We start from the raw sequence: 144,179 nt of genomic DNA, 5'->3' as shown, positions 1-144,179 counted from the left end.
AGCTAATTGCATCCTCTCCAAAACTTACTGCACTAATCATAATCCCTGAGGTACCAGGCGCCATAAAATCTGCAAAATTTTCCTCTGCTCCAGACCCAACCTGAGTCTGTCTCTTTAGAGAGGGGGTGAGTCTATAAGCAAATGATGATTTTTTCCCCCCAAAGTCCTGATCCCAAAGGGCTTTAGGGAAACCGTTACTTTTGGGTAGGCAAATCTTCCATTTGCCAAAAGGGTAGGGAAGAAAGGCTTCCCTAACATTGCTGGCCTCTAAAAAGATGAGCATGTGGGCCCAAGGCCGATACTATTGTTTTGACTCTTTTACTGTACAAATTGGTTACACTGCCCTGGATAGAAGAGCCTACCTCCCAAGCCTTGTTTGTGTTTAATTTTAGAATGCCAGAAATGTCACTGCGTATTTCCCTAGAGCCCGCTGGTATGATTACTACACGGTAAGTTTTTCTGATGATTTATACAACTTGGGAAAATGGTAGTGTGCACGGGCTTCCAAATCTGACACACCACTGGTCAGGTTCTGGCACTGTAACTCATTTGATGTGTGATCTTAGACAAGTCATTTTAATCTTATAGCTTTAGTTTATTCACCTCTAAGTAGGATAAGAGCACTTCCCTCACAGAATTGTTATAAAATAACGTATTCTGTGAGTGTTATGTATGTGTTCGTTTTTATCTTTCACAATGGCGTATAATGGCAACACCAGTAAACACTTGAAATTGTATAATAAACTAGAGTTTTTGTTCATAAAATCCCTCACGAGACTGTAAGTTCATATGTAGAGGGGCCTTTCCTCTCTGTCTTTTTATTAAATATCTCCTTTTATAGCACAGATGCTCCAGGAGGAGATGTTAAATGTAATCTCCTGAGGTAAGCCTGGTCTTAGGCGGTGTGTAAAATGCACTCGGAGGTATGAGACCCAACCCTTGTGTGCCGGAGCAACACAAGTGCATTTTGAAATGCAAGACGAATCATCATTCTCTGTCCTAGAACATTCTAGTCTAGTCTGAGCCCCAGAGACTCAGCTGGAAAAACAGGGCCTTTCAAAGCAACCTCAGGGCCATGTACTCTTATAGGGACACAAGTCAGGCTTTGATTCTTGAGGAAGAATCAAAGGAGGTGTTTCCTCTCCCTATAACCAAACCTACTCTTCTGACGTTTCTGAGGAGAGCAAAGCAGAGGACTCGAAATACAGGAAAAGGAGAAATACAGGAAAAGGAGGACAAGAAGCAGAGCATACTCTGGCCCTTTCAGTCAGTGGGTTTGCGATGGGATTAGGTGAAAACCAGACAGGGACAATGGAAATCTTGTTCCTCCTCTGTCTCAGGGAGCCCTGAGTCCTTCCCTGGCACCTTCTTCTTTCCATCCCCCCACCCCTTTTATTTTTGCTGGGCTGGATCTATCCTCTGGAGGCTCTCGTTAAAACTCTGCTATGTGCTTCCCAACCAGAGCTTTCCAGGAGGGGGCAGCCAACTGTTTTTAAGTTACCTAGCCTTGTTCCTGAATTTGCATGTTGACTGCTCCATTCACTCCCAGTCAATGATTCTGAGTACACTGAGATTCCCTGGAGCAGGGCTAGCACTAGGGTGCAGTAAGTGAGGTGCCTGGGCATGCAGTTTAAAGAGGTACTCCTTCCTGGGCCTGAGCTGGCATTTGCATGACCCTGAGAGTGAGCACTGCCTTAAACTATGCCCCCTGGGCACCTCACTTGTCTCACTCTTGTCCCATCCTGGCCCAGGTGCAGGCTACCTTTCTGAACTCCGGGTGTTGGAATACTGCAACAGTTTCCCCATAGAGTTCGCCATCGAACCTGGAGCTGATATCTGCATGTCGTGAACACTAATGCTTATGTACATAATTGTGTGCACTGCATGAAAGAAAGGGAAGTGAGAGGGCTTGTAAAGAAAAGTGTCCTGGAGATTGCTGATTTTATACATGGTTTTTAAACAGAAGAGCTTTGGTTGAGGGAGGAAAGAAAAAAAAATCACGTAGGAAGCCTCAAGTTGATGGAGCAAGCCATTTAGAAAACAATTAAGTCTTGCTGTTAAATTGAAATGAAGATTCCGTGGTTGGGATTAGTGGAGTAGTGTCTCCTTGATTAATTTTCACATGTTTGGGTACCTATTTTTGTACAAGAACAGAGGCTGTCAAACTATCACCCACAGCCACATCTGATTCATATGTTTTTTATAAATAAAGTTTTATTGGAACACAGTCATGAGCATTTGTTTACTTATTAACAACAACTGTGCTCACAATACAACAGCAGAGTGGAGTAGTTTCACCAGAGGCCATCTGGCCTGCAAAGCCTAAAATATTTACTATCTGGTCCTTTTTAGATAAAGTTTGCCAATTCTAGTTCTAGAGGATATAAATACAGTATGAGACCTAGTCTACCATCTGATCATGTGAAAAGGAACAAATTCATTATTCAGTATAAGGAATACTGTGGAATATTAAAACATGGTGTCAAAATTTAGAAGAAGAAGAGATACAGATGTACTGGTTAAAGGATGGAAGACACCAGGGGGAATATAAGATTGGAAAGGTACCATGAAAGATATATAATGTGTCAAAAATACATTAGAAAAGTAGAGCTATCTCCTCTGGTAAAAATCCAGAAGGACAAGCATTGGAAAATGGAAAGGAAAATAAAATTCACCATGTTCCCTATCTCTCAGTCCCTGTTAGCAGTCTGTTATATACTTTTGCTGATAAAAATTTGTGCATAGATTAGCATATGTGTATTCTTTTTTATTTACACAAATAGTATCTTGCTGTACATACTATTAGCCTCCTTGGTTAATTCACTTAATAATATATCTTGAAGGTCTTTGTATATCCAAGAACTTTGAACTTGAACTCTTTGAACTTGAAGCTCTTCCCATTTTTTTTTTTTTTTTTTAGCAACTGTATTATATTCCATTGTATAGAATCATTTAGCAAACCACTTCTGTGATGGACATTTAAGATTTAGGTTTGCCTGTTTTCTTTTTATATGTCATGGTACAAGGCTGCAGGAAACACCATTTTATGTTTATCTCTGTATAAGCTTTTTTGGTAGAATTTCTTGGATTTAAACATTTGACAGATATTAGCCAGATTGCTTTCCAAAAAGGTTTGATCAGCACCCAGTCCCACTGACAGTCCATCAACAGTAAAGTAGATAAATAGATTGTATTCTATTTTTTAAAACTAATATTATAGATTAATGTAAGTACTGAACTATTGCTACACAAGTAAAAATGATGAACATCACAAACATAATATTGAGCGCAAGTAGCCTGAAACAACAGAGTTAAAACGTGTATGACGTATAAGTTCAAAAACAGCAAAAGTGATAGCAGAATAGTAGCTGCCTTCAGTGTGGTGATTATTATGAGAGAGAATGAGAGAGTCTTCTGGGGGGCTGGTAATATTCACTTCTTGATCTCGTTGGCGTTCGTTCACCGGTAAAATTGTACTGAGCTGTATACTTACGTTACTTAAAAGTTTAACGAGAAAATTAATATCCTCAGAGAGATAAGAAGCTATACTTAAAACAAGAAAGTATGCTATAAAAGAGGCATATTCACAAAATTAAAAGCATGGAAATTAAAAGCATGATGCAGAAATTTAAAATTTTGTTTAAAAACAAATTATAATAGCAACCACCCAGAAAATAGAACAAAAAAACAGAGATGAAAAGCCGGGGAGAAAACATAAGGAAGTCCAACTTAGTTTATACTACCACTTTTTGCACAATTTTTTTGCTGTTTGTACAATGGAACTTGGGAATTAGCAAATGCCTCGAGTGAAGGGATAGGTGAAGAATGTATGACTCCTATCTTGGTGGTTCCCATTTCTCAAGGATCATGACTCCTATCATAGCTGCCTTGGTAGCTATGAATTCCCATCCCCACACTGTCCCGCCTGTGCTCATCTGACCAGCAGAAGCAAGAGGCACCCCTTATTGCTTGGCCCTTAGGTCTCACTTGTTTTATGAAGTAGCAGGTGCCTTGAGGCAGGACAGGTTGATGTGCTTTATAGAGTGGGTCTACTTCAGTAAGCCTGGGTCTTCATCTGCGCTGACTCTTAATTTCTCCACATAAGGTGCAAAACCAGCAGTTTACAGCTCCTTCTAGAGCTCTCTGCCTGTCTCAGGCATGCCTATGTGCTTGAGTATGCTATGAAGTGTCTTCTCCCCATTCCCCCTCGTTTCTGTCATTCTGGGCACTGCAGTTTGTAGACTTTATTTGGGAGAGGGGGAGGCCTGGGACTAGTCTGACTTACCTTATTGATTACCTATTTTTATGAAGCTTAAGAGCAGGCAATGTGTATGAATCGAAGTTTTTATCTACTTGTGGCCATTTTCTTTGTTTACAGTGTAGAACATATGTGGGTTTTTAAAACAGTGCTTCTCAGTCATAATCAATGATGATACAGTTGATGCAAATTCCCCCCTACAAAGGCATTTGGGTTATCTATTCTTATTTTAATAGTGCTGCTTTGAGATTTTTACCTTACGGTCATATCTTAATGGATATTTAAACAGGAATTTGTTAGACTGGCCTGGTCAGAAACTATTTAAAGGAAAGTAAACAAGCTTGTGATTAATCAAGTATTAGAAATGAAATCATGAGATTAAAATCACATCATATTTACATAACGTGTAGTAGAATGGAAATACCATTGAGAGAAATAAAGAATTTGGCAAGGAGATAACTTGACAGTTTTACATGTGTCGAGTTTCACCTGAAGGTGGGATAATCAATGGAGGAAATGTCCAGTGTTCATCAGATATCAGAGTGAAATGTCATTAGAGATCATATAATTGGATTTTCTCATGCTGTCAGTGAGAAAACCGAAGGCCAGAGATGTAGGGCTGGAATTTTTATTAAATCCTGTAGACTTTGGAGTCCTGAGGCAGGCCCATGAAGCAGAGTCCACCCCAGGGAGTGTGGCAACAGTCACTGGGCTTCCTTCTGACCACCCACCCCTACGGTTCATACAGGCAGACTATGGTCAAGATGAACATAAGGGACCAAAGTAGAGGAATGTTATGGTAGCTTTCCTCCTTCCCTTTAAAGTAGCGATTATCAAATGGGTGAATTTAGCCTACCAGGAGACATTTGGCAATGTCTGGAGACTTTCTGGTTGTCACATGTGGTGGGCAAGGCCGGGGGAGGTGCTACCGGCATCGAGGGGATAGGCGTGGGTGAGCACCCCAAAAACACAGGACAGCCCCCATGACAAAGAATTATCTGGTCCCAAATGTCCACAGTGCTGGAGCTGGGAAGCCCTGCCTTGGGTTGAAGAAATGTGGAAGGCTGGTTTCTTAGAAACTGTCACACAGGAGGCAAGATAAAGATGTTAAACATAAAGGAAGTTGTAGTGAGTTAAAGATAAGGATTTGTAGAGTAAGTCAGCTCATTTTAATTCTTTCTGTCAAGTAGGAGTCAAGGCTTTAGTGAAGTTGGTGGGAGTGGGGAATGGGGGCAGTGAAAGGAGATGGAGCAGAGACAAAGTGAGAGAAGGTCTAGAAATGCCATTGCAGGGTGTGTATCACGAGGCAACAAGGAATAAATAAAAGGCTTGCTCAACCTCCTGCAGCACTGCTCTCTGACACAGAAACAGGATGTAGAATGAGGGTGGGCTGAGAGCCACACTACGATCTCACGTAGTATGTACAGTAGAAACCCCAGAAGACAAGGGGTGCTGACATGATGTTGTAGCAGCATCGTGAGAGTCCACACAGTAGCTGAGTGAGCGTGGAGACATGTAATAACAGCTGTGTGCTGAGGGGTCATGGACGGGCACCAAGTCCAGAAGAGCGGACAAGGTGTCTAGTAAATGCGTTGTTCAGTGAGGTGTGTTCTCATCCTGTCTTACCTTCTTCTGGCCCACAGGGTGTGGACATTGGAGCAAGGGGAGAGTGGAGGTCCTTGGCAGCCCCTCTTGACCACATTAATCTTCATGTCCGTGGGGGCTACATCCTGCCCTGGCAAGAGCCTGCACAGAACACCCACTTAAGGTGAATGACAAGGGACAAGGCTTCTCCTTTACCTGCCAGTTAGCTCAGATCCTGATGAAGCCTGCCAATTTGTAAGCAGAGCCCTCAGACCCCAAAGGAATTTTACTACAGATTTTTGTTTGTTGGCTTGTTTGTGTTTTAAACTTTTTCAGACTTTGCGCTCTTTGAACAGTTATTAACAGATTTTAGATTTAAGTGGGTGAGATGATAGGTCTAATTGATCACACTTGAAATGGAAGTCAAACAAGGAGCAACTCAATTCATATTAGTTTTAGAAGACTCTCTGGATCTTAATTGACTCTGCTAAGAAAACCATTGCTGAAAAATTGTGTAAGCTGCACTGCAATTGATGCTTGAGGCTGAGATTCCTCACATACAGGACTTTAGAATTCTAGACCTAAGTCTATATAATAATTAATAATAGCTAACATCAAGTGAATGCTTGCTGTGTGCCTAGAACTATACTAATATGGAGGTTTCTATTTGGAAATTATTTATTTTTCTTAACAAAAGGGAAAAATAAACTCTGTGACGTAAATATGATTATCCCCATTTCACAGACAAGCAGAGTCTTCAAGTGGTCGTAAGTAGTTGAGCAGGGACTAAAATCCATGTCTGTCTGACGTCCAACTAAAATTCTTAGAGCCATACTCATTTGATTCAAAAAATTCAGTTAAAAACTAAAGAACTTTGGACATTTGTAAACAAAGCTCACTCTACACGTGCTTAGGAAATTAGGTCGTGAAAAAAGAAAGATCACATCAAGATTTTTCTCACAGAACCAGTGAGTTTGCTTGTAGTTTCCTATAATACTTTTAGAGCACTTATAGACCTGTAGAGCCTTAAAGGAAAATTCTCCTAATTCATTCATTCATCCATTCATTCATTCATTCCTGACCTGAAATCAGAACTAGAACTAGATCACAAGTCTCTTGAATCCTAGTACCCAGTCTTTATACCATGAAACACTTCCGTTATGTTTCTATGAAAACCCTTGGTTTGTGGTAGTGGTTTTGTTTTTAGCTAATTGATCTTTCCAACCTCATTGCAGCCGTCAGAAATTCATAGGCTTCAAGGTTGCCTTGGATGATGAGGGGACTGCTAATGGCTGGCTCTTCTGGGATGATGGGCAAAGCATTGGTGAGTAGGGTTGCCCTGGATTCGTGTCAATACCACTGACTAAGGGACAGGCCTGCTTTTTATCTTTTCCACATTAAAACAGTTTTGCATTCTTAAACATAGCCATTTGTTATTTCAAGTGCACAATACCTATTGTATATGATCCTTATGCCTCATGCAAATGAAACGTAGCTCTGAATCTCTCACCATTACCCAGCTATACTAATTCACTGTGTGAGACAGCAGCACAGAAGCCAATGGGAAAGTTTCTTAGTAGCCACCTGAGATATACTTCCATATGCTTTATGTTCAAGGGCACATTCTCTAATCACATGGTTTACTGTCCCAATAAGAAAGGCAATGCCTCCGTCATCTGTGCTATTTATTTGAGGGGATTTTCCACTAGGAGTTTACAGGAACTGGTAAACTCTTGGGAGGAAGGCTTACATTCCATTAGCTGTGTCTAAGCCGATGCTGTCCAGTGCAGTGTTGGAAATAGACTCTATCTGCGTTGCCCAATACGGTAGCCATTGGCCTATGTGACTATCGCATATTTGAAATGTGACAAGTACATCTGAGAAACTGAATTTTTAATTGTAATTAATTGTAATTTAAATAGATACATATTGCTAGTGGCTGCTATCTTGGACAGCACAGCTCTAGAGGATAGCCAATGCCCTCTGCTTGAGTGGTAAGCAAATTAGAAAGAGATAGAATATGGGGAAGAGTGAGCAAGCCCCAAAGGTAGGAGGTAGGGTGGGGATGCCTATGCTAGACATGCCAAGCTTCATATTCTCCCTGAACCTGTGGCATACATTAAGGATAAAGGACAAAGAAGTCTTTTCTATGGCTTTCCTTGGTCTCTGGAGATTGCCTTTAAAAAAGGTGCCTCATACCTCTCAAAATAAGCTGACCAAGACACCAGTGTTGATGTTTGTGATTTGGGTGTACATGCACGTTTGCGCACATATGTGTGCCTCTAGCAGTAGGAATCTAGAAGTTCTGAGGTGACTAGGAAGATGTTGGGAATGGTAGACCATGAGAAAGAGAAGCGGATTAAGCGTGGTGTCAGGAAAATGCATTCTATGAGGTGACTCTGTTAGATGCATCTGTACACACCCATTTCAAACATTTTGTGTAAATGGAGTTTGGGGGCAAAGTCTGACAATCTCACAAAACTCTGTAAAGAAGAAAAGTGAAATGAAAAATAAAAATCACCCCTACTTTCTCAACAAGTAAGCAATTGGAATTTCAGAACACAGCTCCAGATCACGCTTACCTTGTTGCTTGTTTGCAGATACTTATGGAAAAGGACTCTATTACCTGGCCAACTTTTCTGCCAACCAGGTGAGTGTGACTGATACTATGAAGGGAGAACAGAGTTCTGTTGGCTCAGTTAGATGCTGGATGTCGTAAGGGCCTAAAGTACCGCCGAGAATCCCTTCCCTGCCCTTCTTGTTAATTTGCATCCTTCCCTTCCTGTAGACTTCAGAAGGAAATTTAGTATGCTCTCTGGAAGTTTTCTGTGATTAAACCAATTTATATTTCATCAGTAATTTCTTCCAGTTCACCAAGGTGCAGACAGACAGATTGTTTTTATGTTATCTAGCCCTTGTTCCTGTGTTGCCTTGGAATGGTCTGCACAGTGACATGTCTACATGTAGAACAGAAGGTTCCTGATACCTGAGACTCTTTGTCTCCTTAGAGTTCAGGGTGAGTCTAGAGACACTGGCGGTGCTTAGCCAATGCAAAATTGGATGATAGTTGGAAGCAGGAGATAGAGGGATGAAATCATGGTCTGCATTATTCAAGTGCACAAGATGGTGACTCTCATATTGTCTTACTTCATGATCTGCATTTGTGTCTAAAAAGTTTGGGAAAATTTAAATGGATTTTGTTTATGTTTCCCCCCCCCACCTCTGGTTTCTTTTTATCTCCAATTGATAGAACATGATGCAGAGTCATATAATTTTCAACAAATACATCACTGATTCAAACCCACTGAAACTGGGCTACGTTGAGATCTGGGGAGTGGGCAGTGTTCCCATTTCCAGTGTCAGCATCTCTGTGAGCAGCATGATGATAACGCCAAACTTCACTAACGACCCTGTGACACAGGTTTGTGACCAGTGAAAAGTCCCAGTGGTATTTACCGGTCCAGTGCTAGGGCAGTTTCTGGCCACCTCCCTTCCAAATGATAGCTTTTCCTGCAGAGCACTTCAGGAAGCTCTCTGTGTTCAGTGTGCCAACAGTGGACAGCATGGAGATGAAGGGAAATTCCTGACTTATCATCATTTGGAATTGAGGGTCTGGATCCTTGCTTTTTCTTGTCTGCAAATTTATATAAAACTTTGTCTTTCCTCCTTCACCTCGCCTCAGAGATCTACTTCCCAAACAGCTCAAACTACCATATTCCTCAAATATGACACCATCAGTTAAAGTTGCCCCATTATTCCATGTGCCACAAAGAAGGAAAAAAGGATTACAAAGTATGATACAATGCTTCATAGCATTTAAAATTTCTACTTTCAACACACAGAGAGCTTTGCAAGCTTTCTTTAAATGAAGATTTATATCATTTCAATGTTAGTGATAATACAGAGGAAAATATTGGGTAGAGACATATGAACATTGATAAATCTGCATCAAAGTAATTTAGATGAGGTAGACTGAATGTGAAAAAATATTAGAAGTGCCTCCATAATTTCAAACACCACTTGGGTGGTTCAGTGGGTTAAGCATCTGCTCAGGTTATGATCCCAGGGTCCTAGGCCACACGTCAGGCTCCCTGCACAGCAAGGAGTCTGCTTCTCCCTTTGTCTCTCCCCCTCCCCCTGCTCGTGCTCTCTCTCTCATTCTCTCTCTCTCTCTAATAAATAAATAAAATCTTTTTTTTAAGAAAGAAAGAAATGCCTTAACCAATTTGTATCACAGATTTTTCTTTTATTATTCAAAATTTTATGTAAATATTATAAATTATTTTATTTATTATTATTTAAAAGAGAAATATGTGGCATGAATGGGCGAAGGTATTTCCTCTGTGCTATCAGAGGCATTGGTGATATATCATTTCATAAAAATTCTTTCACTAGCATCATGGGATTTTCTCAAATGTAGCAAATGCTTTATACAAGTTTTCATCCTAGCACTTTTTTGATCTTACTATCAGCCAGGATTCCTATTCTTTCCTAAAATAATCCTTAAGTGGTTTGTAGTCTATCCATTCATAATACCAATAATAGCAATGAAGTTCATGCATGCACAGACAATAGCAATTGTCATGAATGCTGCTTGGCTCACAGTAATTCTAAGGCTGTTGACTGCAAGACACATTCTGATTTCATGGATGTTAAATGTGGAAAATCCTGCCCCTTGGGATCAATGCAGTGTGGCATTTCCAACACCTATCCTCGTGGTAAACAGATCTTTCTGGGTGTGCTTGCTTCTTCCTTTTTCCTGGACTGTTTTTCTTTCATAATTCTTTCTGATTATAAGGCCTGAAACAAAAGTTCTCCTTCAGTTATGTATTTTTTTTTTAACTCGTTTCCTCATATTTGTGGCTTTCTTGTCAACCAACTTCCCCAACTTTACCAAGAGCTCCTAAAGGACTTTGCCCAATTTTGTTGCTGACCGACTTCTGCACTGTCACACTAGCTGTTGTAATGGCACCCGCAGTGACACTTTATGGAACGCATTTGCCTAGAAAAAAAGCTGAACTGTTGAACTTTCACTGGGCAATCACCAAGTCACTATGGGGGAACAGGAAAAGGAGGAAATCAAAGGAAAGTTCTGAGGATTGGAAATGAAGACATCTTCTCCAATTTTCTGTGCAGTTGTTTCTCTGCAGTGGTTGCGATTGCATTATTTAGGGCCTGTTGTCTTTTCCCTATCACTGAACAAGCTTTGTACTCTAAGGAATCAAAAAACAGCCTCCTCACCTGAAAACTTGAGGGCTGCCTTACAGCTAGGCAATGAATTGTGAAAGTAGCAGAGTGCATGTGGACCTTTGGCTTGTATCTGATTTGCATGAGTGCAGGAAATTTCAATCACCAGATGCCCACTCCTTTTCCTTTGGTTCCCAACAGGTGTTAAGCATTGACATGACCAGCAGAGACATCAGCCTCCATAATTTCATTTCACTAACGTGGAGAAGCACTCTGTGAATTTTTAGAGAAAGATCATAATTACAAACAGCTTTGGAACTACTTATATCTTATGCTTATAAAATTATTGTGTGTTGTTAATTCATTCATGCTCAGTATGGGTAAAGTATTTTGTTAATTTTGTCATATATTTTGTCTGTGTCTTGGCCCTGTGGTATAGGCCATAGGGAAATGTGAGAAATCGATGGGTTGGTTTCCTATCTCTGTGTGATGAACATGGTACTGATGGCTCATCATATAATATCTACTGAAGATGAACTGGGTCCACGATGAAGGGGTGTGAGTATGTGTGTGTGTGTGGGGGGTGGGTGTGTAATCAGGGAATGGGCCCCACTCTTGCTAAATACACAAGAAAAAGCTTGCCAGGACAGTTCCAGGTCCTGGGGTTGACTAATGCCTCAAGAAAGTATTCAGAAAGAACATCTGCTAGTTGGTTTTAGGGAGAGGGGAGCAATAGGCTGAGAGCATGATATAAGGGGAAAGCAGGGAAACACAGGAAAGGTTAGCAGGAAAGATGAGAGGAAACAGAAGATGGTGATAAAAATGATCATGACAAGTAAGAAGAAAACACAAAAATCTAAGGAATAGTAGCCTCATGGGAAGGAGACAAGAAGGGCCAACTCACGTGAATGCAAGAAGACAGGTGGGGAAATACAGAATATGGGAATAGAGGTGAGGATGAGATTGAAGCAGGCAAAACTGAAGGAAGGAGTTTGAATGTAAAAAATGTAACTTATTTTTGCAGTGGTGTGCTTCAAAATGTGTAAATCTTATTTCTTTGCTCTGTGCCTAACATGTATAACCATAGTTCACACAAACGCATGCAACTTAAATGCCAGAGAAAAATAAAACAAGCAAATTTACAAGAGATTTTGAATTTTATGGTATTTTTACCCTGGGTAACCTACCTTTGGGGTTAAGGCATCTTGTTGGGAAAACCCTTGTAAGTTTGTCTTGTTGTCTTTGGCATCAGAGTTCTTGCAGTCTAACCCACGGATGGAACAATCAGATTTATGATTATCCACCCTTTCTCTCACACCTCTGGCATGGGTTTTTCTTAAGATTCAGGTTTGTGGAAGCCTGTACTTGGGTGGTGGTGGTTGTTTTACTCATTGTAGCAACTGGCAAAATGTCTGATAAAATGTCACCTGGCAAAAACAGAATTTGCATCACGATTGGTTAAAACCTGAAATGGTTAAGATTTGGGATAAAGAAATGACTTATTAGTGTTCAACATGCATATTTACTTTTAGTATTCCTTGAATAATGAGTGTATTGGAAACAAGTGTATATACTTCCCTAAGTCTTTTTCTTTCTTTTTTAAACACCAGGAATGCATACTATTTTAAATAAATCTGATTATATTAAAATACATTTATATGAATATTTTAAAAATTTAATATAGTAACACATGAGGCATTTTTTTTCTGTACCATTCCTATGTTCTTTTCTTTTTTCTAATTTTTTTATTGTTATTACTATATCTTTTTTTTAAGTCTCATGCTTTTTTTTTTTTATTATGTTATGTAGTCACCATCTAGTACATCATTAGTTTTTGATGTAGTGTTCCATGATTCATTGTTTGCGTATAACACCCAGCACATGAGGCATTTTTAATGATCACATTAAATAATTAAGATCTAGCAGTGGGCTTCATAGTGTCATAATTTCCATTGATGATCAGCATAAACAATATTTTGAGATATCTACTATAGTTTTCATAATGTGATATGAAAATATCTGTGATTCTATTTTTGAGAGACTCATGTGTACTGCTAACATGACTATGCTCTGCTATCTACATTTATAATCTAAGAAATGCTAAATTTCAGTTTGAAATTAGTGAACAAAGAAGTATTTTTCCCATCAGTATTTGCAGATTCCTTAAGTTATACTCCTTGGAGTTCTGGGGATCCTAATTCAAGAATTCCTAGATTAAGGCATGTCTGCTTCCCAGACTTCAGTTTAGTGACTGGGTCCCTATGTAGCTGTAATAGTTTTAAGAGTTCCCAAGCCTCAGTAAGTCACCTGTTTTGAATTCATTCATCCTTTTGACTTTTAAACCGCCAGTTTCTTATGGACGTGAAGACTTTCTGTGTAAGACTGAAAAGATTCTTAGCAGCTCTGGGAAGAGTGTCAGTGAAGGAATTGGGTATGTGGCTCCCTTAGTTTCTTTTTCTGAGCAGAGCTGTCCTCTAAGTATATGGTTGCATCCTGCCTCACCCCATCACATATGTTTGGTCTACTGGTTGAGCATTTTCTGCTGCTTTCATTTGAATGAAAAGAACTCAGAAGCAATCTTTAGGGCCAGGGACTTGGTTAAGTCACTTTGTCACTCTGGGATCATGCCTCCTCATCTGCAAACTTCTAGTGTCAGAGTAAAGCTGTGATATCCAAACTCTGGAAAGGGGCTCTGCAGTGCTCTCTGGGAGAGGGAAGAAGGCGGATTGGCAGGGATCTGAGCTCCCCACCCTGGCTTCAGTCATTTACTCAGTTACATACTGGAATTCTATTTGAATAAAGAATTTTAGATACAGAGACTGTCATTTTTCCATTGGATATTCTTTCCTGCTTTGTCAAAGGTTAGTTGACCATAGAGTTGAGGGTCCATTTCTGGGTTCTCTGTTCTGTTCCATTGGTCTATGTGTCTGTTTTTGTGCCAGTACCATGCTGTCTTGATGATCACAGCTTTATAATATAGCTTGAAGTCAGGCATTGTGATGCCACCAACTTTGGTTTCTTTTTCAACATTTCCCTGGCTATCCGGGGTCTTTTCTGATTCCATACAAATTTTAGGATTGTTTATTCCAGCTCTGCAAAAAATGTCAGTGGTATTTTGATAAGGATTGCTTTGAATGTGTAGATTGCTCTGAGCAACATAGGCATTTTAACAATGTTTATTCTTCCAATCCATGAGCATAGAAAGTTTTTCCATCTTTCTAGGTATTCCTCAATTTCTTTCATAAGTGTTTTGTAGTTTCTAGAATACAGGTCCTTTATCTCTTTGGTTAGGTTTATTCCTAGGTATGTTATGGTTTTTGTTGCAATTGTGAGTGGGATCAATTCCTTAATTTCTCTTTCTTCAGTCACATTGTTTGTGTATAGGAATGCCACTGATTTCTGTGCATTGACTTTGTATCCTGCCACGTTGTGAATTGCTGTATGAGTTCTGGCGATTTGGGGGTGGAGTCTTTTGGGTTTTCCACATAAAATATCATGTTATCTGCGAAGAGTGAGAGTTTGATTTCTTTGCCAATGAGACTGGACCATTCTCTTACACCATACACAAAGATAAACTCAGAATGGATGAAAGACCCAAATGTGAGACAGGAATCCATCAAAATCCTAGAGAAGAACACAGGCAGTAACCTCTTTGACCTCGGCTGCAGCAACTTCTTGTAAGACATGTCTCTAAAGGCAAGGGAAACAAAAGCAAAAATGAACTATTGTGACTTCATCAAGATAAAAATCTTCTGCACCACAAGGGAAACAGTCAACAAAACTAAAGACAACCTACAGAATGGGAGAAGATATTTGCAAATGACATAACAGGTAAAGGGCTGGTATCCAAGATCTATAAAGAACTTCAAACTCAACACCCAAAAAACATATAATCCAGTCAAGAAATGGGGCAGAAGACATGAACAGACACTTCTCCAAAGAAAACATACAAATGGCCAACAGACACATGAAAAAATGCTCCACATCGCTTGTCATCAGGGAAATACAAATCAAAACCACAATGAGATACCACCTTATACCAGTTAGAATGGCTAAAATTAACAAGGCAGGGAACAACAAATATTGGTGAGGATATGAAGAAAGGGGAACCCTCTTCCACTGTTGATGGGAATGCAAGCTGGTATAGCCACTCTGGAAAACAGTATGGAGGTTCCTCAGGAAGTTAAAAATAGAGCTACCCTATAACCCAGCAATTGCACTACTAGATATTTACCCCAAAGATACAGATGCAGTGAAAAGAAGGGGCACCTGTACCCCAATGTTCATAGCAGCTATGTCCACAATAGCCAAACTGTGGAAGGAGCCGAGATGTCCTTCAACAGATGAATGGATAAAGATGTGGTTCATGGAGTGCCTGGGTGGCTCAGTCGGTTAAGCGTCTGCCTTCGGCTTAGGTCATGATCCCAGCATCCTGGGGTTGAGCCCTGCATCAGGCTCCTTGCTCTGTAGGGAGCCCTCTTCTTCCTCTCCTCCCCACTTATACTCTCTCACTGTCTCTCCTTCTCTCTCTCTCTCAAATAAATAAATAAAATCTTTAAAAAAAAAAAAAGATGTGGTTCATATATACAATGGAATATTACTCAGCCATCAGAAAGGATGAATACCTACCATTTACATCTACATGGATGGAATTGGAGGGTATCATGCTAAGTGAAATAAGTCAATCAGAGAAACACAATTACATCATGATTTCACTCACATGTGGAATATAAGGAATAGCGCAGAGGATCATAGGGGAAGGGAGGGAAAACTGAATGCGAAGAAATCAGAGAGGGAGACAAACCATGAGAAACTCTTGACTCTGGGAAACAAACTGAGGGTTGTGGAAAGGGAGGTGGGTGGGGTGATGGGGTAACTGGGTGGTGGGCATTAAGGAGGGCACGTGATGTGATGAGCACTGGGTATTATATGCAACTAACAAATTGTTGAACACTATATCAAAATATAATGATGTACTATATGTTGGCTAATGGAATTTAAATTTAAAAAAGAATTTTAAGTATATATGTAATATACATATACATATATGCTTAATATATAAAAGTCTATATAATATATACACTTAAATTTTTTATTCATGTGGAATGTATATATATCATATACATTTCATATATCATATTTAATTAAGACATCTGAAAATCAGTACACCAAATCAGCAGTTCCACAAATATTTTGGTTCCAGAACGCCTTTATACTCTTAAAAATTTTTGAGGATTCCAAAGCTTTTGTTCATGGGGTTATATCGATATTTATCATATTAAAAATTAAAATAGTTAATTGTACACCCAAAACTAATATTATACATATATTAACAACTGGAATTTAAATAAAAACTTGGGAAAAAGAATAAGAACAATTACACATGGAGCCATATACACTGTGGCTACCTTGAAGCAGACCTTGTAACATGGACCTACACTTGTAACTCCTGGCCAGCTATTACGGGAAAGGTTGGAGTCTTTTTGAGATATTCTCTCTCCCCAAGACCACATAATTTCACTTTATCTCTTTGTAGGTATGCCAAAATAAAAAAAAAAAAAATCTGAAACCCTTTAAGAGGACGAAAATTTATTCCTTTTCTTATTAAAAGCATCCTTGTTATAATATTAATTATCATAGATACCTACAAAGACAAGGTTGTGTTGGCCTTGGCAGATATGGTCCAAGTGTCAGTACCTTTCCCTTCTTGTCATTACTGCAATATCATTGAGATCTTTGCATCTTGCCTTGGAGGATGGTGCTTTGAAAGTTAAGGGTCATGCATATTTTTGGTTTCTGACTTGATGATTCAACCATCTGCTTGCTTTGATTACTTTATAAATTCTGCCAAGAACTAACTTCACCATGCCTTCTTACTAATAAACAACTGGAAGATACTGGGTTGCATGCTTGTTTCTTTTCTTCAGAATGTCTCTTTTTCATTGGTCAACACAAGCATGTGACGCAAAATCTTCCAGTTGCTAGTTAGCAAGAAGGGATGGCAAAGTTAGCTAATTTCTGCACTTTAGGAAACAGATTATAGCTGGGATTGTCAGTTAGCACTGAAATGTGAATGATGTCATAAGTGAGCATGGGATGTGGGGAGCTAAGGGTAAATTATCTCACAAAGAATAGAATGATCTTATGTAGTAATAAATCTCCTTTCTTTATCTTTTGCCAAGATATTGTCCCAATTTGAAATGAGATCTGAGTACATTTTCCCTCTAACAAAGGCTTTCTTTTACTGGAGCAAAAGATAAGGTGCTTATGTCATTCCTGAAGTTCCTGAAGTAGAAACCAAGTTTCTCTCTCTCTCTGTGTGTGTGTGTGTGTGTGTGTGTGTGTGTATGCTTGCCATTCACTGAGCATTTAAAGTAAACATGGACTATTATGGCTACTATATTACTTATGGATCTTGGATGCCATTGAAAGATTGCATGCCCTCATATATTGTTATATATAGGATATATAACTGTATGCCCTCATATATTATTATATATAGGATATATAACTGTGTACCCTCATATATTGTTATATATAGGATACATAACTGTATACCCTCATATATTGCTGGTGGGAACGTAATATGTTGCCTGCCACCATTTTGGAAAATGCAATTCTTCATAAAGTTAAAGATAGAGTTACCGTACGATCCAGAAATTTCACTCTGAGGTGTATCCCCAAAGAATTGAAAATATATGTTCACACAAAAACTTGTACATGCATGTTCATAGCAGCATTGCTCCTAATAGCAAAAAAAGTAGAAACAACCCAAATGTACATCAATTGACGAGTATATAAACAAAATGTAATGTATTGATGTAATGAATATCATCCGGCCATAAAAAAGAATAAAACACGGATACCTGAGGGTGCTTAATACCTACAACAATATGGTTGAATTTTGAAAACATTATGCCAAGTGGAAGAAGTCAGACACAAAAGGCTGCATATTGTATGATTCTATGTATATGAAACGTTCCGAATAGGCAAGTCCATAAAGATAGGAAGTGGATTAGTGGTTGCAGGGATTGGGGAGAGGAGAATGGGGAGTGACCTTGAATGAGTGATGGCTTTCTTTTGGAATGATGAAAATGTTCTGGAATTAGTGGTGATGATTGCAAAACTCTGTGAATATACTAAAAACCATTGAACTGTATACTTTGCAAGGGTGAATGTCATGGCATGTGAGTTATATTTCATTACAAAAGTAACACACTTTAGCTAGCTTAAGAACAAAAATGAATCTTGAAAGATATTGGTGACTCACTGAAACTCCAGGAGGGCTAGAGTGTCAGGTTTGTAGGCTATGTGGCTAGGTACACCAGCCTGATTACCTTGTGGGAGGTTCCACTGCCATGGCCCTTAGCACATGTCTGGCAGCTTGTACTCCCAGTACTGAGCGTAGGATGCTGCTAGGTCCCCAGTCCCTGCTGCCTCCGAAACAGTGCCTCTTTACCATCCTGGATTCCACAGGCACATCTCATTGGCCGAGCACAGACCACCGGCCTCTACCTTGGCTGAAAGGGAGATTGTGAAAGAGAATTTCTAACCTCTTACTTAGGGGAGGGGGGTGGGGAGGCAGAATTCCCAGGGTGGAAAGTTCCTTAAATATTAGAAGTTTTTTAAAGGTGCCAAAAAGTCAAAGAGCTTGACAAATTTCCAGTAGAGGTGTCTTCCCACTTCAAGATTATATAATGTCTAGTTTGATGGTACTTATTTTATTGAGAATAATTGGTGGGAATGCTTATTTAAATTAATGGAAAGCTGAGTTACTCAAGAGAACTTTGGGAGACAAAATGGAAAAAGGAACAGTGTGGGTGAACCAAGCAAGAGCTATTCCTTTTTTCATTTACTTATTCAACAAATAGCTGTATGTTTATGTTGGGCAGAGTGCTAAGCACAGGAGCTGTAGGTATGACTGGAGATGGCCAGCTCCCTGAACACTTTAGGCTACGTGGACAGACAAGCAAGTATAATGTAGTGTGACAAGCAAAGTAATTGGATATGAACAGGAACACAGAAGAAGCATAACTATTAGAATAAAACCCCACCTTCCTCTTTTATTAACAAATGGAGCTTTCTCTAAGTCACAGGGAAAACAAGGGCCCTTTATGGTTAGCTGGAAAATGCACTCCTATCCTCCAATCGCCATCAAATTTACAGGGCAATAAATCGATCCTGGCAGAAGCTGGTTACATCAGCCTTGTCACCTTTGCTCAGTGTTCCTCAAGAACTAGAGGGATAGACACAGCAAATAAAGGGATACGGCTATGAGGTGAGTACTTCTCTCCATGCACATGGTGGCTTTAAATAAGTAGTGCTCTTTTTTTCTTTTAAATGTCCCTGTCTGCTTTGCTAAATGATCTGGACAACTCACACTTTTCTTCTGGACCTGATATTTTCTTCCTTTTCCAGAGACTATGAGGAGTGGGGATGAGATAGTGCCTGGAGTCACAGGCTGACTGGACAGGAGAGGTGTGTGTGTATGTGTGTGTAACAGATGGGGAGGGTCGAATGCAAGACGTTCCTTTCTCACGGGGAGAAAACAAGGAAAGAATTAACAGATAGGGTACTTCTGGAAGCTAGCTGAAAGTGATGGATTGGGAAGACAGTAGAGGCATCTCTTTGTGGAGAGGGAAATGGTATATGATCATTAAGGTCTTTAATAATAGCCTGGATTTTAATTATCCTAAAATTGTGTTTGATAAAAAAAAGTGGCTGAGTAGGGAGGGTTTCTAAGTAGGAGAGACTGTCTACCTTTATGAATCCCCATCTACCTGCTCTCTGCCAGAATGCCAATAGTTCCTGTGGCAGGAAAATGCCTGGGGCTGTCCCCAGAGTCTTCCGAACTTCCTGAGCCACGGGTGTTGAGCCTGCTTCCCCCTCCTTGCTCCCCCCAGGAGGATTCAGGAGCTTTGGAAGAAGTAGCTGCTTTGGGTTTGTAGAGGCTGGGAAGGAAATTCTCATGGAGAGACACAATGCTTGGAGAAGGGAAGCTAAGTGACAGCACATTTGCTGTGGTAGTGAGTCCTGGGCTGCATGTATAAGTAACGAAGTCAGGTATGGCAAGCATATGGGGTTGGTCCCTCAGACTTCTTTCACTGCCTGAAATTCTACCATTAGAGATCCAGCCTCTAGATATGTAAGCTCTGAGGTCTAGGAGACATTGTGGAGAGAGCGTGAATTCTCAAAGACTAGTTTAAGAAGCAGAGCCTCAGTGCTTGCCTCAGTCATACCACTAACCATGGTTAGGCAAAACCCCTTAACATTGACATAAAATGTGAATCATAATGCCTGCCTAGTCAGCTGTGATGTAGGGGTGTCATAGGAATATAATATTATATATTATATATGTGTCTTACGGGGATTAGAGTAAACCTTTGAATAATTTAGAGGAGAGACACCTGATAGATTTAGGCTAATAGGAAAGAATAGTGAATATATTCCAACTTCAATTCCAAACCCCAATCCTAACTCTGCCCTCCCTTGGCAAATTATCTGTAGATCCTTGCTCCTTACCCCTATTTCAAAATTAAGGTGCTTTTTTACTCGGCTTATTACACATTAATCAAAAGCCTGCCTCAATTAAAAAGTGAAACTATACGCATATGGCAATGCTTATAGAAATGGTCATGGCATTGGGCCAGGGCTGAGAAGAGCAGGAGTGCAGGGAAATGGCGAAGTTAAAGGAGAGGCAAAGTAAGAAAAAAAGAAAATTCTTTATTTACATGGATTTACAGATTATTACTGCACAGTTGTTTGTTTGGTACGGCTGGAACATAAGGGAGAGAAGAGGCAGGCCACACAGGCATAGGAGATGTCATGAAGACCTTTGATTACAAACCTGAAGAGTTTGCATTTTATTTGGAGAACCACTGAGGACCTGAGTATAGGAAAACCAAATAACCTTGTTTGTGCAGTAGAAAGATTAATCCATTTGCCAATTGGAAGCAGGAAGCCAGTGGGGAAGTTGTGGTCACAGTTCAGGCCAAAAATAATGGCTTGACTAAAGCATTTCCAGTAGGGATGGAGAAGAAGATACAGATCTGAAAGATATTGGGGAAGGAGTCTGACTGAACTGGTGACTGGCTGTGAGAAATGCAAAAAAGAGAGAAGTCAAAAAAGTTATGTAGATTTTTTAATGAAATTGTGGTTCTGTTCCTCAAGATATTAATTATTGAGGAGAGGCCAATTGGGCAGAATTGGTGGAAGTTAGGACTGGGGTCTGGGGAGCGGTGAACACATGTTCAAATGTGTTGAATTTGGTTAAGTGTGTGGGACATCCAGGTGAGATATCTAATAGGCAGTTGCCCATATAAATCTGAATCTCTGGGCTAGAAATACAGATTGCATTGCCCTCGGGTGTTATATGAAGTCATATGAGTGGTGGAGCTTGCTAAAAGAGAGAGGATGGTGGACCTATGTTGAAAATATAGGGAATATCAATATCTTAATGAAACAGGGGATTAAAAGAAAATTGGAGGAGCCAGAAAAGTAGGTGAAAACCAAGATTAAATGATAATCAAGGAATCCAAACATGGAGAAATTTAAAGAGGAAGGAGTGGTTGATAGTGCTGGGTGATTAAGAGAGTGCCCATTGTATTCAGCAGCTAAATCACTGGTGACCTTGGCAGGGGGAGTTTCAGTGGAATGCAAGAAAACAGAAGCCATGCCAGTAATATACAAGGAAGGTAATGCAGACAGTGTGCCATTATCTTTTTGGAAAGTTAGCTATAAGAGGAAAACGAAAGTTAATAATGGTACCTAGAGAAAGACACAGAATAATCACCAGAGTTTAGGGTGACTTGGGATATTACTTTTGAGGGGAAAGAGCACATTCAGAGGGAGAGGTTGATAATGCAAGGAAGAGGAAGGATAATTGGTGGAACAAGATTTTTGAGAAATTCAAAGTGTGTGAGATCTACGGAATAGATACAAGGGTTATCCTTAGACAAGAGGAGGGAAATCTCTTCAGTTGAGAAGAGGGGGAAAAAATAAGAGTTTACCTAGATACAGATAAATTTCATAGAAATGCTTGGGTTGAGAAGCAGGTATATGGAATAGTTTCTGCAAAACTGTTGTTTCGTTTGTGACGTTGGAGATGATATTGGCTGAGAGTAACAGCATAGGTGACAAAGGTTGGGGCTTGAAAACAAGGATCAATGTTTGAAATTTCTCCTGTGAAAAATGAGAGAAGGTGCCAAGATTGTCAGTCAGCTTTAAGGCCCAGTATATTTGTCAGATTATGAACCCAGTGGCATCTACGTTGGGCTGAGTGCATAAACTTGGAAGGCAGAAGTTTGGATCAATGGTTTCATTGTATAGATTCAGTTAGCAGGCGAGGGAGCAAGGAAGATGAGAGAAATAATAGCTGCTGAGGACTATATCAGGGAATGATAACAGCCAGGAGGCCAGGAGGGACTAAGAGATTAAGAGAGAGTGGAACAGAACAGAGGCCTCAGTGGATCCAAGAATAAACAATTCAATAAGAGGGTAAAAGGGGATGGGCTTCTGCCCAGTAAGCAGGAAGTAGAGGCTTAGAGTTCAGAAATGGAACAATTCTGGAGGGTGATAAGTTCCAGGGAGTAGCCAATGTGCAGCCATGGTGGGAAGAGTGCTGAAGATTGTGGAAAGTTGGTCAAGGAATGACATGGTGAGGGCCATCATGGGGTTGTGAGGCATATGTATAATGTGAGATTTGCTATAATTAGAGCATAAGCTTGGGAGTACCTCCAGAATCTGACTTCTGGAGATGAAGAAATACACATCCAAATAGCTAAAATACCCACCTATTGGTAGGCAAGCCAGGACAAGAATGAATGTTCTTTGGTTCCCAGTTCACTACACACTCCAATACACCAAATATTTTAAAACTTGGGTCTATGTATGCATGATTGGCAAGGTTACAGTGAGCCACCAAATCTATATGGGTTTGTGTGCTGTGACCACGCAAGCAAGCATTGTGCTGGAGATCAGGATTAGGTTCATTTTTGTTACCAGAACTTAACAGGATTAGTCACTTCTAAATAATTAAACATCTTGCCATCATGGCATGAGAATTGGAATAAGAAGATAGGATTCAGGTTTTGTTACTTTTTCTCTCCCTGAGTGTACCCTCCACTCTACTGCCCAGGGTGGGTGTGAGGATCAAAGTGGCATCTAAAAGGGCTTTGTGAGGCAGCTCAATGCCTCATCTCTCTCCTGTACTCTGTTCCACTCCTCCCTCTCTACTTTCAGTTCTTTATGTTTGAAATATTCTTTCCTTGGACAATACTCAACCCTCTGCAGACAAAAAAGGCAAAGGCTCTAGAGGTGTTGGATGCACAGACTAGAGTAATTGTAAACACTGTGAGGAGTGGAAACCAGTATTCTTTGGATTATGTAAGGAGGAAAGCTTGTAATCAAGTCATCTTGCAAATGAATTCACAGTATAATCATGATGCCTGTCCTTTTGGATTGATGGAGCTTTGTGGTTTGTTTAAATCCCATTATCTGTGTCCATCTAGATGGCAAGGAAACTCAATATATTGGAAGTCCTTCTGATCATCTTCTCCTTAACTGTACTGGCCTTAGACATCTTCTTGATGCTTTTGGTGTTAAAGAAAACTGAAGGTAAGGAGGATGCTTGTGGTTTGGGGTTTGGAAGGATTACATTCGTTTGCTCTTCAGCATGGCACCACATTGCATCACTCAAAATCCACATCCACCAATTTCAGTCAAGCTTCAAAAGACATGTTTCCTTTTTCTACAACAAAACCTTGAATACCAGTGACATTCAGGGTCTCCCAAGTCCCATTTGATGAAGTATTAACAAGAAGCAAAATTAGGCTTATCAGATGTCTGTCCTTCAATCCAGTCATGAAGTAGTAGAGCCTTCAAGGAGAAAAAACAGTTGAGGTAACAGTGCCCAATCCCACTACATTATGAAAAAGGAAATTAGGTTGCAGCAAGTTGATTAACTGGCTTAAATATATCAATTACAATTAGCCTCCAGCCCATATTCTGATAGAAATAGCTATGATTTCTTCATCAATACCTTCAAAACTGTTCTCTTTCACACAGAAGCATCCAATAGAATGCTTTGTCCTCCATGCACATGATACTCAAATAATAAAATAATAGTGTGTAATATAAAAATCTATCCCCAATTAAAACAGAATTTGAGGTTTATTTTGCTTGCTAAAGCTCATGTTATACATGCAGATTAAGTGTGCATTGAAAAGAAATTGTGCTGATAGCAGAACCCTACCTACTCAATCTCTCTTCACCACTCTCCACAGTAAACATTAGGGTGCTTTCTAGGAGCAACTATGTCTTTGAAAGAGGATCTGAAAACCATTGATATAAGCTATTTTTAGCCTATTACTATTTTTTCCCTATTAAACTTTGGGTAACAAGTCCCATGAGATTATTGTCCAACATACGCGAATAAGTAGTTTCTTTTAGTCAACATAAAACTAGATCTTCACGGGGTGCCTGGGTGGCTCAGTTGGTTAAGCATCTGCCTTGGGCTCAGGTCATGATCTCAGAGTCCTTGGATTGAGCCCCGCATCAGGCTCTCTGCTCAGCCGGGAGCCTACTTCTCCCTCTCCCTCTGCCCCGCCCCCTGCTTGTGATCTCTCCCTCTCTCTCTGTGTCAAATAAATAAATAAAATCTTTAAGAAAAAAAAACCTGTATCTTCACACCTACATTTAGCTGAAACCACACTCTAATTCATGCAGAGTAGTCAATTCCACTTACACTTGTTCTATATATTAGGCTTCTTTCAAGATGCTTTTTGAAGATATGCTTCCATGAGTTGAAAAGGAGGGTTTATTTATTTATTTATTTATTTATTTATTTATTTATTTATTTATATTGTGGTAAGAACAGTTAACATGAGGTCTACCCTCTTAATAGATTCTTAAGAGTACATCAGGCACGATTATTCATAGGCACGATGTTGTACATCAGATCTGTAGAACTTAATCGTCTTGCATAACTGAAACTTTACATGTTGATTAGCAACACCCCATTTCCCCCTCCCCCCCGGCCTTGGCAACTATAATTCTAGTCTTTTCATCTGTGAATTTGACTATATTAAATACTTCATATAAATGGAATCATGCAGCATCCGCCCTTTTTTTTTTTTTTTTAAAGATTTATTTATTTATTTATTTGAGAGAGAATGAGAGACAGAGAGCATGAGAGGGGTTAGGGTCAGAGGGAGAAGCAGACTCCCTGCCGAGCAGGGAGCCCGATGCGGGACTCGATCCCGGGACTCCAGGATCATGACCTGAGCCGAAGGCAGTCGCTTAACCGACTGAGCCACCCAGGCGCCCGGCATCCGCCCTTCTGTAACGAACTTATTTCACTTAGCAGGTTCATCCATGTTGTTGTAAATGACCAGATTTCCTTCCTTATCTTACAGCTGAATAATATTCTGTTATATGTATACATACCACATTTTCTTTATCCATTCATTGGTTGATGGACGCCTGGGTCGTTTTCACATCTTGGTTATTTGTGGATAGCACTGAAATCAACATGAGAATGCTGGTATCTCTTTGAGGTTTTCATTTCAATTCTTTGAATTCTTTGAATACATACCCAGCAGTGGGATTGTTGGATCATATGGTGGTTCTATTTTTAATTTTTTGAGGAAATTAATATTTCCTCTGTACTGTTTTCCATAGTGGCTGCACCAATTTGCATCATTCCCACCATTAGTATACAAAGGTTCCAATTGTTCCACATTCTCACTAACACTTATCTTTTTTTTTTTTCTTAATAATAGCCATCCTAAGATGTGAGGTGATATCTAGTTGGGCTTTTGATTTAAATTTCCCTGATGATTAGTGATATTGAGCTTCTTTTCTGTCGGCCATTTGTGTGTCTCTAGAGAAAAGCTTATGGAAGTCTTTTGCCCATTTTTTAATCAGATTCTTTTTGTTTGTTTTTACTATTGTGTTGTAGGCATTCCTTATATATTTTAGAATTTTGCCCATTTTCAGATAGATGGTTTGCAAATATTTTCTCCCATCCTTTATGTTACCTTTTCATTCTGTTGATGGTTTCCTTTGCTGTGCAGAAGCTTTTTAGTCTGATGTAGTCCCATTTGTCCATTTTTGCTTTTGTTGTATGTGCTTTTGGTATCATATCCATGAAATTCTTGCCAAGACCAATTTCATGAAGTGTTTCTCACATGTCTTTTTCTAGGAGTTTCATGGTTTCTTTTTTTTTTTTAAGATTTTATTTATTTATTTGACAGATAGAAAGAGCACAAGCAAGGGGAGCAGCAGGCAGAGGGGGAAGCAGGCTCCCCACAGAGCTAGGAGCCCAATGTGGGACTCGATCCCAGGAGCCCAGGATCATGACCTGAGCTGAAGGCAGACGCTTAACCAACTGAGCCACCCAGACGTCCCAAGGAGTTTCACAATTTCAAGGGTCTTACATTTAAGTCGTTAATCCAATTTTAAAATAAATTTTTAGGGTGGCTCAGTCGGTTAAGTGGCTGCCTTCGGCTCAGGTCATGATCCCAGGGCCCTGGGATCGAGCCCCACATCGGGCTCCCTGCTCAGCAGGGAGCCTGCTCCTCCCTCTCCCTCTGCTGCTCCCCCTACTTGTGCTCTCTCTCTCTCTGTCAAATAAATAAATAAAATCTTAAAAAAATAAAATAAAATAAATTTTTATTTAAGTATATATACATAAACAAGTATAGAGCCATAAAGGTAGGAGAGTTGTTTTGAGGTCTTTTTTGAACAGAAACAAAAGTACTAAAGGGCACCTATTAGGCCCACAGTAACTGTTGACTCAAGCTTCAAATGGAATTCTGGGTGTTGACTGGCTCATGGAACCTGCTAAACTGGATCCTACTTCTGAAGTTACATTGGAGGGTGGCAGGGGTGGGGTTGGGGTTCACAAAGGTGACAAAAGCTAAAGTAAAAATAGCCAATGTTGAGTGAAGGTCTTTATTCAAATGGGGATAATAATACTGTCCCAGTTTACCTCACAGATGGCTGAAAATGAGTGGGGAAAGAAGCAAAAAATAAACAAAAAACAAATGTGTGGGGTACAGGATAACCACATGTAAAAAAATAATTCTGGATCCCTACCTGACATTACATATGACAATTAGCTCAAAATGGATCAAAACTTGAAATGTAAGAGTCAAACCTGTAAAATTCTAAGAAGAAAACATAGTTATAAATATTTTGACCTTGGGTTAGGCAACAGTGTCTTAGATATAACACTGAAACCATAACAACCAAGGAAAAGATAGGCAAATTTTACTTAAAAAAATTATGCTTTAAAGGACACCGTCAAGGAAGTGAAAAGACAGTCCACTGGATGGGAAAACATATTTGCGAGTGATATATCTGATTCTTGTATCCAGCATATATAAAGAAATCTTACAATTCAAAACAAAAAAGAAAAATAATCCAGTTTTTAAAGTGAGCAAAGGTCGGGTGCCTGGGTGGCTCAGTCGTTAAGCGTCTGCCTTCGGCTCAGGTCATGATCCCGGGGTCCTGGGATCGAGCCCCGCATCGGGCTCCCTGCTCCACGGGAAGCCTGCTTCTCCCTCCCCCACTCCCCCTGCTTGTGTTCCCTCTCTCACTGTGTCTCTGTCAAATAAATAAATAAAATCTTTAAAAAAAAAAAAAATAAAGTGAGCAAAGGATTTGAACAGACATTTCTTCATAGAGGATCTACAAATGGCCAATATGTCATGAAAAGATGTTCAGTATCAGTTTTGGGGAAATGCAAATCAAAATCAGATGTCTTCACACCCACTAAAATGTCTATCTTGAAAAAGACAGACAAAAACAGTTGTTGAGGATGTGGAGAAATTGGAACCCTCACACACTGCTGGTGGGGTTGTAAAATTGTGCAGTCCCTTTGGGAAAGAGTTTGGCAGTTCCTCAAAAACTTAAAGATGGAGTTAATCGTATTACTTAGCAATTCTATTGCCAGATATATAACCAAGAGAATTCAAAACATATGTTCACACAAAAACCTGTATGTGAATGTTCATTGTAGAATTCTATGCAATAGTCAAAAAGTGGAAACAACCCAAATGTACATCAACTTTGGAACGGATTTTTTAAAGGGTTATATACACATACTGTGGTTATGAATCACCCATAAAAAGGAATGAAATACTTGTTACATGCTGCAACATGGATGAGCCTTGAGAACATTATGCCAAGTGAAAGAAGCCAGACACCAAAGACCACATAGTTTATGATTCCATTTATATGAAATATTCAGAATAGGCAAATCCACAGAGACAGAAAGCAGATTGCATTTGCCAGAGACTGGGAGAAGAGGGGGCTGGGGACTGACCATTAATGGGTACATGCTTTCTTTTCGGGGGGGATGAAAATGTTCTGGAATTAGATAGTGGTGATTGGTTGCACAACTTTGTAAAATCCTGAAAGCCATTGAATTGTACACTTTAAAAAGGTGAATTTTATGGCATGGCATGTGAATTATATCTCAATAAAAACCAACCAAACAAAAGGCAAATGTATTTAGCACTTGTATGCACATGTAGATATTGGCTGCTAGTAATCATTGACTGGAGAATTGGCTGAAAGTTCAACTTTCCCTGCATCCTTCCTGGAATTGTGATTGCACTACAAATGTCCAACTTTTCCCTTTAATTCCTATGCAGAGACTGCATTTGTTCCAGAGTGCCCAGAGATCCCCGAATCAGAGAGGATAGACTGTGCTCCAGGCCAGGTGGTGACAGAGGTCAGAGAAGTGGGCTCCCTGCTATTGGTCTGCTGGGTTTTATTTAAAAGAAAGGAGTATATGAAGTGGGACGAGGGTGGTGGTGGAGGGGATTGTGGGCCTCTGATTCATTTGGAGTCATTTCTTTCTTGCCTTATTAAAATAACCAGCAACACTGTGGAAGTGGGGGAAGCAGGATAGGGTAAAGGGAAGAGGAAGAGGGACTCAGTGAGTGTTGGCTCATGGGGTCTCAAGTCCAAAGTCGAGGGGGAAATCCCAGCATTGCTAAATGTGTCATAAGTGTGATTCCAAGGCTAGCCATGGGAAGGTGAAATGTTTGTGGGCTAGACCATTTATTCCTTAAGAATAGAGGCCATCGAGCACATATGGATGACTGAGTCAGTCACTTGTAGAACTCCAGTGACTTGTTATAACAAGAGCCTTCTAAAATCAGTGTCAAACAGATCACTAAATTCCATTCCTGAAATGGAATTACCTTACCCTACGTGTTAACTAACTAGAATTTAAATAAAAACTTGAAACAAACAAACAAAAAACCAAGAAACCAAAAATAAAATCATGTATTGGCCACAGATTCTCCGAAATGAATGTGTGCTAAAGAACGTAGATTTTCTCCCTGAGTAGCTATCACAAGAATATCAACTATTTGAACACTGCTTAATTGTAACTTATGACTTTATCAGAAAGGAGGTATGTATTTAGATTTTATTCCTTTCTCCCATATTCTACATTCTATATCCCATAATATCTTATTGGGATATTAATTAGGACTGCATTGAATTTTAGATTAAATTTAAGAAATATTGATATCTCAGTAATTTTGAATCTTCCCATTCTAAAAACATAGGAAGTCTCTCCATTTCAACTCTTTTTCGTGTATGTATATTTCTCAACTGGGTTTTATGTTTCTCTTTCTCTTTACACATATATAATATGCATTTTATTACATATGAATTATGAGGGTTTTTTTCTCTAGATCTTTCATATACTTGGTTTCTATTGTATATACAATCCATTATGTTTTCTAACTGGTGCTTCTTTTATTACTGATTATTCTATATTTATTTATTTTATATTATATTTATATATTTATGTTATATTACATCATAACACATTAATTATATAACTGGCCAACTGAAATTTCCTATTGTTTCTAAATGGTTTCTGTAGTTCTTGAGTTATTAAGTACACAGTTCTATTCTAGGCAAATAATGATACGTAAGAATGGAATTTCCACTTCATAGGATATATACATGTTTATCTTTCAGTGATATTGCAAAATAGTTTTTCAAAGTGTTTGTACCGATTTACACTCCCTGTAGCAATATATAAGAGCAATTACTCAGCATCCTAACCTACTCGTGGTGTTTTCTCCTTTTTCTTTTTTTTTCATGTAATTTTAACTTAAAAATTTTTAATATTGAAGCATAGTTGACACTATGTTATATTAGTTTCAGTTGTACAACTTAGTGATTCAACATATCTGTACATTACACAATGCTCACCATGATAAGTATAGCTACCATCTGTTACCATACATTATTACAATATTATTGACTGTATTCCCTATGCTGTGTACATCTCACATGACTAATGAAGTTAAACACCTTTTCATATTACTTCTTGGCTACATGGTTAATCACATTTGTGAAGTGCCTTTTCAATTTTTTAACTGTTTTTTTCTGTTGGGCTGTTCATATTTTTCTTATTGCTTTGTAGTAATCATTTATATATTCTGGATACGAATCTTTTATCAGATATATAAATTTTAAGTATCTTCTCTTACTCTGTGATTTCACTTTTAACCCAATAGTGACTTTTGATGAAAAGTAGTTCTTAATTTTAATAAAATCCACTTTAAGAGTTTTAATATGCGTTTTTGTATTCTATTTAAAAATCCTTGCTTACTCCAAAGTTAGAAAAATATATTCCTATATATTCCTCTAAAACCATTGTTTTATTTTTCAGATTTAGATTTTTAATCAAGTTAGTTTGATTTTTATGTATGGTATCAGGTAGAAGTCCAGAACATTTTTTTTTTCTTGAATCTTTAGTAGATCCATCACCACTTATTGAAATTACCATCTTTTTCCCTCTTCATTGTAGTGGCACCTTTACTGTAAATTATATGTCTTTGTATGTGAGGACCTAGTTTCAGAATATCTATTTTGTTCCACTGTTAGTCTGTTCGTTTGCCAAGACCACACTGCCTTAATTAGTATAGCTTTATAAAAGGTCACGATATGTGGTTGTGTAAGTCCTCCATATCATTCTTCTTTTTCTTCAAGATTGCCTAGCTTATTCTTGACACTTTAGGTTTCTAAATACATATTAGAATCAGTCTCTCAGTTTCCCCAAAAAAATCTACCAGAAATTTTACTCTGTTCACCTAAAATGTACAGATTAACTTTAGAAGAATTTCCATATTTACAAGAGTGAATATTCTAATCTATGATCATGATATATTGCTTTATTTATTGAGACTTAATTTTGAAGTTTTTGGTGTGGAGGTCTGAAATTTTTTCCCAAATTTTTTTCTATTTGGTATTTGATTTTATTTAAATATTTTTAAATTTTAATTTTCTGTTTAAGCTGTTGTTGGCATATTGATTTAAAATTGATTTTTTGAATATTGATCTTGGAACCAGAAATGTTCTTAAATTTATTTATTAATTATTCTAGTTTGTTTATAGGCACTTTTGGATTTTCCTTAGACAATAATGATACCTGCAACTAATGACCATTTAAATTTTTTTTCCAATGTGCCTTTCTTCTTCTTTGTCTTGTAACACTAAGGATCATTTTTGCTTCTAATTTTTCAATATTGTTTGAGATATCTCATCTAAAAGGCAATATGCAACTATAGTAAGTTTCAGAGAATGGAACCTTCTGGAGACTGATTTTTAACTAAACGTAAGAAATAACCTTGCAGTAAAATATTAACTATGAAGGTGGAATTTCAGATTTTGGAAGAAATTGGCTACACGTCATTCACAGAACTCTCAGAGGCACTACTGAAAAAATCTTTATATCAAATGGAAGTTTGGTTAGATAATTTCCAAGCAATTCTCAAATTCTACAAGTTAGTAATGTGAGTGGAAAATAGCATAAAATTCTATTTAAAAGATAACTGGAGAATACTCTTTGGGAAAGTTTGGGGTTAGGGGAAAAATAGAGATAGGGAGACTTGTCATGAGTCAACCACTGTAGTCCAGGCAACAGTTTATGAGGGTCTGTGTTCTTGTCTGTGGTGGCAGTGGAAACGGAAAAGAAGAAGGAGATGTATCTACATCAAAGATTTGACCTTCGGTGTCTGTAACACTGAGAATGGCTTAAAATTGAAGTAGGCATGTTATGGCAGACTGCCTTCAAAAATACTGTATTTACCTGAATGTATTAGATCTCTTGTCTTATTGCTTTTTATAGAGGTCTACAGACCTTGGAACAATTTATGGCAGTGAAACTAACCTTTTGGACTTTACCAACCTCAGTTTCAAAGGTAGCAGAGCCACTGAATATCGGCTTCGGACTTAGGAATATCAGTTATTGAGAGGTTATCCAGAACCTGCAAACTCTTTCTCCACTGATCCCCTCCAGCTTTTTTTGTTGTTATCTGGAGAGGATGAGGCAGGAATATCAGCTGTATATATGGAGAATTAATAAGTACATTTAAGAATATTTTATGGTATGATGTGATTGCTTTGTTTATAATAGACATGAAACATTGATTTAAGTTATATTCATATTGTCATTTTTCAAAGCAATTACATCAGATGCTAGCATCTGAAATACTTGTCAGTACCATGCCTTTTCCAAATGAGTAGTGTTGTGACATATTCTTTTGTTTTTTTAATCACAAAATTTATGCTGGATACATTCCTTTAACAAAAAAGATTGAGACATTATAGTTATGTACAGAGTAAAATGGGGAAGTCTTTCCTTATTCATAATGCTTTCTCTCTACCTCTAGATCCCCTCCCCAGAATTAATTCAATAGCTTGGTGTGTTTCCTTCTCTTGATTTTTCTATGCTTTTGCATATATGTATATATTATGCACACATGTTAATATATTTTTTGTTTTGTTTTAACACAAATTATACTATATATATTATTTTATAATTTGCTTTTTAAATTTAGGGCATTTAAATTTACCACATTATTATATTTTAAAAATAGTTTGCTTCTGGGGGCACCTGGGTGGCTCAGTCAGTTAAGTGTTCAACTCTTGACTTTGGCTCAGGTATGATCTCAAGGTCATAAGAGGGAGCCCCATGTCAGGCTCCATGCTGAGTGCAGAGTCTACTTGAGATTCTTTCTCCCTTTGCCCCTCCCACCCTGCTCATGCATGCTCTCTCTCTTTCTCAAAATAAATAAATTTAAAAATTAAAAAAAAAAAATGTCTGCAATAGCCAAACTGTGGAAAGAGCCGAGATGCCCTTCAACAGATGAATGGATAAAGAAGATGTGGTCCATATATATAATGGAATATTACTCAGCCATCAGAAAGGATGAATACCCAACTTTTACATCAACATGGATGGGAATGGAGGAGATTATGCTAAGTGAAATAAGTCAAGCAGAGAAAATCAATTATCATATGGTTTCACTTATTTGTGGAACATAAGGAATAGCATGGAGGACATTAGGAGAAGGAAGGGAAAAATGAAGGGGGGGAAATCGGAGGGAGAGTTGAGCGATGAGAGACTATGGACTCTGAGAAACAAACTGAGGGTTTTAGAGGGGAGGGGGATGGGGAGATGGGTTAGCCCAGTGATGGGTATTAAGGAGGGCACATACTGCACGGAGCACTGGGTGTCACACGAAAACAATGAATCGTGGATCATCACATCAAAAACTAATGATGTATTGTATGGTGATTAACATAACATAATAAAATAAAATTTAAAAGAAGTTTGCTTCTGTTGAGATGATCATATGATTTTCTTTTTTCAATGTTGTTCTTTTTTCAATGAATTATGTTAAAACATTTCTTAATTTTGAACCATTTTAGTTTTACGCTTGATAACCCTTAACTTGGCTATTATGCATTAATTCTTTTAATTCTCTAATGAATTCAAATTGTTAACCTTTTATTTAACATTATAAAAACATCTATTTTTTTTAGTGAAATGGGCTTATATATTTTTGTGGGTTTATTTTGACTTTTCCTTGTCTAGTTTGTTGCCAGAATTATTATAGTTTAATAAAATGAATCAGGAAACTTTCTATCTTTTTCTATGTTCTGAAAAGTATATATTATATGAGAATATTCTATTCCCCAAATGATCTGGGCAAAGTATCATTTTTTTTTTTTTTTATAGGGAAGGGTCTTTGACTACTTACAATTTCTCATGGCAACTGGTCATTTCCACCTCTTATTTTTGATTATTTAATATTTTACTATTTAAAGATTCAAATTATAGTTTCATATTCATTGGCAAATATTTGTACAAATAGTTTTCTCACAATCCTTAGTTATGTTAAAAATCCTATATATCTGGGGCACCTGGCTAGCTAGGTTGGTTGAGCCTCAGACTCTTGATTTTGGCTCAGGTCATGATCTCAGAGTCATGAGATTGAGCTCCGCGTCTGGCTCCATGCTGTGTGTGGAGCCTGCTTGAAATCCCTCCCTCTCTCTCTGCCCTGCTCATGTGCTTGTGTTCTCTCTCTTCTCAAAAAAAAAAAAAAAAAAAATCCTGTATCTCTGTTGTCATTCACCATTTTGTTTTATTATGTTCATTCACCATTTTTGTTTCTAATCTTGTTTGTCCCTCTTTTTGTCAGAAGAGGATTTCATAAGGTATTCATATTTCTTGACTGTCATCTTTGTGTTTAATTATCTATGACATACATTTATGATGTATAAATACATCATTATTTATTTATCTGCAAATCTAATATCAAAACATATCCTTGCACTGTAGTAATTATCCATGTGGAATTATAGCAGGAATTGACACATATGCCAAACCTATAAAACAGGAAGTTCTAAAATGCATATTTTCATGTCATATATGTGCCCTGAAATTTAGCATGTTGGGAACATGGCATTTCAAGTCAATAGTGGAAACAATGTCTAATTAATGGTGGTGTCTGTCTCACCTACTAAGCTGGGCGGCAGCACTGTATCATGTGAACTTAGATGAATACTTGAAACAGAGGAGATGCTTATTTCATGTTTTAAACTGAACTGTAGATACTTGATTCTTTTCTCTTTCATTAATTACTGCTAAATACTGCTTTTACTCATAAATCCTTCATGTAGTTTTTCTGGGTTTATTTCAGTCTTTTCGAATTACGTGGGTTGTATATTGAGTTGTTCATCATGTATAACATTACTTTCTCTATTTGATTCCCCCTTCCCTCACTTGTATCCTCTTTTCACCCCTTTTGGAATGTTCTAGTTGAGTATTACTGTCTGGCCCCACTGGTCACCTTGCCTACCCTTTCTCTTATACTTTCCGTGTCTTTGTCCTTGTGTTCTGAGATAAACCTAAATTTGATTTTTAAAAAAATTCTTCTTGTCTTGACATTGTTCTCTTTCCTTTTTGTTACTCTGTCCAAATATTAAGGAGTTTTAAATCTTGTTGTTCAATATCTTAACTTTCAATATTCTTTGTTGCTTTTTTTCTAACGGAAGCAACAGTTATATGCCTCTCTAAAGATAATAATTATATTTATTTAAAAGGTTTGTAATTTTTTTTTCTATTAATTGTTTCCTGCAATTTGTTTCTTCTGTTTATTGAGTCTGGTGCCCATCATAGTGTTGGTTTCTCTCATGTTTGGTGGTTCTTGACTGTCATCTTTGTGTTTAATTATCTATGACTGCCTGTCCTATTTACCTTGGTTTGCACTGAGTATTTAGGAGGGAAGAAAACGACTGCTGAAGGGAACGTGGGTACTTGTCTGGGGGTGAGGGGCCTGGCTTATTAGCTGGTGCATTGCCATGTCTTCTGGTTCCCAGCATCTTTCCTAACTTCCTTAGCCTATGAACAAATACTTCAGGATGCCCACCAATTAGTCAGAGCTTACCAATAGCTATAAGGAATGTCAGATTGGGCAGCTAAATGTTCATACTGGAGCTTCCCAATTAATCATCCAAAACTAGGCCCCAGGTTCTCTTCCACTTCTCCACATTGACTTGGCTTGGAGCAGTTCTTTTTTTCCTCTTGTGTTTTAGGTCATGAATATTTTTTTCCCTGGAGTTCGTAAAGTCTATTTCCTGTGTTTCAGTCATTTCATACCATTTCTGCCATATTGCATTATAGCTGGCTGCTTTGTAATGGTTTTGTGTTTTTTTCTTAATGATACTTTTGTCACTTCATGTAAATTTAGTTGGGTGGAGAGAGGGATGCCTATGTTTGTTTCAACAGTTTGATTCAATTTGCCATCTATTTTAGTTCTTTATTATAACAAAACAATTTTTATGTAAGTGGATATTAAAGTTGTAGGAAAATACATCTCACCAAAAAATAATCATTTTTTAAAGCTTTTATTTATTTATTTGTCAGAGAGAGAGAGCACAAGCAGGGGGAGTGGCAAAGGGAGAGGGAGAAGCCAGCTCCCCACTGAGCAGGGAGTCTGGATGGGGCTTGATCCCAGGACCTCGGGATCACAACCTGAGCTGAAGGCAGACACTTAACTGACTGAGCCACCTAGGCGCCCCAAATAATAATCATTGTAAAAATCCATAATCAAACCACTCTGAGAAGCCACATGTGGTTTATTTTTACCTTATGGACATTGTGAATTTGTTTATGTCACCCTCTGTCCCATTTCTATCTTAATTTTTTCCTATTTCCTTTGTTTTACTTCTCTTACATTTTAGAAATGCATTTCTTTATGCCATATTGTTGGTCATTTCCATGACTGTTCCTCATGAGAAAGTCTAAATTGGTTGGCCCGACATCTAGCTTACTCGTATGAATATTGTTTCCCTCTGGCATGTTTCTCTCAGTGTTCTTGGCACAATGAACTTGTGGTTTTTATGAATCTATCATGTATTGCTGCTTTCTCTGCTCTCCTGTTCCCCTACCTAGCCCCTCCCAGTGCACTAGGAGTGGGCTTACCTTTCACCTACCTGGTAGTCCTCCCACCCTGCTTGCAGCCTTCTAGACTGTGTGCCATGGCTGGCGTGTGCGTTCCTTTAGCCCCTGGGCACTCTCTGTCCGAGCACTCCTCTCATACTGAAATTGCATGTACTACTAGACTGTAATGGAAGTTTGCTAAAGGCAAGAACTGTGTCTTATTTATCTGTATCATTAGTTTCTTGTCGGGGAGGTAATAAATGCATTTTGGATGGCTGTATAAATGTGAATAAAAGAAGAATAAGTGACTGCATGTAAATAGGACCTATCTTAAAATCTTCTTGGAATAAAATTGGTTATAAATACGTAGAACTTTCTTTCCTTCATTTCATATCATGTCACTCTGTGCCATTGTTACAGGATGTCTGCAGCCGGCAATATAACTGCTGCTGGAAACCGGCACCCGATACTAATGTCCCTAGGTGCTTCTTCCCCAGGAACTGGGGCTATGAAGTCAGCAGTAGGCAGAATGGTACAAGGACAGGTGAGCATTACCCTGATGAGCTCCCAGGGAATCACTCTTTACGACTCAGATAAGCTAACTGCAAAATAAAATCTAAAAGCTTCCTTCCCCACCCCCCATTTTCCTCCCCCCAGCCCTAGGGTTTACAGCCCGGTTGAAAAAGTTGCCGTTCCCATCTCTGTTTGGATATGATGTCGAGGACGCCCTCTTCACAGCTGAATATCAGACATCCAATCGTTTTCATTTTAAGGTTGGTTTGGTAGTTACCACTGAATACATCTCTGGGGAAAGCAGCGCCCCCACACTGGATTCAGATCATTCGCCTTTAGGTACTGCATAGAGGTGTGGAGGCAGGAGGTGCCTCTCTGTTCCTCTCTGCAGGAATCTCCCAAGGGGACGTGTGGGCTGTGTCGTGTTTTGTGGCGGACACGTGATTGGGTGATTTTTTTTCTCACAACTCAGGAAACCCAGGATTAAGAATTAGAAGCTGTTTTCTTTGGGGGCTGAGAGTGAAGCTCCTTTGTAGCTCTACAAGGAAGTGGTTTCATCTGGAGTTGGTCTTTCTCTTTTTCTTCTGACAGATCAGTGATATCAACCATAAACGCTATGAAGTCCCCCCTGAAATTATTAACCTGTCTGATAGGACTACTAGAACCTCCAATTTGAACTATTACATAGAGGTCATTGATAAGCCCTTCAGCATCAAGATAATGAGGACAAGCAACAGAAGAGTCTTGTGAGCTTTTCAACACCCTTTGTGTATCTTTGAATATACAGTCTCAATATCATTCAGTCTGACTTACTGGGGGTGGATGATGAGATAAGTAGGACCTGGGAAAATGTTTGGACCTTAGAAAATGTCAAAGTTTTCACTGTAAATCATTAACACTTGCTAACCTGTCATGATTGCAGAGCACAGCATGCTAAAATATAATGTGCTGGTGTGCTAAGTTAGATAAATGCACTGTAGTTAATGTCTTTCATGAGAGAGGAAATTTTATTATTTTGGCTGACCGTTCACTTTGGAACTCAGCTTCACTGTTTATCATTCCAAGTTTTAATTTCCTCAGAAACTTGCCATGAAGAATCTAACAACGGCCTGAGCTTAAACCATAAATTGTATGGGAGAAAGTACAGGGATTAATGTCGGTAAAACCTGTTTTCAAGTCCTGGCACCAGCAAGTCACTGGTCGGCTTTGGGATGTTAGGCAAAGCATCTCACATCAGCCTCAGTTCCCATATCTGTAGAAAGGGAATCAGAATATCCACTGTTGCTCTGTGAACAGAGCTATATTCGTGAAGCATCCAGAGCAGGTCCCGGCATGAAGCAGATGCCCAGCAAGTGTAAGGTCCCATCCGCTCTCTCCCCCCAATCATCCAACTTGAGTTTCTGGTGTCATGTCTCCTCTAGAATGAAAGCATCAGAGACACCCTAGAAAGTCCTTCCAAGGTAGTACGAACGTGGATGAGAACACCTGAAACAACTGTTCTCAAAGCGAACAGGGAGAGTAGCAGACAGGGTCCTGGCAGAGAGAGCTGTTTGGTGACTCTCACTCTTACCCCACGGCCCAGACTGGACACGAGCATCGGGCCCCTGCAGTTTGCCCAGCAGTACCTGCAGCTGTCCTTCCGACTTCCCAGCACTGCTGTGTACGGCCTGGGGGAGCACGTGCATCGGCAGTACCGCCACAGCATGAGCTGGAAGACCTGGCCCATCTTCACTCGCGATGCCGCCCCCACCGAGGTGAGCTTCCCTTCCCCCTACCTAGGGCTCACAGGAAGGAAACCCTTCTCTCCTTTCCAGAAAGTGACCTAGAGTCAAGCAACCTACAGAGTTATATCCATATCTTATTTTGCCCAAGTTAGATCCATTTGTGCTGGAGGATACTTGTTCTTGAGGTTTATGAACTCACAGTTAGTAATATATCAATTTTTTTGGTTTTGTTTTCTTTATTATTTTTTTTATTGAGGTATTGCTGACATGCAACATTATATTAGTTTCAGGTGTACATCATCATGGTTCTGTATTTGTCTATATTGTGAAACAATCACCACAGTAAGTCTAATTAACATTTGTCACCACACTAGATACAGGATTATTTTTTTTCTTTGTGATGAGAACTTTTTTTTTTGAATTCAGTTAATTAACATATTATTAGTTTCAGAGGTAACGGTCAGTGATTCATCAGTAACATATCAATTTTTAAAAACATCCCACTTTTAAAGGAAAATATAATTTAATGACTATATGATGGCCTAATATATATATTAGAAAATCCTTCTGCAAAATAACTATGTTTGTCTTTAATAATTAATTGGGTAGTATCTAGGGGAGAGCTTCAGCAGGAGCTACCCCCGGTAGAACTTTGAAGACTAAAAAGAATTCTTCTTTTGGCAGTTTTAGTATTATTCTAGGTCTCTGCTACTTGAAGTATGTTCTGGAGACAGCAGTGTTGGCATCACTTGGGAGGTTGTTAGAAATGCAGAATCTCAGGTCAGAGCCCAGACCTATGGAACCATAATCTGCATGTTAATAAGATCTACAAGTGAACCATACACATACTCAAGTGGGCAAAGAGCTGGTCTAGAGCAGTGCCTCTCGACTTACCTGTAGTGAAGGATCAGTTCCTTTCTTTCTCTCTGTTATTATTATTATTTTTTAATCTTGGGGAAATGAAATAAAATTACTCAAAGACATAAAATATAAGCTCAAATTTTAAATTGAACAGCTTTTAAATTACTCTTTTAAATTGCTATAAAGTTTCTAAACTCTTTCTCTTGTTTTTTGTACTTTCCTTGCTGATTTACAGCAAAGGATGTGGGGAGGTACAAGCCCACGGACAATACTTGGAGTAGCACTGCTTTGTAGAGCAGGTCTTGAAGCCTCCATTGTGCTGATGACGTTTCCCAAATCTGTGATGTATGTTGCAAGGGAGGGATGGGACTGAAGTTTTGCAATTCGTATTCCACAGGAGATGAACAAATCAAGTAGCACATTAACTGGCCCATCCACCAATGTCTGATGCAGTGAAGGGGACACACCTATTGAACCAGAGTAAAGCAATAGCCAGCACATTCACTAAAGTGCTTGCTCTAGGCCCTTGACAAACATGCAACATAAGCATCATACTAAGCTGGGCTCTCTAGAGCTGAAAAATCCTTGAGTTATGTAGTCACAGATTAGATAAATGTCTTATCTGTCTTCCTTCCTTCCTCCCTCCCACATCCCCCCCCTTCTTTCTGTCTTCTGTCCCTCTCTTTCTCTCTCTCACTTTTTCACTTACAGTAATACACATTATCTCTTTTTATATCAGTGCTCATCACAGCCCTGTGACAGGTTCAGTATCTTTTTTTAAATTTTAAACTTATTTACTACCTAAGTATTATATGCTAATTATAGAAAAATTAGAAAATACAGCTAGGCATAAAGAAGAAATACAAAATTTCTCATAATAACATTATCTTCTGCTAACATTTTGTCATATGTCTTTGCAGATATTTTCCAAATTTTAAAAAATAACTTGACTGGAATATAATTTATATACTATACAATTCATCTGTTTTAAGTGTACAATTCAGTGATTGCTTAGCACATTACTGAGTTGTGCAGCTATCATCATAATCCAGTTTTAGAAGATTTTCATCACCCCACTAGGATCCCTCATACTTTTATAGACATAATCCCCATTCCCACCCCAGTGCCCACTTTAGCCCTGGGCAATCACCATTCTACTTTCTGTCTGTATAGATTTGACTTTTCTGGATACTTCATATAAATAGAATCATGCAATATTTGGTTTCTTTTGTATCCATTTCTTTCACTTAGTATCACATTTATGAGGTTTGTTCCTGTTGTAGCATGGATCAGTTTTTCATTTCTTATTATTACTAATAGTATTCCATTGTATGTATTTTGTTTATCCATTTATCAGTTGATATTACCATTTCAATACCTTTTTGATATAATACTAAACCACGTCAGGTGTTGACCAAGTACATGTTGTATGTGGCGTTTGACTTTATTCTAGGGTAAATAACATTTTCAACATGTACTACTATTATTTGTTATCATTTTTCTTGACAGGACATGATTAATCTGTATGGAGCTCATACATTCTTCCTGTGCCTTGAAGACACCAGCGGCTCCTCTTTTGGTGTTTTTCTGTTGAACAGTAATGCCATGGGTAGGAAGCATCTTTTTAGCTCAACAGGAATATGTTTTGGGATGTGGCTTTTATAAAACCAACTTTCATGGCGAGATCATTATTTAACAGAATGTGTATTTAACCTACAATGCTTCTATATGGGAACCCAAAAGTAGGGTAACCTGTTATAAATCTAGTTCATGCTGAAAGCTATTTCCATTGAAAACTTCTTTCGGGTTCTCTTTTGATGCAGTGTTTTCCATAATATTCTGTAGATAATAAGATGCATTGACAGATAGGTCCCAAAGATACCTGTAGATTTCAACATGTAAACCAGACTGTCTGTCTGTAGGCAACAAGGCTGTGTTCTGTAAGCTGTTTCTCATAGCTCATTCCTTCCCTACTCCAGAATCTTCTCCCTCAAGCTTCTGGACTAACAGTGCCTTAATAAAGGCTTGTTTTTATTTTTATTTGTAAATTATAATTAAACTCATCTAATAAGGTTTTTAAAACTTTTCCATTACTTTAAATCATTCACAAATTCCAGACATTTGTATTGTTATATAGCCAGATTAAAATAGAATTGGTTCTTAATTGAATTAAAATAAAAAAATAAAATTATAATAAGAAAAAAATAGAATTGGTTCGGCTTTCTCTTAAAAAAATCAATTCTTCATTAGTGTTTTACTCACTTAATATTATAAACGTCAGCAATCTAAAGAAAAGAATTTTTTGTGTGGCTTTCATCTCTTGCAAAATGAGACTGAGATTGTTTTGCATAGCTCAGGTATTCACATTCTAGAGAAAAGTATATTTGGAACCACAAAATTCTAATAACCCTCATTTTAATCCTTTCAGAGGTCACCCTGCAGCCTGCTCCTGCGATCACTTACCGCACGATTGGGGGCATCCTTGACTTTTATGTATTCCTGGGAAATACTCCAGAACAAGTGATTCAGGAATACCTGGAGGTATGGGCTTTGCTTGAACAGAAATGGAATGGAAATATAAATGGAAATGGAAATTATAAATGGAAATGGAAAGTGTTTTCTGTACAGACATGGTGCTCAAAACAGTAGTTTTTAAATACTTAGACATGTCTATATTTATTTTTTCAGCTCATTGGACGACCATTGCTGCCTCCCTACTGGAGTCTTGGGTTCCAGCTTAGTCGCAGGAACTATGGTGGCATCAATGGATTGAAGGAGGTTGTGAACCGAAATCTTGTAGCTGGGATCCCTTATGTAAGTCGGAACTTCTCTTAACTTGTGTAAGGCACCATTTCCTATCTTTTAGTTTTTGCATCTAATTCAATGTATTAGGAAGAAATACAGAGAGAGCTAGGTGGATAGACACATACATACATACATACATACGTAGACAAACAGGCACACCTAGTGTGAGAAATTTGCATGCTAAATTACCTGTGTCATCATGGAAACAGCAGTTTATGGAGTTGGGTGGATATGGTTTTGAATTTTAGCTTTACTTCTTCCTAGCTCTCTCAGTGTTGGGCTGGTTAATTAGCACCTCTGAGTCTTAGTTTCTCCCTTTATAAAATGAGAACGCAAGGCTTCCTTTGGTGGACTGGTAGTGAGGAATGCCTTACACTATGCACGGAAGGCAGGCAGCACATTGGATGAGCTCCATCAAAGTTAGCTGTTATTTTATGAAAGAAAGCAGCACCTGGGGTGATATGGTTAACAAGAGCTGATGATTGTAAAAATGACTCACAGTAAGTGAGTTTCTCATAGCGACCTTGAACACTCCTTCCAGATCTAGCAGACTCTAATTTTGAAAGTTCAGTGGTTGCCAAGTATTTATGATGTTCCATGCCCACTGGTAAATAGATAATTATTAAGTGAAGACTACTTGATAAGTTCCTCCAGGAGATGTAGAATGCCTTTAATGAAGTTATCAAAACAGTTTATTTGGGGCTAGATCTTTGGAACTGTGTCGCAAGCATATATTTGGTTAGCATGCGAAGGAAGAATGTGCAGGTGGAAATGACTTTGGCCTGATCTCAGGACTTAACAATGCCCTCTCAGGGCAGCAAGGAGAGCAGGCAGGGAGATGAATTTCTCCTGTGAGAAAACATGCCTGGTGTGGTGTTACGGTGTCTAGAGGAAATTGATCATGTGTTTCATTAAAATGCTCCCAAATCTGATACCTTCAAGCACTCAATTCCAGGAGGAATCAGGCCAAATCTTGCCACATGGTTATTATTTTATAAGGTGCTTTCACAACCATGGTTAAATGTCATTTATTGGTATTTTGTAAATGAGATAATGGAAACACACTGCATAGTTAGTAACTTTTCTAAGGTCACTAAAGCTAGCTAAATGGCAGGACCAGGATTCAAAAATGGTTCTTTTACTCCATGTGGTATTGGTTTCAATCTATGCTCGTACCTCTGATGTGAAGGGCTTTTCTGAAGTGCTGCTGATTCAGGAACAAATGAGCTTTCCTTCCACGGATTGGATCTTTCCCACCACGTGTGAGGAGGCATTGGGTATCGACTGACTGCCCAGCGTTAGAACAGATGTGCTGCGTTGGCACCAGGCCACCAGCCACATTTCCCTGCAGGCCTGGAAGCTAGAACTTTCTAAGACACATGAGGAACACTTAACTACATGAGGAACACATTCTTAGAAGACCTTCAGATGTCCTTGAAGTTGTGGCAGTTTGGAAAAAAAGAGCAGCTGGATTCAAAGGGCCTATCACAAAAGCTGCAGTCGGCCCCACCCACCCCTGCGTATGACCTTGGGACATGTCACTCAAACCCTTCACATTTCAGTCTTCTCACTAAGAATAACACCTGCTCCTCACAGATTGGTATGCAAACACTAAAATAAACTATGTATGAGACTTTGGTGAATTAAAGCTCTGCCCCTTTGTCGTTTATCTTTGTGAGTTATTGTTCTAGAAGTTTTAGAGAGCAAGAAGACTGTTTTCTCCTCTAATGATATAGTCTAGCTTAATGTTTAGGGTCCAACTTAGCACATGGTTACAACATTACTAATATACTCACCCAAATAGACATTTGAAGAGCACCTGTTTTATGTCAAGCATCCAGGCTCTCAAGTTGCAGGGATGGGGACACCTGGGTGGCTCAGTTGGTTAAGCATCTGCCTTCGGCTCAGGTCATGATCCCAGAGTTCTGGGACCGAGTCCCGCATCAGGCTCCTTGCTCAGTGGGGAGCCTGTTCTCCTGCTGCCTGCCGCTCTCCCTGCTTGTGCTCTCTCTCTCTCTCTGACAAATAAATAAATAAAATATTTAAAAAAAAAGTTTCAGGGATGAACAAGGCACAGTCCCTACCCTCAAGTTCCTCCCAAAGCCTCATGACATGCATCGGTCAGGACAAAGACATAAAACTGCAACCTGAGAGAGCCCGCGTCTTTCAGAAGGGCCTTATTTATTTCTAGGAGGTAGCCAAGTCCTGGAAGTTCAAGGGTCATTAAGAAATATGGCTTCAGGGGCACCTGGGTGGCTCAGTCAGTTAAGCATCTGCCTTTGGCTCAGGTCCTGATCTCAGGGTCCTGGGGTCAAGTCCCACATCTGGCTCCCTGCTCAGCGGGGAGCCTGCTTTTCCTTCTCCGTCTGCCTCTCCCCCCTGCTCGCGCTCTCTCTCTCTCTCAAATGAATAGAATCTTAAAAAGAAAGAAAGAAAAGAAGAAAGAAAGAAAGGAAGGAAGGAAGGAAGGAAGGAAGGAAGGAAGGAAGAAAGGAAGGAAGGAAGGAAGGAAGGAAGGAAGGAAGGAAGGAAGGAAGAAAAGGAAGGAAGGAAGAAAGAAAGAAAAATATAGCTTCAGTTTTAGTGAGCAAGAACCAGGGCTATGATACTTTCCGTCAGCACGGTGATATTTCCTAGGTTCTAACTGGCTGGCACTATCTTTCAGGATGTCCAGTACTCTGACATAGACTACATGGATGGAAATAAGGATTTCACTATTGATCAACGAGCCTTCCCTGATCTCTCAAATTTTACCAACGACTTACGTAAGCAAGGACTGAAATATGTAATCATTATGGTATGTTCAAACAAGTCTGTTGCCTCGTTTTCCCTTTCAAGGTGCAAAAGAAATTGACAAAAATAATATTTGTTATATTTATTTATTAGAATCCTGGCATCTTAAATAACTCTGACTATCAGCCCTACGTGAATGGAAGGAAAAAGAGAGTATGGATCTTGGGGGACAATGGCTTTGTCGTTGGGCAGGTAATTTTGCAAGGAAATCAATAAATTAGTCATTTGGGGAAGTTTGTACTTTTATTAATGAAAGTGAGTAGAAGGCACGTTGTAGTATCATCACTGTTTTCATGCTTTAGAGGCTTCCTTTATTATTATTTTTAAAACAGTAGATGTAATAGTAAAATGATTAAAATTCTGAAGGATTTTTAAAATTGAAATATATTTGACATATGACATTGTGTAAATTTCAGGTTTACAGCATGTTGATTTGATACACTTGTATATTGCAAATTGTGGCGAGAGCACTTCTACCATATCACATAATTATCATTTCTTTTTTTGTGGTGGGAAAAATTAATACCTAGTCTCTAAAAAGCTAGCCCCTGACTTTCTGTACTACAGATATTTGAGAAGCAATGTATTATAAGAAGAAAATTCATTTATTCTTAAAGTCCTCCTGCCTCTCAATTTCTTTCTCTTTCCCAAGACAATACATTCGGCTACAATAATGTAGTAGGATGCTCACAGTCTAATGTGAAACCTGTCTCAGCTAATGTACTTTTATTTTACATGAGACTTAACAGAGCCCAGCCTTTATTCAGGCATTGGAGTAGGCTGATTAGAAGCCTATTTCCAGAGTACTTTACATCAAATCGTGGAGGCAACTTTCTATTCCAGTTACATATAGGGTCAGCCCTAGCTGACTGGATTATGTGAGATTTACTAAAACTGATACTTAATCTGAGAGCTTATGTGGCTGCAAGTTGTGTTGCTCCTAGACGGTTTAATTTTCAAAACTGTCTTTTCAGGGTTATCAATGTCCCCTTAATCCCCCCTTAACTGCTCACTTAATTCCTATCATTGACTTTGTTTACAATACTTAATTCTATTTACTTTCTTTTGCATTGAGTCTAACCTTCTATGAAATAGTAGTTTCCTTCCTTCCCCAAACCAATGCTTTGATTTTATTGTTTTGTTTGAAGTGAATTTCTATAATATCAGACCGATATTCATATGTAAGTACAAAATCAGAGCCCGTGGTCACATAAACATGATTTTGATTATCTAAAAAGTAGATTATCCAGACCTGTGAGTCATTTCAGTAGTACTCATATTTGAGTGGTATACAATTGGTAATTTGCATATAATTACAAGAATTTAATTAGTTGCCTCCATTGACCAAGAAATAACACAAACATTTGATCTGAACTGTTGGCAGAGGTAGTAGTCTTGGGGGTGGCTGGAGGTTTATTATAAAGGTATTTGGGTGGTGCCTGGAGGCTCAGGTGTTTAAGCGTTCGATTTAGGTCATGATCTCAGGGTTGTGAGATTGAGCCCTATGTCGGACTCTGCACGGGGCCTGAAGCCTGCTTAAGATTCTCTCTCTCCCTCTCCCTCTGCCTCTTCTCCCACCCCCACTCATACTCTCACTCTCTCTCTCTCTAAAATAAACAAACAAATAAATTAATAAAACTAAAGATATTTGGTTGTAATGAAGTTTGCTGGGCCTACTCTAGATAGAGTGTTGCTATGGGTGACTTCTTTACCCCATTGCCTATTTCCTGAGTCCAAAATTACCTCTAGTTATTATTTGGTGCCCTATCACCTAACACAAGAGACCAGGAGTTCAACCCATTTAAACTGAGAATTTTCAGCTCCCATCTTGAGTTTTAGGAAGTCTCTGCATATTCACATTATATGTATTTTATAATATATAAATAAATATTAACATAAAATATATGTAATATATATAACACATAATATATATTAACATATGTAAGATATATATTAATTATATTGCCTGAGCATAAGGTCCTAAATGACAACCTATGAGTTTGTTGGGAAAATAAACAAGAATGTAAGCACAAAAGCTTATATCCTCTATCAATTCAGAGTTTTCAATAATTTGGCTGTAATTTCTATCTTTGCACTATTTCTGGAAAATGTTAAAAGCTACATCGGTAGGAATAGATTAGGAAGAGAAGAGAGGATAAGAAATACTGGACCTGAGTAAGAAGCACAAAATTCATCTCACCGTTTAAAACAGATTGTTTCTCTACCAAACCAAACGTATCGTTTATAAACATCATTCTTCAAAGCAGGTTTAAATGACCTTTAATTAACACATTGAGTGAATCTAGTCATTCTCTCCTAAAATCTTACCCAGTTAGATGGATGAGTGTTTTTAGACTGTTCTCCCAGCTGGTCTGACATCATGAAATTTTGTTATTGTGTTTTCATTGAAAGAAGACATCTGATGGCTTCTCATGTATTTATGGCTGTTTTTCCTTTCCTTTTTTCTTCTTTTGGTTCCTTGCATCTAGTTTACTATTTAGTTTGGGGGGAAGTTTTGATTCTGAAATGTTAAGATGTCTGGGGCTCCTGGTGGCAGAAGCGATAGCGGCAATGAGTGCGTCCGAGGTCCTCAGGCACACCCACTGCCCCCGCCTTCTTCTTTGTTCCCTAGGGATACCCTGGATGGACGGTCTTTCCTGATTATAGTAATCCGACTTGCACTCAGTGGTGGACAGAGCAGTTCAGTGAATTTCATAAAACTCTCGAGTTTGATGGAGTGTGGATTGTAAGTTGTTATGCCAGAATCAAACTTCTTTTGGAAATGGATAGTCCAAGATTTGAGAATGAGCTTTGACCCTGATCTGTAATAAAATAGTTTTCTTGACATAGTGGTATTTAAAATCCTTTTACTTAATGCGGAGCTTATATGCAGGAAAATAGACCACCTCAAAACCCCAGATTTTAATTCTGGATCTGCTACCAACTGATTATTTCTTTTTTGAGAAAGTCCTTTAGTTTCCCATGGCCTCAGCTTCTACCTCCCTTAACTGTCTTTCAACTTAAAGATACTGTTTTATGAGAGGTTGTCACACCGATCCATTAAAATTTAAAGTTAGTCAGAGAATGATTTAATGAACCCTTTTCATTTTTTAGGTGGGGATAGCAGGTGGAGATATTTCTTTGAAATTTGGAAAATTATCTCTGTTAGCAAGATTAGGCATCACCTATTTTTAATCCATTTTAAAGAGACAGATTTGGTCTCTGTTATATCTTCTTGTCCCTCACTGAGTGGAATAAAAGACAGGGGAAAGTATAAAACAGAAATATTCCTCTGTCTTAGGTTCTTTCGAACAGCACTGAAACATTAACAGCAACAATAAAACTCACATTATTCATAAGGTAAGAATTAGCCTTTGGAATGGTATCGTTTAATTAGCTAATTGAAATCAATGTATAAAAGGTAAAATGTGACTGATACCATTTCTGGCTGGAGGGCACCTTAGACACAACGCAGTCCGAAAGATGAAACAGAGGTCAAGAAAATTTAGGAAGATTCCTCAAGATCCCAAAGTCAATTAGTAAGAGGGGCTTCCAGTTGAGTAAACCTTGCCAGACGACTAACCCTACATCGGTAACACTTCCCTTTGTCCATCTTGTGTCTTTGAAGGAAATGGATGAAGTATCCAGCTTTCTCCAAGGTTCTGATCGCGGGTGTGAAGCGAACACCTTCAACTTTCCTCCTTTCACTCCCCGTAAGTTGTCTGGAGATACGCTTAGAGCAAGCTCAGCAGCACTCCGCGTGGCTGAGAACAGTCCCAGTTCCCAGTGCAAGGGGCCTGCGGGCACCCTGGCCACTCCCCTACCCGAGGCCTTGCTGCACCCATGGCCTCTGGCCACCTTCTGGCCGCCGGAACCCGAGGGCGAGTGTGTGGTGGACACACGCCTCCCTCAAGGGGCTCTGCATCCTCCCATCCTCTTCGTGGTCTCCAAACCCCTCCGACAAATGGTTCAGTTTTCAACTTTGTGAGAATACCAGAATACTTTAAGGTAGAAACTACCTTCCACTGAAGGAACTCTGTAATTTTGTGAACTTTTTTTTTTTTTAGCTCATCAGCCACAATTTAAAGCATCCGTGGTTCCTTTTAGATCCTTCTTATTTTTAAGTCTCATTCTTAGTCAGATTTTCCAGTCCTGATTTTGAAAGTATGTATGTGTGTGAAACCAGATTTTCCAGTCCTGATTTTGAAAGTATGTATGTGTGTGAAACCAGATTTTCCAGTCCTGATTTTGAAAGTATGTATGTGTGTGAAACAGTACCAAATAGATTATGCTGTGGATTAACACAATAAAAGTTTATTTTTTGCTCATACTGCAGCGTGAGATGTGTGGCTCTCATCCAAGCAGTGGCTCAGGGATCTAGTTACTTCCATTGCTTGGTTCTCCCATCTCAGAATCCTTTGTTTCCAGCTTCCTGGGTGAAGGAGAGGGACGGTAGAGAAGTTTTATTGGCAGGCCTAGAAGTGGGGCGTATACAATTTGCTCACATTTCTTTGCTCAGAATCCAATCACGTATTCTCAGTTCAACCTCCAGCGAAAGTGTGAAATATAATCTTAACTCTGCCAGGAAGAGAACACAGCCTTGGTGAGGATCTGGCTAGTCTCTGCCAGTTGATTCTGGTTTGTCCACTTCACTTGCACCCTGGACTATGGTTGACCTGTTTCTTTAGCTCCTTTTGGTCACTGAAGGAGTGGAGAACTTTTTTAGGAGGGATCTTGGCTTCAAACCATTTAACCTCTTGCAAAATCTGCTGTTTGCTTGTCTGCTTATTCCTCATTCTTCTCTGCTCAGTCTATGACCCCCTCCCGATTTTTTTTCCACTGCAGATCAGTTTATTATGTTTCTCTTTTAATCTCTTAATCTTCTTAGCGAGAGCTAAGTTTTTGTTTTTTGTTTTTTCTATGGAAAACTGCAATCTCATCCCCTTCTGCCTGCTTCTGGCAAGCACCTCACTCCCCAGCTCCCAGCATTTTTGTCTGCCTACCTATGACTAGCCACCACCTCGTAGCTGCTCTGCTTCTCACCTTTTCAGGATTGGACAGTTCACATTAGCGTGATAAAGAATTACATAAATTACCTTTGACCCTGGGACAATTTTAGCGTTTTTTTCTTATCATTAAAGTGGTTGTGAGTCTCATTCCACAAACCGAGCTATGCCAAAAATATAAATTTCATGTTTTATCATTCAACTTAATTTCTGATTAAGTTGGGCTGGTGAGATTCTGTTGGGCTAGTGGGAAAAAGTCAATGTCAGGGTTTCCTGGTTCCATTACTTTCTGGAACTGTGCTTCATACTGAGGCTCTATGTCCATGGCAAGGCCTCATGAAGGAGAGCTGATATGGCGCCCCGCCCCGTTATTGGTTCACAAGAAGAAAAGGGAAGAAGGAGATTCGAGGCTACAAAGCAGAAAATGTTGAGCATTTTCGGCATGAAAAGGGAAAATAACAGTCAGACAATGGTGATTCTAGAAGCAGGATCTGAGTTCTTATTCATGAAACCACCCAAATGTCATATCTCATTTCTTAAAAAAAAAAAAAAAAAGCCTAACGGGTTGAATGCTTATAATGGAAGAATGAAAGTACATCTCTCCCACTGCCCCTCATCTCCGTTCCTTACACACTCAATTCTTCTTGATCAAATATGTGTAGAGAAATGTGGTGCTTTATTTACATTTCATCTCAGGCCGACTTCCCGTTGCTCTCCGCTCATTTTCCAGTTGTCTCCACTCAGCACCATGTTTTATGAGCTCCGAGGGAATGCACCTTAATTTTAATGATCTATCTCAGAGAGGGGCTTGGTGTGGGTCCCAGGTAGGATGTAGCATTTAGGATAGAGTTTAAAACTGGAAAGGATTTTGTCAGGTGGAGATTGAGTGGGAAGGTGCAGTAACTGGGAAGGGAACAACTGGGTGGTTATTTTGTTAGAGCTGATTGACTGGGAAGTGCGTCACTAATGGCTGTTTCCCCACAGGGATTCTGGACCGCTTGCTTTTTGCAAGAACCCTCTGCATGGATGTAGAATTTCAGTGGGGCCTTCACTATGATGTCCACAGCTTGTATGGCTACTCCATGGCAAAAGCAACACACTCGTAAGCACTTGGTTTTCGCCCTAATTCCCTTCTGGGGGAGGTGGGAGGCGGAGGGTTTTCGTATCTTCCATAAGTATGTTTTTCAAATATATTTTGTGGTTCTAAGGATGTACAACTCAGATCTTAGAGGATACTTAAGAGCTCTTCTCATAGAGCCCCTTGGTGCCTGTATGAGATTAGTTTTGATTGGCTTGTGACTAAGGGACTTCATTAAATACTGGTAGGCAGTAATGTGCGAGGTATTTAGAGCCCTGAGTTGGAAGCCAGCCCTTGCTTAGGTCCTGTTACCGAACCACACTAGGATTGCCTGATTTGGCAAATAAAAATATAGGACCCAGTTAAACTTGTAGTGGACACACTTATACTAAAAATGATCCATTGTTTAAATGAAATTCAAGTTTGCCCGAATGTCCCTTGTCTACCTGGCAGGCTACCCACACCACACCCTCCTGGCTTCTCTCCCCCCTGCCTTCCCCAGGCTCCCTCTCAGTTCTCCTGTCTGCAAACAAATGCTTATCTTTAAAGCCTCTTTTCAGATGTTTCTAGAAACCTTCCTGTCAGTTCTAGGAAAAGATTATTTCCCTTTTTTTGTGTTACCTTTGTTTGTATTACAATATGCTCAATATGCAAAAATCTTGTATTATAACGTTTAGATAACCCCCCCTTTTTTTTTCTTGCTGGACTGCAAGTTTTTTGAGGGAAAAGTCACCCCTGTAACTTTAGCCTGAGGAATAGTGTATGTACCTGTGTTGCACAGCTGCCTGGCCTGAGGAAGAGACATCAGGAAGGGCCTGCAGGGGGCCTGGAGAATCAGAGGCAGCAACTGCCCCTGTTTTGTTCTCCAGCACCGTTTTGCCCTCCTGACTTAGTATTATGTGGGATTGCCCAGGTGAGAGAGAGAGTCCTTGTCCAATAAATGCAAAAGTTTTGATCTCCATAAAAGAAGCTTCAAGAAGAAGGACACACATTTCTGATTTTGTTATCCTCTCTTTTATGACCTCTGTCTCTCTCACTCTTCCTTTCCTGGGAAATAAGCTAGAAGAATAAAGCTCAGTTATCTCACCTTTGAAATGAGAGGCTTGGATTAATGTTTCCCACAGTTCCTTCTTGTTCTGATCTATTTCGACTCTAAGATGGTTCTATCTAAGAACAGAAGGTGGGAGGGAGAGTGGCTACATGCCGGGGGTGAGAAAGGATGGGCAGGAAGAGGGAAAGAGACTTGCAAATTGCTTCATTGCTAGTGTCACCGTGTAATAAAAGTGCTGTAAGACCATGAGGGGGTGGTTAATATATTCTAATAGCTGTGATTAATAGTTAAAAGATAACTATAATGGAGAAGGTAAGTGCCCTTCTAAGTTCTCTGGATCAGGCAGAATGACCTAAGTCCCCCGAGAACAGTGGGGATAAGTGGAACTTGGCCTTTGGATAGGAGGCAGAGTGGTGAAAAAACAAATATGTTTTTTGTTCAGTGGGATCTGAGCATCAGCAGCATTTAAGCCATAGATCTGATGAGTATTTGGCTCAGCCTTCCTGGAAGTATCGTTTGGGGGCAGTGGTTACTGGTCTACCCCAAGAAGGAACTGCTCCCTCTAAGCTGAAAGTAGAAAGACAAGATCCCTTCAGAGATCGGGACAGATGATAAGCCTTCCAGACCTGAGGGACAGAAAAGAGAGACTTGAGGACCTCTGAATAAGATTGTTCCTCTGCTCTGGAAAACACAGACTTATCTAATCTGTGGTACCATAAAGGCCTGCCTCTAGATAAACCTTTAACCTCAGATAACTTTATCCCCGTTTTGGTTTCACTCTGTACAACCTGAATGTGTTTCTTTCATGGTGGATGATTACAGAGTGCCATAAACCCTCTAGCCAGTGCTAACAAAGGCAAAGCACCTGCTTGTCAAGATCAAAGTAGACATGAGGGTAGGAGGTGAAGAGTGAGTGTTCTTCTCTATGCTACCTTTCTTTTTTGGTCATTAAATCGTCAAAATGGAGGACTTCACTCTTTTAAACCCATCTTCTATTTCAGAATTTTCTCCCTTTTGCCATTATAAATCATTTTGCATTTATAGATTCACCATAAGGTAGTACTCAGGAATATGAAGTTGGGGAGCATTGGTGGCTGGGACAGTGTCTGTGAGGAACTGCCCAGGGCCTGGTGATACACTTGTCTCAGACCATGTACTGAAAGGGAAGATAGAAGGACTTGCAGCGATTGTGGGTCAGGTATCAGCATACCATATTTGTGATTTTGTTTAATTTCAGATCACTAAAGGAAGGTATGAACTGCTTAGCATGGAAGGAGAAGGGAGGGAGAGGCATTTCAGGAAGGTGCCTATGCAAAAGAGTATTCAGGATAAAAGCTAGGAAAATAACTTGCAACTCACATCTCTTACATCTCATGTTGTTACCCCACCTCTTGTTCCCCTCCATCCTGAAGTAATTATCTTTCTGAATTCCATGTTTTCAATCCCTTTGCTCTCTCTTTTATAGAGTCTTATTTGATATATGATATTTTGTATGTAGTACAATGAAAATAATATTTTATATTTTAATTGCATTTAACTTCATAAAGAGTATCATATGTTATCTTTTGAGACTTATTCATTAAAATTAATGTTATTTTGCATAGATTAAGATTTCCTAACATTGAAAATTGCTAATAATAAGTTCTGAAGCTTTAGAGGAACCCAGCTGCCTAGAACCCAGCTGGTGTACAAACTGTTCTTATAGGGCCAGCAGAGGCTAAGAGTTCCAACCTGAGCTGGCGTTGTGCTAAACAGGATTGATTATAAAGGGGCAGCAAGACATGGAAACAAGGGACATTGGAAAAGCTTTGTCTAGAGGGAGAAGATGAGGTCAAGAACTCAAGACATGGCTCCAATGTATCGTTGACCAAAAGGGCCGGAACACAACCAATCCAACAAGAGAAAGAGCATAATCAAGAGGACAGGAGCGTAGAGACATTTCTTGGGGGACTGGACTGTAGATGTTTGGACTGTCTTATATGAAGTCTGAAACCTTATTCAGAAGTGGGAAAGAAGCTCTTAAAATGCTAAACTGGGTGATGGGCATTAAGAACATGATGTAATGAGCACTGGGTGTTTTATGCAACTGATGAATAACTAAACATCTGAAACTAATGATACACTATATATTGATTAACTGAATTTAAATAAAATAATAAAAAATGCTAAACTAGTTTGCTCACCTAGTTTATGAAGCCCTGATGTTTTTTTCTGTTTGGTTGGAATGCCCATTGCTCCCCTTGGGTACAGGTGAGTCCTAGACGTTCACAGCTCACTTCACATTCAATCGATTGTATTCCTTTTCAGGGCCATGGAGAATATCTTCCCCAATAAAAGTAGCTTCATCTTATCCCGCTCTACTTTTGCTGGATCTGGCAAATATGCTGCGCATTGGTTGGGGGAAAATTCGGCCACATGGGATGACCTCCGATGGTCCATCCCTAGTATCCTTGAGTTCAACCTATTTGGTATCCCCATGGTGAGTTTTACTCTCAACCAAGGAACCTTAACCTTTTGTCCTTTGGCATTATTTCCTTTGCTAGTCTTTGAGGTGTTAAAAACCAAGGGGCATTTATGTCTCCCTGTGGTATGTATTAGAAAATCCATTTTTATATGTGGCATGAACTGTCTTTTGAAGATAGATAGAATGGTAAAATTTTATCATTGGGTAGGCATCCATGGAATCTTTGAAGTTAGCACAGAGACACCATAAGTAAAATATGTTAGCATCACAGAAAATTCCATTAACAAAGCATCAGTGAATAGCAAAGTATGAAATTGGGAATTGAACATTGAAATGAGTTCTTGTCAGCTGATTCATCGTGTACATTTGCTAATTTCTTACATTTGGCTGGGGGCTGATTCTGAAAGCCTGGGACCTCTGTAAGCATGGAATGGTGGAAGTAAGATTTTTTTCCCCCTTACTACATAGGTATACAGTCAATGCTTTCCCAACTATCACTGACCACTGTGTTTGTATATGTGCTAATTCTCCAGGTAGGTGCCAACATCTGTGGTTACACAAAAAATGTCACAGAGGAGCTCTGCACAAGATGGATGCAGCTTGGAGCATTTTATCCACTATCAAGGAATCACAATGGGCCTGGGTTCAGGGTAAGGTCCCCAAGAAAAGCAATGGAAACTTCTTGGATTCTCTAATCTACTTGTTCTCAAAAAGGATTGAAAAAAAAAAATCCTACAAGTTGGCCATTAGTGCAGAAGGAGAATAGATAAATTTTGGGCCATAGACCCAAAGAGCAGAGTATTGGGATAAGGGTGCATGGCAAGTATGTACATATTGAATGATTTTATTGTATTTTATATTGATTTATATTGATTTTCTTAATTCACCAATGAAGGTGAGAAGGGTTGTTAGACTTTCTATGGTGCTGCTATCACTTACTTCTGTTACCACCTGTATAAGATGGGACAGTTGGAGTCCACTGGTATTTTACCTCAGACAGTAAAGGGAAACCACTTCTAGATATGGAGGAGCAAGGAGGGATGGTTTAGGGAGTGGCAGGCCAGTGATCTGAAGATTTTTTTTACCTACTGATAATCGGTAAGGCTCACAGGGAGAGGATCAAAAGCATTTAGCATTGGCCTGCTTCCTATCCTCCTCTCTTCCTGTTCCTCTCCCCACTCTTGCGTTGAAAAGTGATTTAATCCAAACCCCCAGTTGCTAAGAATAGAATGCTTTTAAGGAGCTCGCTCAGCCAGCTTGCCCTGCCCTCTGTCACCTATGACCTATGCCATCTGGCCCCAGCAGCTGGACCTCTCATGACCTCACCTCTGACTTCAGCAGCCAAGTATGAATGCAAAAAAAGAGCAAAGCCCAGAGAAGGGAGTCTCTGGTCTGACGCGGCCGCTGGCCTCCTTGCTGGGTTAGGATGGAGCTCCTGAGTTTTCCCAGCTGAAGGGATGATCTTTCATTATCTTTTCCCAATCCTGCTCATCCTGTAGCATAAGTGAAGTGCACTATTAAACAGAATAGTTTTTTGAGGAGGAGAGATTGAGTGTGTTTTTGTGCAGGAGCCAAATTTATTTCAATTAAAATAGGAAACCGTGTTTGTTACAACATTCTATCTTTCTATGAACGATTTGCGAGACCCTGCCCTCCTCACTACTTTTCACTCTTTTGTCCTTTCCTATCCAAAATCATGTTTTTGATGGGTAAGTATATAGAAGTGGGCTCAGAGCCCCTCTTAAGGAGATGTCTGGGACAATGGCAGGAGCAAATAATAAGGAATGCCCTTTATTTTAATGAAGTAATCTGCACTAAAAGTGTTTCAAAATTGAGTAGGTTAGCTCTTAATAGGCTCAACAAGGTAACTTACTGATGATCATTTTAGCTGCCGTCTTGACTTTGTCTCTAACTTGGGAAAGGTTCACAGCCAAATCATCAAAGTATTTTATCCCCAGACTGTCCTAGCCATTTGCGATCTGGAGAGAGTTGAGTTATTTCTGAACTTCTAAGCAGGTGGCTGGGAGCAGGTTTGGCAGGTTGCCTTCCTCTTGAGATGGCCTGGAAGGAGTTAGGTAGATAAGAGCACTCAGACCACTTAGGCTGCACAGTTACAGTGCTTGTTTTCCTGTCCCTCCATGAGTGCTATACAGTAGAATGATAATGAGAGCCACACATTAAATTTAAATGTAGATTTAAAAAGTAAAAAGAAACAGAAACAATCATTTTAAATATATTTTGTGTAACTCAGTATGTCCATAACATCATCATTTCAACCTGTTTAATACAAAATATGATCAATGAGATATTTTATATTCTTTTTTTTTTTTTTAAGTCTTCAAAATTCAAGTGCATTTTACACTTACAGCAGATCTCAGTTTGGATGCTAAATTTTCAGCAGTCGGAGTGTAATAAACCAAAACAATAAAGTTATATTTAATGGAAAAATCTTTTATTTAAAAATACTTTATTTTTAGTTTTCATTTTATTTAAAAAATAATTCTTTAAAAATATTCAGTTTTTAGGATTATATTTAAATTAACTAAAGTCATGTAAAATTAAAAGTTCAGTTCCTCAGTCTTACTAACTACATCTCAAGCGTTCAAAAGCGTCCGTGGTATGTGGCCACCAGAGTGGACAGTGCAGCTCTACACATTCTTGGTTGGAGACCCGAGTTATGAAGGATGTGGAGTGTTATTTTCATTGGTGTTTGGCCTCAGGGTTTTCATGAGCCCTACACTGGGGGCATAGAGTGGTCTCCTGGAGTAGACCACTCTACTTTCTATTCCTTTTGAAGGGAGGAAATGAGCATCTTTAGGAACAAAAGAAAGGAATAAATTTAAGTAATTTTCTCTAAAATTCAGTCCCAGTAATAGAGTACAGGATGACAGATCTCAGTATGACATACATTATCTTTCACATCTTACAAATTACAAGGAAAATGAACAAAATGAGCCCCATCATTAATGGAAAAGTTCTGTTTCTGGGTCCTAAGGAAATTAGATTTCCCTTCTAAAGGGTTCTTTCTTTGCTCTTGGATAAAGTCATGATTTTTTTGCACATTGTATATTGAAGAAAAAATAGAGGTCACTGTCTTTGGGGTAGAGAAAAGAGAACAAATATCAATGGTGAAAACATTACAGACAAAACTAGATGTATATTTTAAAATTGCAAATTCATAAAATTGCATGGAAAGGAAAAGATGGAATATAGATTATGGTGGTAGGCAATGCAGCCTAAGGCAGTGGGTTTCAAATTCAAATTCTTTTTACTGGTTGTACAACTTACTGCTATTATTATTATTAGCCAAATGAAGTATTATGAGAAGCCTCAATATATAACAAATTAGATCAGCTAAGAAGGGAGTAGGGGTCACTGTAGCCCCTTTATCTCCATGGCAACCTCCTGGGCTTTTTTTTTTTTAATTAATTTATTTATTTCGAGAGAGGGTGGGTGGGGGGAAGCGTGTGTGAGAGGGGCAGAGGAAGAAGGAGAGAGAATCCCAAGCAGACGCTGCACTGAGTGCAGAGCCCAACGCGGGACTTGATCTCATGACCCTGAGAGCATGACCAGAGCCCAAACCAAAAGTCTGATGTTTAACCGACTGCGCCGCCCAGGCGCCCCCCTCTGTGGACTTCTTTATCACCCTTGAGGCTACCATAGACTGGGATCAGAAGACACGTGTCAAATTTAAACTCTGTCACCTGCTTGCAGTTTACATTGGGAGAGTCATGTAATTTTTGATACTGTTTTTTCATCTATAAAATCAAGAAACCGTACCAAGATCCTCTTAGTTTTGGAAATGCTTTGATATCTTCCAAGTTGGAGAACAAGCTACTTTCATCTGGGAAAGCTTCTTATCATAAGGGAACACACTTTTAAAACACAATGGAAATATCTCATATTTGCTTCATTTTCTTCTAGGACCAGGATCCTGCTGCCTTTGGTAAACACTCTCTGTTGGTGAATTCTTCCAGATATTATCTGAACATCCGATACACCCTGCTGCCCTACCTCTACACTCTTTTCTACCGAGCTCACACGCGGGGGGACACCGTAGCGAGACCCCTGGTCCATGAGTGAGTTTCCTGACCCACAAAGAATCCCTTTCAGATCGTTCATTTCAGTTGCCTTGTTAGTGGTAACAAGGTTAGTTTGGATCTTGTTGCCACCTAATGTGTGGTTGCCCAGTACTGGAAGCTTCACCTGCCTTCTCTGTTTTCCAGGTTCTACCAGGACCCAGCCACTTGGGATGTGCACGAGCAGTTCTTGTGGGGGCCTGGACTGCTCATCACACCTGTTTTGTATGAGGTGTGTTTCTAATCTGGACAATGGCATAGAATATCTCACTTGTCCTCGTGGCTCTATAGCTGAATAAGCTGAGTCTGGAGTGTCTATGGCTGCATTTAAATATGAATATGAATATGAATATGAATATGAATATAAATATGGAGCGCCTGGGTGGCTCAGTCGTTAAGTGTCTGCCTTCAGCTCAGGTCATGATCCCATGGGATCGAGCCCCACATTGGGCTCCCTACTCAGTGGAGAGCCTGCTTCTCCCTCTGCCCCTCACCCTGCTCATACTTTCTATCTTTTTCTCATTCTCTCTCTCTCAAATAAATAAACAAAATCTTTTAAAAAAATATAAATATGAATGAGAGAGAGAGAGATCATGAAAGTTTGGGAATTAGAAAAGTAGTAATTCTTGGTCCCACTGCCCCACCAAGCAAAACAATTTCTGTTTTGCAAAATTACCTTAAAACTTGTTTTCTTAAGCATATGACCATGGATTGAGAGGCTTTAAATGCCTTGTGAGTTTGGGCTGGCTATCTCTCTGTGCTTCCTTTTGACCAGAGGACATGTGCTCTTGGGGTTGGGCTGGGAAAAGAGAAGAGGTAAGAGAGGAGCAGGGAGGGAGGTCTGGGCAAGGGGGAGGGCGTTACTCTGGAGACCAGATATGAAGGACCACATGTACCCTCCCAAAGTGCGAGTGGGGAAGTGTGGGAAAGGGATCGGGATGCGGCTGATCACTTTATAAACATGGGAGATCGCCAGTGTACGCACGTCGAAGTCCCATCTCTTGGCAGGTGCTGCGAGCAGCAGTGGGACTGCTGGAAGGCTCTCCTTAGAGGCCTGGCTGTTTCAGTCTCCTCCCACATGTCAGATTACGCAAGTAGCTTGGTGAACGAACTTTCTCTGCTTCTCTTAGAAAGTTCAGGAGCCTCGAAACTTAATTCCTAGGCACAGCTGTGCTTTGGGTAAACTGCCCAACTTTTCTGAGTATCTGTATTTATACCTGTAGAATGGGATGGTCCTAACCACCTCTCAGGATTGTTCAGATGAGCACGTGCAACCACACATGAGGTGTTGTGGAAACTGTAAGCGGCATGCTGATGTTGTTCAATATTTGTGTTTCCCTAGGGTGTGGACCAAGTGAAAGCCTACATACCGGACGCCATCTGGTACGACTATGAGACAGTAAGTAAGGCAGCCCTGCTTGGGTCAGAGACCAGCCTCGAGCAGAGGGCAATTCTAAGGCAGGAGTCCTGGGAGCTTGGGGTAGGATAATAGCGCAACATTTTACATTTGGTTGATAGAGGGTACTTTTCTGTAAGGAAGGCCTTTCTAGGTGTACTATGAAATAATTTGCATAACTGGGGTAGGTTTAGGGGAATTTTCATTGTATCAGCCTGGCTACTGTGCAGCTATGAGGGCTAGTTATTGGCCTTAGTATGGGATACCCTAGTGAATGAAAGCCCAGTTGTGGAAGAATCACCACACGGTGTAATTCAAAGAAATAGGCAGGTTGGAGTCTCAGATCTGCTATTTCGATTATGCCTTGGGCAACCCTTTGCTTTTGGGGGTCCTGCTTTTCTTTCTTTTTTTTTTTTTTTTCAAGTTTTTATTTAAATTCCAGTTAGTTACAATATAGTATGTTAGTTTCAGGAGTAGAATTTAGTGATTCATCACTTAGGTACAACACCCGGTGCTCATCACAAGTGCCCTCCTTAATGCCCATCGTCCATTTAACCCATCCCCCCACCACCTCCCCTCCAGCAACCCTCAGTGTGTTCTCTGTGGTTAAGAGTCTGTTTTATGGTTTGCCTCTCTCTTTTTTACCCCTATGTTCATCTGTTTTGTTTCTTAAATTCCACATATGGGTGAAATTATACAGCATTTGTCTTGCTCTGACTGACATATTTTAAATGAGGCAACTGAACCAGAATGATCTGCACAGTCGCTCCTAGTTCAGTGGTCCCTTATCTGCTCTGTTATCCTTTTGTTGGTTAGGGGGTAGCCATCCAGTGGAGGAAACAATCGGTGGAGATGCTGCTGCCACTCGATAGGATAGGACTTCACCTCCGAGGGGGCTTCATATTTCCCATCCAACAACCCAACATAACCACAGAGGCCAGGTAAACTCCTCATTCTTCTAAGGTGTGACTGCCCTGGCGTTCCAAGGGAGGGTGTTATGGGACAGGCAAATGGACACTAAAAGTGGTTAAGTCAAGGGAAAACATCTCCAGTCAGGAATCTCTCTCCCCTACTTTCAAGGTCAGCCCCAAAGTGGTACCTTCATGTTCATTTAGCATAAGGTGGCCTCAGCTCCTTCACATTTCTAGAGTCTTTCACTTGGGAATTGAATCAGATTTTAAGAACAGTCAAAATAATCATTTGTGAGGATTTCCCTATGACCAGAAACTGTCTTCAAATAGATTTTCTTGGGCATGAGAGAATTCAAGTTAAATAAGAGGTAAGAGTTATCACATGGAAGTGAACATAGCTTCCAAGGTCAAGAGCCAGAATGTTCAGGTAGAGACCCCAGCTCTATCACTACCATGTGTTGCCATGGGCAACGTCCTCTCTGTGTTGCTGCTTAGCATGAGCAAACTGGGGATGACAATAGTTGGACTTTTTAGTGTCATAAGGCAGGTTAAATGGAATAATAGACATGACTTGCTGTATATAGGACACTTAGAAGAATGGCTGGCACATGGTAAGCGCCCAGTAAGTGCTGATTGTTACTAGTATCACAAACCCAGTCTTTGGCAGGAACTGCCTCCTTCTATCATTCTTCTTATGGTCATTCATTACCAACCTCTGCTGTCTATCTACACCCAATATCCATGTTTCCAAAGGATGTCAATATCTACTCTATTTCTGGGGTCAACTCTGAGTTCAACTCTGAGTTCATCTGAGTTCATCCTGAGGCATGAAAGGGGCTAGTTGAACAAAGTTCTAAGCTTTCTTCATTCTCTGAAACTGAGAGTTGCTTTTTTACAGTCGAAAGAATTCCCTGGGACTCATTGTTGCCTTGGACTACAAGAGAGAGGCAAAGGGCGAGCTGTACTGGGATGATGGTGTATCTAAAGGTAGGCTTCCCTGTGACCCCCTCCCTAGGGTTCTCAGTGGAAACTAGTCATTGCAGGCTGTCCAGTATGGCACTAACCCTATTATCGTCGGTGCTGATTTCTGTAAGCTTAGAATCAATTTATTCTGGAAGTTTGGTTAGCCAAGCACAACGCATTAAAATAGACTTCAGATGAGCAACTCGTATGTTATTGACTACCAAAGCAACAGACACTATTGGGTTTAGTTTAATTACTCTCTTCTTTGGGTATCATTACCAATACCAAATAATACATTTTTGTTAATAGATTTGTAAAATACTGCTTTGGTTACTATTGAGGGGGAAGTATCTAATTTGTATAGAATGCTTTTCCACTGTAAGATTCCCGTAGAAGTAACTGACATAAGCTTATGGTCTGTGATTATAAAAAAAACCCTGCCCTCTGTAGAATTAGCATTTATTGGATATTTATTATTGCACTGTAGGCAGAGGATATGAAGATGAATAAGACGTAGGCATTAGGCATTGCCCCTGAGGAACTCCTGGTCCAGCAGGATAGATCCAATATACATGTGGATGACTATAAGTGCAAGTCACAATGTTTTAAATGCCAGCAAAATGGTACCACAGAGTGCCATGGGAGTTTGGAGGGCGAAGCAGTGAGTGTTGGTTGAAGTGGCCCAGGAAACTTGGTGGAGGTTTGGCAAAAAGGGGCAGAACCTCGGTAGGCAGAGAAAAAGAAGAGAAAAGCATGACCGCACAGCTCCTCTGCTTCCTATAATAATGGGTACTCCTCTATCTTTCTCTTCTAGATGCTGAAAAGAAGTATATTCTGTATGATTTTTCTGTCACCTCTGTAAGTACTGTTTTTGAGGAACACACAGTGTATGCTCTTTTCTGTGATGGTGTTTTGAGTTTTTGGTTTGCTATAATGCTTGGTCATGTGGAACAGGGGCCATGCCTAATGGCCCCAGAAAGGACTAGAGTTAAAATGAGAGTTTTTAATCTATGTTAGATATATAAACCTCTCAAGTTAGCATGGCTTCAGTGAAGAACTTGGTTTTTTTTCTGGAAAAAAAAAAATCATTGTCTCTGAGCTTGATATGAGTCCTGGCTTCTGAGATGTGTCCTTGGCGGGGCGGGGATGGGGGGGAGTGGGGTACAAGTATGTGTGGGATGGGGGTAGGGGTGACGCGTGGTATGGGGCCTTTATGAGGTTCTTCCATAATGGCCTTCTTTTCCAGCCCACAAAACTTTGCCTTGGACACAGGTATTGAGTGGTGGTTTTGAGAGGTTGGAAGATACAGAAAGATACAGTTCAACACTTGCCTCATCTCTCTCTCTAGAGCACCGAGGGGAAGAAAGGCAGTAATGCTAGCAGATGATGTGAGAATTCTAATTTGATTTTCTTAGAAGGCTGATTGTGCATGGGTGGAGATTTGTGGGGTATCTCTTTCCTTTATTTCTCCTTTCTTTTAAGAAAGGAAGAATGAAGAATAAGAAAACATGTTGTTTTTTAATCTATTCTTTTTATTTTGAGATAATTAGAGAGCCCCATTCAGTTGTAAGAAATAATACAGAGAGTTTCCCTTGTCCCCTTTACCCAGTTTCCCCTCATGGGAACATCTTGTCCTTTCAAGAATGTGATGTAGATGGAATCATACAGCATATAAGCTTGGAATTGGCTTTTTTCCCTCAGCAAAATTCTCTCAAAATTCATCAAGTTGTTGTATATTAAAAGTCTATTCATTTCTGTTGCTGAATAGCATTCCAAGATATAGATGTCTACCTTTTGTTTAACCATTCGCTTAATAAAGAGTATCTGGATTATTCCAGTCATAGCTATTACAAATAGAGCTGCTATGAACATTCATGGACAGGTTTCCATTTGTCTGGGATAGACGCCCAAGAGTGCAGTTGCTGGGTCTTACAGTATTTGCATGTTTAGTTTTGTGAGGAACTGCCAAGCTGGTTTTTAGAGTGGCCGTACCATTCTGCATTCCCACCAGCAATGTTTGAGTACCCCAGTTTCTTTGCATCATACCAACATTTATGTTGTCACAACTTTTTTTTTTTTTTTAATTTTAGCTCTTCTGATAAGGGTGTAATGACCTGTTATTATGGTTTCAGTTTGTATTTTTTTGATGTTTAATGATGTTGACTATCTTTTCATTTGCCATCTGTGTATATTTATACTCTCTTAGGTGAAATGTCTGTCCAGTTCTGCCCATTTTCTCATTGACTGGCTGATTTTTCTGTTCAGTTTTGAGAGTTCTTTATACATTCTAGGGAGGACTTCTTTGTTGGATACATGGTGGGTAAATATTTTCTATCAGTCTGTAGGCATGTCTTTTCATTCTTGCAACAGAGTCTTTCACAGAGCAAAAGTTTTAAATTTTGATGGGTCTAATTTATCATTTCTTTTCTTTTACGGATTATGCTTTTTGGTGTCCACTGTAGGGACTCTTTCTATTTCTAGGTCTTGAATATTTTTCTCCTATTTTTTCCCTAAAAATTTTAGTTTTTCCTTTTACATTTAAGTCTGTGATCTGCTTTGAGTTAATTTTTATACACGATCTGAGATTGAGGCGCAGGTTTTACTTTCGGCCTCCAGATGGCCAACTGTCCCAGCACCGCTTGTTGAAGACTCTTTGGTCTCCACTACATAATTTTGCACCTTTGCAAAAAATCACTTGGGCACGCTTGTGGGTCCCCTAATCTTTTTATTTTTTTATTATTTTATTTTATTTTATTTTATTATGTTATGCTAGTCACCATACAATACATCATTAGTTTTTGATGTGGTGATCCACGATCCATTGTTTTCGTATAACACCCAGTGCTCCATGCAGTACGTGCCCTCCTTAATACCCATCACCGGGCTAACCCATCCCCCCTCTCCCCTCCCCTCTAAAACCCTGTTTGTTTCTCAGAGTCCATAGTCTCTCATGGTTCATCTCTCCCTCCGATTCCCCCCCTTAATTTTTCCCTTCCTTCTCCTAGTGTCCTCCATGCTATTCCTTATGTTCCACAAATAAGTGAAACCATATGATAATTGACTTTCTCTGCTTGACTTATTTCACTTAGCATAATCTCCTCCAGTCCCATCCATGTTGATGTAAAAGTTGGGTATTCATCCTTTCTGATGGTTGAGTAATCCATTGTATAAATGGACCACATCTTCTTTATCCATTCATCTGTTGAAGGGCATCTCGGCTCTTTCCACAGTTTGGCTATTGTGGACATTGCTGCTATGAACATTGGGGTGCTTATGGCCCTTCTTTTCACTACATCTGTGTCTTTGGGGTAAATACCCAGGAGTGTAATTGCTGGGCCATAGCGTAGCTCTATTTTTAATTTTTTGAGGCACCTCCACACTGTTTTCCAAAGTGGCTGTACCAACTTGCATTCCCACCAACAGTGTAAGAGGGTTCCCCTTTCTCCACAACCTCTCCAACATTTGTTGTTTCTTGCCTTGTCAATTTTTGCCATTCTGACTGGTGTAAGGTGGTCTCTCAATGTGGTTTTGATTTGAATTTCCCTGATGGCTAATGATGATGAACACTTTCTCATGTGTCTGTTAGCCATTTGTATGTCTTCTTCAGAGAAGTGTCTGTTCATGTCTTCTGCCCATTTATGGACTTGATTATTTGTTTTTTGGGTGTTGAGTTTGAGAAGTTCTTTATAGATCTTGGATACCAGCCCTTTATCTGTAGTGTCATTTGCAAATATCTTCTCCCATTCTGTGGGTTGCCTCTTTGTTTTGTTGACTGTTTCCTTTGCTGTGCAGAAGCTTTTTTATCTTGATGAAGTCCCAAAAGTTCATTTTTGCTTTTGTTTCACTAGCCTTTGGAGATGTATCTTGAAAGAAGTTGCTGTGGCCGATGTCAAAGAGGTTACTGCCTATGTTCTCCTCTAGGATTTTGATGGATTCCTGTCTCACATTGAGGTCTTTTATCCATTTTGAGTTTATCTTTGTGTATGGTGTTAGAGAATGGTCGAGTTTCATTCTTCTGCATGTGGCTGTCCAATTTTCCCAGCACTGGAAAAAAAAAGGAGAGATACTGTCTTTTTAAATGTCAAAGTGTCCTCCGCTTTTTTTTTTCTTCAGTCTTCAGTTCCATCTTGGTCAGAGCTACACTTCATCACTTTTGAACTCTGGTTCCATGGGAAGGTTGTCTGCTTCCCTGGGGCTTCAGTCTTCTTGTCTCAAGAATGGGCTCATTTTAGCTTCAGCCTCACAACTTGCTGTCGGAATGGAACAAGATGCTTAGCACCATGCCTGGCACAGAGTAAACACTCATAAATTTTAGCTCCTAACCTCGTTATCATTAAAAGAAAAAAAAATATTTAGGCACTCTGTGTGTGTGTCTTCATCTTTGTATGCCAGTAGGTCTGTGTGTGTGCTGGTGTCTTTTTGTTTAAGAGTACCCATTTTGTCCACTTGGAAATTCTGTGATGTCAGGAACATATTTCCTGAGCAATGGAATCAGTAAATAACCAGTGAACCAAAGCAAACATGAAATGTTACTGAAAGATTGAAGACCGTGTAGAGTCTGGGTTAGCAAATTCCCTGGGGACCATCATCAGGCACCAATTAGAACTTCAGAGATAAAAGACATACCTCAGATGTCAGAAAGCAAGATGTTGAGGGGTATTTGGTGCTGTATCTGGTTTCTAAACAGATGTTTTTGTGGTTTTGTTTTTCCAGAACCGTCTACAGGCAAATATTACAAATAATAACTATACAGACCCTAACAACCTCATGTTTACAGATATCATAATCTTGGGAATGGACAAGCAACCTACCAATTTTACCGTCTTACTTAGTAATTCTGCCACCTCCATTTCAAATGTTGCCTACGATGTTTCATCAAAGGTGGGAGACTGTTCCATCCTTGCGGTGCCCTTGTCAAAAGCCCTGGGCTAAGATTCTGACAGCCAGCTCTCCCTTGCTCTTTTGACTTTGGGCAGTTACAGAGACAGCTGGCTTGCTGCATGCAAATCTACCATACCACAGGGCAGTTGCAGAAGGAGAAACATATGCATGCTAAATATGGACTCCTGAGCTTGGTTTGTATCAGAACACTGAAGAAGACAGTGGGAGCTGGGACCCTGAGGCAAGGCAGTTCTTCTCTGGGCAGATTTAAGACTAGACCTGCAGATTCCAGATGTGATACAGTGAAAATATAATTCAATACATTGGCCTAGTTCTGGAGAGTATTTAAGTTACTCATTTAAGTTAAAGACTCTGTTTGAGACACAGTTGACACACTACTTTTATACCATTACAGAAAAGGAGAGTTGAATAGAACATTAGGGGTAATTCAGTTCTGCCCTTACTGAATGAGTCCCTTACATGCTAATCTTTAACAAAAGGTTCCAATTGTTAGTTGACTATTTCAAGTGCTGGGAAATTCACTATCTCTTAGGGCAGCCCCCTTCCATTTTGACAATGCAGATAGAAAAAAATAAGAGCCTGGTTTCTGTACTAAGCAGAATGGGATTCCAGTCCTAGCTCTGTTGTTTCCTAGCTGCGAGATCTTGGGCAAAGCATTAAACCTCTCTAACCCTCAGTTTTCTATTTTGTGAAATGAAGATAGCCATATTATTTGTAGCATAGGATTACCTTCGAGGATTGATGGAGATAATGCATATAAAGTGGTTATCACAGTGCTTGGCCCCTATAAATGCTCCATAAAGTTTAACTGTTGTTATTACTGCCATCATTATTACAATGTGTGAGCACCACACCCAGAGGGCTGTGAGTCTGACAAAGACAGCCCTGCTTGTGATCTGTACTCCTTCATATGATGAAAGCCCTTCCCATTCAACATTCCACAGTGACTCCATGAGGTGAGAAAGGTCAGGAATAAGCCAAGTTCATTTTCCCGACCGGGAGGTCAAAAGCTCCAGAGGATAAAAAATAATATCCCAAATCTCCCATGACAAAGTGGATGAAGGGCTAGCTCCCCTTCCAGATCATCAGGGAAGGACATTAGCCGGGTGGCTCAGCCTCACCTTATTTGTCGTGTGGCCTCTCCTTCCTCAGGTGGTGAAGATCAGTGATCTCAAGGGACTGGTACTCGGTCAAGAATTCTCCATTGAATGGAAACTTCCAGTCAGTGACCTGGAGAAATTCAACTGCTACCCTGAGGGTGCTGCTGTCTCTGAGGAGAGGTGTAGGCTGCGGGGGTGCCTTTGGGAGGTAATAATCAGTGAACAGATTACCACAGTGAGCAGAAGTTGGAAAAACTGTCCCATGAATAATTAGGCACCTAGAAAACACTTCCCAAATGTTGCTGGGTTGAAGAGTAATCATCCTTCAGAAAGAAAATGACACTATGTCAACTGATAAATTATTTTGCCAACTCCGTGTGAGAAGTGATCAGTGTTTTCCTCAGATATCCCAAATCAGAAGACACTCTGTCTTTCCTCCAACCACAGCATTTAAAATCCCACTTTTATTTTTAACACAACAATAATACGTTGGGTATGCATTGTGCATTGAGTATTTTAAGTGAGGTGGTTTTTTTTTTTTTTTTCATCTATTAGAGAGTCCTTGTGGAAGGTAAGGTAAGACTGTTTGTCTTCATTTGAAAAATAGAATGAAAGCCAGAGAGATTTCCTCAAGGTCACAATGGCAGCAATGAGAATGCTGGAGCAGAAGCCTGTCTGAGGATTCCAGTCTCCAGATCAGGCTTACTGCTGACCCTTCCTTGTCCACCCAGTAGAGGAGGCCAATGGGCATGTGTTTTTTAAATGGATTTAAATCATTTCCTGGTGCTGTCACAACAAAGTACCACAAACTAGGTGACTTAGAACAACAGAAATTTGTTATCTCAAGAGTTCTGGGAGCTAGAAGTCTGAGATCAAGGTGTCAGCAGAGTTGGTCCCTTCTAAGAAAAGGGAGGGAGAATCTGTCTCATGTATTTCTCCCAGATTCTGGAGGTTCTCTGGCACTCATTGGTCTTGCTTGGTTTATAAAAACATCACCCCGATCTCTGCCTTCCTCCTCACATGGGGATCTCACTGGGTGCAGGTCTGTCTCTGTGTCTAAATTTCCCCTTTTAATGACACCAGTCATATTGGATTAGGGTGATCTTAATGATCTCATTGAACCTGATCATCTGTAAAGACCCTATTTCCAAATAAGGTCACTTTCACAGATACCAGAGTAGGACTTCACATCTTATGGGGGTGGGGGGATCATAATTCAAGCCATAATAACGGGCATGGTGTAAGAGACTTTGTTTGTGTGAACCAACTTCTCCAGGAATCAGACCCTCGAAGTATGGTGTTAGAAGCTGATGGAGAATTTCTCCTCTTGTTCTAGTACACAACTGTTCCTGACGTGCCCACCTGTTACTACGACACCATCCCTAGGTATGCCGCCAGTAACATTCAGTACCTGCCTACGGGCATCACCACAAACCTTGCCCACCTGGGGGCCCCAGAATCAGCCCGAGCAGCCCCTGCCTCTGGCTCTCTCTCGGCAACAATCAGCTTCCTCCAGCTGAGCGTGATCTACCACACAGAAAACATGCTGCAGTTCAAGGTAATTTCCAAGGTGGTACAGGTTCTGATCCTCAACACAGAGTTCTTACAGCTCCATGTGGACGAAAGTCATTGAAACACTGTTGGTCCAAATCTATCATTTTATGGACAAAGGCACCATGGCCCAGAGAGGTAAAGGTCAGAGACTTAGGAGCATGGTAGAACCAGGATGTGACCTTGGACCCACCAGGGTTGTGAATGTCCTGCACTGCCAAGTGCTCAGTCATAAGTGTCCTCAAAGAACCCCTTCTTAGCCCTGTGAAAAAATGTGTCTGCTCCATGGGAAACTCATACAAGTGGCATTGACCCACTTCCAATGTTAGAGTTATTTCTCTAGCAGTGGTTCTTAAACTTCAGAGAGTACCAGAATCACCCACAGGTCTCCTTAAAGTTCAGATTGCTGGGCCTCTGCCCTGGAGTTTCCAGTCTGAGAGTCTGCTTCCTTAACACGTTTCCAGGCGATGCTGATGCTGCTGTGGGGGAAGGGGCCACACTTTGAGATCCACAGCTCTGCTCTGAGGGGAGTACAACGTGACCCACATGTATTTCCTAATAGCCACACTCTTAAAAATGTATTTGAAAAAAATCAAACTAACATGCTGAAATATTATCTCACCACGTAATCCAAAAACAGTTACTGAGATATTTTAGAATCTTTTATTCATACTAACTCTTCAAATTTTGGTGTGCAGTTTGCACTTATAACAAGTCTCAATTCAGATTAGCACCTGTAGAGCATTCAATGGCCACAAGTGCCTGGTGGATCCACTGCTGGGTGAGTTAGAGACAGAGACTGCAGTAGGCGGAGCTGCCTCACAAGGTCATCTTTATGTGTACCAATAAGGAGATTTCAGGGAATGATTTCCAAAGCCAGTGACTCCCCAACAGGGGTAAACAGGCTCCTTTTGTTAGGGCCTGGGATGAGTATCAGAAGGGGGTTTTAACATTATAATGAAGCGGAGGTAATTGTGCCATCTACACAGACCTCTCCTCAAATGTTTCTTTTCCTGTTCCAGCAATTCCATAGTTAGTTTCTAAAAGAAAAAGTTAGAGTTAGGCAGAAGCTTCTAGGAGTTTCCTGAGTTCAGGGGGTCAGCCTTGAATTCAGGGGGTCACGGGGGTCTCACCAGTGACAGTACCACCTTGGACAACCAGCTCTAAACATTGTTTTTCACACTGTGTTGGAGGAATCACTCCAGGGATCTTGTGAAAATGAAAATTCAGATTCAGAAGTTGGAGGGGAGGGAGGCCTGAGATTTTGCATTCCTAACAAGCCTCCAGGTTATACTGCTGCTTTGGGTCTGAGAAACACAATTTTAAGAAGCAGGGCTACGGGCAAAACTTGTCTTAAGCATCTGAAAGCTCAACCAGTAAGATCTGAGTCCATATAAAAACTTGGTTCTCTAATTTCTGACATATACATACATGCCCAAACATAATCTTAACACAATTACGTGCACGTACATATTCACGTACTCATAAACACACACACGCACACACACACACACACACATTCTATCCATGAAATTCTATACACTGAATTCATAAATTATTTAGAGGAAGTGTCCTCCCTGCTTCTGAATAGGTATTTCTGAGGCATTTTGGAGTTCAGGATCCATATTGGGCACTGTAGGTCGGGGGGCTTCACTTCTATTTGCTTTGGGATATTTGATGCCTCCCAATGTGATTCAAACTGGCCAGAAAACATGGGAACTGAATTATATGAGCTGGCAGGAGGGATTTTAGGTCTAAGATTATTCCATCAGAAAGTTTCCTTCTCTCTTCTTGTTAGATCTTTGATTCCACAAACAAAAGGTACGAGGTCCCAGTGACTCTGAACACCCCTCCCTCTCCAGTTGGATCCCCTGAGGACCGTCTGTATGACGTCATGATTCAGAACAATCCTTTTGGGATCCAGATTCGACGAAAAAGCTCCAGCACTGTGATGTAAGCACTATTTATTTAGTTCTCATTAAAGTGGTTCTAAGTCTAATTATGGTGGTTCTGATTAATGCACATAAAATATTAATCTTAGAGACAATGTAAGTATGTGTGTGTGTATGTGTGTTAAACAGGGAGTAGATCTATTGCTCTATTTTCTACTAGTCACTAACTCAACAAGAAAAATTAATAAGAGGCTTAAAATAAGTGTTGCTTGATTTCAGAAAAAAGAAAAATGCATGTTCTACTCATTGTTCTTGTTAAGTAGAACAGAAAACTCTTTTTAATAAGCATGACAGATAACCTAGGATAGAAATCAGCTCTATATAGCCTCATTACAAAATAACAGAAGACTCAGGAGAGAGGGAATGTTTACTAAGGAAAGAGAAACAGTTTCTTACAATCAGCTCTGTAGACTTAAAGCCTTTTCCCAATATTAAAATGTGAAAAGAGTTGTCATTTCTCATCCCTTGTCCTGCTGCTGAATGGAATGAAGTGAAGGTCTGGATTTTGCCTGGGGCTGAAGTTCCCCTTCCAAGTAAAAACCATCACGTGTAGGCACACATGTAGACAGCCTTTGGCTCTCTTTGACTGCATGTCTAACTTTGGTCAGTGGCATTCTTTGCTAAGAAGTCCTTTGGCCAATCAAGAGAAGTCATTCGAAGAGCTTCACCCTTTTCTGTTGGGAAATTTGCTTAGACCTTGCTTATTTATTCATACGTGTATTCAAACTGATACTCCAGACAATGATAACTAGAGATAAAGAGATGAGTGAGACATAGTTCTTGCCTTCAAGGAGCCCATGACGCAGAAAAAGAGTTCTCAGCCTTGCAGACCACAGAATAAAAATGCAAACGCAGAACGTTGGCAGTGAGTCATGGCCATTGTTACGAGCTGTGTCTTCAGCCAGTATTTGAACCTGGATCCAGCTGTGCATTCCTTTAGGAGGCTTCAGAATCAACTAGAATTCCCAAATGGGCCCCGTGCTTGCTCTGGCCTGTGATCAGTACAATGTGGAGGTATGCCTTTGTGTTGCAGTTGGGATTCTCAGCTGCCTGGCTTCACCTTCAACGACATGTTCCTCTCCATTTCTACTCGCCTCCCCTCTCAGTACATCTATGGCTTTGGGGAGACGGAGCACACAGCTTTCAGAAGAAATATAAAGTGGACCACGTGGGGAATGTTTGCTCGTGATGAGCCCCCAGCGGTAAGCACAGAAGAATAAGACTATCAATCAGTTTCTCTCCGTGTAAACTTATCTTAATCCATATGTACGTGTATAGTACCCTATTAATCAGCTTCACCTTATATTGATAAATTCTGTTCTCAGATGAAATAGGCCACAGGTTATGCTCCTTCTGTCCCTAACATATTTTTTCCTGTGGACTATGGATTTTACTTCATAAACTTTTCTTTAGTATATTCTGTGTGTCAGGTACATGTCTTATGTAATAAAACGCTGTCTGTTCTCCAGGGGCTTATAGGCTAGTAAGAGAGAGAGATGCAGAATTAATGGTAATCCAGTATAATCAGTGCTATAATAGAATTACATAATAATAAACGAGGAAGACATGGAAGGGGAGGGCACCTGGTTTTTTATTTGGGGTGGAAAGGAAGGTTAAGGAAGGTTTTATAAAGGACGTGACATTATGCTGAATCTTCAATATTGAATAGGAGCTTGCTGTTTGCATTATGATGTAGAAACAACTTTTCGAGTATTTCTTTTTTTGATTACTGCCTACTCTCCCCCATGGCTCTCCCAGTACAAGAAGAATTCCTATGGCGTCCACCCCTACTACATGGCACTGGAGGAGGATGGCAGCGCCCATGGCGTGCTCCTGCTAAACAGCAATGCCATGGGTAAGACAGAGGCACGTTCCCTGGGTACCACCATAACTAGCTGTGAACCCTTTCCTGGGATCTGGAATATCAATAGAAATAGAGAAATTCAAGGGCAAGGGAAATGGGATAGATAAACTGACTTTTCCTTCCTTCCTTCCTTCCTTCCTTCCTTCCTTCCTTCCTTCCTTCCTTTCTTCCTTCCTTCCAGATTTATGAAGAACTTTAGGCCAGGTATTAGCGGTAAAATTTTGACCAAATTGCATGACCTTCTTTTACTGTGACAGTTTAACTTCCTTTCGCAGAGTGATACAAGATGTTGAGATTAAGATTATGTTTGGGGTACCTGTAAACCCATCTACTCCACTACATGAAAGAAAACTTTCCAGAGAAGGAGAGCTTTAAAGAAAGAGAGTGAAGAGTACATTTGAGGGCAGATTTCCTATCTGGGTGATGTATAGTTCCAAGGACTCCTTGTCTTCTTTTTTTTTTTTAACAGATGTGTCATTCCAGCCCACTCCTGCCCTAACATACCGCACCACAGGAGGGATTTTGGACTTTTATATGGTTTTGGGGCCAACCCCTGAGCTTGTAACTCAACAATACACTGAGGTTAGAATTCACTCTATGCATTGATAAACAATCAAATGTTTATTGGGTATTACCATGTTCTTAGCACTGAGATAGGTCGATTTTTATTTCTGTGTCTCTTGTGTATTCCTACTACGTTATTGCTGTCTTTCCTGAAGTTAGGTGCTAATGTTACAGGTATAAAGGCATAGAGATGCCACACGTGTCTCTTAATTATTCGCTGAGCATCCTAAGAATCTCTAATCAGTAATAGCCCCTGAGTTCTCAGCCTTCCCAGAGTGGAAGCTCCAGAACACAGGAGATTTTCTGTCATTCTGCATGCTGATGGTCATTCCATATTTATTTGACTTTCTGATTTTTCTTGAGCGAGGCCTCTTAGATTGGACAGTGCTCAGTAGAAGTGCTCAAGTTGCTTCAATATAAGACTTTTCTTCCCTTTCCCCAAAACTCTTCCTGGATCCATTTTTCTTTTTTATTCTAGTTGATTGGTCGGCCAGCAATGACTCCATACTGGGCCTTAGGATTCCAGCTAAGTCGCTACGGATACCAGAATGATACTGAGATCTCCCAATTGTATGAGGCAATGATGGCGGCCCAGATTCCCTATGTATGAATTCCCCCACTCAGTCCGTGGTTTGATTAGTTATGGGAATTTGTGCCTAATTATAGATTGAAAATGTCTTCAGGGAAACTATTGATGACTATTTCAATATAGGAAAATGTAGCTGTGGAGCTAGTCTTGTATGGAATACAATGCTTTTTAAATTTATTTCATGCCACCCTTTTAAATCAAGGGTTCAAAATTGAAATTTGCATTAATTCTTCAGTAATTGGCAGTGTGACTGAGGGATATTGTTACTCACTGCCTTTTGCCAGGAATATCCTGCAGTAGGCATGGCTGGTCTTAAGCCATGACTTTGGGAACTTCTAAGTGAGAATCATGTCACGAGGATGACAACCCCAGATTATATTGTGATTGTTCTTAGAGAGGATGGATATAAAGTGACAGTATGAAAGAAAGCAGTTAAAATCAAGTCTTCACCCTCTCTAAAGCACACATAACCACATATGCATATCACACAATGACAATGTAGACCCCTTCATAAGCCACAGGAAGTGTAGGCTATTGCTGTCAACAAGCAGAAGTCCATAGATAGCATGTCCTTCCTCCTCTGTAATCACCAGTTTCTCATCACTTATGCTCTTTCTCTGCTTTCAGTCCACTTCCTGAGAGTTTAGAGGACAATTAATGACTGGAAGATGAGAATAAAGTGTTATGATGTTCTCATCAAAGATAATTTGAAATATTCATCCAGGCTTTAAGTATTTTATTTTTATATACTACTCTACCATATACTTATTAAATGTAAATTAGAAAAAGTTGGAAAATTAAAAGATGAAAATTCCAGAGATCTACCTCACCAAGGTGATCAGTGTTAATAATATGTTGGTTTATTCTTTTCCAAGCTTTGGCTTTTGCACAAATCTCTGCTCCCCAAACAAGTTTTACCTAGAATCTTAAGACAATATGGGTGATTATCCTCTTCAGGCTAAAAAGAAGCACCTCTTTTTTTCAACTGGATATTAACCACGTTAGCCATCACTCACCAATCCTGGATTGAGTGACTTTCACATGCAGAAGTCTGGGTTGGTACTGTTTAGAGAAAAAGGAAGACAAGGTTCTCATCTCATGGACCATCAAGTCAAATGGAATGGCAGAAATATACACATTCTAGAAAGCTATACAATAATATAGTTCTAAATGTGAATAAATCCAATCAGATTTACTGGAGGGGGGAAAATAAAGCTACACTTTTCTGTTTCTCAGGGAAGTCCTGCTTTCTACCCTTGAACATTCAACTAGCACTTGGTTTGATGGGCTCACCAGTTTGAAATTTGAGGAGTGGAAAAGAAATGAATCGAGGGAGGGAAAGGAGAGAGAATTCCAATTGGGGGAACAAAAGGAAAAGGATGGGGACAGGTGATCCGTATGTAGGAATCAGAAAGCAATTTCAATCAGAATTGAAAAGTCAGTGTAGCAAGGTATGGGACAAATTAGGAGGGGCCTGGGCTGGGGTCGGCAGAGCCATTTGTGGGCCCTGAGGGATACTGCCATGGGATCCCCAGCATCTTGCTTGCTCCTTCCTGTAGGATGTCCAGCATGTAGACATCGATTACATGGACCGGAAACTGGACTTCACTCTCAGCCCCAGCTTCCAAAACCTCGGCCTCCTGATTGAGCAAATGAAGAATGATGGCATGAGATTCATTCTCATTCTGGTAAGTATTTAGAAGATTAGTGCCCATTTTCTGTTTCTGTGTTCATGGCTGTAAAATAGTACCATTGGGAGAAACTAGATGGAGAGTACACGAGACTTCCCAAACATTTTTTGCAACTTCCTGTGAAACTATAATTATTTTTTAAAGTTTTAAAAAGCAAATAAAGGACAGAACAAATGAAAAATGGCTTTCCAATGGTGATACTTTTCATAATTGTCACTGGGATGTAATTTATTATTACGATTCCCTTGGTTAGAGTTAGAACTGTGGACTGAAATACTGAATATAGCAAAAACATCCAAAAATCCTCACTGTTTCAGGCTGTGCCTCGGAGGGAATAGCTATATTCTAGTCTCATCTTTACCTTAGGGAGTTCAAAAGCCACTCCAGTTGTATCATTACCCGGCAATGGTGAGGCTCAGGGGACTTACTTCTTCTTAATTAAACTCACAAGCAACTGAGCTAAGATTCAGAACACCAATTCATTATTTTGCATTGGAGGCTATATTTTGATAAACACAGAAGTAGTTACCTGCAAACGGTCCTCCCTTCTAGCTTCCAAGAAATAGAGCATTATTTGCTGACTTTCATTCATTCATTCATTCATTCAGGTATTAATCAAATACTGGGTCTTTGAAAATCACTGTTCTAAAACAGTGTGTGTGTGTGTGCGTGTATGTAATCTAAATCAGTGAATAAGACATTGTCCTTTTCCTTATAGGGATTTTATTCTATCAAACAGAGATAGCCAATAAGTAAACATCAAAGAAAGATAATTTCAGATAGTGATAATTTATATGACAATTGTGAAATAAGATACTATTATAGAATAACTGAGGCAGGTATGGGATGGGGTGAACAGGGAAGCCACTTTGGACACAGAACAGAAGAAAGAAGCTTCATGTTCTTAAGGAGTATTGATATCACACTGTGGGAGCACAATAAATTGGCTTTATTCATGGGAGGGTAATGTCTTTTTAACCTGGTTTATCTCTAGGAATGTTTTCAAACAGCATACTTTATTCCTCAAGAATTTTATAGATATAAGGCAAATTATCTATGGGTATTTTGTTTTTGTTTTTTGTCTTGGAGATGTTTTTCTCATGTTCACTGTTTAAAACCCTTTCATTGCAGGACCCAGCCATTTCTGGCAATGAGACCCAGTATCGCCCATTCACCAGAGGTCAGGATAACAATGTATTCATCAAATGGCCCAACAGCAATGACATTGTCTGGGGAAAGGTGAGCCTTGGGAGAAGATGCCCATAATTAATCAGCACCAGAATGTCTTGATTAAAAGAGGCTGTCAAAAAAAAAAAAAAAAGAGGCTGTCAATAAATCTTGGCAAAATATATGGGTAATTAATAAATTATGAATGAGTAGAAATCTGCCTGATGCTGATTAATAAGACCAAGGTTACAGGTCTAATTCTCTAAAATATCAGTGAGCTTTGTTCTATTATCTGGATCTATTCTGGTGCTCCACCCCTTATGCATTCCAGCGGGCCATGTATCAAACCTAAAGAAGTCCTTTAAGAATGGCTCTGAAGTCTCTGCCTGCCAGGCACCCATACTCAAAACTTGTGTTCATCTTTGACCTATGATGCTTAGCATCCTCCATATTGAAATAAATCATTAAGCCCTGTAAATTCTCCCTCTCCTCATGTCTCCTTTTGTTCCTTTTTGTGACCTCAGTCTTCATCTGTTTGATTTATAGCAACAGGATTGTAGGTGAACTTCCTAACCCCAGATGACAGAAGCTCCTAGGCACGATTCAGACTCTGCTCTGAATCGTGCTGTGCTATTTCCTGTTGTTCTAGGTGCATGCCATGCTCACCGTGCCTTTGAATGTTGCCTTCTCAGCTTACCCAAATAATACCTGCACTTCAAGACCAACTCAAATGTACCCCCCTAGGAAGCATCCAATGACCAGTTTAACTCTCCCTATTTCTTCTTTTTCCTATATTAGTATCCTCAGAGAGGATAGCATGTCACTTAGCACGCACATTTTATCTGTGAACTCTTAGAAAACAAGGACTAGAGGGACTCCTGGGTGACTCAGTGGGTTGAGAGTCCAACTCTTGGTTTCAGCTCAGGGTCCTGGGATCGAGTTCCACATTGGGCTCCCTGCTCAATGAGGAGTCTGTTTGAGGATTCTCTCTCCCTCTGCCCCTCCTCTCGCTCATGCTCTCTCTTCCCTATCTCTCTCTCTCAAATAAATACATCTTTAGAAAAAAAAAGAAAACAATGGCTATTTCTTACTTAAATCTCAGTAGATACAGATTATAGTACAATGCCTATCATGTAGTGTCAGTAAGCGTTTGCTGAATGGATTCATTAATTACTGTATATAGTTAATGTCCTTCTAGATATAGATGAGATTGGTTGAAACTCTGGATTTTTTTAATGCTATGTGTATTTGGGGTCCCCAATAAGTGATAATGCTGCTTAAGAATATTGAGGCTAAGTTTATAGGTTGTGAATGAAATCAATCTTAGTTCTTTAGAGTCATGTTTTAAATTTGTTATTTTTGAAGAGAATTTTGTTATATGTCTATGACAGATCGCAGAGCAGACATTTGAAAGGTGATTGTTCAGAGGATGTATTTAAAGCAGATTTAGCTCATTTTATTTTTGAACTTAATGATTTTGAAAGCTTATGAAATGAGTCAAGGGACCCTAGCCTATTTTCCCCTAACGGAATTTCACATATTCAGATTTTACAATTTAATTAATGGCAAAGATCTCCAAGAATTTTATGGAGATGCATGTCATTAGAGTCTGACACGTGAATCATCTCATGGTCCATGTGCAATGCCTTTTAGAGGTTTTAATTTTTCTTCTTTTTCTCTAGGTTTGGCCAGAACTGCCCAATGTGAATGTGGATACATCCCTTGACCATGAAACTCAGGTTAAGGTATAGTTATGTGCAGATTTCTGTCCACGTTGCCCTAAACATCTGGATACTTATGAGTCTTATCCCAGCACTTGGTTAAGCAGCTCTCTGAGCATGCTTGTCAACTGGTAATTTCTTGGTAGAATGAGATCCTCAAACAGAAAACATAATAAGCAACTAAACTGGAAATGTGTAGAGGGAAATCAAGTGAAATGTCTTCACATGTATGCCTTTAATAGATTGTATTTTCTTTAAATCCAATGGTGCTTGAAAAATAATGAATTGAAGTCGAGAATATTTTCACTGGAGAGGTTATGAACAGACTGGGTTTTTGATGAATTGTCCCCATGTAAGAAAATATGCCAGCCAGGTCAAAAGGGGTAATGTTTTTGAACTCAGCACTTGCTGCCACATCAGCCTGGGCATCTAGCAGCCCCTTTAAACTCTGCAGCTCCCTTTTCCCTGGATGACTGGTCTCCTTTGTTTGACCAGTGTAGAAAAAAACATTTGTATATCTAAAGTTTGATCATTTAGACACAGATAGTTAATTTTCCAGTTCATAGGATTAAAGGCCCAGTCATTAAACAAATCTCATGTTTCAAGGGGATTTAACACTATCTAACCTCCTTCTAGGAGAATAATGAATGCAGTCAGCCTTCTCTGATCTTTGTGTTCACAGTAAACTCTGTAGAAGCAACAGCAGAGCCTGAGGCTAGTTTCAGACCCTGAGAGGGGCAGTGCCTTGCACAAGTACCTGCTCCTCACCCCTTCCTGGTCCCGAGACTCCCCTTCCCGGACAGCCGGACAGGCAAAGACCCAACGTGAGAGTATGTGTTTACTCTTACAGCTGTACAGAGCCTACGTGGCTTTTCCTGACTTCTTACGTAATAGCACGGCTGCATGGTGGAAGATGGAAATAAAAGAGCTGTATGCGAATTCTGAAGAGTCAGAGAAGAGCTTAAAGTTTGATGGATTGTGGATTGTAAGTGCACGCTTAGTGGTTTTTCTTTGGAAATGTTAGGAGTCAAACCATGGAGAGGCAATTCAGAGACAAGCAAAGGAGGGAGCTAAGGCTGGAGGAGTGAGAGAGAGGGATACTCTTATACAGTTGAGGTGCTGGACCCCCAGAGACACAGAGATGATTGTGGGTCTGCCCAGGAACATGCCTGCAGAAGCTGAAGCCCGTGGAGGATATGTGCCGCTACTGAAGATGCTGCCAGAGGAAGGGGAGAGGGACATAGACCCCAGCTTCTCTTATCTCCCACCCTCCAGTCGCTGGCCAGTGCCTCCCATTGGCCAAACTACCCAGAAGCGGATGCTAGGGGAGCCTGAGGGCCCATCCTGTGATACAGGACGGAGCTGGGGCGGGCAAGGCATGGATCCAGGAGACAATAGGTGTTCACCATAGTGCTGCTACAGACTCATCTTCAAAGGCCGGTTCGGATGTTGCTTACACATGTCAGTTGGGCTTAAGAGCAGGGCTTCCTGAAATGTCTGCAGGACATGGTCCGAAGGCTCTTCTATTTGTGCTTTTCTAGGGATGGGCGGCATATTAGCATTCCAATTTTCTTCCTCACTGTCCAGTGGCCTGAAATCCTGAGCATATTCTAGGCCAGCTCTCAAGAGCTTCACAGGTCCGGGCTAGGCTGAAAGAAGCTCATAATTCACCCAGAGACAGACTTACAAGCCCACTGGCAGCCCTGGGGCTTCTCTGGCCACTATTCTCAGGGTGGATCGGCCCAGAGCGGACGTATGAAAGATTAGCCCAAATATAGGCAAAGCAAATAGTGAAGAGCTGTGGGTAGCTTTGAGGACTAGGGAGATGATTGCTCTGGGATTTTTGTTCTGCTGGCGGGCAGATACGGCTGAAAAACTCAAAATAGTAAATAGTTCCCAAAATACTTGCCTTTGCCCTAGTATGTCCTGTTTAAGGTAGTCCAATTTATAAAATCTTAACTTTTCTGCTAACAAAGTCGGCAGTGAATTTTCACCTCAGGAACCGCTACTTCTTGTACTTAAGTAATAAATCCCCCAAGTATGATTTGATTTCCAGATTTGGTTCTGAGTTACCCACAACTCTTCAGGACAGCATCTACTGCAGAAAGCGAGACACTCCTCCTTGTGTTTGGTCTCTGCTGATGTCAGAATTAGTCCAAGCTACTGGACTAAGAAAGAGTAGGGGAAGATAATAGCAACCATTGGCCACAGATAAAAAGTGAGTAATTCACACATAGGAAAACAAAGATGGGTTTCTTGTGTGGGGAGATGTATCAAGGAATCTCCTTAGGTCATGGATTCAGCATAATCTCCATATTTTTGCTACTGTGAAGTAATCCTCACAAGCTTAAAAATGCCAGGTAAACTAGGAGTTTCACACTCTACTTAGATGAACATGGGTTCTTAGAGTCCATTTGGGTCAATGCCTTAGAGTAAACAGAGTCAATGAAATGATTAGCTGAGGGCTTAAATAAGATGTGTTCGCCTCTATGAAGTGGTGTCCTCCAGAGCCAAGGCCACACTGCCTCTGACATCACAGAATCTTTCTTATTAACTCATTGCAGGATATGAATGAGCCATCAAACTTTGTGGATGGATCTGTCAGGGGCTGCAGCGATGGAATTCTTAATGATCCACCCTATATGCCATGTATGTAAATGATTCCTTCATCAAAACTCTGAAAGTTTTCCTCTTATTGTCAAAGCAATGCCTAATTTTGGAGAAAGAAAATACTTGTACACATGACATAAAATCCCAAATAGAATAACCTTGAACAAGTGTAAATTACTAATCAGACATAGAAATAATGACATGATGTATTATGAAAGAAACCAAGCAATGGATGATTACATTTGTAACTATGAACTGATTGCTCACACTTTAAACAACCCCCCCCCCCGACGCACAGAATATTTTGATTAAAGAATGAAAGTCTAGCTCTGTACTCTCTGCCCATGTCCACAGACTCTTCATGAAGGACATGCCCTAGTAGTCCTGTGGTACAAATGGAAATAGAGCATTATAGGACCTTACCATCAAAGGTATCTCAGAAAGTTGAATCCTCTCACCTTATAGAAACCCAGGGAAGGAAGCAACTCACCTTCTTAGAAGCACCAAACAAGTAGTTTGTGGGACAGAATCTGCTAAGTTTCTTGATGTTTAGTCATGGTTATGCTGTCCAAGTCTCACTAACACCTGTGTTCCTTTCCCTCCTCCTTCCCTCCCTCCCCTCCTTCCCTCTTTCCTTCCTCCCTTCCTACTCCTTCCCCCCTCAATATTTATGTATCAGACAAGTGCTAACAAATCAGAAAATTTAGAGACCTTCATACAGTTGATTGAAACAAGATCTATTCCCTTGAGAATGTTACCATCTAGTGGAAAAAAACAGTCATAACAACAAAGGAGTTTCTTGTGCTGATAAGTGGGCTCTGATTGCACTCTATAAATACCAGAGGACAATGAAGCGTGCCTTTCCCAGCTCCACACCCTGTCCTTACCCTTCATTAGTTATAAAGTCACAGCATGTTGATTTTGTAGACAAAATAATTCTTGAAATTGGAACTGTTATGGGTAACAAAGTCGTTGAGTGAAACGGAGAAATAGCAAGCTAATGAGCATTTCTTGTGAATGCACAAAGCAAGTTGTTTGGGAAGTAACTCGCATTTCCGCTCAGATTTGGAGTCCAGGGACAAGGGCCTGAGCAGCAAGACCCTGTGCATGGAGAGCGAGCAGGTCCTGCCAGATGGCTCGCGGGTGCGGCACTACGACGTTCACAGCCTCTACGGATGGGCCCAGACCAGACCCACCTACGAGTGAGTGTGTTCCTAGAGTGGCTGGCTCAATCCCAAGAGCATGCAACTCTTGATCTCGGGGTCATGAGTTTGAGTCCCATGTTGGGTGTAGAGATTAAACAAATAAATAAACTTAAAAAAAAAAAAAAGGAAGAAACCTGCCTAAAATTTAGTCAAACTGAAGGGAATGTTAAGGCCTCCGTGGTCCCCTGGATTCCTTGCCTCTATGTCTTCCACCCTTTGCCAAGGGGACAAGTAGGAGAAGCCACACCCTCACCTTGAGGCGGTTTGTAAGACCTTTCACTTCCTGCTGACTCAGGACCTCAGGTGCAGCCAGAAATGAGTCACCGGAACTTTCTCCGTTCATGGCTCTTTGCTGGGCTTGCCCAGAGCCTTGTGCATGTGCTGTCTTTTCGGTCCCCAGGAATATGTAGGACCTTTACCAAGTTCTCCATGGTGCTACTTCTCCAGGATTTACTCTAAGACCAGCCGAGCTTTGTTTGTCCCAACTGAACCCCAGTCTGAATACCTATGATGGTGCCAGAAAATTGTTATTGTTTTGGTAATTCCCTGGCTTGAGAACTTGTTTTCCCCTACTGAGTTGAGCTCTGAGTCCAATCAAATGGCCACAACACCTTGGGAATAGAGATTTTCCAGGGGGCTGGAAGCTAGAACAAAAGTATTAATTATGCTCGGGGGCTGGTGCTTTCCACAGAGCCCCCAAAGAGGTCAGACCTCCGAGGCTGCTGCAGGGCTGCTGGCTTTTGGAGCCACTGAACTAGGGATGGGGTCAGCTGAGAACAGCCCCAAGTTCAAATCCCACACACCACGCTGTCCTGCCAAGATTTAGCTGTTTCTCTTGGATAGACATTAGTCATTTCTTTCTAGAGCTGGTTAATTTTTAGAGTTCTGCAATGGTCAGTGACAAAGCTCTTTGCATGACTCACATCTACCCTTCCTCTCTATCCCTGCCTTATTTCAGGCCTTCATTATCTCTCAGACATGTGTGTGTGGAGGGCAGGGGTATGTGGGGGGGTGTGTCCATCCACGTGGGGGTTTATGTTGGTGTGAAATATTGGAAGTGACCTAATGGATTAATCTTTACCCCAGTAGCTTTTCCTGACATCATTTACTGAATAATTCATCTGTGTCTATTGATTTGTAATGCTTTCTTCAGCAAATATGTGGATTGCATTATGTACTCGGATCTGTTAATAGCCTTTCTCTTTTTGTTCCATTGATTTTCCTCTCACACAATTGTTTTTATTTTCTTACTGAGACTGCAGGCAGAAGACCCACCTTCCGTAGCCAGATATTTGAACACCTTTTGTGTATATTTGTCCTTGTGTGCCAGATTTATCCCACTTTGTGAGGAGTAGCACAGAGAGAGAGTATTACCAAAGAGCTCTAGTCATATATACTTTTATTTGGATCCTGGCTCTGCCTCCTTAGTCTTTAAATGTCCTCTGACAAATTGTCTAATTTCTCTGAGCCTCAGTTTTATAACAGTAAAAGGAGGCCAAGGAAACCTTCTCAGGAGGTTGTGAGGCAGTAGACATGGGAGCGACCAAGCTGATACCTGGTTTGAGTAATTGTTCCGTAACACCTGTCTCACACCTCACCCCACTCCTTCCTGCCACCTCTATGTAGGCAACTAGTTAATTCAATTTTTTTTTTTTAAGAAAGGAAATCCACATTTAGGGGATGATGGATCTCCAGTTGTCCTGCTGTGACTCTTAGCATCACCTTTAAATAGCAGATGCTTCCAGGAAAGACGCTTTCTGGCTCCAAATGGAAAACCATTGCCACCTCATACTCCAGACTGGCACGGCTCTCTGTAATGAAGCCCCATGGCTGTCCATCTTCGAATTCACCCCCAATCACCTCCTTGTTCCCTTCCAACCAGAGCTGTGCAGGAGGTGACGGGACAGCGAGGGGTCATCATCACCCGCTCCACATTCCCGTCTTCTGGCCGCTGGGGAGGCCACTGGCTGGGCGACAACACGGCCACGTGGGACCAGCTGCGGAAATCGATCATTGGTGTGTGGGCTTCCTCCCAGGGGCCTCTGCTGGCAGGGAGGGGACTGGGTTGGATGCCCGCGGCCACATTGGTTATGTCTACGTATCATCCACATGGGCGGAGAAAGCAGCAGGTGCTGACTTCTCTGTGGGTATGAGTTGTAGTCTCTACCCATCTTTGGATATTTTCATCATGGGTGGCCCAGGGCTTCGAAATCGGGTATGGAAGAGACAGGGCAAACCTACCCTCTGAAAGGGCTACTTTGTCCAACACAGCCGTGTCTTCTCATTGCAGGCATGATGGAGTTCAGTCTCTTTGGAATACCGTATGTAAGTTACATTGGGACCATTATTAATTACTCAATCGGATTCCAGCATGTCTGCAACCTACAAAAGTCCCACCTCATGTTCTGATTTTGCATCTTCTCAGACAGGAGCGGATATTTGTGGCTTCTTTGGAAATGCCGAATATGAGATGTGTGTTCGCTGGATGCAACTGGGAGCCTTTTACCCCTTTTCCAGAAACCACAACACCATCGGGACAAGGGTGAGGTGGCAGCTGGTGCTCAAATCACAACTTCTTTATTACCCTCAAAAGTAGCAGACTTCTTTGTTGAGGAAAAATCATAAAAATCAGAACCTCCATTTCATAGAAAACCCACAGAGTTCAAAACCCCAGAGTTATAAGCAATCCTCAAGAATATCCTTTTGCTCATGTCTTGGGGAATACGTGCCTATGAGGACAGTAGGGTTTGTAGCTCCCTATGGGGCTAAACTAGAAGAAGCTCCTTTTCCTTAGAGAATTTTTATTTTACTCAAATCCATCCAAGCTCCATCAGTGCTGCAGAGAGACCCATCTCTCCAGCCCTGTGCAGGGGACTTAGGAGTCTGTGATAAAGAATGGGAAGCAAGTAGCCCCAGTTTAGCTGAACAGCAGGGGCAAGAGAAAGGATGGGATAGCAATGAAAGGTGGGATCTGTGTAACTGGTACATGGGACATGGGTCTGCTGACCTTTTTCTGATAGTGTTAGGATGGCATAAAGAGGTATCTGACACGTGTTCCTTTATCTCTTTAGAGACAAGATCCTGTGGCCTGGAATTCCACCTTCGAGATGTTCTCCAGAAAAGTCCTTCAGACCAGATACACCCTGCTGCCCTACCTCTACACTTTGATGCATAAAGCTCACATTGAGGGCAGTACTGTCGTCCGACCCCTTCTCCATGAGTGAGTACAGCCTGTTCCCCAAGCAGAGGTTCTGGCCACGTCTGGGGGAGAGCCCGCGGCAACAGTCCTAACACTTTGGTAGGGTTTTCATACTTTTTTTTTTTTTTTTTTTTAAGGTTTACGAATGACGACAAAACGTGGGATATAGACCGTCAGTTCATGTTGGGTCCTGCCCTCTTAATCAGCCCCGTGCTGGAAAGTGTGAGTTTTCCATCATAGATCAGAAACCCTCAGTCACATAATCTCAAGTACAAGAAGGGCATTTTAAAGATCATCTTGTCCTGCTCGCTGTTTTCCAGCAAACACCTTTCTAGAACACACAAGGGAGATCTTTTCCTTTTTTCAAAATCCCCATTAGTGAAAACCTCACAACCCCAACTGATTTCTCATTTTAGTGTCTTGTTACCCCGCATCGTTGTAATGTTTACCTTTTTAAAAAATTAAGTTTTCTTTATGTTTGAAGAATTTTATCAGATCTTTTTCAATTAAACTTCCCAAACTCAGGGTGCCTGGGTGACTCAGTGGGTTAAGCATCTGCCTTTGGCTTGGGTCATGATCTTAGGGTCCTGGGATTGAGCCCCATGTCTGGCTCCTGGCTCAGCGGGGAGCCTGCTTCTCCCTCTGCCTCCCCCTCTGTGCTCTCTCTCTTTCTCTCAAATAAATAAATAAAATCTTTTAAAAAATCTTAAAAAAAATTTTAGAACTTCCCAAACTCTTAAAATCATTAATAAAATTCCCATTGTTATCTTAATTCTACAGAAAGAATTTTAATAATTAAGTTACTGTAATATACATAATAACGTATCAATTTTATGTTTCAGAACACTTTTGAGACCCGTGCTTATTTTCCCAGAGGCTGTTGGTATGACTATAGCACGGTAAGAACTCACATATTTTGTGAAGAACCAAACTGGTCCATGCTGGCTAGAGGGGTGGCCAGCACTTTCTCCTGACCTTGAGGCACATAATTTCTAAGGCAATAATTTTCAGCCTTTCAGCCAAGCAAGGTTTGCTTAAATAAAAGTATCCACAAAAGCATAATTAGGTAAAATGTAACACCCATATCACATTGACTTTTCTCCCACCCCCACCCCCACCTTTTCTGGAGAATACAGAGAAAAGACTAGATTTCCAGAGTTTTTAACAAAACTGAAATCAGAGATTTTTTTCTTCTTTTACTTGCTATTTCTTGCTGACTTTCGAACATGCTTCCTTAGAAAGACTTGTATTAAAGCGTGCATCTATTCATTTCATCTCTTTATCTTCATCCCTCCTTGCTTATATTCTGTCTCCTAGGAATCTGGCAGCGTGTCGACAGGTGAGTGGAAAATCCTGGGCGCTCCCCTTGACCACATCAACCTTCATATCAGAGGAGGCTACATCCTGCCTTGGCAAGAGCCTGCGATGAACACTCATGCCAGGTAAGGAGGAGTGATGGTACTGATGGCCTCACTTTGTCATAATGAGGCATCCTCACAGACGCTGTCTGCCCTAACCAGGGCTCTGTGGATAAAGAAGCCCAATTACAGACCCTCTCATTGATTCAATTCCATAAGTGCCTTCTGACTGGGATCTGGGGGAGAATGCATTCATGAAGTCAGTCTTGGGGAGATCTTTTATCTGTAGCTCTGTGTCCCAGGCCTGGGGCAAAAATTTTCTTTAAATTTTATATTATTTTATTTTATTTTTTTAGAGATGGAGAGCATGTGTGGGGGTGGGGTGTGGGGGGAAGGGGCAGAGGGAGAGGATACTCCATGCTGAGCACCGAGTAGGAGGGCTTGATCTCACCACCCTGAGATCACGACCTGAGCCAAAATCAAGAGTCCAATGCTTAATCGACTGAGCCACTCAATCACCCCTGGTGCAAAAATTTTCTTGAGGGCAGTAGCATTTACCTCTTTCCACACTATTAAAAAAGCTGGGAATATTAATGAGCTCCTTGATTGGTGATGGCTATCCAAGGATGATTTATTGCTTATTTCCAGGTCTACATTGGTCAACTCAGGATAGATTTTATATAAATATAAATACTCATATATTTATTTTATATTTGTATGTTTATATTTGTATATATATACTAAATTAAAAGGAGCATGTTATGTCAAGAGAGACACACATAAAAAGAACTATAACCATTCAAAAGGAGAGAAGTTAACTCAGCCTTGTGGTGTAAAGCATGGTTTCACATGAAAGAGAGCTTTGAACCGAGTCTTGAATAATAAACAGGATTTGAATATATGAAGACAGGGAAAGAAATATTCTGGGAGTATTAAAGAGCTAGAGGTGAAAAATGAGTTTGGTTTGGGGAATAGTAAACCAATCAGTTTAATTGGAGAGTAGATAGGAAGAGGGATGAAATAAATAAAATTCAAGCAGGCTAGGATCAGGTCATGGTGGGGGTAAATGGCAGACCAAGTACTTTGCATTTTATTCTATAGCAATCTGGAAGCTACTAGAGGGTTGTTTGGTGGTTTTCTTCCTAAGGAATTCATATCTTATCATATTACTTATAATACGTATGTAAGTAAAGTATGTTTATTTGATTTTTTAAGTGTCTATATTTTTAATCCACAAGAAGATCATGCCTAACAAATTCGTATTAATTATTAAAAGTTAAATCTTTAAAAAATTAAATATTTTGAAATATATTCAAATCAAAGGACATTGATTATACATATTTGGTATTTATTTACCATAATTATTTATAAGTCCCTACTATAAAGAAACCACCTCAAAATTCCAAACAATATAATATTTTCTTTCATTACATAAAATAATTTAAATATGACTATACTTAATGAAAATTGGTTTGCACATACATCCTTTGAGATGGAATCCATTTCTCTTTGCAAAATATATTTTCATAGACAAATATCTAAGTATATCTCAGTTTAATGGTATTTATATGTTTTAATGTATTATATAGTAGACATTTTTGTGTATAATTTTAAAAAATGAAATTCTGTTTTAAACCATCTAGGAAACGTTAATACTTGAGGGGTGTGCAATAAGCTCTTTTATAAAGAAGATACGTTTTAATTTACCTATTTTTAGAAACTTTATGTGCATTTTTATGTACATTTTTGATGCATTAATTTTTTTTGTTATGGATGAGTAATATTTTCAACAGAAACTGTCCTTCATTCTTACAACCTATTATCTAGAGAAAAAAATAACTCCTTTTTTTCCCCTAGTCGACAAAAATTTATGGGATTGATTGTTGCATTGGACAACAATGGGAAAGCTGAAGGCCAGGTATTCTGGGATGATGGACAGAGCATTGGTGAGTATGAGCATTCCAGGGTTTCCATACAGCATGCAGAAAAACCATAGCTCAGGATATAATTGGCATAACCTGAAAATCTATTTCTAAACCTGTTTCTGCTACTGTTATAAAGCGATGGTGTTGGGAGAATTTTTGCTATTTTTGTTTGCTCCTTATATTGTAATTACTATAGAATAGTATATGGTCCCCAGCTTTGTAGGTTCAGCAACATGATGTTATGGGTTCAGCCAGGGGTGATCTATCTCTGTATAACTAACTGCCTTGCTCTGATAAAAGTGTGGATGCAAGTATCAGGCTGACAATTCATTCATTCTCAGTGGTTCACAGACCTGGCTCTGTTATTTGGGCCAGCCATCTATTACCAGGCAGCCTGTTCCTCCTAAGTAGGCTCACTCAGGAGACAAATTAGAGCTCAGAAAATTTCTTAGTGTCTCAGAAGTAGGGAATTGAGCGTTTTCAAAAAGATGCTTACATCAGTGAAATATTACTTTGTATACTTTCCCCAATCTAGGGATATGACAGTGCTACCTGAGATAACTGGGGTTTGTCACTATAGTCAGAACATCCTCTTCCTTAGACATCTTTATAGAAATACTGACATGTTGTTACCACCTGACACTCATTTTCCAATACTTATTACTGACTAGAACATTCTAATCTTGTAACGTGTCACAGTTTCTGAAATTATAGCTTGTTTTTCACTAGTAATATCTTCCTTTTCATTTTCTTCATTATGAGGGTAATATATTGTCATTAAAGAAAATATTTTAAAGACAGAAAACTAGAAAAAAGTAATAATATTATTGTTGTATTCTTTTGCTTTCATGTTACTTAAGAAAATGCTTAATTTTTTATATCACTTAAAACATACCACATATTTAATTTCTGAGTGCTGTTTCTTTGCACTTAGCATAACGATAGAAATACGTCTAGATGTTATCGTATACTCCTTATAAACACCATTATGATTACTATATCCCACTGAGAGGATACGCCACAATTTATATGACTTTCTGTAATTACTCTCTAATCTAGGGTACAGGATGTTTTCAGTTTTCATTGTTATAAACACCATCAAGTATTAAGCTTTGTTTGTGTTTCAGATTATTTCCATAGGGTAGATTCCTAGAAGTGAAATTATTGCTTTTTTAATCAACTTGATTGAGTTGTATTTATACAAATAAAATATATCCATCCTAAGTATACAGTTCAATAAATTTTGACAAATAGATACATTTATATTGCCACCACCACAACCAAGATCTAGAATATTTTTATGACTCCAAATTTCCCCTTCTATATCTTTTCAGTGAACTACCCCCCAACTCCCAGCCCCGACTTCAGGCTCTTACAACCACTGATCTGCTTTCTGTCACTCTAGATGAGATTTGTCTTTTCTAGGCTTGACGTAAATAGAATCACACTGTGCGTATCCTTTTGTGCTTAGCTTCTGTCACTTAGCAAAGTTATTTTTGTAGCAAAATGTGTTGCCATCTGGTGGCATATAAAAATAGCTTATTACCTTTTTTTAAATTTTTATTTTATTTTATTTTATTTTGTGATGTTAGTCACCATACAATACATCATTAGTTTTTGATGTGGTGATCCATGATTCATTGTTATCTTTTGACTCCTGAATAACATTCCATTGTATGGATATACCATAATTTGTTTATCCATTTACTTATTGATGAATATTTGAGTTGTTTTGTGTTTTTTACCATTATGCATAAACCTGCCATGATTATTTGAGTATAAGTCATTTTGTGATCATACGTTTTCATTTCCCTTGGGTAAAAACCTGGAAGTGAAATTGCTGGGCTGGGTCAGATGATAATTGTATGTTTAACTTTTGAAGAAACTGCCCAAGTATTTTCTAAAATGGCTATACTGTTTCTCCTTACTAACGGCAATAATTCAGAGTTCCAATTTCCCACATCTTCACTAACACTTGGTGTTAGTGTCAGTTTTTAAAATTTTAACTATTCTAGTAGTACATAGTGCATCTCATTATGGATTTAATTTGCATTTTCTTGATGTTGAACATCTTATGTTTATTGGCTATTTGTATGTCTTCTTATTGAGGTATTGGTCCAAGTCCTTTGCCTATTTTTTATTATGTTGTCTTTTCCTTATTGACCTGTAGGAGTTATGTATACCAGTCTTTTATCAGATACAATTTGTATCTCCCTGTCTGTAACTTGCCTATATAATTCCTTTATAGTATCTTACAAAAAACAAACTTTAATTTTGATAAAAGTCCATTTTTTTCCATGCTTTTCTTTTATATTTGTGCTTTTTGTGCCTTGGTCTAAAAAGCATTCTGGTACCAATTCTAACATGTGTGGGGGTTTCCCCATACCAACAAGTAATTCTGGGACACTAGGTGTCCTACAATTCAACTCAATTCTGACACTGTCTACCAGGAGATAGCATTGGATCCCACAGGTTAAGAGCTCAGTCCCACAGGATTGCCTCCTCCTCCCTTTCCCACTTCATACTAAGCTGGGTTGTCACCCATGCTTCTGAATAACCCACTGTAGATCGGAGGTTCCCACCTTGCGATTCAGACACCAGTTCCAAGTCCAGGTTGTTACCTGTACCTCACACTAACTGGCTATAAATCAGAAGTTCCTGCACCCACCTGCTCAGGTTTGATTAATTTGCTAGAGCAGCTCCCAGAACTCAGAGAAACATTTTACTTACTAGATTACCAGATTATTATAGAAGAATATAACCCAGGAACAGCCAGGTGGAAGAAATGCGTAGGGCAAGGTATGTGGGAAGGGGCTCAGAGCTTCCATGCCCTCTCCAGGGATACTACTTTCCCTGAACCTCCACGTGCTCACCAATCTGGAAGCTCTATGAGCCCCATCCTTTTGGGTTTTTATGGCAGCTTCATTACACTGGCGTCATTGGCTATGTTATTGGCCATTGGCCATTGATTCAACCTCCAGCCCCAATCCCCTTCCAAAGGTCTCTGGGTGGGGCTGGAAGTTCCAGCCTTCAGATCACAGGGTTGGTCCTGGCAACCAGCCAGGAGCCTGAGGTGCTTTCCATAAGTCACCTCATTAATATAACAAAAGATACTTAGTTCTTATCACTTAGGAAATTCCAAGGGTTTTAAGAGCTCTGTGGCAGAAATGGGATGAAGACCAAATACATATTATAAGTCACAGCATCACGTGGCCTAACCCAAGGTTACAGAGATTTTTCTCCTATATTTTTGGAAATTTTAGAGTTTTAGTTTTTACATTTAGGACTGTCGCCTATTTTGTATTAAATTCTGTATGTATGTAATGGTCAAGGTTCATTTGTTCCCCGGCATATTTATCCAATTGATCCAGCACCTTTCCTGAAAGCAGAATCTTTTCCCCTGTGATACTACCTTGACACCTTCATTAGCTATGAATAGGTCCTGTATGGCTGAGACTCTATTTTTGGATTATTTGTTCTGTTTCATGGATCTCTATATTTATACTTATACCAATACCACACTGTATTAACTAAGGTAGATTCAAAATTATTTTAACAAATAATAATTAACAAAAAAGTTGCTAGAATTTTGACTGCTATTGCGTTGAGTCTATAAATCAGTTTGGGGACATCTGTCTATCATTTTTAATTACTTAGGTCTTCTTTATCCCAGAGCATTTTATAATTTTCAGTGCATGGGTCTTACACATATTTTGTCAAATACATCCTAAGTATTTCTAAGTTTTTGATAATATTGCAGATGGTACTTTAATTTTCTCTTCTCAGTGTATGGATAATGCATTATAACCCTGTACTCATTGAATATGGTATTTAAAAGAGCTATTTTTCAAATGATTTGGTCGCTCATTTAGAGGTGGAACCAGGTTAAGAGTGGGATAGGAAAGAATTTGATTACTTTTTTCAAAGTTCAACTTTGTCTTCGATTATCTCTGTAAAGTTCAACCTAATAAGTAAATTTCATGGAGAGGTGTGTGGCAAGTGGCGTCCCGTAGCTCTGGATTCAGATATCATTTCAGTCATTTCCTGGTTGTATGTCTTTTGGAAGGATGCTTAACATCTCTTTGCCAGCACTTTGTCATCTTTAACATCTACAAAACTCTACTTATCACGTAGATCTCTTTGTGCAGACAAAATGATTTCATATATAGAGAGAATTCCTGGCACATGGATGCTGAGTAGCATATATCATTAATATGCAAGGTAAATAAAATTCCAGTATAAGCCTTTAACATAAGATTTATTAGGTAGGATATACTACATTTACATCAGTGTGGTTAATATGACCACAGAAAGTCCAAAAGTCAGAGAAAGGAGATTAACCAGCCACTCAAACTAGGTTTTAAGAGATTTGCAGCCTTATACCTTGTAAGAAAATAATAAGCTACCGTGCCAATTTTTAAATTTAAGAACTATATTTATTAATGAGCTAGAATGTTCCCATCTACTAGGAAGTACATATTTTCCTTAAATTAAATCTAGGTGAAGGATGAGATTTTAATCAGGGATTTGTTTGGTGAGCAAGAAATTGTAGCCAAAGGGGTTAGTGGCTGTGCCAAGGTATTCAACACTGTATTGCGTCAGTGAGCTCTTGCCAAGTTGACTGGAGACTACATTGTCAGATCATGCCAACTACATGCCTGGGTGATTGGTCAGGAAGCAATTCCATTATCATGGTATGGAACATGGACAATAGTAAAGTCAGGTTAGAGAACAATGAGAGATAAGGAGATTAATTTTGCACCCTTGGAATTTGAGATGCCTATGGAGTCTCCCGGTGGGGCTCACAATTTGCAAATATGGATATGATGACAGAAAGTCTGATGAAGAGAGGAGTGAGAAGCCTGGAAGTGTTATGACAAGTAGAAATCACACTGGATTAATCTTTTAGATTAATCAGGTAGAAGTTTTTTTAATATATATTTTTATAAAAAATAAATGCCGTTTTGTTGTTGTTAGTTGTTGGGCCTGACTTTAACTTTTTTGATAACGGGTTTATTGAGATACAGTTCACACACCATGTAATGTACCCATTTTAAGTGTACAATTCACTGGTTTTAGTATGTTTGCCAAGTTGTGCAACCATTACACAGACAATTTTAGAACAATTTCTTTACCCCCGAAATAAGCCCTCCACCTTTTAGATATCACCCCTCAATCCTCCCGTGCCCTGCCCCCATTCTCTCCAGCCCCAGGAGATGCAGCCCTAGGCGTTTACTACTCTGTCACTATGCAACTGTGTATGCTAAACATTTCATAGGAATGGAATCATATGGAGTCACATAATGGAATACATGTGGCCTTTTATTACTGCCTTCTTTCACTTAGCATAACATTTTTAAGGTTCTACTGAGTTGTAGCATGTATTTGTACTTCCTTTCTTTCATATGGCTGAATAGTATGATATTGTATGAATATACCACATTTTATATATCCAATTCTCAGCTAGGAGATGTTTGGGTTGTTTCCACTTTTTCACTATTAGGAAAAATGCTGCTATGAACATTTGTGTACAAGTTTTTTGTATAAACATATTTTTTTAGTTCTCTAGGGCACATACCTGGGAGTGGAATTTCCCCTTTATATAGTAACTCTATGTTTACTTTTATGGGAACCCCCAGATTCTTTTATAAGGAGGCTGCACCGCTTTACATTCCTTCCGCGGTGCATGTGGGGCCCAGTGTCTCCACATCCTTGTCAACACTTACTATCATCTTTTTGAGTGGTCATCCTAGTGGGTGTGAAGTAATATACCATTGCAGCTTCGATTGATTTGTGTTTCCCTGATAACTAATTGCACTGAACATCTTTTCATGTACTTACTGGCCATTCATACATCTTCTTTGGAGAAATGTCTATTCACAAACTGTGTCAATTTTTACATTAGATTATCTTTTTATTATTGAATTGTGTTTTTATATCTTCTAGATACAAGTCCCTTATCAGACATATGATTGATAGTACTGACAATTTGGGCTAGGTAATTCTTTGTTGCTGGTGGTGGTTGGACTGTTATTTACAAGATGTTTAGCAACACCCCCCAAATGCCAGAAGCACTCTCCCCAACCCTAAGATGTAACAATCAAATATTTTTCTAGATATTGCCAAAAGTCCCACCAGCAAAATCACTGCTGTTTGAGAACCAATGTTTTAAGGGAATCTAGAGTCCTTTTATACAGCTTGAGCTAATTAGAACTAGATGATTGATGTCATAGTGGGTTAATAACACCACAGTTAGTGTGGTGTTAAAAATCAGCTCCCTATGAGCAATATATTTCAAAAATTTAAGGGGAAAACACTTTTCTATAAAATTTTAGTTTCCTTCAATAAATGTCTTAGTCTCAAGGTTAAAAATCAATAGTCCCTGAAAGTTTTAAAATTTTGATACTTTTTAAACTTTTACACAAAGGAGCTCTTTGCTCCTTTTCACCAAACAGACTTAGAAATGCAAAATTTAAAACACCAAGATACAGTGTAAGTATAACTTGAACTTAAATTTTCTGTTAGTAGGTTTTTAACTATTTGTTAAATTTTTCCTTACATAAGGAGATTTAATAGCTAGCTCAAGGATAATCTTAGATCACCTTATTAACAAAATTCCATTCTTTAGAAATTCTTCATTCAAACTGCTAAAAGAGTCTATAAGTATTTGCTTAGGTTACATTTTCTAGCCAAGGCTAAATTTAAAAAATACACATTTTATAATTATTTCTTCAAGAGTAGAGGTAATTTATAGAAAAGAAAGAAGAGGATTAATAGGCTCAAGGAGAGAATATGTTGGAATATTGGTAAGAGATGGAATGTTGATAAGGGCAAGAACAGAATGTGAAATGGAACTGACTTTTAAGAAATAAGAATTATAGAAGCTACATGAGAAGAATGAGTAAAGTAGACATCTACTAAGGATTATTTCAAGGAAGAGATGTGTGGGGAAAGAGGTCTAAAACACCTGCATATAATGAAGAGATATTTAGATTTAATATATTGTGTCACTGGTGACTTTGAAAAGATCCGTTTCAGTGAAAAAAGGAAACGTAGGAACTGAAATATAGGAGATGTAGGATTGAATTATGAGTTGGGTCCACAGACATTAGAAGCAGAGGCTACCTTTTTTTGAGACAATATGGCACTAAAAAGATGTAGTGATTGCTTGCTATAGAGAGAGCCAAGTAAAGGGTTTGTCAGAATGGAGTGTTCTGGAGCATAACTGGAGCCTAGAGGAGCCAAGAGGGTCTGGGGAAGAATTGATGGAGTAAGTTATGTAGAGGCAGGAGAGCTTGGGAACTAGATCACTGTGATAGGATGATCTAAGAGAATAATCATGAAGGTGAAGATGATGATGACTTTGCTTATGATAGTGAAGTATACATTCTGAGTACTTACTCGGCTCATGCAGCATACCATGAGCTAGGTGCTACTATTTCCATTTTACAGATGATAAAATGTTATTTGCCGGAGTTTGCACAACTATTAATTGTAGGATCAGGGATTTGAATCCATATCAGTCTGACTTGAGCCTGAATTCCTAACCACTCTCCTCTGCTGTGAGCCTTTGTCTTCATAGTCATGTCAACGCTCATGGTTATGTGCTTGTTAGGTTGGCACAGAAGAAACCAGTCAGTAGCCTCCACATTTCCTCATCTGGGGTATCTATCTTTAGTTCAACCAAGATTTTCTGGTTTTACAACCACTTGATCCTCACTTGAAATACCCTCTTCCATATGCACATCCCCATACTACCCTGGAGTGAAAGAATCCCTTGGCTACTATCCTTAATGTTCCTCAGAGAGGTCATGATTATCCTGATCAGTAATTGTGAACCCTTTGACTATATACAAGATTATCTGCTATAGTTGAAGCACTGAGTAATTGCTTATTCTTTTTTCTTGCTTACAGATACCTATGAAAATGGAAACTATTTCTTGGCAAACTTTACAGCAACTCAGGTAAGAGTATTTTATTGAATTTTTATAAATCCATTCCCAGTTAGCTACAGATTAAACATTATCAGTTAACTGTATCAAAATAATATCCTACATCTTAATAGGAGGAACTTCCTCCCTTTACACTTATAAATTGGGTCTGTTGACATTAATATCAGGAAGAAACCATCCTTATTTTGACAATTATCCAGTATACCATCAGTTTTATAAGAAGAAACTTGTAATGCATATAATGCTGGTGAAAAAAATGAGTCTTTAAATGTATGACATGTTTTCTGGGGATGAGACATCATTTTCTGGCTGATAAATATTTTGCAGGATAATGCTAGATCAGTTATCTATTGCACAACAATGGTGTATAAGAAACAACCTCAAAACTTCAGCAGCTGTAACAATAAATAAATAATTTAAACACTAAATAAATTATTTAGCCTATGAGTTTGTAGTGTTCAGATGATCTGGGCTGGACCTGGCTGATCTTGGCTGGCTTGCAATCCGTCATGGGACTGTTTGGCTGCTTGGATGATCCTGACTGTACTCACTCACACACCTGTCAGCTGGCTCTTCAACTATCTGAGAAAAAGAAATATGTTCAATTGGCATTATGGAAAATTAACAAGATTTTGAGACTGATTGCAAGCAGAATCAAGGGAAAATGAAGAAAAGAGGATATAACTTGTAGTAAATGGCTGTGCTGGAGCTAGCTCTTATTGATTTAGGAAAGCCTACTATTTTGGTTTTATTTTCATTTTTGTTTTTTTAAAGATTTATTTATTAGAGAGAGAGAGTGAGAAAGCACACACACATAGGAGAGGGAGAGGGAGAAACAGGCTCCCTGCTGAGCAAGGGGCCCAATGCGGGGCTCGATCCCAGGACCCTGGGATCCTGACCGGAGCTGAAAGCAGACACTTAATGATTGAGTCACCCAGGTGCCTCTGGGAAAGCCTACTCTTAAATTGCCTGGAATTTCGCAAGCCAGTCCTTATGTTAATATGATCTAAGATTGCTTTATGGACAGCTCTGGGCGGAACCTTTTTTATGACTGTTAGAGGGCAAAAACAGAAGTGGAAATGCTTGAGCACTTTTTCAAATCTCCAGTTTGCAGCAGGTTGACTAACATCCTATTAGCAAGGAAAAGTCAGATGGCCAAGCCCAAAGACAAAGGTGGGATAGAATGCCCCATCCAGAGAGCGAGGGCATTGCTGAAATCACATGGAAAAGGGTATGAATAGGGAGGAATGAATAATTGGAGAAAATAAGACAACCAATCTACCAGGCATGTTGAATGACTCCAGAGATAACCTATATCATTCTCATTAGAGTAGGAGGATCATTCTGTGTCAAACCTGGAATTTGCTTCTCTATAATTTTGCATTTAAGAAATAGCATAACAGAAATCTATTGTCTTTTCTACATAACAGGGCTTCAGTAATTTGAAGATGTCTGTTATATATACTTTCTGTCTTCTTTTGGAATTACACATCTGCTGGCTAACTTCACGCTTCCTCTGTTTTGTGTTTAAACAGATCTGATTATTCTGCTTGGACCACAATTAGTCTAGATTCCTCTTAAAACATGGTACCCAGGATTGAAAGAATATCTTAGAGCTGCATTATGCAGTATGATAGCTACTAGCCACGTGTGACTTTTTTTTTTTTGAGAGAGAGAGAGAGAGAGAGTGCGCATGCACGTTCAAGTGCAAGTGGAGTTGGGGGGAGGGCAGAGGGAGAGAATCTTAAGCAGGTTCCATACCCAGTGCAGTGTGGAGGCCTATGTGGGGCTCTATCTCATGACTCTGAGATCATGACCTAAGCTGAACTTATGAGTTGGATGCTTAACTGACTGAGCCACCCAGGGACCCCATGTGAATTTTGAGCACTGGAAATGTGACTAGCCTAATTTGAAATATTTGAAAGATTGTAAAATACCTCATTAATATTTATATATTGAATACATGTTAAAATAATACTATTTTGGATATGTTGGGTTAAATAGAATGTGTTTTCAAATCAATTTCTCCTGTTTCCTTTTACTTTTAAAAAATGTGGCTATAAGAAGATTTAAAATTACATATGTGGCTTGCCATATACTTCTGTAGGACGGCATGAACTTTATACTGCAGAACAGGCAACCTCAAAACATCAGTGACAAGGGCGCCTGGGTGGCTCAGTCATTAGGCATCTGCCTTCGGCTCAGGTCATGATCCCAGGATCCTGGGATCGAGCCCCACATCGGGCTCCCTGCTCAGAGGGAAGCCTGCTTCTCCCTCTCCCACTCCCCCTGCTTGTGTTCCTTCTCTCGCTGTGTCTCTCTCTGTCAAATAAATAAATAAAAATCTTTAAAAAAAAAAATCAGTGACATAAAACAATAAACAGTTCATTACCCAACTATGACCTCTTTTTAGCTATACTCTATTTTCTTACTGTTACTGCCTCACATTGTGTTAATTTTTTAAACACATGTATCACATATAAATGTCATGGTCAACTAAAACTTTCAAATTATCCTCATAGACATGATTGTCAGATCGTGCTCTCTCCATCCTGCAGTTGCCTTTTTGAAACTAAATGCAAGACTTTGTATACTAATTAAATGTGTAAATTCTCTCTTCTTAATTTAAGAAAAGTTGAAGACTACATATTTTTCCTCTCAAAATGTTTTTTTAATGAAACTGTTGATTTAGAAGTCCTGGATTTTAGTTCTGTTTGTACTAACTAGTTATTTAAACTAGGGAACACACTTCCCCTGTTTAATCTGTGTTTCTTTATTATAAAACATTACATTTCCCTTAAATACTTCCTAACTCTAAAATTTCATTCTTCTCTTATTCCAAAGAAGTGATAAGTGAATTCTTATTTCTATGTGATATTTGATGGCGTTTCTTTCTAAGGATCAGAAGCTTGACATGAAAGAAAGCTTCTAACTTTCCACGGGGTAATTATCAATGGCGTGCTGGCTGGTATGGGGTAATAGGAGTGTGGAGTTGATTTGTAGCATTTGCTAATTCCTGTGGTGTAAGTATTTCCACCATTTTAGCCAATTTCAAGCTATCGACCGGCTTGCAGAATTTCAGGCAATTTAACAGTAGGCTCTCCCAAATCAATAAGCGCTAACTTCAGCACACCTATTTACTTGTTATATCCCTTTTTCCTCACTTTCCCGTGATTCTGCTTCTGTAGTCAGTCTCAAACCTTATTAAATTCTCCATAAAGCCAATTGAACGGATTTCTTTTTTCTTTCTACTGTTGCCATGAGAGTCAAGGAGTTTATAGTATCACTCTACTGCAACGATCTCCTTGATTCATTGCATAAAATCTTCCTCATCCATCTTAACCAGTCTTATTTCATTTGCTCAGTGTGAGCTACCATAGCTTTTGCACTCAATGAGCATGATTTTCTTCCATATGACCCTGCCTCCAGCCCCTTCCTCATTCATTTCACCTTTCTAAATCCATCCACCCTTCCAGGCTTCCTAAAGTTCCATGTCCTTCCTAAGTCCTTTTTTGACACCCCCCCCCCATTCCATAGTGATTTCTCCTTTCTCTTACCATCCATAACAAATATTCACTATGATTTTCATTTAGGCCTTAATCACATACTACTTCATGACTTACCTCACATTAGTTTAACCCTTGTGTTGATACTTAAACAGTTCATGATTTAATCCAGTCCTATATTTATTGCGAACTATCCTTAGTCTAGGGGCTGTTTGCCGGGATTCTGTGTTCATGCTGTGTTAACTCATACAGAGCTACGCACATAGGCACATCACGATTCCGACCATATCTGTGTCATTTAGCTACTCCCTTTACTCCCAGAGCCTCAATTTCCTCATCTGGAAAACTAAGATAATGATACTTACTTTTCAAAATCCTTGTAAGAATTAGTAACAATATAGAGAAAATAACTTTCATTATGTTGGCATTATCAAGTTTATCATAGCAGGTACTCAGGAAGTGTATCTTCATGAAGTGTTTAAGAATAAAACAGCAAACCAGCACAACAATAGTAATTTGAGGTTTCTAAACACTTTAATGTGAAATACAGTCTCTCAACAGATGTATTATGTATTTTTTCTCTTTAAACGTTCTTTATAGAATCTATTGCAAATCCAGACTGTACACAATAAGTATTTGAGTGACTCGAATCCACTGAAAGTTGGATATATTAAAATCTGGGGGACAAGCTCTACTTCTGTGACACAAGTCACTTTCACCTATGACAACCAGCAAATCGTGGAGAATAATTTCAAGTGTGACCCTTATAATCAGGTATGTCTCAAAGGAATGTTATATCATAAATTAATTTTATTATTCGGCAAAGTTATCACCACTTTTATTTTCATTCTTTTACTTGCTTATATTTGAAAGGTTATAAAGATACATGCAATAGTATGTTCCTGAAAAGTTGGGAGTGTTGAATCCTATTGTAAAATGTGTAGCTTCAGTGGTCTTCCCAATGTAGTCCAGGGATCAATGATCAATGGTCTGGTGAAATCTTTTCCCTGTGTTTCCCGGAAGTGGTTCAGTGTGTTAAGTGAGGTTAGTCTCTCAGGCTAACATAACAAAACTTATTTGCTTCTGCGGCAGAGGCTAAAATGAAAGTGTGATCCCCTAAGATTGTTGAAGATTTTCTCCCTCCTTCCTGAAATTACTCATGTCCCTGGTCAAATTGATAGATCTTATAGGTTGGTGAAAATTGGCAGTCAACTGTAGTAATCATCAAAATGAATATGTCCCAACTGTGATGTGAGATAAAATTATTTGGTTAACAAAACAGAGTGATAAATAGCAGACCCTGCTAGACCTTCTAGCAGGGTCTGCATTTGGAGCCACCTATGTGGAAGACAAATTACCAGTAGAGTTACCAAGAGTAACCACAGAGGGAAAAATATCCCACTTTAGAACACTAGACCTGTCCTAAGTATGATCCAGTGACCTGTAGGGGGTCAGTTAGGAAAGTGAAAATGGGTAAGTATAGTTCTTGTCTTCCAAGCAATGAAAGAGTGCCCGCCCTGCTGATATTTGGATTTTGGAAGATGACCCTCTGAACAATCAGATAGCTTTTCTCTCTCTAGTCCTTTCTAGTTCTCTACTTGAACACATTTTTCCTGGACTATTGAGCTCAAGACCACCCTCTGCAAGTAATTACTTCCAGTTAAGACTGATGCAGAACTTCTTTGTAGGAAACTTTGTAGCGTATCAGATGCCTATTACATGCCAGGCACAATACTACATGTTGGGGATGGTAAAGACATGAAACCAGATTGCCCTGAGGAAGGTTAAAATCTAGTGGCAAAGCAAAGAGATTTTTATAAGTGTTGGTTATCAATGCTTAATCAAAGCTGCAAATACTTGCAAGCAATGTGGTAATGGCCTAATGAAGTGGAAAGACACAGATTTCCAGCACAGGGGTCATGCACACAACATATCCCCCTATTTATCTGTCTGGAGTCAGTGACCTGAAAAGGAATCTTTATATCCTTTTATTACTCACTGGAAAAGAATGAATACATTGGTTTTTGTTAAATTGTAATTTGAAAATGACTTAAATGTGATGTTTAAGAAGTTCTCAAATACGAACTATCTCTTCTTTTCTGGCAGACGCTGACTATTCAACTGACTGACAAGATTATTAGCCTAGAAAAGCTAACTGAGGTTACTTGGATATATGGTGGCCCTATAGTTTCTACTACACCTATGACAAGTACCTTCCCAACAGGTTCTCTACGTCCTTCTACAATTACTACTAAGGCTACCACTTTTGAGACTATTATCACTAGTTCTGCTTATACTAGTACCACTCTTCCTATGCCAACCACTGCTTTCTCAACAAGTGCTACTGAAGTTACAACTAGTACCACTGGCCATAATACCACTACACCTTTCCCAACAAGTACTATTGACGTTACACCTAATACTACTGTTCCTAATACCACTACACCTACCCCCACAAGTACAATTGTTAGTAGTAGTGCTCTTCCTATCACAAGCACTCCTTTCCCAGCAAGTACTCCTGGAGTTACAACTAGTACTACTGTTCCTAATACCACTACACCTACCCCCACAAGTACAATTGTTAGTAGTAGTACTCTTCCTATCACAAGCACTCCTTTCCCAGCAAGTACTCCTGGGGTTACAACTAGTACTACTGTTCCTAATACCACTACACCTACCCCCACAAGTACTACTGCTAGCACTAGTACTACCCTTCCTATCACAGGCACTCCTTTACCAACAGGAACTATTAACGTTACAACTAGTACTACTGTTCCTGATACCACTACTCCTTCCCCCACAGGTACTACTGCTAGCACTAGTACTACCCTTCCTATCACAGGCACTCCTTTCCCAACAAGTACTACTGGAGTTACAAGTCGTACTACTATTCCTGATACCACTACACCTTCCCCCACAAGCACTACTGCTAGTACTAGTACTCTTCTTGTCACAGGCACTCCTTTCCCAACAAGTGCTACTGAAGTTATAAGTACTACTGTTCCTAGTACCACTACGCCTTCCCCAATAAGTCCCACTACTGCTAGCACTGGTACTACCCTTCCTATCACAAGCACTCCCTTCCCAGCAAGCACTACTGATGCTAGCACCAATACTACTGTTCCAATTGCCACTACTCTTTCTCCAGCAAGCACTGATAGTACTAGCACCAATGATGCTGTTCCAGTTACAACTACTCCTTCTACAAATAGTAGTGCTGATAGTACTAGCAATAGTTTTCCTATTATGACAACTTTTTCTGTAAGTACTCATGCTATGAACACTACTGTTGCTATGGTAACCACTTCTCCTATAAGTACTGATGTTGTTAGCACTGGCAACCATACTACCAATACCAGTTCTCCTTTCCCTACAATATCTGGTGGTAATAGTACTAGTAATACTATTCCTACAATGTCTACTCCTACAGATATTTACACTACTAGCACTAATACCACAGCTATCCCCATCACCGATACCCTAAATAGTACAGGGAATGCAGTAAATATTACTGATGCAGATAACTCTAGCAGTGTTCCAGGTAACACCACACATGTTTCTATTCCAAATACCACAATAGCATTAGTTACTACTTTAATGACTGCTCTTCTAGACACAGCAACTCACCATCAGGTAACAACAAACTCTACAGTCAGTTATTTACCTATTATTGCAACTAATGCTACCACCAATATTATAAATACTACCACATATGCTCTAACTACTACCATTCTTGATAGAACAACAATGAATGCTTCTGCTACCATATCAACTTATATTGCAAATGTCAAAAATGCTACTCTCGTTCCATGATTACTACTCAAAGCAGGATAATTACTACAGACATCTCTTTAAAACAACTATTACAGATATAAAAAATCAATTAAAGATACATGATCTTATGCTACATAAGTTTTCATAGATATTAACACTAGCTTTTATAGATATGGCTACTCTAAACACTGTAGACATGGCAGATATGTTTAAAGATGCATCCATGACTACTTTTATAAGTGTAATTAAAGAAGCTGTGGATACTTCTTCTGCAGCCAGAATATATACTACTATTTTAAAAATTATAACCCCTACAGCCCTATCAATTAAACTGTAGATACTTTATATATCCTCGCTAGAGACTTCACAGATGATTTTGGTATCTCAGATAATATCATATTAGGCTCTGTAAATACTATTGCTTTAGATGTAGTTATTGAAGTAACCTAACTTGTTCTTGGGTTACAGGACATGATACCATAACTGAGAACACTGGGGCTACGTGGCACTCACATGGCCACTATAGCAACAGTTGTTAATATTATAGTAATGATTTAATTAGCAATGTTAAATCATGCCTTATTTTCCTATGGACTTTTCCACATACCATGGCTACCATTATAGCAATTCACTATTACACATCCTGAAAGTATTATCACTTCTAAAGCAATCCTAGCTGTAACCATAGATATGGAAAGTGCTACCATTGTAGATCTTGTACATACTTGGACTCCAGGAACTAAAATAATTAAATTAAAAATATTAGATGTTACTTTTACTATCATAGGAAATAAAAAATGTGATTATAGATGTTAAAAACATAACTTCCTAAACTTTGCAACCACTACCACTGATACTCTTACTGTAAATTTGATGAGTACTTTTATTTACAGACATTAAATGCACTTCCAGGAAATTACAGTTAATTTTACTTAGGAGATAATCTTAGGCCCTTGCTGTTACCCTGAATGACTGGATTCACTTACAAAGCTCTAACTCTTCTGTAGACCAGAAATCACCCAGATGGAGAGGAATATTTAAAGATACGGCTTAGGGGAGATAGTCTCTGCCCCAGGATCAGAGTTCTTGTTTACTTTTAATTGATTGTAATCTTGTTTACTTCTTCTCTTATCTACCAGCTTTTCCATTATTACTTCACTGTGAACTTCCCTTCTGTGTTAGAACTTTCAGCATGTTCTTGGTCTTTCATATCCAAATCTACTATTTATCCTTGGTCTGTTACTTTCTTAGATCAGCCAGACCCCATAAATAGACTCATGGTCATAATGAAATATAGCCACTTGAATGCTGTTGAACGCTTAATCCTAGGACAGTATTCTCAAAATGTAGTTTGGAGACCCATGGGAGGCCACAGAACTCTTTCTGGGGTTCACAAGGTCAAATCTGTTGTCATAATACTATGCTTTTCTTTTCCTTTTTTACTCTCATTCTCTATTAGTAGACAGTGGCATTTTTCAGAGACTTTATGCTGTGTAGTGTCACAATAGATGAATATAGAAACAGATACAAGGATCTAGCTGTTTCTATTAAGATAGGCATTAAACAGATTTACAAAATATAAAATACCATTCTTTTCACTATTTTATGCTTTGAGAATATATTTGTTTTTCATAAAAATGTATTATTTATGTGAACATGCAGTTGATATATTGTTATTTTTAATGAATGAAAAAAATAAATATTTTACAAGGTATTTTACAAATGACTCAAGTTTAATTTTGAAAGCACATATTAGCAGATATAAGCTACCTAAACAAAGCACAGGATCTTCACTAAATTTGAATGTAAAGGGCTTTTAAAAAAAATATTTTATTTATTTATTTGAGAGAGAGAGAGAGAAAACATGAACAGGGGGAGGAAGAGTGGGAGAGGGACAAGCAGACTCCGAACTGAGCATGGAGCCCAACTCATGGCTCGATCCCATGATGCTGAGATCATGACCTGAGCCGAAATCAAGAGTCGGACACTCAACTGAGACACCGAGGCACCCCTGTAAAGAAAGTGTTTTTGAGACCACAAAGAGTTTGAGGATCACTTCCCCAGTCAAATACATTATGAACTTGCCCAGCACTTAGGAACTCCAGCATCTGTGCCCTATGGGTCTAACTACACACACCCTCTACTATGAACACATCTGCACAGCCTTCTGACCTACCACCACGCCTGCACTATTGTGTGGCTGGCCTGGCGGGGCTTCCACGTGAGGGGCAAAGGTTCTTTAGTTAGCGGCATTTTCCTTTTGGAATCTTTGCGCAAGCTGCACTCTTCTGAATAAAGTTGATAGACCTTGTACCAGGGAATATATGCCTCTCAACTTGACCTTCCAACTCAAAACAAAACAAAATTGTACCACTGGCCTTGGTCATAGACTCCCTCACTTGTGTCTTTACCGAGGGGGCTCCAGTGCCCTTCTCTTGTTGACACCACAAACCCTGATACGGGACAAAGTGTTCTGTGTCCTAAGGCACATGGCGTTCTCCTGCCAGCCCACCATACCAAGGCAGATTAGTTGGCCAAAGGCTTTGCTTAAAGCACTTGGGATTTGGAAAACTGAGGATGAATTTGTTCAAACAACCATAGTTTTGTAGTTACTGAAATTCATTCCCTTTGTGTATATAAATCAACCATAATTGAAAATTTGGGATCTTGAAAAGGTAAGTACCCCTGGGGAAGAAAAAAAAAAAAAAAGAACAACAGCAACAACAACAACAAAAACCAACCAAACAAAACAGAAAAAAGGAAACCTGGACTTCAGATGTTTGAAGAAACTTGAGGTTTGAAACTTGAGAGTCTAGACACAAGAGATATGATCCTGGACCATTTAGAAAACCTGGAAAGGGAAGAGGTAAAAGCAAATATCAGCTTGCTCCTTCTGAGCCTTGAGCCCTGTGCTTCCGTTAGACCCTGACACGGTTGATAGACTCCATTGGACCAGCTCTACGAATACCACCTGCTGCGAGGTTGGTACAGGGACTACGGCTTTAGGTGGACATGCCACTCCTTGCCTCGGTTTCTCATCTGTACGAGGGAGTAAACGTCAGAACTGCAATGTACATGGAAATGCATTTTCAGTCTGTAAAATGCTATACAAAATTTTATTATTTTTATTATTATTACATAATCCATTGAGTGTCCTTAATGTCTATTTAAACTTTTCCCTTCTTCTTCGCCTTGGATTTCCTGATAGCAGAGCAGTTTATCCTTAGTGCTGTTACTTTGTAATAAGGCTACCCTGTGTTTCTTTTTTCAAATGTTTTCAAATGTTTCACTGCTAAGTTAAATAATGCCCATCTTTCCTCACTTTATAAAGTGAATGGATATAACTATCCCAATTTTAGGTTTAGGTTATTTTTCTATAATTTTTCTTAAGCTTTTTATACTTGCTGCTATTCATATGTTGCCTTCTAGAGAATAAAATGTATAAACAAAACACAGACAAGAAAAATTTTGAAGTAGCCAGTAGAGTTCAGTGGACAGTGTGTGTGTATTTGTGTGTGTGTCTGTGTGTGTTTTCATGCACATTATTTTGCATAGCGAACATCATATTTTCTGCCGGTAACATTTTCTTTGGTCTGTATAATGAAATTAAAGGTGTGTTTCTTTATGTTCTTCAAAGAGCCCTGTTACTTGATGGTGGTTCACTGAATAGATGGGAGCACTATTGCTCAGAGAGGCCTTGGTCTATCTCCTGTTCTGACAGTGAGATATTGAGTTGCATGATGCTTTCCCAAAAGTGACTTATGTTCAGTCTCTGCACTGAGGGGTGGACAGGATAATAGTTGTCCCTCAACTTATCTGCATGTGGTTATACTTCTGTTCACTTAGGTTTTGTCTAAATAGGATATAAATGTAGGGCTATTTGTTGAAATATAGTATACACATTTTATAATCACACCACAGTGAATGGGATGTGAGGTGAAATGGTGTTCATACTGTACTGGAAGGAGCAAGAAGCAGTCTTCCACGTTGGAGGTGTTTTGAAGGCACCAGATGATGGGAAATCCTCAGAGAAGGTGATCTCAAACCAGGCAGAGGCTGATTCACTTAGGCATAAGATGTTGTTGTTGTTTTTAAGATTTTATTTATTTATTTGAGAGAGAGCATGAGTGGGGGGCAGAGGGTGAGGGAGCCCAACGTGGGGCTCGATCCCTGGACTCCGAGATCATGACCTTAACCACAGGCAGACGCTTAACCAACTGAGCCATCCAAGCACCCCTAGGCACAAGACATTTAGAGATATTTGGGAAACTGCTTTCACCCAAGGCTAGAAGTTTTATTGCATGTTAATTTTAAGAATAATATGAGATACTCTAATTTCGAATTAGACAAGATTTTATTTTTCTTCCTGGAAAGCTATAATTTATGATTATAACATATCCTATGAACTTTGTGAAGATATATATTTATAATTCCAGCTTGAGAAAAATTTAGTCTTTTACTGAATTATTTAAAAAGATGATTAGTCAGACACAAAATTGGTAATATAGACGACAGGTTGTGTTATGGATATAACACAAGCTTATTTCCCAATATGTGCCCAAATAAAGGCACACCTGAGTGGAAACAGACTTTAGGGATTATGTAGTTTAAAATTGCTACCTCATAAAAGTTTCCTCTAAACCATATCTTTCCAATCCTCATCAGCATCTGATTAAATACTTTCTTGAAAGGTTGCCCATTCAATTTTTGGGCAGTATTAAATTTTAAAACATTTTTTGTGGTACAGAGATGAATTTTGGCTCCTCAGAGGTGATTTCCTGAGCTTTAATTTCACAGCTCAAGTCATCTCTGTAATAGCTTTCCACCTTTTCGATGGTGGCTACTATTTTCCTACTAATCACCTAGATCAAAGCTGCTTATTTCTCAAACAACACTCCCACGAGTGTTTTAAGAAGAGGCCTGTTTACTTCTATTTAAATGTTGCCATTTTCTGGCTATTTAAATAATTGTCTATAAAATTATAGTGATTTGCAGCTCTAAGAAATACATGTTAGGGGCACCTGGGTGGCTCAGTCGGTTAAGGGACTGACTCTTGATTTCGGCTCATGATTTCAGGGTTGTGAGATCAAGCCCCATGTAGGGCTCTGCACTGAGCATGGAGCCTGCTTAAGATTCTATCTTTCCCTCTCCCTTTGCATCCCCCCTGCCCACTTGCACTCTCTCTCTCTCTAAAAGAAAGAAAGTAAAGAGAGGAAGAGAAAGAGAGAAAGAAAGAAAAGAAAGAAAGAAAGGAAAAAGAAGAAAAGGAAGAAAGAAAAAGAAAAAGAAAGAAGAAAGGAAGAAAGAAAGAAAAAGAAAGAAAGAAAGAAAGAAAAAGAAAGAAAGACATGCTATTACTCACTTGTTATTACTTGTATTATGCACAACAGCTGAAATTAACCCAAGAGAATACCACAGCTTTCAGGCTGGAAGTTCTCTGCTCAGAGTAGTCAAAAACTCTTGCTTGGAAAAACTTGACACTTTTCTAAATGGATCTTTCTTTTCCAGGTTACTCTTTATGTGCCTTGTTTTTTGTTTTTGTTTTTGTTTTTTTGTTTTTAACGTTCCCTCCATTTTTCATGCTGTCTTTGTACAGTGTTTGGACTGGTTTCTTGTTTTAAATTGACTCCTTAATTTTGAAATGAGCTTGCATAAAAGTTGCTAGAATAGTATGAAGAACTCCAATATATTCTTTACCCAGATTTCCCAAACATTATCCATAGATTATAAATTATTTACCATATCTGCTTTCTCTTTCTCTCTTCCTTCCCTCTTCCTCACACACAGGTATATAACTTGAGAGTTTGTAAACAAAATGTCTCATCATCACAAAATGCTTTAGTATGCATACTTACTTTTAGTATGCACATACTTTTACAAGACCACAATATAACCAGCCAAATCAGTAAATTAGAATTCATACAATACTGGCACCCAATGCAGACACCAGTCAGATCTCACCAATCAAGCCAGTAATGTTCTTTATGGAAAACCCAAAACAATGACCACAGCAGCAACAAAGAATTTGACCCAGGCTGCATGTTGCACTGAACTGTTTAATTGGATTAGTTGCTACTTAGTTGCCTCTATGCTGAAACTATTCCTTAGTCCCTCTTTTTCATTCACGAATTTGCCAGCTATTTGTAGAATATTCCTCATTTTTGGTTTGTCTCATATTTCCTCATGACTGCATTGATGTTGTGCATCTTGGGCAGAAATGCCGCAGAAGTGATGCTGTGTCCCTCTTGGTGCACCACAGCTGGACGTACATGGTGTCTATTTGTCCACTTTCGGTGATGTTACTTTGGTTGAGGTGGTGTGTGCCAAGTTTCTCCACAGGAGAGTTACTATTTTTTCTCATAGTAAGTAATAAATACACCATGAGGAGATACTTTGAGGCTAGGTAGCTATCTGATGCCCCTCCTATTTGTTTTGTCATCCATTGATGAGTCTTGCCTCAATCAATTATTATTATGAAAATGGTGATTTTCCAACTTCACGTTCCTCCTGCATTCATTACTCAGCATTATAAAGGTTCTTTGTTCTTTACTATTTATTTTTTGAGTAATTCTTGGTAAATAGTCACTTCCCTAAGCCCCCTAAATGTGCCTCTTTTCTGAGGTCCCCACATAGCCTCACAATCCAGCAACTAAAATTCTAACTCCCAGCAATTAGGGGGCTTTCAGGTCCTTCTTTACTGGGGCCAGTCTGGCTGATGAGTGCCTGTGTAAAGCCTTCAATGTGTGAAGCTGGAAAGTGATTCCTCTCTGTGTAGGAAATGGACTAGTCAAGAGCAATTGAACTTCTAGCTCAGCGGTCCTCAGTCTTGGGTACATATTGGAAGTTGGAGACTTTCATATTTCACTAATGCCTGGAATCTATTCCCATCACCCAGGTAATTCCAAAATGGAGTCAAGGTTGGGAGCCACCGTGTTGGTGGAATAGTGAGGCAGGGAGATTTTCTGCTCAGTCTCTGCTGACTCAGTGGTAGCAGGAATTTAGGCATTCATGGAAATTCTAGCCAACAGGGAAAAGAAACTAAGTTATCAGCTTCCTGAAAGAGTGAGAGAGACAGAGAGGGAGAAAGAGAAGGAGGAAGGAGGAAGGGGAAGGAGGAGAGAAGAGAAAGCTAGATAAAGGATATATGAGAATTCTTGCAATTTTTCCATAAATTAGAAAATGTATCAAAATATTCAACAAGAGGGGTGCCTGGGTGGCTCAGTCATTTAAGCATCCAACTCTTGATTTCAGCTCAGGTCATGATCTCGGGCTAGTGAGATCGAACCCCATGTCAGGCTCCCCACTCAGCCGGGAGTCTGCTGGAGACTCTCTCCCTCTGCCCTTCTCCTTACCTGCATGCTCTCCCTCTAAAATAAATAAATAAAATAAAATAGTAAAAAAAATATTCGATAAGAAAGACCAGGATCATTGTAAACATGAGCCCATGGTTCCTCTTGTCCTCACAAAACCACAGAAAAAAATAATGAGGGAATAAATCCTTTATTTATCCTCTACCTTTAATATGGGGTTTTGAGTAGAGGAGGTGAGGTGGAGAAGGAACTGTAGTCTCAGTCACTCGGAGCCAACCTGATTTTAGAGACCCCGTCAGGGATGAGGGATACCAGGCCCAAGGGACAGAATGTTGAGGAAGTTGGGGTTCATGCCTCCACCTCAGCGCTGAGCCCCTTCCTCCTGCAGTGTCATTAGGCCATCAGGAAACTGTAGTCACAAAGCTCATGAGCTGGAAAAAGACTTGAGGTATTAAGTCTCCCACCCTAAGCATGAATGGTTGAAAACATTTCCCCAGAAGTATTGGTCTGAGCTCTCTGTCTAGTATATGTACAATGTAAATGCATCCCTTTTAACTATAGAAACATCATTCTCTATAGGTTGATATAGAGTTCCTCTCTCTCGGCAGTTGGGGAGGAAACACTCAGGCACTGGGAAAAGCTCAGAGGTGGGTAGTGTGAGCCCAAGGAGCAAATGGCCATTGAAGGGTTCGTAGAAACTTGACCACAGCCTCACGAGGGCAGAGCAGGTGTTTGTCCCAGTTTTTGTTCATTTCAGTGGCTCCTGTTCTAACCTAGTGTCAAACACACAGATGGTGCTCAGTGAGTATGTGCATGACCACTAAATGCCGAAGTCAGGAGATGGAAAGAAAAATAAGGCAAAAGAAGGAAGGCTAAATAAGAACAGGAAATTCAAGGGAGCACAAAGGAAAGCAGAGGTGCCTGGGACCCACACTGGGTCATGATCTGGGCAAAGGGAGCCACAGGGAGATTCTGGGGCAGAGCCTGGGAGTAGTAGCCCAGCTGGCTTGAACCTGTCAGGGTAGACCTGAGACTAAGGCTGCAGTGAAAACTGAGGATTGGCTTCTGAAACCCAGCCAGAAATGGTGTTTGGTTTTTGTTTTAACCTGGGAGGTTGGGGTTGAAAGAATGTGCTTGGGGGCCTTGGAGTAATACAGAATATTGGAATAGAAATGTCAGACTTGACAAAGCAAAGAGAAAAGTGGTCTGTGCTTGTTGTGTCACGTTTCTATCTACATCTCATCGTTATCTGAGTGTTTCCTCATGCTGTAGAAAGTAATTTGTGTACTTCACTCAGGTGCCAAACGGCATCAACCATGTTTTAGGATCAAAAGGAAATCCTCCATTTCCCTTGAATGGTGGGACCACAGAGATACTCAACAGTGACAGACACACAGTCCTCTGGCTTCAGGTGAGCCTAATTTTTTCCACAATCATGAACTGAAAAACCTCTCTGATTAAGGACAGCAAGTCCCTCTGCTCACACATTACAAGGCCCAGAAGTGACCCCAAGCACTGAAAATATCCAGGACTGAGACTGCAGGAGCTGAATGTGAACACTGAAGATGTTGCATAATCTTAGAATGGAGCCTCCAGAATTCTCCAGAGGAAGTGACAGTAAAGATAAAGTGCTCATCACCTGGCATATACCTCTTCAGTCCCAGAGCTTCCTCTGCCAGGAAGCAGGGTTATGATGTTCAATCAACGCTTGGTCCCTCATGCAGTGGTAAACAATTTACTGAGGCCAGATCCCTGGTTTCTAAGAGATTAAGTTTCCTCTAAACACCTCGGTATAGCCAGAGAAGGGGTCCCATTCCAGAGCACATGAACAATGAGCAAGGCAATTCATAAAGTAGCATGGTGACTTTAAATCTCCAAGGACAGGGTGCTACACAGATTCTCAAGCTTAGAAAACAGACATGCCCCCCCGAAACCCAGAACAGCCACTGCCAATGCACAGTTCCTCTCAACTGTGGTTGCAGATTGCAGCCTGACTGCACAAACGATTTGTGTCTATTCCCTGCTCTGTCCATGTGAACCTTCTTGACATGCCCTGGGCTCCAGAGCTAAGGACTGCCCCACTCCACCTTGGCCTTGACCCATTTTCAGAGCCCAATTCACCCTGCCTGGCCAGTTAGGCTCTTGACCCCTAGTGACCTGAATGTTGAGAATGTGACACTTGGTGGGATAAATAAAGATCATCTGATAGAGGCACAGGTGAGAAGAGCAAGGACTGCAATTGATGTTGCCTTTTGGGCAACTGGATCCTCAAATACCCTCTGGATGCCTTATCCTGAGCCATTCAGGAGACTTCCCAGCTTCCTCTCCTGGACCAAAGGCTCAAAGGAAGGAGATGGCAACAGGAAGCGAGTTAAGTTCTATTTAATCTGATGTCTTGAGCTTTGTCCCTTATAACCACAGCCTTTTCCTTTACTACAAATCACACATGTGGCTTGCTGCCTCTGCCTCACAGGGAGGGTTGGGCAAAAAACGCCTTAAGAAAAGAAACCCTTTAGGGTCAGCATGGGCAAGGGAGGGTTTGGAGGGCTCTCCCTCTGCATGCAAGGCCCCCCTTCCCCAGCTGGCACCCCCTTAGTTAAGCTGGAACATCAGACTTCTCAGAGAGTGGTCCAGCCTTGAATCCAGATTTTGTCAGAAAATATGTGGTCCCATCAGTGTTTCTAAAGCTTTAAAGGCTGAATTGCATCCCTCAGCATGGAAGAGCCTCATGGAAGAGTTGCAATCCCCAGGCCTGCAATGTCATGGCCTGGGTCATGGGAAGGGGCACAAATGGGGGACTTTTGGGAGCTGAAGCAGAGGGGAGTTTCTATATTTGATAATAAGGGGAAGGCTGAGCAGAGAGGAACCTGAGTATTTGAAATGAGGAGACAGTATCAGACTCCAACCTGCAGGTTGGCAAGAAGCCAAGAAAGAGCCCCCTGCCCAAACAAGAGGGCAGCCAGAGGGAGGTGCCTCAGGCCAGCAGTGCTGGAGCCTGAGAGGGCCACTGGTTCAGCCTTGAAGCCTGCAGGGGTGTTGTCCTGGGGCTCCACTTTGCCTCCAGAGGACTCCAAGCAGGGTCCCCGAGTAGTTGGGATGATTTCCGGAATCCAGCCTGTCGTGTTTTCCACCAATTCCTGCAGCACAAGGAAAATGGGAGAAAAGGGTTAAAGGCAGAAGCCTCCCCCACTCATTTCCTTTTTTCAGCCCTTACTTGCTGATCCCCAGTTCTTGCAGCCTCACAAACTAGCTGGGAGACCCCCACCACTCCATAGTCCGGAACAGCACCAGCCCATCTTTCTGCTCCCCAGCCCCTCTTTCCCTGACCCAATGTTCCCGCCTTTGTCATTCACCAGCTTCCTCCTTTCTTTTCCAAGCTTGGCCCAACACCATCCCACACCCTGCCATCCCCAACCCTGAGAAGGTGCTGTCTCCTGGGACACTCACATCAATGGTCTTTATTATCACCATCTGCTGGGCCTCCTTGCAGGCTTTCTCAGCCTTCTTAATGTTCTCTGGGGTCCACTCAACATTGTTCATGGCCATCATGCCCTCCATGGGGCTGCCGTAGGCAGGGGCAACAAACGATAGGTTAGGGTCAACTCAAAGCTTTGACAAAATGCCTTCACGTTTGTTAGCATCATTTCCATGTCAGCATAAGCCAAAAGGAGTGCCTCACAACTCAATAAGACAACCATGAATTTGGTAGAAGGAGAAATTGCAAAACTCACAGACGAGAATTTTTTAAAGTGAAAAAGAGAAATTCCTGGCTCTTTAAAGAAGTAGTTCTTAATCTGGGAGCCATGAAGTCCAAGAAGGTGGATGGAGTGACTTCAGGGAACCAGTAAAGGCCCTGAAATTGTATGTGGAATTGGTGTGTCTGCACAGATGTGCATTTTCCTTGGAAACCCTCACCCCTAAATAATTAAGGGTCATTACTTAAAAGTAAACAGTCTTTGATTGAATCAGGTAGCGCATGAGAAAAAGGCAGACAGAGAATTTGTACATAAGTGATCTAACTTTTAGAGGTCAGTTCTTATCTGCTTTTCTGAATGGCCTCATTGATATGGGGGAAAAAAAACCCTATTTGGTCTTATGTCAGAGCTTTGAGAGTCAGACAGTGACAGAAGCAGATGTTAGGAGGGCAGGAGCCAACCAGGCAGCCCACTGAGGAATCCTGACTCACTAATGCAGGAGGTAGTAGGTGGTCTTCCTTTTTCTCCTTCTCCAGTCTTCCCCAAGACCCCTCCCACACATACTTGAAGGTCTTATCTTCCAGGATGACTCACTCTGATACCTCCTCCCCAAGCTCATGGGCCACATAGATGATGTCAGGGTACCCCATGCAGCTGGAGATGTTGTTTCGGGGATAGTAGAAGAGGAAGATGAGGCACATCTCATTAATGGTGCTGGGACCCCCCTGGAGAAGAGAGAGAGAGACGGAACACAAAGTCACAAAGGCAAGCAGAGTGAGGGGAACAAGGCAGACAGAAAATAGTGTAAGTGGTCATTCTACCAATGGTGCTGTTTTCCTTTTCACTTAACCTACAACCAGCTGACTGAATGTTCATCTACTTCTTACCCTCCCTTTCCTTTTACCTCCTCTCCTTCCAATTTGTGGACAATCATTGATATTATTTCCAAAGAAATAATATCTGCCCTGTCCTCTACATTTCAATGGCCTCTGCTCTGGTTTGAGGAGACAAGATGGTTGAGAAGATGAGAGAAGATATTGAGTTTCCTGAAAAAGTCACTCCCTTTTGAGCTTCTCCAGGATTCCTCATCTCTACATGTCTAAAGCTGGACCTACTCAAATATGTCACATGTTCAGTTCACCATAGTAGGGCCTTATGGTTTTTCCCTGTGAATCCCCTTATGCACTATTCCCATTTGTCTCTTATGGTATGTATCACTTTCTACATCACATAATAATAATATATATGGCTGTAGTTTCTTCCTCAATAGCATGCAACCCCTTTGGAATCCTATAAGCACTGAACCACTCTTGACACACAAAAGGGGTGGGGTTCCTTGTGACCATAACGACAACAGCTAACTCTAATTGAGCATCCACTATAAGCCAGGCAATGATCTAGATGTTTTACATAGGTTAATAAATTCTTACAACAATTTTATGAGGTACTATTATTAGTTCCTGTATGAATTAGGAAACTGAGGCGCAAAGAGATTGAATAACTTGTCTAAGGTTAGAAAGCTACTGATTGTGTTGACATTAGAAACCAGGCATGGAGAACAAAAGTCCATGCTCTGGGTTACTATAATGTGCTTTCTGCCCATGGTCTTAGTGGGTCAATGACAGAGAAAGTAGGGAATCCTTGTACCCATCTTAAAGTCACGGGGATGTGAGAGCATGAAAAGCCCCATGTGAGTGGATAATACCATTGGATGGAGAAAAGGGCTTCAGCTGGAATAATCAGAGTCACTCTATAGCCAAGGCCAGGGATGGGCTCTATTCTGAGGTCATTGTGCTTGACCACGGTGAGAAGGGAGGTACTTACAAAAGTCAAGGAGTCCCGGTCCAGCGTCTGGTAGTGACATTCCACCAGCAACTCATCTCCCTATTCAGAGTGAAACATGAAGGCTGAAGGTAAGACACAGAAGGACTGGTACAGCCTTAGAACTCTCTTGGCTAACAGTGATGACCTCTGATCCTGCCTCCCCGCCCCAACTCCAGTCATGCCTCCCCTCAGGCTCCCACCAGTTTGATCTCTGCTCGATAAGGTAAATCTCGAGTCTCCTGTAGACTGAAGTCATAGGAATCATCTTTGCAGATTGTTCGGAGTTGTGCTCCATTTCTAGAGGGAATGAAGTAGTGTATGGGCTCATGCTGGGGGGACAGGTTGCCCATAAAACAGAAAAGCTCCTCCTTCCATAGTCTTATTCCGACCACCTCTACTCTAGGGGTAGTTCCAGCTCCTCCTCCTCCCAACCAAGCATAACCTTATGCTGCAGAATAAATAACTATCCTCAAATTTGTTCCCACATGCAGATGGGAAAGCTTCAAGTCCATGCCTTCCCTTACCTGTATTGCACGGCCTGCAGAGCACGGCCAGCCAGGTGGGTGTGGAGCAGGTAGCCATAGACCTGTATGTCAGGCACTGGGGCCCCATTCATCTGTGAAGGGGAGGAGACACATCTGGTTTGCTAAGAACTCTCATCTTGCCCTGTTCCTTGATTTGCCTCCCTTAATATTTGACACCCTCTTCATATGACCGACAGGAGCCCCTTTCGTTCTTACTGGGCCCTCATGGACCCTCTTCCTGCCCCACCCCCCAGTCCCCAAAGCCCCAACTCCTTCCTTCCTTTGCATGATCCAGGTTAGCGGTTTTCCTGAGCACCAGGTGTAGCTTTTCTCAAAGTCCCGGGCTCAGGGTGTGTGTGCTTATGGACCAGCCCAGATCTGGGATGGGAAACAAGGAACCTCAGGGAGGATGTGCCTCCCAGCTTCACCTCTTCAAACTTCTCTGTCTTACACAGCCCATAGGACAGGAAGGACTCCGCGCCTGGGGGTATGAAGTGGATGGGGAAAGTGAAGAAGCCCAGCTGGAGGACCCCCATGTCGTATTTGCGCAGCTGTGCAGTGTAGTATAATCGGATGCCTGAGGAGTCATACACACCTGGTGCAGAATGAAACAATGATAGAAGACAAGAGAGCTGGTCACAATGTGAGATCAAGAGCCCCAGGAAAGCTGGGACAGGGCTGTGACCAAAACAAGCCAGCGTGCCTCCCACAGCAGCTTCCCAACTCCTAAAAGAATCAGCAAGCTGCACCAGCTCTTCCTCCATAAATGCTCTAGATGCTCACCAGGAAGGTTGTGAAAATTGCTGTAATGAATCTCCAGTCGTATCCACTGGGGGTCTAAGGGGGTCCCAATAGAGATACCCACATCATCTGGAAACTGGTAACTCTGTTGGATGGAGGAAGATTTGGCAGCAAGAAGGGCCTGGTGCTAAGTGCAGGGACTGGAACCTGCCCGTGTTTTCTGGCCCTCATCCCAGACCTCCCCTATCTCCTGGTCTGCCATCAGTCAGTCCAGCAATCCCAGTTGCCTGACAACATGCACTCTCCCCCCCTTAGCCACCTAGTTCCCTCGTCACAGGACTCACTGTGCCCCCGACAGCCCAGCCCACGATGACCTGTGAGCAGAGGGAGAAGGCAGGGTCAGCCCCATAGCAGTCACTGATGCCCGTGGGGAGAACACTGGCATTGCCACACGCATACACCAGGATGTGATGCACCATTGTCTCGTTGTTCTCCAGCAGCTTGGGCTCAAACTGGGTGAGAGATGGAGGCAGAGCATGGTCAAGATCTTCTACGTCAAGTCCTATTCCCCCCATCCCTTTTCCCCAAATAAATCTATACTCATTCCCCACTTCTGTGTCTCTTTCTTTTCTACTTGTTCTGTTTTTCTTCCCCAACCCATCACTTACCCCACTTTGTCTGACTTCTTTCTCAGCCCCACCCTTTTAAACTCCTCCCCCGAGTGCACAACATATTAAATCTAGCCAAGAATATCCCCAAGACTCCTGACTTTCCCTTAATAACATCACCAGTCCACTATATCTGAGCACATGCCTCATTGGATTCTCCTCTAAAGAAAAAAATGGCTCCCACACATTTGTTAGTTTTTGTAAGATCAAAATTTGAAATAACTCAACTGTGAAATCAGGTGACCACATTGGAGTTCCCTTTAGCCAGACTTCACTGACCTGAGAGCCCTTGGCCCTGTCCCCGCAGCCTGAATTTCCTCCTAGGCCACGAGCACCACCAAGGTGGGGCTTATACTTTGCTCTTTGGAAACACTTACTAATTGATGACCTTCATCAAAATCTTTGCTGCATTGTGGGGCTCAGATAGAACAGTGCTAGGAGTTATAGTTCTGGGCTCAGGAAAGCATGAAACTACTACCCCCACCAGATCTGGCCAGGCGCCCATGTTCTCCCAGCTACTTCTCTCTGGCTTCCTCTCAGCAGTTATCCAAACACCCTCCCTTCAGAGTTGACTGTGCCCACTGCATTGCTCAACTGCCTTAGCAGTGTCTGGTTCACTGTACCTTGAAGATGTGATGCTTCTTGCTAACGATGGGGAGAGGGAGGAAGGTGCAGGCATATGTGGTATCATCCTCTGGAATGAGGAACTGGAGAAGGACACACAGAGGATGAGCTGGGTTGGAAATGAGCTCTTAGAGAAGACAGGGAAGGGACAGACCAGCTTGGTGGTCCTTGGAGAATTACAAGAAGTCACAGTAACATCAATTCAAGGAATGTACTGAGTATTAGGTGCAAGAGGAGGGTCTAGATTGAGTGGGAAGATGGGAAGGAGGCTTGGAGGTTGCGGGTGGGGTGGAGGACTCTTACATCAGTGATCTCCAAGTCATGGATGATGGTATCCTCAGGGACATCAAGGTCGTCAGGATGGACTATTTGTAGCAGGAAGATGGACTTGATAAAAGTACGGTCCCGATCCAGCTTCAGAGTGTCATCCAGGCCGTAGGTGGCCAGCACCTTTATGGTGTCACTCTGGGGGTGTCATCGGCATTGAGGTGCTACTGCCCGTGAGCAGCACTTTGCACACACCCACACCCAAGGACTGACACAAGCCACTTGCTCATGGCTACACAGTGGAATGGAAAGAGCTTCCAACTCAGGGGTCAGAACTAGTCGGGTTCTAGTTCTACTTCAGGGGCCAACTTGCTGAAAATATTGAGCAAGTCACATTCCCTCTCAATGCCTGTGTCCATTCTAAAGTTCAGTGAAATCAGGCAAGGTTCTTGGAGAGGGGAATGAGAGGAGGGTGGGGTGGGTGCTTAATCTGTAGGGAATCACTCTGTGGAGAGCTTGTGGATTTGGAGAGGGGCATGACTGGGGCAGTGCCTGGAAAGGTAGAGAGGGAGAGAACCCCTGGGAACTGTGACTGCTGCCTGAGACACATGCACGTTCTAGATTGGGGGTGACTCCACATCCCCAAAAGGAAAAGCTGCTTACGATTGAATGCTTTTCTCCCCTTACTATTTTACCGTAATGTCTTTGTCGTGAGGGTCACAGGAGCGGAAGGGCCTGGAGAAGCGCATGGTGGTGTAGATAGCATCTTCAGTCAGCCTTTGCAGCTCAGCATCCTGGCTCCCGTCCTCCTCCAGGGTGTCTTCATCCACCAGGTGCTGATCCTGGGGTCCAGTGAAGTCCAAAGAGTAAGAACAGGAAACCCTGGTGGTCATGACTTTGGAGAAGCTGGTGTCCCTTTAGCAACCCCAAGGTACTAAATTAGCAGAATCCAGGTCCTTTATTTTGCAGTTTACTCTTGGGACAGAGCATGACATCAGGGTGGATCCCCGGGACAGAGGGGTGGACAGTGTCTGCACCACTTGACCTTGATTTACTGCTCCCGTTCCAAATCCCAAGTCCATAAATCCTAGTGTTCCTGCATCTCCAGCCCTTGAAAGCTCACTTACTCTCTGAACTCTCTATGCTATTTGTCCTCTCTTGTGGCTCATAACATTGACACTTCCCCATATAAATGCAGTTCCTATGGGTGAGATTCGGAGAGATGGGTGAGCTGCTTTTTCATCTGTAAAATGGGGTAGTAATCATCCACCTTATAGTGAGGCTGTGAGGTTTAACATGGAAGGATTTTGGAACAATGCCTGGTTGATCAAAAGTACATAATAATTTTAAGCTATTATTATTATAGCTGCTGCTGTGGTTATTAGACCACTTTATGTTGTGGTCAACCTGACTGAGCTTAACAGAAATTAGGGCTAAAGACTGGGTCTCAAATAGCATTGACTCTCTCCCATTGTCCTGCATTTAGTGGTTCAGGACTCTTTCAGTCCTGTGGTACCATTCTTTAGCACCTTAGGGCCACGCAGTCCAGAAGACCTATTTTGAAACTCTCCGGTGGACCATTTCTGTAGAGAGAGGTCAGTAGTCAACTGGTGTTCTGGGCATGTTCCTGGATAAGTTTGGAAAATGTGGATCCTTCCTGGACTCAGAGCCATCCTCAACCAGCAAGAGACCTTCATCCTTGGAAGGGAGACACCCTCAGACTTACCGAGAAATAGACGTTGCCATCAGGCAGGACTCCTCCAACAACCAGATCACTCCCCACTCTGGTGTAGCGATTTGTGACACCCAAGCCCACCCAGCCAGTTGTCCGGACCTGCAGCTCAAAAGTGATGATCTCAGCCTCAAGGTCAAAGTCCCAGCGCAGGAAAATGACATTGGAAGGATCTAGGAACCTGGAATAACGCAGGCGAGATGTGGGGCCAAGGTGTTTGCCTTGGGAGGGGGCTGCCAGGGCCGTAAGTAGGAGAAGTCTGAAGAGAAGGGCACAGGTCATGGCTCCTGGGGTCTGGAGTATCTCTCCTACAGATGGACACTCAAGAAGTATGGATTTATATGTGTCCCTACCTGTGCCGGGCACCGTGCCATGGGGGAGGGACAGACTGGGGCTCTTCTGATCTGATTATCCTCTGGATTCAGAGTGGTGCCACTTACATAACTCTGGAGGTGTGAGGTGCCCAGAGAGGGTGCAGAGCAGATTGCTCTTGCCCCAGAGCAGGGACCTGACATGAAATTCTCAGGAGCAGGTCACTTAGACTCTTCTACTCCAACCCCATGCCAGGGTCCTCCCTGGGGTTTGGGTTTTTCCCTGCTTTTCCTTCCTTGTCTCTATTTCTCTCTTTCCCTTTCTGCCCCCCCCACCCCTGTATCTTTGATGTCCTTACTGAGCACTCTGCTCTCTGGCACCTGCCCCCTGCCCCAGCTTTTATGGGCATTTTCTATATCTGGAACTGGGGCATAGCAGGGGGAAGGGGCGAGACTGAAGACATGCAGCAGAGGAAGGAGAGAAGTTTCTGACGGGGCATTCAGGGAAGGCTATGATTTCCATCTCCCGGAGGAGTCTTTGCTACTAATCCCTGGAAGGACACATAGAGGTGAAGGAGCCATAATCAGCTTTCCAGATGGGTGAGTCTGGGTTGGCCTTGAGTTTCTGCACATTCCTGGGGAGCAGCAAGGAGGAGGAGGAGGGGAGGGGAAGAAGAGGGAGACAGTGGAGGTAAATGTAAACTGGCCCTTGGGATGCTTGGTGCTCTACCCTTCCTTCCGTGAATTGCCTGCCAGAGAAGTCACATTTAGTGACTCTCACTCTACTGGGGGCTTGGCCCAGGGTCCCTACTGACAAGTGCTTCAGTATTCAAACCATAAAAGCACAGAAGGAATGTTAGAATATTAGAACGCCAGAGTGGAAAGGGATTTTAGATCCACTTAATTTTTAGATGAGTAAAGGGAAATACCAAGAGGTAACAGGAGTGCCTGATCCCCCATGCAGTCAGAGGCAGAGTTAACACCGGCCCACAGGGGCCCTGCCCCCAGGCCAGTGCTCTTTCCACGATTTGCCTAGGTTACAGACACCCACAGGGCGCCCAGCCACCCGCAGTGCCTTCCCACCATGGCTTGCCCTGGTGAAGGGAGTTGTCATCTGCGGACTGCTTCTTAGGGACGGAACCCACATCTCACTCTATGCCTGGCGTTTTTTTTCTATCCAGGCTCTGACATAGCTGAGCAAAAGCTGGAAATCACCTCCCTGACCCCCAGTGTCCTTTCACCATCAGACAATGGAGAGGCTCTGAAAAACTAAGGACGTGGGCCCAGTAGGCATCCCCTAGCACAGAAACTGGACCACACATCACATGGGAATTCAGCTCAAACCTCAGTGGACAGGAGCTGGAGCATCTGTTTATGCCTCCGTTCAGGGCATGCATACTCTTTTCATTATCTATTGAGTTCATCAAAGCTGGTAAGGACCCAGCTGAGGTTGTTGGCAGCTGCTGTGAGCACCTGAGTAGGAATTGAGGTGTGGTGGGAGAAAAAAACCCATCTCCCAAGACAGCAACCATAATGCCAACTCTGGGCATGGGAGCAGGGAGGTTGCTCTGCAGCCATCTGGAAGGAAGAGGCTTACCTTGGCCCAGGATGGGAGCAGGGCCAAAACCAGAGGAGGAGCCTGGGGAGGCACTGACCTTGAGGAGCAGGAATCCAGGGAGGAGATAACAGGAGTGTCAGAGACACTCCGATCCCAATCGCATTTGGGGATTAAGGCTCAGGGAGGGGGAGGCAGGGAGACAGGTCAGCCAGCCCTGTAAACCAAGATGGGGCCAGGATCCCTTATCCTGACATCTGTCTACCTGCCAGAGTGCCCGCCGGAGGGAGGGAGGTGGGAGCTCCTGGGCTCCCTGGGGCCACCCACTCGGCTTTTCTCTCCCTGTTCACCTTTTCCCCCAGTTCTGGGTTGCTCCCTGCTCCCAGCCCCCTTCCCTTTCATCATCTGATCCCCAGAGCCACTCTCTCCACAGTAACCTCAGAATGCAATGCACATGGCTTGCTAGGTGAGGATGCCTCTGTGTTGGCACGTACATATTTCTGGTGTTCAAGGTGTGTGATTTGGGCAATGGTTCCCAGAGCATCATCCCCCGCCCTCTCTGGGGAGAAGAGGTTGGGAATAGGTAAGAGCAAGAGCCAAAAGAGACGCGACACATTTTAGAATGCCAGGCGATGGACATTTTGTGCACGATTATGTACATTTGAAACCGTCTGATATAGAAAATATTAACAAACCCACTTTATACACAAAATTGTACGTAATGAAAATGAGCGTTTTTTTTAAAATCCAGAACCCCAAAGATTTCAAAGTTATCAAGCCAACTGAATTAGAAACTATATTATGTTGTCAGCACATGGCATCAATAACCGTTACCCTTTGCCAGAATCACGTGAACCATATTGTTGTATTTATATGTCAGCTGATTAACAAAAATATCGAATCTGGGAGGTGCAAAGCCCCAGGATGCCAGGCCACAGCTGTTCCCTGATATGTGGGCTCCCCGGGGTGATGGGTCTGTGGTCTCACCTTCCTATAGTTCCCTTCTTCCTTCATCAAGGGTCCGTGAAGGCTCAGACACCTCACCGGGAGCACCGACTTGAATACAGTGCAATCCCAGGTCTTGAAATAGTAAAGTTTGGTTGCTAGACCCCTATATGTCCCCATGTTTTTGTCTGTAAAATGCTGAGGGTGAAGAGACGGTCTTTAAAGATTTATTTTTTTATTTTCAAGAGAGAGAACACGAATGGGAGGGACAGAGGTAGAGGGAGCGAGGATCTCAAGCAGACTCCATGCTGAGCGAGGAGCCTGATGCTGGGATCCATCCTAGGACCCTGAGATCATGACCTGAGCCAAGACCAAGAGTCAGACACTTAACTGACTGCACCACCCAGGGGCCCCACGGGGGTCTTTTAAATCTAATTTCCCGGATCACTGGTTTCCAAACTTTCTGAGAAACGAGACCTCTTGCCAATGTTAGAAAGTTATGAGAACTTGTGATTTTCATCTCAGCTGATGACTAAGAGAGAGATAAAGGGAGGTAAATCCTGCCATAAATTCTGTCATATGTAAATTGAATTGGCAGCTTACCATGGACGTGACAGAAGTCAACTCACTGAGTGCTCCGTCTGTCCAAACTCTATTCCAAGAATTTTTCGTGTGTGAGTCTATTTACTCTTATGACATCACTCTCATTATTACCTTTATCTTTGAGCTGGATAAACTGAGTCCGAAGGCCACAGTGCTAGGTGACGCCAGCACTGGGCGTTGTCAGGAAAATGTAACCAAAAATCAAAGCTCCTCCCGACTCGGGAAGTCTCTCCCCAGAAGTAGAAGAGAAAGAAAGCAGTCTTATTATTGAAGAAGCATTAAATCAGAATGTGATATCCATCCCAGGCATTTTGTTAGGAAGACAGGCAGAAATCCCGGCCATCAGACACAACCCATTACATACGCGTTCTCGAGAGAAGTGATAACCAGTCCTCAAATGAGAGGCTGGAGAGGCCGTCCCGGAGTCACTTGTTAACTGCGGGGCCCATCCGGGTTTACCCAGAGGACGAGGAATCTTACCATCCATCTTTATGACAGGGCATCATTTTGCAACTTGGTGTGAGGCATGCGCTCTCAATAAAGTTAGGCTCATTTTGATGTTTGTATTTCAAAGAGATTGATTGCAGGTCCTAGAGAAAAACATTTCTGGGTGATTTACATATATTTCAAAGAAAGAGAGAGAACTTAAAATTATAAGATTTCTAAAGTAAATGCTCTAAGGAAATGGACAGGAGGGAAGTCTCTTCCCTTATTTTCAACAGGGAAAATCAAGTCTCTTATGTTTAATTTGTTAGTTGACCTTACAGAGGAGAACACGGGAATTGGAAATGAGAGCCCAACTGTCTACTGCCCAGCTTGGCCTCGGGGCCGCCTCTGTGCGTGTGTGAAGCATACGGGGGAGGGAGGTCTTCGCTCAATCTACCAGCCTACTTGCTTTCATTGAGATGTTTGAATCCCTTGGGAAGATTTGAGGTGCACATTCAGAACCACTACTGTCTGTGTTTAGAATCTCTGGGGCACAGTTGAGAGGGTGAAAGCCACGTACCTTCACTAAGGCACTCAGTGAAGGTGGGGGTTTTGTGCCTGCCTGCCTGAGGGCTGTTGGCATGCAGGAAACAGGAAACCCCATAGGGTTTGAACCTCAGTGAGACAATGAGACAAAATACGGAGCTTCCTGGAAAAGCCACTCCCTTTTAAGTTTCAGGCCTAGAGTGTCAGTTACTAATTGCCACCTTATAGACCCGGATCCTGTTCTCCTGACCTTGACCCACTGCCTCACTGGAGAAAGCCTGTGGGGCCAGGGAATGGGACCGTTTTCCATCCTGTGGGGCTGGGCACTCATGGCTATCGTGAGTACTGGTAAGAGGCCAGGCAGAAAAAGCTCTCCATGGGTTGGGGGAGGGAAAGAGGGACCAGTAGGCACAGAAAGTTTTGCTCCCAGATCCCAGCCTTGTTAAGATCCTCACTGGTATAACACCCCCACGAGAAAGCATTCCTTCTGCTCCCAGGAGTCTCCTATTGGCATTGCTCATGGGTTCCCCTCTTCAGGATCTGGCTGCAGCTGATTATTTGGGGGAGTTACTGCTACCCTTGGGACCTTTAGCTTGACCTGTGTATTTCAGATGCCACTGTGAGCTTGGTGGAGCAAAGGCCCAGGTGGGTCCTGGTAGCTCGCGGACAGGTGAAAACCCTGCACTGCATCCTGAGGAATTCCCAGTACCCCTGGATGAGCTGGTACGAACAGGACCTCCAGGGGCAACTACACCTGCTGGCCACTCTGCGGAGTCCTGGGGATAAGGAGGTCGTATCCCGTCCTGGAGCACATTACCAGGCCACGAGGGTCGAGAGCACGGAGCTGACGCTGCGCGTGACCAATGTGACCCAGGGCAGAACTCTCTACTGCACCTGCAGTAAAGACACAGTGAGAAACCCTCCTTGGACAAGTGAATACAAACCATCCCGGGTTACCAACCACAGACCCAACCTCCTCCTCTGCCCTGACTCCTCCCACGTTCCCCTATATCCTCCCTTGTTGCCTCTTCTCTACAAGCAGACTCTTCCTGCTGCTTTCCCATCAACCTTTTGGTGAATGCCAAGCCTGCCCAGCACAGCGATTTAACCACCAATTTAGCCTCTGAAGGGCTCTGTTGCAGAACTTCCTCTGCCACTTGGGAGCTTTGGGAAAGACTTCATCTCCCTGAATCCTGGTTTCTGTGCCTGTAAAGTACAGACAGTAACTTCACGCAGCTCAGAGGCTTGCCGTGAGGATCAAATGGCACGATTTTCCACAGTACGCCTATGCGTTCTAATACCAGTATCAATGCCCAGAGGGGTGCTGGAAAGAAACCTGGAGAAATTCTGAGAGCTCAGAAAGGAGGAAGAATGAGTATCTCAGTGTGTAGCCCCTACTCACACCCCTAGAATAAACACCCACTTTTTCAATTAGATCCCCACACTCGGTGCTCGCCACCACCTAAATGTCTCACCCCGCTCCCCCAACCTCAAGTTGATCTTTTTTAAAAGTAAGATCCTCAGAGAGAGCCTGACCTAGAAAGGACCAGGGTCTGGATCCACAGTGAGGGCTCGCCAAACATTGACTAAGCAGCCATGGCTCAGAACTGGGTTGGCCCCCTGAGCAAGGCCATACATGGAGTGAGGGTGGAACAGGGAGGCTCAGATCCCAGGCGAATGTCCCAGAAGCTGCAGGCAGGTGCACTGAGGGAGAGAGGCCCAGATCCTGGGAGCCCTGCAGAGATGGGAGGCCTGAAGCTGGCTGTAGTGGGGCCACTCTGCTTCTAGTTAGGAGCAGCTCTATCCCAGAGGGTGTGGACCAGATGAGCCGGTAACTGGGGTGCAAGGTGGTGGTGAGCGAGAAGACATTTCAAAGCTCAGTCTCTGATGGAGGTCTGAGTGGGCTGTGGTCCAAAGCTGCAGACAAGCACGCTTTCCTCAGGCTTGTGGAGAGGGAGGAATTTTGTCCACCAGGGGGCACTATCTGCCCATAGTTCTCCATGATCTGCTCAGACAGGGTTGGGCATGGATCACAGGTGTGAGTCATCTCTCACTGCCCCTCTAACCTCACTCAGCTGTTATGGCAAACACCTGCCCAGCTCTAGCGGACTACAGCAGTGATGGGGAGCAGGTGTAGGGCCTGGCCAGAGTCCTGGAGACATATGGATTCGTGTGTTCTCTCCTCCCTCCAGGAAAGGTACCTCTGAGAACACCCTCACAGGGAAATCCTTGGTCAGAGGCCACCAAGAGGCTGTTAAATACAGAAATGGCAGGGCGGAGAGGCCTGGACCACCTGTTCTTAAGGAATGCTGAGGTCCTGGAGGAGGAGCAAGATGGCGGAGGAGCAGGAGACCTGGATTTCCTCTGGTCCCAGGAATTCAGCTGGATAGGGATCAGACCATTCTGAACACCTATGAACTCAACAGGAGATCGAAGGAAAGAATAGCAGCAACTCTCTGAACAGAAAAGCGACCACTTTCTGGAAGGTAAGACGTGCGGAGAAGTGAATCCGAGGTGATATTCGGGAGGATAGACGGCGGGGGAGGGGGCCTTTGTCGGCCGCTTCTGGCAAGTGATAGAGCCACGGAGCACAGAATCGGAACTTTTAGAAGTCGGCTCCGCTGAGGGACGTCACTCCGGTGGCTAAGTGGGGGGTGGAACCCTCGTGGGACAGTGTGGTGTCAGGACCCTCGGGGTCACAGAAAGACCGGGGGTGCCTGAGTGCGGCAGAGCTCCCAGGTATCGGAGCAGGGAAGCCGGCTGCAGAGACGGAGCCCAGGCGCGGGCTCTCAGCTCGGGGTTGTCATAGACCGTGATCCGCGGCACAGTCAGGCCACGGCTCCTCCAGCAGGGACCTACAAGCGGCAGATCCGGGGAGACTCACCTTCTTCCCCCGGGAGGAGAGGTGCGGGAGCGCACCGCGGGGATCTGCTGGGTTTGGAGACTCCACCCGGGGTCGGGTGCCGGAGATAGAAACACGCGGTCACAGGCCGGGTGAGCACGGAGTGCGGCCGGAGACCGGGGAGACGGGAGTGACTGACGGCTTTTCTCTGGGGGCTCGCTGAGGAGCGGGACCCCGAGTTCTCGGCTCCGCCGGGGCGGAGACTGGGAGGCCACCATTTTCACTCTCCACCTCCAAAGCTGTACGGAAAGCTTGCAGGGAACAAAAGCTCCTGAGAGCAAACCCGAGCAGATTACTTAGCCCGGACCGGCAAGGGCGGGGCAATTCTGCCTCCGGCAAAGACATTTGGGAACCACGGCAACAGGCCCCTCCCCCAGAAGATCAGCGAGAACAGCCAGCCAAGACCAAGTTTACCGATCAGTGAGAACAGCAGAACTCCAGCGCTAGGGGAATACTGCACATAGAATCCATGGCTTTTTTACCATGATTCTTTAGTCTTTCAAAGTTAATTTTTTTAACTGTCTTTTTTCTTTTTTTGAATTTTTCCCTTTTTCAACCAACATCTTATCAATCCCTTTTTTAAAAAACATTTTTATTTTTCATTTTTAGAGTCATATTCTATCCCTTCATAGTAGTTACCCTTATTTTTGGCATATCTATATAAGTTGTTCTCTTTTTAAAATTTTGAGATACAGTTTCTTCTAACAGATCGAAATATACCCTAAATCTCTAGTGTATGGCTTTGTTCTAGTCTCCTGCCTGATGACATTCTCTCCCTTTTTTTTCTTTCTTTCTTTTTAAATCTTCTTTCAAACAACTTCTTATCAATTCCTTTTATAAAATTTTTTGTAATTTTCATTTTTACAGTCATATTCCATCCCTTCATTGTATTAACCCTTACTTTTGTATATATATAAGTTTTTCTTTCTTTAAAATTTTGGGAGGCACTTTCTTCTAACAGACCAAAATACACCCAAAATCTAGTGTGTGGCACTGATCTATGCACCAGCCTGATCATATTTGATCATATTCTGTTTTTTTTGTTTTGTTCTGTTTTTGTTTGTTTTTACCTGTTTCTTTTTTTTTCTTTCTTTCCCTTTCTTTTCCCCCGGTTTCAGGTCTTTTCTGATTTGTTTAGAGTATATTTTCTGGGGATGTTGCTACCCTGTTAGCATTTTGTTCTCTCATTCATATATTCTCCTCTGGACAAAATGACAAGATGGAAAAAATCACCTCAACAAAAAGAACAAGAGGCAGTACCGACTGCCAGGGACCTACTCAATACAGATATTAGTACAATGTTGGAACTAGAGTTCAGAATGATGATTTTAAAGATACTAGCTGGGCTTGAAAAAAATATGGAAGTTATTAGAGAAACCGTTTTTTGAGAAATAAAAGAACTAAAATCTAACCAAGTCAAAATCAAAAGGGCTATTAATGAGGTGCAATAAAAAATGGAGGCGCTAACTGCTAGGATAGGGGCGCCTGGGTGGCTCAGGCGTTAAGCGTCTGCCTTCAGCTCAGGTCATGATCCCAGGGTCCTGGGATTGAGCCCCACATCGGGCTCCCTGCTCTGCGGGAAGCCTCCTTCTCCCTCTCTCACTCCCACTGCTTGTGTTCCCTCTCTCACTGTGTCTGTCTCTGTCAAATAAATAACTGCTAGGATAAATGAGGCAGAAGAGAGAATTAGTCATATAGAAGACCAAATGATGGAAAATAAAGAAGCTGAGAAAAAGAGAGATAAACAACTACTGGATCACGAGGGCAGAATTTGAGAGATAAGCGACACCATAAGACGAAACAACATTAGAATAATTGGGATCCCAGAAGAAGAAGAAAGAGAGAGAGGAGCAGAAGGTATATTGGAGCAAATTATAGCAGAGAACTTCCCTAATTTGGGGGAAGGAAACAGGCATCAAAATCCAGGAGGCACAGAGAACCCCTCTCAAAATCAATAAAAATAGGTCAACACCCCGACATCTAATAGTAAAACTTACGAGTCTCAGAGACAAACAGAAAATCCTGAAAACAGCTCGGTAGAAGAGATCTGTAACCTACAATGGTAGAAACATTAGATTGGCAACAGACCTATCCACAGAGACCTGGCAGGCCAGAAAGGACTGGCAGGATATATTCAGAGCACTAAATGAGAAAAATATGCAGCCAAGAATACTATATCCAGCTAGGCTGTCATTGAAAATAGAAGGAGAGATAAAAAGCTTCCAGGACAAACAAAAACTAAAGGAATTTGCAAACACGAAACCAGCCCTACAAGGAATATTAAAAGGGGTCCTCTAAGCAAAGAGAGAGCCTAAAAGTAACATAGACCAGAAAGGAACACAGAAAATATACAGTAACAGTCACCTTACAGGCAATACAATGGCACTAAATTCATATCTTTCAATAGTTACCCTGAGTGTAAATGGGCTAAATGCCCCAATCAAAAGACACAGGCTATCAGATTGGATCAAAAAACAAGACCCATCGATATGTGTCTGCAAGAGACTCATTTTAGACCCAAAGACACCCCCAGATTGAAAGTGAGGGGCTGGAAAACCATTTACCATGCTAATGGACACCAAAAGAAAGCTGGGGTGGCAATCCTTATATCAGACAAATTAGATTTTAAACCAAAGACTGTAATAAGAGATGAGGAAGGACACTATATCCTACTTGAAGGGTCTATCCAACAAGAACATCTAATAATTGTAAATATCTATGCCCCTAACATGGGAGCAGCCAATTATATAAGCCAATTAATAACAAAAGCAAAGAAACACATCGACAACAATACAATAATAGTAGGGGACTTTAACACCCCCCTCACTGAAATGGACAGATCATCTAAGCAAAAAATCAACAAGGAAATAAAGACTTTAAATGACACACTGGACCAAATGGACTTCACAGATATATTCAGAACATTCCATTCCAAAGCAATAGAATACACATTCTTCTCTAGTGCCCATGGAACATTCTCCAGAATAGATCACATCCTAGGTCACAAATTAGGTCTCAACTGGTACCAAAAGATTGGGATCATTCCCTGCATATTTTCAGACCACAGTGCTTTGAAACTAGAACTCAATCACAAGAGGAAAGTTGGAAAGAACTCAAATACATGGAGGCTAAAGAGCATCCTACTAAAGAATGAATGGGTCAACCAGGAAATTAAAGAAGAATTAAAAGATTTCATGGAAAGAAATGAAAATGAAAACACAACTGTTCAAAATCTTTGGGATGCAGCAAAGGCAGTCCTAAGAGGAAAGTATATAGCAATACAAGCCTTTCTCGAGAAACGAGAAAGGTCTCAAATACACAACCTAACCCTACACCTAAAGGAGCTGGAGAAAGAACAGCAGATAAAGCCTAAACCCAGCAGGAGAAGAGAAATAATAAAGATCAGAGCAGAAATCAATGAAATAGAAACCAAAAGAACAGTAGAACAGATCAACGACACTAGGAGCTGGTTCTTTGAAAGAATTAACAAGATTGATAAACCCCTGGCCAGACTTATCAAAAAGAAAAGAGAAATGACCCAAATCAACAAAATCATGAATGAAAGAGGAGAGTTCACAACCAACACCAAAGAAATACAAACAATTATAAGAACATATTATGAGCAACTCTATGCCAGCAAATTAGATAATCTGGAAGAAATGGATGCATTCCTACAGATGTATCAACTACCAAAACTGAACCAGGAAGAAATAGAAAACCTGAACAGACCTATAACCACTAAGGAAACTGAAGCAGTCATCAAAAATCTCCCAACAAACAAGAGCCCAGGGCCAGATGGCCTCCCAGGGGAATTCTACCAAACATTTCAAGAAGAATTAATACCTATTCTTCTGAAACTGTTCCAAAAAATAGAAATGGAAGGAAAACTTGCAAACTCGTTTTATGAGGCCACCATTACCTTGATCTCAAAACCAGACAAAGACCCCATCAAAAAGGAGAATTACAGATCAATATCCTTGATGAACATGGATGCAAAAATTCTCACCAGAATACTAGCCAATAGGATGCAACAGTACATTAAAAGGATTATTCACCACGAGCAGGTGGGATTTATCCCTGGGCTGCAAGGTTGGTTCAACATCCGCAAATCAATCAACGTGATACAATACATTAACGAAAGAACAAGAATCATATGATCCTCTCAATAGATGCAGAAAAAGCATTTGACAAAGTACAGCATCCTTTCTTGATCAAAACTCTTCAGAGTATAGGCATAGAGGATACATACCTCAATATCATAAAAGCCATCTATGAAAAACCCACAGCGAATATCATTCTCAATGGGGAAAAACTGAGAGCTGTCTCCCTAAGGTCAGGAACACAGCAAGGATGTCCACTATCACCACTGCTATTCAGCCAGTATTAGAAGTCCTAGCCACAGCAATCAGACAACAAAAAGAAATCAAAGGCATCCAAATTGGCAAAGAAGAAGTCAAACTCTCACTCTTTGCAGATGATATGATACTTTATGTGGAAAACCCAAAAGACTCCACCCCAAAACTGCTAGAACTCATACAGGAATTCAGTAAAGTGGCAGGATATAAAATCAATGCACAGAAATTAGTGGCATTCCTATACACCAACAAGACAGAAGAAAGAGAAATTAAGGAGTCGATCCCATTTACAACTGCACCCAAAACCATAAGATACCTAGGAATAAATCTAACCAAAGAGGCAAACGATCTGTACTCAGAAAACTATAAAATACTCATGAAAGAAATTGAGGAAGGCACAAAGAAATAGAAAAACGTTCCATGCTCATGGATTGGAAGAACAAATATTGTGAAGATGTCAACGCTACCTAGAGCGATCTACACATTCAATGCAATCCCCACCAAAATACCATCCACTTTTTTCAAAGAAATGGAACAAATAATCCTAAAATTTGTATGGAATCAGAAAAGATCCCAAATAGCCAGAGGAATGTTGAAAAAGAAAAGCAAAGCTGGCAGCATCACAATTCCGGACTTCCAGCTCTATTACAAAGCTGTCATCATCAAGACAGTGTGGTACTGGCACAAAAACAGACACATAGATCAATGGAACAGAATAAAGAGCCCAGAAATGGACCCTCAACTCTATGGTCAACTAATCTTTGACAAAGCAGGAAATTATGTCCAATGGAAAAAAGACAGTCTCTTCAACAAATGGTGTTGGGAAAATTGGACAGCCACATGCAGAAGAATGAAACTGGACCATTTCCTTACACCACACACAAAAATAGACTCAAAATGTTGAAAGACAGGAATCCATCAAAATCCTAAAGGAGAATACAGGCAGCAACCTCTCCGACCTTAGCTGCAGCAACTTCTTCCTAGAAACATCGCCAAAGGCAAGGGAAGCAAGGGCAAAAATGAACTATTGGGACTTCATCAAGATAAAGAGCTTTTGCACAGCAAAAGAAACGGTCAACAAAACCAAAAGACAACCGACAGAATGGGAGAAGATATTTGCAAATGACATATCAGATAAAGGGCTAGTATCCAAAATCTATAAAGAACTTATCAAACTCAACACCCAAAGAACAAAGGATCCAATCAAGAAATGGGCAGAAGACATGAATGGACATTTTTCCAAAGAAGACATCCAAATGGCCAACAGACACATGAGAAAGTGCTCAACATCGCTCGGCATCAGGGAAATCCAAATCAAAACCTCAATGAGATACCACCTCACACCAGTCAGAATGGCTAAAATTAACGAGTCAGGAAACGACAGATGTTGGCGGAGATGCGGAGAAAGGGGAACCCTCCTGCAGTGTTGGTGGGAATGCAAGCTGGTGCAGCCACTCTGAAAAACAGTATGGAGGTTCCTCAAAAAGTTGAAAATAGAGCTACCATATGATCCAGCAATTGCACTACTGGGTATTTACCCCAAAGATACAAATGTAGGGATCTGAAGGGGTACGTGCACCGCAATGTTTATAGCAGGAATGTCCACAATAGCCAAACTGTGGAAAGAGCCAAGATGTCCATTGACAGATGAATGGATAAAGAAGAAGTGGTATATATATACAATGGAATATTATGCAGCCATCAAAAGGAATGAGATCTTGCCATTTGCAATGACGTGGATGGAACTGGAGGGTGTTATGCTGAGCGAAATAAGTCAATCAGAGAAAGACATGTATCATATGACCTCACTGATACGAGGAATTCTTAATCTCAGGAAAGAAACTGAGGGTTGCTGGAGTGGTGGGGGATGGGAGGGATGAGGTGGCTGGGTGATAGACATTGGGGAGGGTGTGTGCTGTGGTGAGCACTGTGAATTGTGCAGGACTGTTGAATTGCGGATCTGTACCTCTGAAACAAATAATACAATATATATTAAAAAGAAGAAGAAGAAGAAGATAGCAGGAGGGGAAGGATGAAGGGGCGGAAATCAGAGGGGGAGACGAACCATGGGAGAAGATGGACTCTGAAAAACAAACTGAGGGTTCTAGAGGAGAGTGGGGTGGGAGGATGGGTTAGCCTGGTGATGGGTATTAAAGAGGGCACATTCTGCATGGAGCACTGGGTGTTATACACAAACAATGAATCGTGGAGCACTACATCAAAAACTAAAGATGTAATGTACGGTGATTAACATAATAAAATTTAAAAAAAAAAAAAGGAATGCTCAGGTCCTCTCCTAGCTGCTCTTGAAACAACTACAGCCAAGCACCATCACCGGAGCAATAGAAGGCACCGTTGCTCTGATGGGACCTCTTGAACCTCCATCCCTGGGAGCTCTGTGGAGACTTCCCAGATGCAATTCTGCTCACTTGGACCATGAACTATGCCTTAATACCACTGCCTAGACCCTTTATTCCTTGGTGATTAGACTAGCCCTCCTAGATTGGCCGATGTTAGGGGCCCAAACAATGCTTTTTGATTGGATTATGTTATTTACCTGTCATTATTCAGATAGGAAATACTGGTCTCTGTGATGTAGTCTCCTGTCTGCAGGCTGGTGTGAGGGATTTGTCCATGTTCTTGGGAAGTATGTTTATCTTCATTTTCTCATCCAATACTTTCAAATGCCCGATTAGGCAAGAACCACCATTTTTTGCGTTTTTTTTTCTGTTTTTGTTCTAATAGGGAAATGGATGCTCGACACCTGGGACGACTTGCCTGATGTCACATAACCAGCCCTCAAGTACAGGAATTCCGAGTCGATGACTCTCAATACCTCATGATGCTGCCTTGTTGCGTGATGAATGCATCGCCACTGCAATGAGGGAGGTGTGACGTGGTGGACATCTCTGCCCCTTCCAGAAAGCCAGCGCCCATTGTGTTGCAGACGTGGTCAGAGAGCACTGGGACGTCCACACATGATGTGACAGCAGGTCAGGTGAGTGTCCTGCAAAGACGCTCAGTACCCCCACAGACTTGTCCTAGGTTTCGAGGGGTCCAGATGGGAATAGACAAAATTATACTAACGACATCCAATCATTTGGAGGGGAAAGTACTATATGTTATGATTGTGTAAATTGGATTCTGCCCTGTCGTATCTCCATGGCTTGGATTCGTTTTAAGATGGTGGACTTCCAGGGCTTGCAGGTGAGTATCCTCACCTAAGGCAGCCATCTCTCTGTTCTCCTTTGTCTTAGTCATCCTCTCAACTAATCGATACATGCATAGAATACTCCATTTTCAGTATTTTACCAGATATGGTGTGAACTTTCAAGAAATATGAGGCATGTATCCTCTTTACCTCCTCCAAATTTTACCCCTCTTCTTACCTTCCTTATTCCTTCATTTAGAAGGTCCTCAGAAAGCAGAAAGCATGAGCTCAAAGTTTCACTTGCAGGATGAGTGTCTTTGTTATAATTTAGATTCCTGAGCCCAGAACAGCAACATAGCCCATATTTATGGCCCCTACACCATCATTTCCAGGCCCCTGAGCAGAAGAGCAAGCATGGGTCTAATGTGAAGGTAGGGGCTTAGATACAGGTGGGCTTGGGAAGAGAGAGTTGATAATGGGTTAATAATTATTAGAGCTTCAGAATCCATGCAAGTCCTTTGAGTTTAGGCACTCATCTGTCCGTAGCACCCTAATGGGGCTTGTTAAGGATAAACAGGGATAAACTGCATTAACTGGGTTCGGTAGGCAATGAATCCCGACGTGGATTAACAGTTAGCTAAACTGAGGAGAAAGTATAGAATACCAGAAAACTTTACAAAATAATATAATAGTTAGGATTGTGAATTTAAACTTATTTTTCTACTTTTGTGGGTTCTCCTCATTATATAGAATGAGTGTTTAGGATTTCTGAAATCAGGGAAACACTTCAAAAACAAAGCAACCCTATCTAGCAATTGCCTAAGTGATACTACAAGGTACTTATGTTGCAGTTACAGATTTAGACCGCTACCCAAATAAATACAGTAACGTTGTAAAACTTCCTTTCTGTATTTCATACCTAAGGGCCTCTCCCATACAGGCTGGGAAAGGCACAGGTGCCTGATGCCTGAGGAAAGGGAACTTATATTGGTAAATTCTATCAGGATGTTCTTTGGCTCTCTGACATAACCTGATTGATTGTGTATGTGTGTGTGTGTGTGTTGTGTGTGTGTGTGTACATGAAAGTAGCTTCCATCCTAATTGAAGAAAGATAAACTCAGATGTAAAGAAATGGTGACCGATTACCAGTAATACCTTGGCAAAGATTTAAGTGGGATTATCATTTATTGAGTGCCTACTATGTGCTAAATATTATGCTTCGTGCCTTACATAAATTATCCTATTTATTCCCAATAATCCAGAAGAGTATTATCGGTCCTATTTTAGAGATAAACTAAAACAAGACAGGTTAAATTCCTTAATGACTGAGGACACACAGCTAGTAGCTGTGGAAGTTGGGATTAAATACCAAATTGAATCCCAAACCTGTGCTCTTTCAGCTGCGCTAAGCCCGAGATCATCCTTTTGGGGATCTAGAAATGAGATAAACTCACACTGGAGGGGCAGATGGTAGAAATCAGAGTGGGGAGATAACAATCACTGGGGAGAGTCAGCTAAGCTGACAGGATCCAGATAGCAAAGCATATTGAAGTGAAGTTGGAAGGGAAGTCAGGCAGGTGGCCAGTAGAGGGGCAGTAGGCCAGGAAAACCAGCAGGCCTCCTATGGGTTTCCAGCAACATCTGGGAAGAGTCAGGCAGAGCCCTAGGCTTACAGGAGCTGGGGAAACAGAGAAGGTTGTCAAGACAAAGACAGCATTAATGGAACTGGGATTTAAAAAAGGGGGGTGAGGAGGGGAGGAGGCTTCACTGCAGGAATAGAACAGAAGCCCAGTTACTAAAATTGGGCTATTTGGGTAGAAAAGTATAACAGCAAGTTTGGCCTGGTGATGAGCTAAACTTCTTTTAACCAAGGATAGCATTGGAGCCATGTCTTGGGCTGCTTTTGTAGATGGGGCTCTAGAGATTATAGGTGTGCCAACTAAATGGCTCAAGGTAGGGGTTTGGGGCTACAGAGAGCCAGGCAAAAGCAAGTTTGGATGCACGTTTTATAGTCGAAGCAAATCCTACATGTGATTTACTAACACTTAATAATCTCTTAAAAACAAACCAACAACAACAACAAACAGCAAATCATAGACTGGGAAAGAGAGACGACAAGGAACACTGGTTTGATTTTAGTCAGAGTACCTGCAAGAAACCCCAAAGTGAGATAATGAAGGTGCCTAGTACTGCTGAGTTTTCAAAGGGCCTGGGAGCAATGACCTTGGGGTTCCTTGCCTGTGTCAGCCCCGAGGCCAGTTTCTCTAATCTCTATCTTTAGCTTCCAGTGGGCAACTTGATTCTACTCCAGTTGTTAGAGCCAATGACCTCATATCAAGGCTTTTTTTCCACCCTGATTCCCTATTGAACAGAGCTCATCTTATGGTTTCTGAAATCTTCCTGTCCTTGAAATGAACGCACAGGAGAAGAATTACAAATTGTAAGATGTCTTGAAAGTCTCATCAGTACAGTAGCTGACATGAATTTCCTGCACAAACATAGGCTCGAGCCTAATCTTCACCTTGTTTTTGTAAGACCCTGGCCTATCCGTCCTCATTTAGCTTTTGGGATCATAGCTTTTCAGCCTTGGGAACAGTGGTTATAGGGGGTATCCCCTTACTCAATGGAACAACACACGCTGTCCAAATCCTAACATGTTATTATGATTTGAAAAAACTGATGAATGACATGCCCCCCCCCACCATTTTCTCCACATAAGTTCTGAACAAGTTGAGAGAGACAAAGGAATAAGATGGGAAGGGAAATTTCTGGCAAAGTTACTTCTAGAGCTGATAGAGAATATGGCTTAGATACATGGCAACATGAGAGTCCCAAGTCTGAAACTTAAAATTAGAAAGATGTATCCCATCATTCAGGATCCTGAGTGGTGGATTCTACCATATTTCCTGCTAAAAACATAAAGTGCAAATAAACAAAGAGGCTGTTCAGAAGAACGTTACAGGTGTCACACATTCCCCTCTTACAGTGGCCTTTGTCCCCCCCTAAAAGGCCTCTCAGATTTTAGTTTAATTTGTTTAAGGAAAAAGGACAAATGTCAAGTTATTAAGTTCATCTGCCTCTCTTACTCTTAAAATGGAAACAAACAAACAATCTTATCTGGTGATGTTTGGGGGCCCTAAAGAGGATTCTTTCAAGCGTTCTCCAAAAACTAGGATCCCCAGGAATGAAACTGACAGGAAGTTCAAGCTCTTATTTGATTTATATAACCAAAAAACAAAAAACACCTGATGGATTTGATAATAGTGGACTGGTGTGAGTCAACATGCTAAAGTGATATGGGCTCCTCCCTACATCACAAACCTCAATTAGTTACATTTTTTTTTTTTAAAAGATTTTACTTATTTATTTGACAGAGACACAGGGAGAGAGGGAACACAAGCAGGGGGAGTGGGAGAGGGAGAAGCAGACTTCCCGCAGAGCAGGGAGCCTGATGCAGGGCTCATCAAAGGACCCCAGGATCATGACCTGAGCTGAAGGCAGATGCATAATGACTGAGCCATCCAGTCGCCCCCTCAGTTACATTAACTCATTCAATGCCCCTTGAATGAAGGGGAACCCAGTACTCTAAAGAATGAAACTTGTTCTAACATTGTCCCTTCCAGCCCATACAAAGATGGCCTGAGTCTATTTACTTGGTGACTTGTGCTCTAGGGACAAGAACATAGCTGAATTTTTTGAGATTCTGATTCTGAATTGGTACTAATTTGTGGTGTTTGTGGTGGTGGGGAAGACTTATAATCAGTGCTATCCTCTGATCAGAGTGGGGCTTATGAAAATTGAGGGATAATTGGATTTTTTACCTAAGTCTTCCCTAGAGTAATTCAATGTGGCTCTGAAACCATCTAGAATTTATTTCTACAGTACCTGTGTGCACTGGCAGGGGTGGAAGGGGTACATACATTTTTTTCTACAACTGGTAGAATCTCTACAATATCCTTCAGGCCTGCGAAGTGAGCTTTTGTTGTAGAAAGGGCTAAGAGAAAGTTGATCGAATGTCCCCTTAGTAAATCTAAAGCATCAGCACACTGCAGAGGCCAGTACTACCAACACAGAATTGAAATATGCCGGGTGATATTTTGTATTATAATTTCATTTGGTTCTTCAGCTGTTCATGTCATAAGGGTGGTGGGGAATGATAGTGTTTGAGTATCGCGTGGTAACTCCAATTATAGTTGCTGTTCCGTATGTGGTTCCTTACTAGAGCAAAAAAATACAGTCTTTCACACTCAGTATGCAACGATCCATCTGGAAAATGTATTTTTGTACATGGCTTTGAGAAGCTCAGAATTAATTAGCTTTCATTTGTCAGGGACAACAGTATATTTTTACCTCCATGCTCAGGCAGTCATCATTGCTCTGCCCCTGAACCTGAATATAGTCTTTAAAGAACTTGACAGTCTCAAAGGGTACCATGCTGATCTATTGTATTAATGATATCATATTGGTAGGATGAGATAACAGGAAGTAGCAAGTTTCCTGGCTTGCAAAGACAGATATATGGTAGTGGGTAGGTGATATAACTGGTGAACCTTGTGGGTGTATGTTGGATTCCTCTATTGAAATGAATGTATTGTTATACTTGTGCTCCCTACTATGAAAAATGATATCTGAAGACCTCTAAATTTTATAAGCAACATATGTCTCATTAGGATATCATGCGCTGAACCATTTAATGAGTGATCTAGAAAGATGTTAGTTTAGGAAGAGACTAAGGCAGAAAAGACTTTTCAACCAGCACAGGTTGAAATACAATTGGCTCTATTTCTTAGGCTTAAATTCTGTAGATTCAATGATTCTAGAAGTATCTTTCATGTACTAAATGAAGTTTATGGCAAAACCTAATAAGAAAATCAAAATAGAGTTTCCCAAAACATGATAGCAAAGTCATGCTCCTTTTTCCTTTTGGGGGAATAGCTTCTGGTTTGCCACTGGGGTCTAGTGGAGACTAAATGCCTGACTCCAGATCACCAGTTGGCTGTGAAACTTACTCTATCTAGGTGCGGCTACCTGACTTTCTTTGTCATTGACTTGTATATGCTTAGCAATATTCCATCCCCAACTTGGAGTGTAAATAGACCAGAGGTAAATTAGGCCCTGAAAGTCCAAATAAGTTGCACAAGCAATTCCTCTGGGAAATCTTTCCTTAAGCCACACTGTGACCTCAAAGAGATTTCTTCATAAACAGTTCAGTGAGGGCGGAAAGACTTCACTGGTTGATATACTAGGACGGATTGCATGTCTACTGCTGTGATTATAAAACCCCTCAGAGGGATGCCCTGAAGGAAAGAGAAGAATGAGGTTCTTCTCAGGAGACAGAAGTTCAATTAACACACATCTAGTTGTTTTCTTCCCTGAGGTTGAGATTTATGTGAATTTCTTGGGAGTGGCTTATGGCCTACCTTGACAGGCACTCAGAAGGAGGAAGATGGAGGGAATGGGGATTAGCTCTTTGGGGAAAAATTATTTAGTAGGATTTTTCAGGGTGAGCTTGCAGCAGAATTTGTATCCCATGAGAATTCTCACCAAAATGTTTTCAATTCAGTAGACTTTAATAATGGGATAGGTAAGCAGATCTGTTCTGAAGTCCTTCTTCATTTTCTTGAGGGCTTTTTAGTGACTCCATAAACAAATAATGGGACTAAATGGAGCATATGCAGGGACTTCCTAAAAGTCTCACCTGGCTACTACCACTGCTGCAGATCCAGTGTGCCAGTGTCAGTGACCCATCTCAGCCCTGATATAGTCCTGATGTAGTACTGTACCCCAGGGACCCCAACAGCCCCTTTCAACATGGAGGAAATAGCTATTGTCCTCACTGAAAATGATATAGTCTAGATTTGGATTTTCTATCCCTTGCCACCTTCCCAGCACTACCATCCTTGAATTAACTGAATGCCTTATGTACCTCACAACAGAGGAATGTATTTTCCAACCAAGGAAGTCACTATGCAGTGATGGTGGTGAGACAGTACGCTGATCCCCATGGAATTCAGTGAACTTGACATACGCTTCATCACCTGAAATCAAGTAGTTTTATAAGGTACCAGGATGAACTATTGAAATCATAGCGCCATTTTAAGGTGGGAAACATCTCCAGCGGGTGAGGTGCTCTCTTGCAAAAACCATCTGTTTCCCCATAGCTAAAATGTCAGTTAATAACACACATGAAAGTGAAGCTCTCACAATTGCCTGAATAATCCATACACAAAGGGTTGCTTTTGAACACTGCAAGATAGGCTTTACCGAGAGGTTTTCGAATCCCGGAGAAGACAAGATTTATTGCTGGAACTCTGCTTCCTGAGAGGAGTTCCCTTGTCCCCTAGCTGGACTGTAAATTTTCAACAGTCCCACCTGTAGTGGCCAGAGGCAAAACCCTCTAAAACTCAGTTTGGTTTCTGTGCTTTTGATTCTCAGTAACTATCAGTTAAAACTCTCAGGTGGTAACTGGAGCTAGCTGCAGGGGTGAGGTGAAAAGAGAGGAAGAAAAATGCAAGAGTAACAGTTGGAGAGAATGGAGTCCCTGTGGCAGCTGGCATAATAGAAAGGGCAAGCATGTGTTGACAAAATCTGGCCCAGACTCCCTGTTTCACCTGCTATGTCTCATCCCCCAGTTCGCTTTTGTATTAACCTCTCATGGCTCAAGGCTCTACCCAGAACCTTGCAAAATAAATGACCAGGATCTGTGGCCAGTGTTGAGAGTCCTATGGGCAAGGAGAAACTAAGCACAACACCTCTTACAGGTTCCTTCCCAGAAACCTTTTCCCTCACCTATACTTCTAGTTAGCTCACTCTTTGTCAGGCTTCCTTTTTCCTTCTGGCATGTGTGACTTGCCAAAAGCACATGTTAACTCAGTGCAAGTAATAGGGGTTTTGTCACCCTAAATGGCTGAGTGGCCTTTTTTCAATAG

General features: G+C 40.9%; 3 protein-coding genes and 1 gene segment (V, D, J or C); 3 read left to right on the top strand and 1 right to left on the bottom strand.

Moving 5' to 3' along the window:
- Positions 1-11,308, top strand: part of MGAM (maltase-glucoamylase) — an 81,087-nt gene extending 69,779 nt beyond the window's left edge. The window contains exons 43-48 of the mRNA XM_032401150.1: positions 393-449; positions 5,902-6,026; positions 7,078-7,166; positions 8,443-8,492; positions 9,093-9,263; positions 11,231-11,308. Of these exons, the coding sequence (XP_032257041.1) occupies positions 393-449; positions 5,902-6,026; positions 7,078-7,166; positions 8,443-8,492; positions 9,093-9,263; positions 11,231-11,308 (570 nt within the window). The remainder of the gene's footprint in view (positions 1-392; positions 450-5,901; positions 6,027-7,077; positions 7,167-8,442; positions 8,493-9,092; positions 9,264-11,230) is intronic.
- A 12,230-nt stretch (positions 11,309-23,538) lies between these two features.
- MGAM2 (maltase-glucoamylase 2 (putative)) lies at positions 23,539-105,110 on the top strand. Its single transcript, XM_032401283.1, has 47 exons — positions 23,539-23,644; positions 28,690-28,769; positions 37,218-37,341; positions 37,461-37,570; positions 37,902-38,056; positions 38,893-39,064; positions 41,405-41,504; positions 42,324-42,436; positions 42,584-42,709; positions 45,366-45,497; positions 45,587-45,685; positions 48,126-48,239; positions 49,122-49,206; positions 51,484-51,601; positions 54,936-55,107; positions 55,626-55,742; positions 59,017-59,171; positions 59,319-59,403; positions 60,514-60,570; positions 61,384-61,508; positions 62,377-62,465; positions 63,256-63,299; positions 67,155-67,322; positions 68,496-68,651; positions 69,780-70,001; positions 71,793-71,947; positions 72,980-73,148; positions 73,705-73,801; positions 74,280-74,392; positions 74,853-74,978; positions 76,523-76,651; positions 77,786-77,893; positions 79,504-79,566; positions 80,393-80,527; positions 82,107-82,191; positions 83,216-83,354; positions 85,240-85,373; positions 85,648-85,682; positions 85,783-85,899; positions 86,429-86,577; positions 86,694-86,778; positions 87,399-87,455; positions 87,874-87,998; positions 89,772-89,860; positions 97,754-97,803; positions 101,898-102,071; positions 103,404-105,110. Exons 1-47 carry the CDS (start codon positions 23,539-23,541, stop codon positions 105,108-105,110), a joined length of 7,065 nt encoding a protein of 2,354 aa, XP_032257174.1.
- A 10,165-nt stretch (positions 105,111-115,275) lies between these two features.
- Positions 115,276-122,738, bottom strand: LOC116630591 (putative DBH-like monooxygenase protein 2). The gene is made up of 13 exons (XM_032401281.1): positions 122,451-122,738; positions 121,420-121,566; positions 120,761-120,922; positions 120,457-120,540; positions 119,510-119,677; positions 119,208-119,310; positions 118,853-119,019; positions 118,425-118,516; positions 118,101-118,197; positions 117,901-117,960; positions 116,671-116,801; positions 115,829-115,943; positions 115,276-115,518 (listed from the first exon to the last, which is right to left on the bottom strand). The coding sequence occupies exons 1-13, from the start codon at positions 122,736-122,738 to the stop codon at positions 115,276-115,278; spliced, it is 1,857 nt and encodes a 618-aa protein (XP_032257172.1).
- A 4,367-nt stretch (positions 122,739-127,105) lies between these two features.
- LOC116630589 lies at positions 127,106-136,891 on the top strand. The segment is given in 4 exon segments: positions 127,106-127,190; positions 127,454-127,752; positions 136,671-136,746; positions 136,845-136,891. Coding segments are annotated over 4 exon segments (477 nt in total).
- Positions 136,892-144,179: the final 7,288 nt, after the last annotated feature.

Source organism: Phoca vitulina, unplaced genomic scaffold, assembly GCF_004348235.1.
Source record: "Phoca vitulina isolate PV1807 unplaced genomic scaffold, GSC_HSeal_1.0 scaffold4, whole genome shotgun sequence".
NCBI classification, from domain to species: Eukaryota; Metazoa; Chordata; class Mammalia; order Carnivora; family Phocidae; genus Phoca; species Phoca vitulina.
This window is presented reverse-complemented; position numbering and strand designations above follow the sequence as displayed.

Excerpts from the sequence above, each read along its gene's own strand:
- MGAM2 (XM_032401283.1), top strand. The coding sequence starts at position 23,539 with ATGGCAAGGAAACTCAATATATTGGAAGTCCTTCTGATCATCTTCTCC. Across the intron at positions 87,456-87,873 it reads GTTGGTATGACTATAGCACG|GAATCTGGCAGCGTGTCGAC; the intron begins GTAAGAACTCAC and ends TCTGTCTCCTAG. Across the intron at positions 89,861-97,753 it reads GGATGATGGACAGAGCATTG|ATACCTATGAAAATGGAAAC; the intron begins GTGAGTATGAGC and ends TCTTGCTTACAG.
- LOC116630591 (XM_032401281.1), bottom strand. The coding sequence starts at position 122,738 with ATGACCTGTGCCCTTCTCTTCAGACTTCTCCTACTTACGGCCCTGGCA. Across the intron at positions 119,311-119,509 it reads GCTGGGCTGTCGGGGGCACA|AGTTACCAGTTTCCAGATGA; the intron begins GTGAGTCCTGTG and ends TCCATCCAACAG. Across the intron at positions 116,802-117,900 it reads ACCGGGACTCCTTGACTTTT|GGGGGTCCCAGCACCATTAA; the intron begins GTAAGTACCTCC and ends TCTCTTCTCCAG.